Source organism: Gobio gobio, assembly GCF_949357685.1.
Source record: "Gobio gobio genome assembly, chromosome: 13".
In the NCBI taxonomy this organism is placed as follows: Eukaryota; Metazoa; Chordata; class Actinopteri; order Cypriniformes; family Gobionidae; genus Gobio; species Gobio gobio.
The window spans coordinates 26,266,924-26,388,819 of record NC_137106.1 but is presented as its reverse complement, the minus strand read 5'-3'; the positions used below and the strand labels follow the sequence as shown (position 1 = coordinate 26,388,819).

Sequence of the window (121,896 nt, the reverse complement as noted above, 5' to 3'; positions counted from 1 at the left end):
CCTTTGCTTTCTGCTTGTTATTGTTAATACACTGGAATTGTGTGTGTGTGTGAGTGAGAGAGAGAGAGAGAAAGAGAGGGAGAGAAGAGAGAGATGGGGAGCGGGAAGAAAGGTATATGATTGTTTGATGGAGCGAAAAGAGACAGAGCAAAGGGAAGTGAGGGGTGGGTCTGAGTGAAAGAGGAGTGGAAGTGAAGGGGAGGGCCAGAGAAAGCGAAGGGAGGAGAGAGGCAGCATGCAACTGTGTGGGGTCAGTATCACATGCTTGGCTCTTGCACACCACACTGTTGTTGATTGTGTGCGCTTTGATCTCACTGAACAGTGCATCTGACATGCAGTGCGTTCTTTCTTTCTTTCTGTCTTTCTTTCTTCTTAAGGGAGGCATGTGCTTGTAGAGAACTATGCTGCATGATTCATACCTATGCTGAGTCAAAAGAGCTCCAGTGATCTCCACTGGCAGGTAAGATCTCTTTCTTTTGATCTCATAACAAACTGTCACTCCTTTTTAAAGCCAGTGGTTCAGTGGTTATACGCAAACTGATGATAAACTTCGACATGTTGGTTTGATTGTGCAGTTTACACGCTGAAATGTGTGTGGTATGTAGTCAGATGGTGTTAGTGTGACCATCTGAAGAGTACAGAAGGACACTTTACACTCTCAGCGCAAACATGTTGCAGTCGGAGAGATTTGAGGAATTCCAAGGTCACAAACTTTTCTTGTGGTGTATTATGTTTTGTTGTCCCTTGTGCAGTGTCTTGCAACTTGCAGTGTGTTTGTCTAATAATAGGATACAAGCCAGGGAAACGTTGATATTCGTTGGTCAGTCCTGATGCTCAGTGTTGGCTAGTAGATCGTAGGTCAGTCTGCATCATGTTGTGCAAAGAGTAGGTGTGATTTTGTGCATGCATTTATTTAAAATAGTTCTTTTTTTGTGTATGTACTTTTAGTTTTGGGGATGAGGTTATATTTATTTATATTTCTCTCTTCCTCCCTCTCTCTCTCTCTCTCTCTCTCTCTCTCTCTCTCTCTCTCTCTCTCTCTCTCTCTCTCTCTCTCTCTCTCTCTCTCTCTCTCTCTCTCTCTATATATATATATATATATATATATATATATATCATATATTCATATATATTTATTATTCATTAATATTGTCTGTTAATTTTGTACTTTTATTACAGTTTGTGTTAGTCTGCTCCTTATTTGAATTTATTGATATGTATTAACATATACACACAATTTTCTTCATAACCTGAACGTGAGTTATCGTAGTTAAATCAGTTATGTCATCATACAGTATGTATGCGTGTCTGCGTCTGTGAGAAAGAGAGAATTAACATAATTCTGATTTTTGTTCACATTGCAATCTGCTTAGATGTTGTGTTGCAAATGTTGTTGTCGTTTCAACTTTTGTTTATAAGTCACAGGGACGATCGTGGCCCAAGGACATCTACGTTCTCTCCGAATCTCATTCGCACACATAGACACACACTGACTCTTTCTTTCAAACACATGCGCACATGCTTTCTCTCTTTCGGTTTATCTCAGTAGTTCATTCTCACTGGTTTTATTATCCATGTCCGTGTTTCAAGCTAATGCATTTATGGAAAAATTACAGTCATCGGTTCATCAAGTTTTCTATGAAACGAATAGCTAAGAATTGGTCATGTATATCCCAGCATTAACCTGTGGCTTGTAAGGACCCAATTCAGAGTTGGCCACAGGTCTAGTGTTTCTTTAAATAGCTTTTCCTGTGCAGAAGGTAGCCACTAGTCACACATGCACATGTAAACATCAAAATGTGAACTACATGATGATGAATTACTGTGTAATAGCTTCCGTCTTTGAATAAATAACTATATTTGACAAATAAGAAAAAACCCTTTGATGATATCCAGGGACTCAAAAGTAAATCTTAATTTCTTATGTCATTAAATACAGTAAATAATGTTTTTTTTTTAATGATTAACATACAGAAGTCTCCGGTTTGTCAGTATTTTGATGGCTTGGAATGAAGGTGTGAATAATAACCCTCTGTCCTTTAAAGGAAACGTGATTTTTTTTCCTCCTTTTGCTCAGTATGCTGATAATCTGTGGGTCGGATCAGCAGATAGTAATATTTAAGCTCTGTTAACTAGCGCTGAACACACACACACACACACACACACACACACAAACACACACTCATTCACAGAGCTGTTGTTTCAGCAGTTACACAGAGTCTCTGACAGCAAGTGTAGGCAGGTGTCTGTAACATGGATGGTCTCACTCCACTACCTCACTTTCCCTCATATGCTGTCTCATTTTTATTTTTTTTTCCTGCCAGTGGACTCTGTCTATCTCTATACCGTCTCACTTATCAATGTTATTTGCAGTGTGATTGTGAGCCATAGCTCCTGTTTCCAGTAAAATGGCAGGCTATTTATAGAGCAAGAGTGTTGATGTGTTTGTGCCCTGCTGCGTATGTGCTCGCATGTCTGCGTTCTGTCCATATCGGAGTGATACTGGACTAGCTTTGCAGATGTATTCACATTCTGAGTTTATCTTTGCCAATATGTGCATTTTTTGAGTGACCTCACAGTGGCTCGGCTGTAACACTTTTCTCCTAAATGTGGACTAAATGTGATGGCTAAACACATCTAATTTGCCGTTTGCAACCCATTTGACTTCAGCAATTTTTAACATATTTTGTCTTTTTAAAAAATTTTGCTTTATGTACCAGTTTAGAACCCGTCCATATGCGCTTTTACTAAAAACAGTGCTTTAATTGCTATTTGGCTATTGGTTAACATTATCACAGCCTACGTGACATCAGCGGAAAAGGAAAATAGACTTATATTTTTGATTAAAGATTCCGAAGGCAACTTTTCTATTTATGTGGAATTTATCATGCACCAATGAAACATTCACAATATAAGGAAATAGGGTCAATTCTGATTTCCTCAATATTCCACTCTATAGGCTTCCTCTTTCTAACTAGAAATCAGGCAGAGAAATTCACACACTTTCTACAATCGAGCCTGATGGCAGTGAGTTACAGCAAAAAGCACTTAACTCCCATCAGAAGTCTTTCCTGTCCTGCTGATCTCACACCCGAATCCGTTTGATCCCTGATCCTGGATCAGTCTTTCAGTAGCTCCTGTGACCTGTCCACTGTTTCAGCTGTCCTCGACTCAGTCAAAGCATAACGCAATGGTTTATTTATGCAAAGTGCACCTGTAACATTTCCTCATATTTAAACAGCATGCATGAATTCACTCAGTCACACGTTGGCTGCTTTAATAAGAGTCTCGAAATGTTACATGTCAGATGCCTAAACACACTCTACCTCAACGTAAAGACACAATTGAAGATTTTATCAAATGATCAAATTTTATCCAAGACTTTCATAGCATTTGAGAAGTTAGATGCAAGTGTTTTGTAACTGTGAAAACTGGATAAATGCGTTAGTCATGGTTACAGAACAAAACAATCCGGCTGTGAACAGTTCAACATTTCATTTGGACGTTTCAAGGAATTTCTAAGAACGTTTCTTTGAAATCCAAGTAAATGTTTGGCAAACGGGACTTTTCTTAGACAATAGCGTCATCGTTTTATCAGAGATATGACCTGAAATCTTCAACTGATTTTCATGTGACACAAGCCTCATCCACATACCAATCATTGAAAGAGGCAATAAACTTATATCATTCAGTCTTTTCAGGGTGATGGAATGTCAGTACTTCATAAAGAGGTTTCAGACGTTTTGTCTGTGTCTACTGACACAGAACACATCAGTAACAATAGCTCAATGCTAACGTTCACGTAGTTGTTTAAAACAAACACTGTGAGAGTGCGAAACAAACTCTGTTGGCGGAGCAGGATATGTGCTCATTGTTTGTGTTTAGCTGGTTCTTTTTTGGGCTTGAGGAGACGAAACAAGATGGTCTGCATCCCCTTTGAATGAACAGGAAGGAGGACAGAAAAACAGCTGCTAGTAACACTCTCTCTCACACACACACACACACACACACACACACACACACACACACACACACACACACACACACACACACACACACACACACACACACACACACACACACACACACACACACACACACACACACACACACACACACACACACTGCACATACACGCTTAGAAAGAAAAAGAGAGAGAGGGAGGGCAAGGTTCCTTCAATGTAGCCATGGCCCACTTTGTCATGACGAAGATGTCCATGTATTATGATGTGAAATCAGTGCTGTGTTCTGTGAGAACATTGATATCCATGCTGGAATTCAGTTAGATTTAAAAAGCTCACAGATTAAATTGATTACTAGCAAAAAAGTACCAACAAGTCTGCCTTGTATTGTTCAGTTGCTTTTTCATAGCATTAATAAAATACTGAAGTTCTCAGATATGTATCAACTGTCCCAAAGGTTTCTCCTAAAATTCCTTTAAATTCGTAAAAAAAATTCCGAACACTGGTGTTGTTTGAAGGGAGACCCCTTGATATGATTGTAAAGCGCATTGGGTACAGTAGTAGATTGTAAAGTGCTATATAAATGCCTCATTCATTCACATAAAAATAGCAACAAACAAGCTGGTATACAGTAAGAGTATTAAGTGATATCAAAGCCAAGATCATGTGGTTTTCGATGAATTTGATGAGAAATCTTTTTACTTTTAATTGATGAAACTTCTGTAACGTGGCAAATCTTGCAGGTGTTGAGACATTGTTGACAACAGTGTTGACACAGCACTTTACTAAACCTCCAGTAATTTGACATGTCTCTTTTTAGAGTCTTTTTCTCAGGAGAAAAGATGTCTGTGAGACAGACATGCTCTAGAGAAATATTGTGGTTTTTTTGGACATATTCTTTGAAGTGCTATATAAGTAACCTGGTACATGTATGTGTTAACCCTTCACCCCCTTTGTATGTATGTCAAAGCACCATGCTATGGTCCGATACCACTAGAACTCTGCATGAGATGAACAGGGGTTCTTAAATTCTTTCATCAAAATGTTTAATTTCATTCACTGTCCCACCCTGGTCCCGAACACAGCTGAGAGTTATACATGTATGTATTTCACTCTTGAGGTAAGAGATTTGATCATTCAGTGGTTCTGTGAAACTCACCTGAAACTTGAGTTAAATTCAGTTGCATGTTTAGTGTTACCAAGCCATTACTTGTGCAAAGCTCTTCCGTTCTGAAACTTGTCTTCACCCCTGTACTGTTGCGTACACAAACCACAGACAGATCGAAGAGCTCATACTTCACCCAGACCCACTAAAACAGGCCAGACGAGGAGATAGGAAAATGCAAGCTTTCGCAGGGCATACTTGATGGGCTTGAGGGTGGGTGATCTTAACTGTGAGTAATTCCTGCCCGTAAATATCGGCAATTGAACGACTGCCTGCTGGGAGGGAAGTCCTATTGTCTTTGAATAAATTCACCTCGCTATGGTAACCAGAGGGGCTCATCCCCTCAAAGAATGGAAGCTGGAAAAACAGGCTCTGAATTTTTGTACGCGGTAGTCATATTCAATGTATCTGGCGGTCATTTGAATAGAGGGCCTTTGAAACAAAAGAGAGAGTTGAGAATTGGGGTTGTCCATTGTTTGACCATGCCATTAATGTTCTTCGCTTTTGTTCAGGCTGAGAGTTTGATGTATTCGCAATTGTTTTGTCACTCATTTGAGATCAGATCAAGGTCAGGCTGTTTATTGAAGCTATAGTTACTCGGGTTTGATTATTTTTGGGGAGGCGGAAACCACGTGACGCAGATCCACTGTGTGTCTATGACATCCTGTTCAAAAGCCACTGACTGGAAAAAACAACCTGCCTTTATTTAACCCATAGCGAGGAGAAAGAAAGAGACAGTAATGATAACACTCCTGACTATTGTCTCTCGCTCATGATCTTTTTCTTTCCCTCGCACCCCCTTTCACACACACAAAGGGACAGATTGGTGGTCACCACCACCCCTCCCGTGAGTGTATTGTGACGTGGTTCCTGTGTGCCGGGCTTCAGTTTACGGTGTGTTTGGGAGTATTTTTAGCCTGGCACAGGGACGCCTGCTACACAGACAGGAAAAAGGCCAGAATAGAAGGAAGTCCATTCGCCTTTTAGACAAACAATCCCTTCATCTGCATCAGTGAACAGTGACAGAGAGAACCAGAATGAATAATTCTCACATTCTCTAGTGCCACATGGTGTTCGCAGGCCTTCTTGCAGAATTTCACAATGTTGAGATCCAGATATCTAACTCATGATATTCACGGTCTCATTATTACAGAAACTATTCATTCCCTTTCTCTCTGCATATATAATGTTAAAGTTTACTTAGTAAAAAGTTTGAATTGTGAACAGTTCATCTTTTCATTGTACTCCAAAGTTTAGTTCTCCACACACACACAGTCCCGCTGCTGGCTGTATTAGTGCCCTAAGCGTAATTACTTTATGGTGCCCGTGATGGCGACTTTGTAGAGCCGAGGTTGTTGGGAGATGGGTCTTCTTTTGGTGCCCCCCTCAGCACTTGGTGCCCTGCGCACAGCGCGTGATGCGCGTGGTGGGAGCGGCGGTGCTGCACGCACACACACTCACACACACACACTCACACACACACACACACACACACACACACACACACACACACACACACACACACACACACACACACACACACACACACACACACACACACACACACACACACACACACACACACACACACACACACACACACACACACACACACACACATATGCTGTATATATATTTATGAAATGTATTTAAAAAAGATTTGATGTGAGACAGTGCATGATATTATGAGTAATTGGATTTTATTTTGTTACTTCATATCATTACTGTATTGAAGTCAAAATAAATTATTACAATTTTCCTGGTAAATATTGATTTTGTATGTAGTGTACCTTTTTTCAACAGAATATTAAAATAGTTAGATGTATAAACCTAACAATTTAAATGTATTTACAGTTTAATAAATCTATATTTAGTTTCCTCTTAAATTATCCATGCGTCCACCCGTGAGGGTTCTGTGAGGGATTTTCAATGAAACTGTAGACTGTATTTAATAACCCATCTGCCCTGAGCTGCAATCGCCAAAAGCTATATATTCTGTTACAGATTCCTCCCTTTTATCCCGATTTCGGATTGTGAGAGAAAGCAGTTGCAAAGGCCAGATGCATTCCAGACTTTAGACTGAGTTATAATTTTAGTACTTCAAATGTGTCATGAACTGAGCTTGTCCAGTTCCTCATCAGGTCAGATCATCCTCTAACTTCAGGTCTTGCTTGTCTTAAAGAGATGTCAAAATGAACAACGGTCAAATCAAGTTTTGATGTTACGGTAACATTTAAGTGGGTTAACATCAGCACAGCTCTTTAAATATGGATGGTGTTGGGGAAGTTTCTGCTCGGTGTGCGGAACAAGTAAGTGTGCTTTTGTTCCTCTGGATAATTACTTTGTTTTAGGTTTTTCATATGTCAATTTCACACAGACTCTAGTTCCTGCTTGGTCCCTTTGCAGTGTGTGGCAGGATGTTAGCAGCTCTGTTTCAGAAAGAGACTTAACCCAAAGTTGTCAAAAGGTTGTCAGTGTTGTTCCTTTTTAAGTTGGCAGTCACGAATGCTTTACCTTCCAGCGCTGGAGAGTACCTGATTAGAAGTATGATACTACCTTTTACGGTAGCGTGATAGTTACACTGGTTTCAAACTAGTCTATTTGTAGAGTTCCTGTTGCTCAAACAGTAGAGCGCTGCGCTAGAAACACCAAGGTTATGGCTATGATTGGGTTCAGATGAATGTATTGAATGCAATGTATGTCTCTTTGGATAAAAGATGTAAAAATAAATGCTATTTCTATTTCTTCCAACAAGTGGCAATGGAGCGTGATCAGGGTTATGCTTTATCACTGTTCTAATATCACATTGAAAATGAACAAGCTAGCTTTTGGCAATAATCAAGCATGCTATATCCTACATCTGTCGTGTTGCGAAAAATCCAGTTCACTGTAGTGAATCAGTTTGTTCAGTTTTAAACCATGACTGCTTCAAATGATTCACTGATTTATTATATCCTTAAATAACTTCTGCATAGTTAGTGAAAATTTTGTTTGTAGCTTGTGTAGCTAAAACGATATTTTGACTGTTGTTTAAAGGGATAGTTCACCCAAAATGCCAATTATGTTATTATCTACTCACCCTCATGTTGTTCTAAGCCGGTATGACTTTTTTTGTCTATACAGTGGAAGTCAATGGTAATTTGGTTATCGACATTCAAGACTCAAGAGTAAACGATGACAGAATGATCATTTCTTTCCTTTTAAGTACTTTAAATGATGAGTAGCTTGTAGTTTGGGAGATTGAGTTTCAAAGTAGCTTTGTAAACACTGCTACCTTCTTATCTTCATCTAGTCAAAGCCCCATAATTAATGTACTGACAGGATGATGCATGGTTCAAAATTTGCCTGAAAGATGTAAATCTCAAAAGTACACAGGTTGGGACCCTGATTTGATTTGGAGCTGCTGGTGGTGTTGTGTTTTGGGTTTGCTTGGTTCTTCTGTAGTAAATCAGGCTTTATAGAGTGACTGTCAGAGATAATCGGCTGTTGTCTCTGTGGGCTGAAGCTTTAGATGACTGTTTGATAATGAGGTTGCAGAGAGGTAACTCATTTACTGATTGCACGACTCTGGCGTTGCATGAATGGAGCAAGATGGTGTGTCTTTGTGTATGTGTTTGTGTGCATGAGAGTGTGATTTCGGTGTGCTTGTGTGAATCTGCTTGTTTGCGTGCATCAATGCGTGTTCGGTTTTTCTTGTCTGCGGTGGAAACTATGAGAAAACACTAAAATGTGTGACAGTCCTGGAACATCATAATGTTTTGCTGAATATTACTGATCACATTGCTTTCTGAGACCAATCAAATTCTTACTGTAGTTTTATGTTGGTCAGGCCAATAAATGTTATGCTCTGTACATTTGAATTAAACTTGATAAACAAAACTTTTTTTATTAAAGGTGCAGTGTGTAATATTTATGAGGATCTATTGACAGAAATGCAATATTGTACAACACTATGTTTTCAGTGGTGTATAAAGACCTTACATAATGTACTGTTATGTTTTTATTACCTTAGAGTGAGCCATTTCTATCTACATGCACTGCGGGTCCCCCATTTTGTGCCGTCATGTTTCTACAGTAGCCCTAAACGGACAAACTTCTCTACAGAGCGCTAGTCACACTCTACGGAGCAGGAAAAAAATTGTAGGCTAAATCGTGCACACGATTTAATAATTTGTTCCCTCAATTTATAGATCATGCGCACGATTTACTAATTCGTTCCCGCAATTTGCTAAATCGGGCGTACGATTTATAAATCGAGGGAATGAATAGTAAATCGTGTGGACGATTTATCAAGTCGAGGGAACAAAGTAGTAAATTGTGGGCACAATTTACTTTATTTTTTCTTTTACATCATGTGCGGGGCTCCATAATTCTCTGCTTAAGCCCCGTTTCCACCGAAATTACCCAGAACAATTTGTCCTAGGAACTCTTTTTCCCTCAGACCTGCTGCTGTCTGCGTTTCCATAGCGGTCTAAAGTACCGCGATTTTCTAGAGCCCACTGGATTTCATACTCCACAAATACACTTAATAAAGCCTGAACCTCGTCCTCGGTCCATCGGTCGTATTTTTTAAACTCCATTGTTGATTTGAATCGCAAACAAATCTTACTGCACGCAACGCAACAGACTTTTAGGTTGAAATAAAATGCTGCGTGAGCTCAACCAATCAGCATGTTCAGCGCCCAAGTCCCACCCCCGAAAGTTCCTGAAAGCAGGGCAGTTTTGAGGGGGAAATCTTTACCCGTAACTTTATTTAGACCCCCGGTTCCTGCAGTCGAAACACACCGAGTACCACCCCAAAGTCTCTAGTTCCTGGGGAAAGTTCCCGAGTTTCCAGACCTTTAGACTGACTGCAGAAGGTCTGGACTCCATCGCAGCTTTCATTGGTCAAGGACCGCCTAAGAGGAAGTTTGACTGACATGTAACGCAACCAATCACAGTTCGTTTTGTTCCGCTTCATGTTTAGGGGTGTGAAAATGTTAAATCGATGTCCCTGTGATAACAGACCGCTGTGCATCTACAAATAATTCATTCAAGAACATTGTGCAAGTTTACTGAAACAATGGAGCCGTGAACTTCACATACATTTGAAAAAGTGGTAAGCGCTCATTGTCACAGTTGTAAACACACCGTTAAAGAGAACGCAACACACCCGTCTCGTGAACATCCTGTAACATTCAACCAATCAGATGACGACTTTGAAACTCCTGAATTGTTTCAAGATAAGTGTGCCATATGCATCAGGCATTCAGCCAATGGTCCGTGGACGTGATATCTTAGGCTAAGACTACTCTCTGCTCTCTCCGACGACGACATTTTTGCCCTGTGTCGGCCACCGTAGCTTCTCTATGTGCTTCGAAAGGGAGGGGTGAGCTTTGGGCGGTTGCAATTCACAACCTCACAGCTAGATGCCGCCAAAATTCACACACTGCACCTTTAAAGCAATTCAAAATGTAATTGTCACAATAATGGGGAGGAATTGGATATATACTTTAGGAGGAGGTCACATGACTATGAAAACATCAGCTTTGCCATCCCAGGAATTTTAATTTAATTTTAAATATAATCAAATGGAGAGCAATTTGCTATTTACATACAAATTGTAATAATATTTCACAATATTACTGTTATTACTGTATTTTATATATAACTGTTATGAAAAATAATACTGTTTTTCTGTATTCGGTATCTTCTGTATCTAAATAAATACAGGCTTGTTGAGCATAAGGGACTTAAAAAAAAAAAACTAAATTCACAATGAATAGTTCTGGCATTCCATAGCCATAAAACAAATTATATAGGTTATGATTGTTCAGAAATGTGTAATCTTTCTGGAATTTTGGGAACTTTCTCTTTATCCTGTATGTTGTTTATAAAAGAAATGTCTGGATTGAGGTGAACTAGCCTCCACCATTCTTAAAGTGCCACTATTATGCTTTTTCAAATATTACCTTTCATGTAGTGTGTAATAAAGCTATTTGGGTAGAGTAAAAGGTATGCAAAATGTTAAAGATCGAAATGCACGACAAATAAAGTATAATTGTCTCCTAGAAGAAAGAATCAATTCTGAACTGCCGAAACTAGTAATCAGCAAACCCATGTCACTACCTGTTACAAACCTACGTAATGTTGTAACTTTGACCCACCCTCAAACACTGTAGCTAGTTGTAGCCGAGGCCTGGAAGAGTTTGGTTCGTGTTGTGAACATGTCGCTATTTTTAGCGCTGCAAATCCACTTTGCTGGCACTTCAAAAGGATGAGTACATGCTCTCAAATTGATATGGAAAAACCGACGCCATCGTCCCTTTTTCATATCACTGTGCATTATACAAGTGTTAAGGAAGCCTCTGGAGCTGAAATTCACATATGGTAATAGGCGTTTGACTTATGACACACGCTGTAAATGGTAGACCAATCACAACAGACTGGGCCGTCTGACCAATCAGAGCAGAGTATGCTCACAGAAAGGAGTGGTTTAGAGAGCCACTTTTTACCTTGGATGCATGTATACCTATTGTAGGAAACAAGAATTACAAAATTACAAAAACTAGGAACCTTTAATATAGCATAATAGGGGCAACCTGAAGTCCAATAAATGCTTGACTTCTGTGACCTCTCTTGAGGGTCAGTGGGAGGAGTCTGGGCTTTGAACAGCTGCAGTCCAGTTCACTGAGAACCCAATGACTTCATCTCACTACACACACACAGATGTAGAGGGCAGCTGTTTCTCTCTGCCAGAGACACAGACATCTGCTGCATCTGCTTTTCACCCAGACGTTCAGTGCTCCTTGTCCGGCCTCTTTTCACATCATATTTATTATTTTTCTCACTTGAAGTTCTATCGTCTGTTTATTAAAGTGACAATACGAACCATCTAACTTGTCTCAGTGCTGTAACATTATAGAACTATCGCTGTTTTTATTATTCATTTGAAGTCTTTTCTATCTCATTTCTCACATCTCATCTTCACTCTCACTTTCTCATTATCTCTTTCTCACTCTTTGGCATTTGTATTCATCTTGTCCCCGTTCATGTTCTGAGCCCTTCTGTCACTCTGATTGGCTGTGATGTTCTGTCATATGGCTGTCTGATGTGCGTTGGTGTTTACAAACAGGCGTGGAGGACAGCGAGAGAGTGTCAGTCAGCTGATCGCAGTCTGTTCTGCTAGAGAGGACTCCTCTGGTCCTTATATACCACAGCAGCTTTTGGAAGTTACGCTTGACCCTTCAGATTTACACAGCTGTCCTTAATGTGAAGATTTAGGGTAAGTGAATGAGAGAAATGTCTTTGACTTTGGTTTTTACATGAGATTTATTCAAAGAATCTTCGATCTGCTCTCACTCACTCTGTATGCCGTTGACATCATCATATTCATCACATTCAAGTTCTGAGTCCTTGCGTTTTCTCAATGAGTAATTCTCTCTCTGTTTTGCTCTGATTTTTGAGAGCTTCTTCAGTGCTTCTGCATTTATGAGAATATAAAATGGTTGTTGGGTCTTCGTCTCTGGCAGATTATTTCAGTCCTGTGCTGTTAAAAGTAGCACTCCAGCCGTTCTTACCTTACATTTAAAGAGCGCATTAAATAACTTGATGAGCGCAGTATTCTTTCCTGTGTTGCTGTGTTTCCTATTGAAATCCGAAGTTTAAATAGGAACTTATTGGGAATTTTGTGCAGTATGCTTTAGTTTCTTCACGGTCATAAACATAATTTGTTACAAGCTAGTAAGAGGCATGTGGTATTAAGGGGCAGGTCATTCTTATTCTAGAGAGCATTTGATTGGACAAAAATCTGTGTAGTCCAGTATGAGTCATCAATATTTTTTTAACCATTTTCAAAACAAAAAAAAGATTGTACATTTTAAAGGAGTGTCTATTTACACTAAGCGCAAATAGCCCGCAATGATGGCAGATGCTATATACACTAACTCCGCCACTGACATCTGGCAGGGCCAGACAAAATGATGGAAGACGCTGGATTGTTTACAGCAGCAAAAGTGTAGGGGTAAGGCGCGGGGCAGAACATTTTGATGCAAATCGACCCGTGGTTCGAATCTGCCTTTTGCCGAACGTTCTCTACTCCCTTTTCACATATCAGATCGGAAAGGCATTTATGTTGCCATTGGTAGCCATTTAATAATTGTAAATCATTTTTAACAATAAAAATTTTAATAATTGTAATAAATATAATCATTCATGTTATTATTGCATCCCGTTTAATTTACAACACAGGTGCAAATAGTATCTGCCACTATCTATAAGTATAAATAGCATCTAACTACTATTTGCACTTGTTGCAACGAAAATACTGCTATTTTTACATAGTGTAAATAGCATATCGCAAAGAAAAGCTGCTATTTTCAATTAGTGTAAATAAAATCTTTTTGCTATTTAAACTTAATGTAAATAGCAGCTATCAATATTTGTATTTAGTGTAAATAGCATCTATCGCTAAAAAAAATAGCCACATTTTTATTTATTTATAATTTTTATAATAATAAATGTTTATTGCGCACCAAATCAGTATTTTAGAATAATTTATGGATGTAATTGCTGCTGAAAATGTAGCTTTGCCATCACAGGTATAAATTACATTTTAAAATATAGAAAGTAGAAACAGTAACTTTTCTAAAATTCTATTTCACAATATTTCTGTTTTTACTATATTTTTGATCAAATAAATGCAATCTTACCAACCCCAAACATTTTAACTGTAGTGTAATAAAATTATAAATAAATTAAAATTTGGCAATTTTTCTTAGCGATAGATGCTATTTACACTAAATATAAATAGTGATAGCTGCTATTTACATTAAGTTTAAATAGCAAAAGATTTTATTTACACTAATTGAAAATAGCAGCTTTTCTTTGCAATATGCTATTTACACTAAGTGAAAATAGCGATAGATTTTATTTACACTATGTAAAAATAGCAGTATTTTCGTTGCAATAAGTGTAAGTAGTTAGATGCTATTTATACTTATAGATAGTGGCAGATACTATTTGCACCTGTGTTGTAAATTAAACAGGATGCAATAATAACATGAATTATTATATTTATTACAATTATTAAATTATTAATTATTAAAAATGATTTACAATTATTAAATGGCTGCCAATGGCAACATAAATGCCTTTCCGATCTGATATGTGATGGGAAAATGGTAAGCTTTTAATGCATTCTTGGTGAATACAAATCTTAAAAAATAAATCTTACTGACTCCAAACTTTTGAACAGTATAGTGTAAAGGCATTTCACAGAAATATAAGAAATAATGGTAACACTTTAGAATAATGCTCATTAGTTAACATTAGTTAATGAATTAACTAACATGAATTAATCATGAGCAATACATTTGTTACTGTATTTGTTCATCTTTGTTAACGTTAGTTAATATACATCCAGCTGTTCATGGTTTGTTCATGTTAGTTCACACTGCATTAACTAATCTTAAAGGGTTAGTTCACCCAAAAATGAAAATTCTGTCATTAATTACTTACCCTCTTGTCGTTCGACACCCGTAATGAATCAGTGAGTCGAATCATGATTCGGATCGCATGTCAAACCGCCAAACTGCTGAAATTTGGCGATTCAAACTGCTCATTCGACTTTCTGATTCATAACGCTTCGAAGCTTCATGAGGCCGTGTTTTGAAATCGTCATCACTATATAAGTCGTTATTTAGGTTTTTTTTGCGCACAAAAACTATTCTCGCCGATTCATAAAGTTATTTTAGAATCACTGTAGTGAGATGGACTTTGTAACAACGTCTTTAGTACCTTTTAAGGGTCTTGAGAGTGAACCGTGCATTGTGCCAATGGAGGCCTTTCAGAGCCATCAGATTTCAACTAAAATATCTTCATTTGTGTTCCGAAGACAAACGGAGGTCTTACGGGTGTCGAACGACATGAGGGTAAGTAATTAATGACAGAATTTTCATTTTTGGGTGAACTAACCCTTTAACAAGATTTGAATAATGCATCAATAAATGTTAAAATTAACATTAACAAAGATAAATAAATGCTTTATAAGTGCAGTTCATTATTAGTTCATGTTAACTAATGTAGTTAACTAATGTTAACTAATGATCATTATTCTAAAGTGTTACCGAAATAATTCATAATGAAAAAAGTCTAATCTAATCAAATATTGACTCAGCTTAAGGGAGACTGAAAAAGGATATGAGAAAGATTTGAGGAACATAGAGAGATGCAGTTCCCGGCAGAAAATTGAGAGTGTACTTTCTTAATCTGTAACGTGTATCCATCAAAATGTATGAACTAGTGCTGGGTAAAAATTAATCGTGATTAAATCACATCCAAAATAAAGGTTTGTGTGTACTGTGTATAATTATTATGCATATACAAATACACACACGTGCATGTTTATATTTAAGAAGAAAATACTATTTTTATTAGAAAATTATATTTATATAGATACATTATATATATATACAGTATATACATGCAAATATTTCTTAAATATATACATGCATGTGTGTGTATTTATATAAACAAAATAATTATAGGCCTACACAGTACACACACATAAATTATATAAACGCAAACTTTTATTTTGGATGTAATTTAATCACGATTAATTTTTCCCTGGCACTAGTATATGAACTAGTCTGTAGAAACTCGATTGTGTTGACATCGGTTTAATAGTAATTAATGTTAAGTCACTGATAGCTAATATCATGTTTGTACAGTTTATTATAGAGCTTGAGTCATAAATATCTCAAATTTGGCTTCATGTAATGGTTGTGTAACTGATGTCTCTGTATGTGCTGGTCTGGATGAGGCGAGTCAGGACAGGTTCCAGCCATCAGCACTCAAACTCACAGATGATGAGAGGGGTGAAAATTAGATGGAGATATTTATAACCACAGCGCTGGCCCCTGTCAGGGATCTCTTTTGGGAGCAGGTGTATTTTAAAATGCATTTCATGTGGATCAGGGTGGAAATGTTGGATGTTTTTGCAGTTATTTTGCACGTTTCATGCAGATTCCATCATCTGAAGTCATACTTTCTTTCACCCCCCCCCACTTACCGGAGTCATTTATGACATCACGATTGGCCATCTCCAAGACAACGGCAATGAATTCTGAACGGATTTATTGACAGTAGCGCAGAGACCTCACTTGCCACATGACTGTTTTACTTCAAAGATTAGGACGCCAACTAAAGGTCCCACAAGATTTATCTGACCCTTCTCCCATCACAAGCAGCTGCTTAACCTCTGTTGAACATTTGTTGTTGTTGTTATGGCTGAAGCTGATTTCCAGTGTTTGTATTTTGACGGTTAATTTGTTGTTGATTTTTTTTTAGTGTGCAGCCTTTCTGATCTTGACTGCAATAAAAATAAACTCAAATCTAAAATTAATCTATTAGCTATTTGTGCACAGGAACACACACTCACCCTGCCTGTTTTGACTACATAGATAAATGATACAGGAAAAAAACACTCGTCATCCGGAAAAGTGATGTACACATCACAACATAAGACAAAAACAACTCAGGAGAGGAGAAAGGTTTAGTGGCAGTGTGAAGGGCTAGGGCTATCCGCAACCCTCTACGTGTGGACACGAGCAGTTCATAAGCACTAATGAGTTAAGAAGACACTATTATGTTATGTAAGCTCTAATCAGGTAGTGTACGTCCAGCTCTGTGGGCCAGAATGATGTCATGCCATCTGTGTGGAATCGTGATCTGTGATGTAGCGTCATGCAAACAGTGCTCCCCCGAGAGAGATGAAATATTGATAGCTGCCATAGGGAGTTCAAACAATTCAACCTTAACACAGGCCTGTCCGCTGCTGTCATGGAGAGAAGGGTTAGAGAGTCAAAGATGTCCCTTTATGGTACCATTACCACAAATCCCATGTTTTGTTTATTTGATTGTCTGTTTTTTGTGGGCTCTATTATTTTCTATCATGCAACATGAACCTAGCAAGGATAGTTGCTAACTATCAGTTGTGCACTCCACAAATCTGGCCTTTATGGAAGAGTGGCAAGAGGAAAGCTATTGTTGAAAGAAAGCCATAAGAAGTCCCGTTTGCAGTTTGCCACAAGCCATGTGGGGGACACAGCAAACGTGTGGAAGAAGGTGCTCTGGTCAGATGAGACCAAAATTGAACTTTTTGGCCTAAACGCAAAACGCTATGTGTGGAGGTAACCTAACACTGCACATCGTATTGATTTAGGGAGGCTGAATACAAATGCACGCCACACTTTTCAGATATTTATTTGTTAAAATGTTTGGACACCATTTATCATTTTCCTTCCACTTCACGATTATGCGCCACTCTGGGTTGGTCTATCACATAAAATCCCAATAAAATACATTTTTGTTTGTGGTTGTAATGTGTCAAAATGTGGAAAAGTTAAATGGTTATGAATACTTTTACTTATATTTTATTTAATTATATTCATATTTAATCAAGTTATTTATATTTTATTTAATGTACAAATATTTTATTTAAAAGTGTATCAATAACTACTCACCCAAACTAGCTAGAGCTTACTAAGTGATATATTAATTTAGTCGGAATTCTAATATAAAATATATTTATACAATATATTTAATATAATATTTTGTTGCATTTTAATGTATTTCTTTAATACCTTTTTATGTTTTAAAAATGATTGAAAACCTGAGGTTGAATTGTTTGACCACCTGAGGTTGATGGTCAACATTTTCTGCGGGTAATGTTGACTGGCCTTTCACTGGCCATTTGTTAAAATAAAAAAAAAAAAAAAAAAAAAAAAAAAAAATAAAAAAAAATATATATATATATATATATATATATATATATATATATATATATATATATTTTTTTTTTTTATATATATATTGTATAAAATATATATATATATATTGAGGATATATATTGTTAGGACATGTTTTCTACTGCATTCGTAGAAAGTGTGAAAAAGACAAAGATTGGTCTTACAAACTCCAAAGCAAGAGGTGATTACTGAACAGCATCAGTTCATTCACTATAATGCCTCAACAGTTAATTCACTATAAAGCCCTTTGGTGTAAGCATGTGAAAGGCTTCATAACATTTTTCTGTAACTTTTTTTTCCTGAATTACTGACACTGTTTTGTTTGTTTCTGCAGTGAGGCACAGCGTCAACCAATCTTCTGCTGTGCACGTTGAGCACATTGAAAGGAGGGGAAAAGTGGAAGAGAGGAGTAAAGTAGAGACAGAGAGAGAGAGAGAGAGAGAGAGAGAGAGAGAGAGAGGGTGGCCTGCCCGATGGCAGAGAGCTGGATGTCCCAGTGAGGCCAGGTCGGACAGGAGGTCATGGGGTCATTTACGCTGGGGAAGGCTGCTTCCCTTGAGCTAATGCTGGACGCCTGCATTCATGCGTTTGGTGAGTGAACACTAAAATGGCAAAACTATAATTTTGTCCATTACTGTCCACATTCCATCTGTTAGTGCATCAAGTACCAACAGATTTGCTCTTTTGCTAGATCTTACGTTTATTCAAATACATGAATTGATTATATTAATCACCGTAATTCACCACTGTTTTTGGTCACGGTTGATGCCATTATGGGTTATTTTGATTGTGTTTATAATTATTGACCCTTGTTTGCTTAATCACAGACAGTTGCTGATAACTATACTTCAAATGAATGAACATATTAATAACTGAAATTGTCATAGTTTTTCTTATTAATCACTCATCATATTATTAATTACTGCTCTTGTTATTATGATTTTTTACTGATATCCTCCATTAGATTTTTATATCACATTTTTCTTATATCTGTCATACTGTACCTCACATCACATCTATATTTTTGAGCTGCTATTCCTAAATCTGTTATATACAAAAAAATGTGTTCCTCTCTTTCTCCGTTACTCACATTCTATTTTTTCATATATTATATTTTTATTTTTTATATTATTGTTATATTATATCTATATTTCTTATAATATCAATATTTATCCCTCGATCTGTGAATGTCTCTCTCTGTTATAGACGATGAAGGAGAGCTGCATGACAATCAGCTTCCTCGAACCCTTCTGCTGATGCATCGCTGGTATGTGTCCTCCACCGAGCTTGCGGGGAAACTTCTGATTATATATCCTGTGGCAGACCAGTACGAGTGTGTTATGTTTCAGTATGTTTTTAGGGTGTGTGATGTTCTCTCAGTAGATACCAAGTGGCATCTCTAAGGAAATGATGGTAGCCCAAGCTTTTCTTAGTCATAATTCCTAATAGTTTAGACCCAAGAAACGTTGAAATGTTTTACGTGATAGTGTGTGTCAGCTACCTTTCTTGTAAATAAATGCCACTTGAATGTAATGCAATGCCATTCATTCGTTGCAAAGCTGTATAACTCTGTGTGCATATACATCCATTCCATTCATTCTCCAGCATGTTTAATTCTCCTTAACTCTCTATCACGTATCGTGACTGTCGGGGAGATGACTGCCAGCGGACACGACTGAAGATCTGTTATTTAATGAGGTAAATAAAAACAGCTTCCGTTTAACAAGATAAACAACCTATTTATCCCCCTCGAGTTTCCTCTTCGGAACGATTTAAGGTGTTTATTTGCATTGCTAAGCAACAACCCGTAGCAGAGCATGTTGTGAGGAGGCTATTATTTGGCGTTTTCGTTTTTGTAATTCCCCTTCTGTTCTTCCTCTTTTTCTCTGGAGGCTGTGTGACTGTCGTCTGCACTCAGCATTAAGAGTGATGATGTCACAAGGACAGGCATCGCTGCTTCAGATGGACATTTGTCCACAGTGGACAGTTTGTGTTTTAGCGCACAGCAAAGAATGAATCAGCGTTTCGTCCCTCCATTATTCATCTCCTCAGGCCACCTTTGCTTTCTCCTCTATTCACATCTGCCTGCCTGTTTTTCGGAGCTACCGCTCAGCCTCCATTAAAACCACAAGCTCTCATTTAGGATCTCAGGAATTGTTTTGAGAATAGACATGTGATCATCTGGGAATCAAAATCTAATTTAAAGCTGTGAACAAACAGGGTTTTAAAGCAGGTTTTATATTTATATTTGAAAACTTTTAGATAAAGAAATGTAAAATGAATAAGGATATTTAAGATTTCTAGGTCACAAGTAAATTGCATTGACCATGTGCACAAAACGTTCTCTGGATCATGCTGGAGAACATAATCACAAACTTGAAGTCGTTGAAGCAAACAAGGGAAAAACAAATACCAAGACATTCTGAAATGCATGTTAATGTATCAGTTCGACTTTCAAATAGATATACTAATATATAATACATAGTATGATTAGTCATTGAAATAATTGTATTAAGTTAGAAGAAATGTGAAATAGACAGTGTTTCTCTTTCTCTGATTTGATAGGCAAGACACAAAGTCTCTTTCCAGTGCGCACACTCCTGTGGTTTGTGTAATTTATCAGTTATCAGTGTAAATTTTGAGGTGTTGTGTAAAAGTTGAATGCTTGATGACCTTCTAACCCCTGCTCTCATTGGTCTCACGAATATGCACAATACAAACACCCTTGGGTTGTTACCTCCTAACTGAATTATGTCACTCTGACTCATGCTGGTTACACATTCTAGCTGATGTTTATGTCTTAAAAAAACCCCACAAAAGCAAGAAAAGGAATGTGTTTTTATGTCTCAGTGCCCTTAGTGAGTCCGGCAGTCAAAAACATCTACATAATTAATGATAAACGGCATGCATCTGACATAAATACGCTTCATCCGTTCCTTTCTCCGGGGACTCGGTGAGAGTCACCAAAACAAAAACATCACAAAATGAAGGAGGTCAGTGTTTTGTAAAACTGCATCCTGTTGGGGGAAAAGTACCTTACTTGATTTAAAAAGTATCCTTGATATTTACTGGCTATATCCAAACGGGCTGGAGTTGTTGCTGTGTTTCAGCGCAGGAAATCAACTACTTCCCCATATAAACAAGAGCTGTGCATATGAAGCTAAGGGACAATTGCTCATAAATGGGCATGACTGGGAGAACTACATTAACAAAACAACTATAGTTATACCATTTATGTATATGTATATAATGTTATGTTTTCTATTTTAATCTATTTTAAAATGTGTTTTAGCTGAAATTTTAGCAGCCATTACGTCAGTCTCCAGTGTCACATGATCCTTCAGAAATCATTATAATATTCTATTTTGGTGCTCAAGAAACATTAGTATCTTGTTTAATGTTTTGGGCAAATACACAATCTGTCGATTTTGCCCTAATTTGCCAAAATATTGTAGCACATTGGATGTACCGCCTTTAACATCAACAACAAAAGAGGGAAAAAACAGGAAGCATTAAGCATTATTTTAAAGATAACTTTGTAAAAGACTGCAGGATTAAATCGTTAGTTATCTTTATAATTATTATTGTATATTTGCATTTACTGTTGTTTTTTCTCTGCATTAGACCTGGGTTGCATTTTTGGTTCACAACATACCAGTTGAAAACCACAGCTTAAAAATACCATGAAGCACCTAACCACTATGGTGCTGCATATAAATATGGTAATCCTTGCATCAAAAGTATCATCTTATGCCACCACTGTACCATGGTGCCGCCTCAGTATTTTTTGTAAGGATAAGATGAGTTTAATTAACACCAACCAAACAAATGTTTGCAGAGTCGTGAGCTGTTTCTAAGTTTTGCGTTTGTGGTCTAGACAAACTGTGCTTCAAGGTTACATTTCCCCACAAGTAAGCATGGCGATGATGTGTTTGAACATTTTCTCAAGGCTGCAGTTTCAGATGTTATCTGAACAAAAAGAATTAAACATGGCAGCTGATGGGAGCTTCTGTTTTAAAACTAATATTTACGTAAAACAATACATCAATCTGCAGTTTAAATTGGCCGATTGTCCCATGGTCACGTTTGAGGTGTACAGGAGATCCGGCTTTTACTGTTGCAGCTCCTGTATTTTGGAATGAACTGCCCTTATCTATAAAATGCTCATCATGTGTGGACACTTTCAAAGGTGATCTAAAGATTTACTGATTTCATCTGGCCTTTGGCGTTTCGTTAAGTTTGAGAAATGTGAGCTGTATGATGGATGACTTGATTGTTGTTGTAATTTATTGTTATAATAATGTTAGATTTTTATGCTATATTTATGTACAGCACTTCGGTCCATCCTTATGGTTTTGAAAGTTTTGAGTTGCTGAAATGTATATGAGTTTGTAAAAGGACAACAAAATCAAGTGGAGTGGAAAAATACCCACAACTTTGTCTTAAATACAGAGAACCATTTGTACACTTTGATAAACACTTTGTCTTTAGCCACTGCAATGAAAGTTCTGTGTGTGTATAGGTACTGGATAGCGGAATTCCCTGCAGAGTTTGATCTGGATCTAGGTTTGATCCGTCTTACAGAAGAATTCCGAGATGCAGCCGTTCAGCTGGGTGGTGACGAGCACATTAAACTACTTGACATTTCTACAATGTGAGTGTTGTTGCAACACCTTTTGACCTTTGGCTTTAATCATGACTACTGTTTTGATTGAAATGAAAATGCATTGCTATAAATTCAAATGTTGCCCTTTTATGGAATAATAACTTGACACTAATGAGCATGTTTTAATCACTGATTCAGATTATGTGAAAATGATTGCAGAGAGCATTATGCACCTGTCACTTGTCCTTTAACACTGAATGGCAACTTAAATTTCGCACATTATAATTCATCAGATTATTTCATGATTTTCTTCTGTGATTATGACAGATGTCTTGTCATATCTGAGTAATGAGCCTATACAATTGTTTTTGTCTACAGTGTGACTTTATATAGAAAATGTAAAATGTTCTTAATATTATATTAACATTTAACATTTGTTATTGTTATTTTTAGAAAATATTATTTAATAATCCAGAAATAAAACAGATTTAAATAATTTAACACTAACGTTCAAAATAATGAATTGGTTTGAGTAGAGCCCACTCAAATTAAACAAATCAGTTCAAGCTAATTCACTTTTATGGGTATTTAGACCTTTCTTTTTCTTTTGAGTTCTCAAAACTGACACATTTTAAGTAATCTGATTTTTTTTTTTGTATTGTTTTGAGTTTTATGAATTAGACTTAAACTTAAATTTAACCGAAACTGGGCTGGGATTTCTATTTCCCAGCATGCTTTGCCATGACACTCAAAAGGGACAGTAAATGCCAAAATTAAGTACTATATTAGTGTTATATATTTATTTTGCAAGATTAACGTTAAGTGGCAGGCTTAGTTGTGTTTAATGTTTTGTTATGCTATAGTTTAGAAGAGTTTATGTTATGTTGCTGTTGGTTTTGTAGGATTACCGTCATGGTGACAAGTGGAGCATGAGTTTAGTTTGAGAACAGATACACAGTATTATATTGCTGTCCTCATTCAGCAAGTGCTATGCTAATGCTATCAAAGCATTGTGCAACCAATTAGCAAGGTGTGATTTATTGAATTACTAAAAATGTGAGATTACAGGATATTTCTAAGTTAAATGTATGAATTAGCTTACTCAAACATTTCAAGTTCAGAGTAATTCAAATGTATGATTACAAAATAAAAATGTGCAGGTTCTGCTTACTTAAACAACTGATTGCCTCAATTTTTTTTTTTTCCCAATTGATTTGGGTTTACGGTGTATGAATGAACATAAAACAGTGAAAACATGTTTGTCCCTTCAGCCCCTCGTATGACTGGATGCGTAAACTGACTCAGCGAAAGAAGCAGGTGAAGAAGGGCAAAGCGTCACTGCTGTTTGATCACCTGGAACCCATTGAGTTGGCCGAACACCTCACCTTCTTAGAGTACAAGTCCATCAGGAGGATATCGGTTAGTGTGCACAGTGGAAATGGAAAAATAGAGTGTTTCTTTCACCTGGGAAAGCCGGCAGCTGTAGAGGACTTGCGTCAGTGAAGATAATGCGTGTGTGTGTGTGTGTGTGTGTTTGTTTTTGTGATTATAGAAAGAAAAAGACTATGCATATGAGAAGAACACACTTTAGTTCTCTTATCAGGTCTGCTAATTTTTTCCATCGCCCTGCATTGTTATTCTTAGCAGCTAACCCTCAAGTTTTTTTTAGTTAACAAACATCCTTCCTTTATCCATTGCTCCCTTCTAAATCAGTGTTAAGCTTTGGGGAAATAATGTGATAAGCCATTGCATATAAATCAAAAGTAGTTTGTTCTCTTTGTGTCTGCCAGTCTTGCATCAACAGTTCGCAACATGAATTTGAATCAGCCAATTAAACTAACCAGAGCAATTCAAGGTTTAAATTAACCAGAACAATTCGCTAAAATGAAGCCACATATGTGAGAGTGGACCTGTTGTCCACATATGTGAGATTGATTCATTAGAAAGATTCCAACACTACATTGGACTGACCATTTAACTAAAGGTATATGTTTACTCAGCGATATGTTGTAACTTGGTCATGCTGTATCTTTACTAGTTGCAAAAAGTATCTTGTTACTGGAAAAGTTGTGCTTCTTTGAAAATAGCAGAACTGCTTTAATGTGACTGAAAAATGTAGTTAAGTTAGTGTCGTTGCTTTTTGAAAAGTTTGAATATGTCTCAATATGTGTATGTCCTCAGTTCACAGATTACCAGAGTTACGTGATTCATGGCTGTCTAGTAGATAACCCCACATTAGAACGCTCCATCGCTCTGTTTAATGGGATCTCTCAGTGGGTTCAACTGATGGTTCTCAGTAAACTCACCCCTCAGCACAGAGCAGAGGTCATCAACAAATACATCCACGTTGCACAGGTAAGAACATACATTTATCTTCATGTCTGACAAAGATAGTCACATTTAAGTTATATAAATTAGTAATGGAAGCAGACCAGAGATTGTCTAAGCTAGTATCTATGTTGATGAAGTTTATTAGCTTGTCTAAAAAGGATTGCAGTATTCCTAAATCATTAATATAATGTATATAATAACACCAGAGCAAGAAATAAATAAATCAAAGTATAGGAAATGGAACTAAATGTAACGTTATGTAAGGTAATGGAGCCCATGAAATGATTGAATAACTCATTATGAAAATAAATGCATCCTGGGTAACGCACTGATGCGAGACGCTGTTGAACTGTACGTTGATTTACGCAAATGCGAGACCCTTCACCCAGCAAACAGTGCATTCTGAAAGCAGCTAGATGACATTTCCAGGCCCTTTGATATGTTAATGTCTGCCAGCGGAAGAGTGCGAGGGAGCCGCCTGCCTGCTCTCACGCCGCCGGGGGTGTATGAAACGCCTCTATTGTGAAGAGCACCCAGGCATCCCTTCAGTATAAAGCCTGTGCTTTTAGTATCTGTTTTGCGGCCTGCAGGGCATGATCCGTGTCAGCTAATAGATGTTAAGTGTTGAGCTGTCGAGTTGCTGGAGCTCCAGTAATAAAGGAGAGCTGTGCTTTTATGAGATCAGCAATTATGCTGTAAAATAAAAACCCTAGATCATATGTCAACTAATGGATCAAAGCTATCTATCTATCTATCTATCTATCTATCTATCTATCTATCTATCTATCTATCTATCTATCTATCTATCTATCTATCTATCTATCTATCTATCTATCTATCTATCTATCTATCTATCTATCTATCTATCTATCTATCTATCTGTCTGTCTGTCTGTCTGTCTGTCTGTCTGTCTGTCTGTCTGTCTGTCTGTCTGTCTGTCTGTCTGTCTGTCTGTCTGTCTGTCTGTCTGTCTGTCTGTCTGTCTGTCTGTCTGTCTGTCTGTCTGTCTGTCTGTCTGTCTGTCTGTCTGTCTGTCTGTCTGTCTGTCTGTCTGTCTGTCTGTCTGTCTGTCTGTCTGTCTGTCTATCTAATGTCTGTCTGTCTGTCTGTGGGTCTGACGGTCTCTTTTTGTCTCTTTCAGAAACTGCTCCACCTGCAGAACTTTAACACACTGATGGCTGTGGTCGGAGGTCTGAGTCACAGCTCTATTTCCCGCTTGAAGGAGACTCATTCTCACCTCAGTCCAGAGGTCACCAAGGTGCAACAGTCAATGCAAAAACAGCTGTTTAGTTTCGTTTTAGAAATATTCACTCCCTTGTCCATTAAGTCAAGTTGTCATTGGTGGCCAGCTCCCACTGCTGAGGGAGTTGATGTCACGTTACCTTTGGGAAACATTTTAGACATAATCATACGGGAAATATCAGAAAAGTATTTCTAAAATGGATCAGAGAAGTGAAGCTGATACGAAAATGATTTGCAGATGTCACTTGATTTGATATTTTTTTGTATTTTAGGTGTAATTCAAATACCATTTCATGTGTTTGTATAGGAAAAATGCACTATTGAAAAAAAACGAATGGTCAGACGTGATATCTAGAACATATAACAGAATGAGTTAATTTCAGGAACTGTCATTTTCTCTTGTTATTGACAGATCTGGAATGAAATGACAGAGCTGGTTTCGTCAAACGGTAATTACTGTGCTTACCGCAAAGCCTTCAGTGAAAGCGAAGGGTTTAAGATCCCGATCCTAGGCGTTCATCTGAAGGACCTGATCGCCGTGCACGTGGTCTTCCCGGACTGGGTGGAGGATGGGAAAGTGAACATCGTGAAGATGCAGCAGCTGTATCTCACCTTTAATGAGCTGGTGTCCCTGCAGAGTGCTGTGGCTCAGGTGGAGCCCAACATGGACCTGATCTACCTGCTCACTGTGAGTTCAGCTAACACATCTGTGGTCGTAAATCTGACAGCAGCACTGAATTACAGTGGTTTTATCCCCTAGGGAAATTAGTGGTTTTAATGTAATTGCATGTCTGTTTGTGTAAAGCTGTCCTTGGATCTGTACTACACAGAGGATGAAATTTATGAGCTGTCCTTGCTCAGAGAACCCCGTAACCCCAAATCTCAGGTAAGATGACTGTACGGCCCATGCGTGCCACTACACTACTGTTCAAAAGAAAGGAGCATTTTAATCCTGGATGCATTCAATTGATCAAAAGTGACAAAGACATTTACAAAATATTGAGCAGCTGTTTGCAACATTCAGTAATATTAAAAGAAATGTTTCTTGAGCACTAAATCAGTATATTAGAATGATTTCTGAAGGATCATGTGACACTAAAGACTGTAATGATGCTGAAAATTCAGCTTTGCCATAACAGGAATAAATTACTTTTTAAAATATATTCAAAAAGAAAACATCAGCCTTGATGAACATAAGAGCTTTTTAAGCATTAAAACCCCAAACATTCAACATGTTTCGGTAATATAAGGGAAACATTTCTTAAGATTTATCTTCCATTGATATTGGTGATCACAAACTATTGACTGGTTTCATCCTCTCTCTAAATATTTAACACAAAACATGAATCAATTTTAGAACATCCATGTCTTTCTGCAGCCAACATCACCCACCACACCCAACAAACCTCTGGCTCCACTGGACTGGGCCTCTGGGGTCACAACCAAACCAGATCCTTCGGTGGTCAACAAACACATAAGGAAGGTTGTGGATGTAAGTTATTGTCAACAGCAATACCCACAGACATTTATGATATTAAAAACCTTTTCATGTTCTATATTCTGTCATTTCTAATCATTTGCATAACTCTTCAAATGTATAAATGCCACCGATTGTTTTCTAGCTCCATAAAACCAGGTCAGGCTTTGAATATAAGGGGCTGATTATGTCAAGAATATTTCAGTGACTCCAAACTTCCTGAATGGTTTATTCATATGAATCTGGTTATACGGTAGATTATATCAATGCACATATTTATGCCACATGCAAAGAATAGTCCAGTCATTTAACAGAAGATGTATATGTATGTATTTAGCTTTTACGCAGTCACTAAACTTGTGTTTTCCTGTTTTGTTTTTTTGCATGTAAAGTCTGTCTTTCGAAACTATGACCACGACCATGACGGATATATATCTCAGGAAGACTTTGAGAGTATCGCTGCAAATTTCCCTTTCCTCGATTCCTTCTGCGTGCTTGATAAAGACCAGTAAGTAGGAAACGCACACACATGAAATGTGTGATTCTTGTAACAGACCCCTGCAAACTGCTAACAGCGTTTCTTGGCAAGAGCTGCTCATAGTCTGTCAATGATTCTTTATAAGCCTGGGCAGAGATTCAGTGATATTGGTTGATACTCAACCGTGCTAAATTCATAAGAATGTTTTATCGCTGCAAATGGCGCAGAGCATGGCACGCAGACTACACAACACCATGATGCAATATTTAAACAACAATAATACATTTTTAAAGAGTGTGTTTTTGTGAATTTTGTGAAAGCATACTTTTGAGCCTGATACTTTCTGTACCACTGGACAAATGCATATAGCATTTAAAAACGTTTATGTATTTATTTTGAATGATCAGAGGTTAAAAAATGCAGCATGTGTATGGTTTAGTCACTTTGGGACATTCGGGGCTGCTCAGTGTGGGTTACCTGCTGCACTGTTAAAAGGCTGAAGGTCATGCCTCCCGGTGAAGGACGCATAGCATCAGGCAAGCAAAGACTCACTCACACACTCAGAATTTCCCCAGGCGTCCTCTGTGGTTCATCTTAGCAGTACAGCGCTCAAACCGCATTACTGGCGCGTGACTGCATGTGTTTATCCTGAGCTCCTGCACTCACACTAAAGACATGACTGCTTTATGAGCTGCATGGAGGATATCACGATGATCCCTTTCTGTTTTTGTCCAGGGATGGGTTGATCAGTAAGGATGAGATGATGGCCTATTTCCTGCGTGCCAACCCGCTGCTGCAGTGTAAGATGGGTCCTGGATTTATTCACAACTTCCAGGAGATGACCTACCTGAAACCAACATTCTGTGAACACTGCGCTGGATTTGTAAGAGCTGATTATATTAGGCTCATAAAGAAATACTAAATGCACTCCTTTCCTTTCACATCAGCACAGTTGATAATGTATATTTATTTCTCCTGTGCAACACTTATGCAAAGATAGCAGAAGTTGTCTGAGGTGTTCAGCACTGTGAGTGTTTGCAAACGAGCACACCTAGCAGGAGCTGAGTTTACCACATCACTGAATCATTCTAACAGTGGAAAGGTTAAATCCAACCACGGTGTTTAGCCGTTTCTTACTACCAAGATTTTAGATTAGTTAAGTCACATTTTATTGCCATTTTTCTCATTACAGGCAAAGTAAAAAAAAAAAAAAAAAACATTCAACACTACCGTTCAGAAGTTTGGGGTCAGTAACATTTTTGTTTTATTTTTAAGACATTAATACTTTTATTCAATAAGGAAGCATTTTTCATATGTTACAAGAATTCCACAAAAATATTAAGCTGCACAACCGTTTTCAACATTGATAATAAGATGAAATGCTTCTTGAGCAGCAAATCAAAATTCAGCTTTGCCATCACAGGAATAAATTACATTTAGAATCTATTAAAATAAAAAACACTTATTTTAAATTGTAAAAATAATTCATAACATAGTTGTTTTTACTGTATTTTTCAAATAAATGCAGCATTGGTGAGCATAAGAAAAAAAAAAGTACTGACTCCAAACATTTGAACGGTAGTATATTCATATACAATGGATAATGTTTTTGGATTATGTCTAAATATCAAACAAAGTGGAATTTAAAAAAAAAAAAATATGACACAAACACACAAATATAAAACAACATATTAATAATATAATGTATAAAAAGAACAAAATCTGTTGACCAAGGTGACAACCGGCCATAAGATTTGTACACAATTTTGTCTTTCCTGGTAAATGCATTACATTTCCTGTTGGCATAGTGCCGAATATTGTAGGCTGATGAACTTTAAAGTGAGTGTATACACTACAGTGAGTGTTCAGTCATAGTCACTGCTGCTCAGATTGTTCTGTATTGACACAGATGGTTAGACAGGAATCCGCTGAGTTAACACACACGTTCTTTTAAACAGACTTTCAGACACACACACACAAAATCACCTTCTCTCAAACTGTATTGCACAGGAAGGGTGCAACGTGTGGAAGTATCCTGTTTATTACACATGGGTCTGTGTACAGAAAACCCTGAATTCAAATACAGCATAAATCTGCAGCTTCTTTCCATAATTTATATTTACTCATATGCTTCTCTCTCTGTTTTGTCCTCTTCATGCCCTTCCTCTTCACCCCGTGGTCTATGTTTTCAGCTCTGGGGAATTATTAAACAAGGATACAAGTGCAAAGGTAAAAAATAAATAAAAAGAGCAGATCACAATAGATGTTGATGCTTGAACGGGCCGCTATCTTGTAAATTCACTTCTAGCTTCTTTTTTTCTGTTCATTTATTTGAAATTAGTGGTTTGTTAAACATCCTGTTTCTATAAATCTGTCCCATGCATGTGTGTAAAAAAAAAAAAAAAAAAATCAATAGTTCTCATTTATATAATGTAGGTAAATGTGCATTTTTGTTCAAATTGAATCATTTTGTTTTCAGACTGTGGAGTGAACTGCCATAAACAGTGTCGTGAGTTGCTGGTTTTGGCGTGCCGACGTCTTCCTCGGTCCACATCGCTGGGCAGCGTGTCTCCTGGAGTGCTTACACACAGCTCTTTACCCAGCAGCCCCAACCTGCCCACCTGCAAAGGTGAAAACACACCTGTACAGTACATCACCATCTGCTTATCTTCATAGATGAGGGTGATCTCTCTCTCTCACTCACACACAGACATATGAAAAAAAATCATTATTATTGATAATTAGTATTTTGCTTCATTTTCAGTAAAAATAAACATTTTGCAAAATTGAGAAGCAAAACTGTGTGAATGTGAAACTGCCGATTTTCAACCGCTTTGTCACTATATGTGACCCTGGACCACAAAACCAGTTATAAGGGTAAATTTCTCGAAATTGAGATTATATATATATAAATAGATATAAATAAATAAATAAATAAGCTTTCCATTGATGTATGGTTTGTTAGGATATGACAATATTTGGCTCGAGATACAACTGTGAAAAAATGGAATCTGAGGGTGCAAAAATCTACATATTGATAAAACCGCCTTTAAGTCCAAATCAAGTCCTTAGCAACGTATACTACTACTAATAATACATTTTTGATATATTTACAGTAGGAAATTCACAAAATATCTTCATGGAACATGATCTTTACGTAATATCCTAATGATTTTTGGTATAAAAGAAAAATTGACAATTATGACCCATACAATGTATTGTTGGCTATGGCCACAAATATACCTGTGCGGACTGGTTTTGTTGCCCAGGGTCAAATATGTAAATGAAAAATTTACCTGGACTGAGAAATTCATGTTTAATTTTTGACCGCTCCAGGGCTTTTCGTGAAAACAGCAGTTTCTTTCAGTTTTCCCCTCTGTTTGGTTAAAACACTTGGCGAATTCCAGACTGTATTTTTTAACCATTGAGGGGCACTTTGGGAAGAGGACGCCATTTTTAGGGGCATTCCAAACCCTTCACGAAAGGCCCTTCACACAAAAGTCAAAGTCCCCACTTTAAGGGCTCTGCCCTTTGGAGTGAGTAGGGCATAGGAATATTCCCTTCCGATTGGAATTTGCCCTGTGTTCATCCAGTTTGAAATGTTGACTACAAACACTGAAGTTTTTCATATTTATGATTCTTTATACTCTTTGAATTCTTGCACCCAGTCGACACCATTATGACTAAAAGTTTGCTAAGAAGTATTTTCTACTAAAGAAAGGCAGTATTTGACTCTGGTCATGCGTATCCATAGCAGACTGGTAGGACTTGCCTTGGACGGCAACATGCCAGTGCATTATGGGTGTTGAATTTTTCCTATTTTGCAAATGGAAGACAACAGCCTTTTTCCTCTGTTTTCTCTAGAGAGGTAGCTCCATTTCCAACCCCCCCTCCCCTCCGCCTTTGTAGGCAGCCAGGTTTTATTGAAAGCCTATTTTGCCAGCAAAATTTAGAGAGAAAAACTTTTTTTTCGTACACGTTTTGGCAAGTAAATTGATCTTGTTTTGGGGATGTTTTAATGGAAAACAAGACAAAACATTCCGTTGATTATATTTCTGATCATTCGGAAAATATTCTCTTTGTTAACATTCTCTTGTCTTGTCATTGCACAGATGATGATGAGGTGTTTACATTCCCTGCTGTGTCGCCATCGTCAAGCTCTGACCTGGAGGGAAAGTCCATCACTCTGATGACCGGTTCAGCCCAGCGCATCTCAGTGCGGCTCCAGAGAGCCACCACCAGTCAGGCCACTCAGACAGAACCCCTTTGGCCCGAGAACGGCTGGGCTGCCGTTGCTGACAGCGGCTCGCACACCTTCCCCAAAATGAGGTACAGGCCACACCGCAAAGCATCCAAGAACAAAGGCTTTGCTCGCTGGGAGAATGACACACAGAGTTCGGCAGGGATGAGGAACAGCAGGAATTCACAGGAGCACAGCGAAGAGTCACAGCAGAATGGACTCACAGAACAACATATGAACAAAACCAGGACCTCTGAGGTATGATTGAAAAAAATCCCATTTGAATTAAGAAGAAATGATCCAGTAGCTATTTAGAATACTTAAAACTTCAGTGTGCTGGTAAAACATTTCCCAAAAACATGTTCTATGAGATGACAAAGATGACTCACACTTGTTTGAGCAGAAAGACCTTGTGAATCCCACAAACCACGTTCTTGTTTCACTGCTTTTCACTCTTTGCCTCTCTCAAGGCCCTTGAACATCTTGAAACTTTGCTCAGCCATTGCCATGGCAACGCCAAGGTTCCGCGGTCTGTAGGCCCCTTCTCTCATCGCTGTAGAGATAATCTTGATCAGAGGCCGCAGGGCCGAGAGCACCTCAGCACTCACACTGATGGGCCTACATATGGAGTAGTAGCACTAACCCGAGCAGGGCTCTAGGCTGTTATTTTAGGACGTGGCAGACACCTTGTTTTGGGTTAAAATGCAGAGCATATGTCTGACCCGGATTGTGTTGCCGTGTTTGTTAAATTCAGATCTTCTCTGTTTTATTTATAGAACAGGCTTTAAAAAAAAAAGCCAGGGTCACTTGACACACAGGGATTAAACCGTTGACGCACCTGTCAGTATTACAATGCAGAATTGATTTTTTAGGTGAGCAGTTTATGAATACGCATGTTTAACTGTTTAGCATGTCGGTTTAGTTTTTAACCCTTTTTAGGTGAAAATATAAAACCCACAATACTACAATCAAACATTTTTTAAGGATAATAATTCGTTTTTAATTATCTTTAATAACATTTTATGTATATTATTTACAATAAAAACTAATTTATTTAAGAAAAAAAAACATCTCCTGTGCATTAATTTGATCAAGATACAGTAAAAAAAAAGAAAAAAAGAAATACTATATTATTTAAAAATAAAATCTATTTGAATATATTTTACATTTAAAATATATAGTTTAAAATGCATTTTATTCCTGTGATGGCAAAGCTGAGTTTTCAATCTTCAGAGTCTCGTGATTCTTTAGAAATCATTGTTATATGCTGATTTGTGCTCATTAATCATTATCAATGTTGAATGTTGAAAGCATGACACATTGTTTTCAGGATTCTCTGATGAATATAAAGTTCAAAAGAACAGCATGTATTTAAAATGGAATTTTTGTAACATTATAAATGTTTTTATTGTCACCTTTAATCAATTTAATGCATTCTTGCTTAATAAAAATATTAATTTCTTTAACAAAAAGGGTAGTGTACGCCGTTACATATTCACCAGATAAATAAAATAAATTACTAAAACATTTTCATTTAATTTGTTTATTTTCTGAAGATCCACTGTGTGCCAACAGTTCTCATAGTTAAAGAAAACTCAATAATAGAATCACTCATTTATTTATTATTATTATTAGTAGTAGTAGTATTTACATTTTCTTAAGAAAATGTGATTGCTGTATGTCTTTGCAGAAGTTGCTTCCATGATTCTAGGATGTTGTGGGTAGTTGCCAGGGCATTGCTATGCGGTTGTTCAGGGTGGTTACAAGGTGTTTGCTTACTTCCCCAAGTCAATGAAATCCCAAATTCATATTTAAAATGTTCCCTAGCAAGTAGTTGAGCTGCACGATTCTGTATGAATTTATTTATTTTTAGCTTCAAACAAAGATCACGATTCTGAACAGACAACTTAACAAAATAACATGTTATTTACTAGAGGTTCTGACAAAATGTCAGGTTTTGAATGAATGATTCAATGACTCACTCATAAATACTTAATTACTGGATGAATCAGCATTTCTGAACGAATCACTAGAATGAATGATTTGATGACAAATTTGATTCAATTACAAAAACTAATTTGTCGCCACCTACTGGTGTAATGATGGAATCAATACTATCGTTATAAGTTACTTTCAAAAGGTGCTCTACTTGTGATAGTTTTTATATCCAAACTATAAACTTTTATCCAAGTTCTGTATAATAATAATTAACAATATTGAAAAGATGAGATCGCATGGGTATTTGAATCAAGATCGTGATCTTTTAACGATTAATCGTGCAGCTCTAGCAAGAAGCACTAATTATTTTTCTCTAAACAAATGAGTCATGTGTCTTCATGATCTCCCACTGTGTGTTTTTTCAGATCAGCTGACTTGACCGCTCGGTGGGCCCATGCAGGACACCCTGGAGCCTGTCAGGACCCCGGCCCAGAGGGCTCTCCTCTCTAGGGAGCGTGCTGAGGTGCCTCATGCCTCCAGTGGATCAGGAATAGGGCCACTATTTCTACAGCCGCAGCAACGGAGGGGCGGCAAGCAACCCGCTGACTGAACTGGGGGAAGGGTTGCATCAAAGGAAAGGTCTCGGACTAAACAGAAAGTGACTGTGCTGTGCTGTCCTGTGCATCAGACAGTAGCAGACAGGTTGTAAACCTAACTGAGAATCACTGGAAGCTGATGTGATGAATGCATCAGCATGATCATATAAATGTGAGAAAGAGGATTTAAGGTATGCTGTTGACGTGGTTTCAACGCATTCTCCAAAAACACTACATGGAAAGGACACAATGGATAGTTATATTCAGGTTGTCTGAAGTTGAAGGTGGAACTGGCGTGAAGGAAAGATGAACTTGTGTATGATAGAATATTCAAACACTACATTTATGTGTTACCCTGCAACACATTATGATCAGAAGTGGAAGGTACGTTGAGTTTTAAGACCCTTTACCCCAAATATAATAAAAAAAACATCTACACTCTTTCAAAGATTGCTTTGCACCAAAAGTTGTGTCTCCTGTGCGTGAGAACTAGACTAGGGTCCATGAAGTAACATCAGTATTGCCTTGTAACATTGATAGATAATATAAGCTTGAAATGATCTTCATATTTACATAAATTCAGAGACATAGATTCTGCAGATACAGGTGTGCCATCGGCCTGGTGTTTGTATGGCCTCTGTTGCTTAGTGCCAGATGAGTCCATCGAAAGTCCATCACCAAGGCAACGCAGCGTCCTTCAGCACCATATGTTGTGAAATAAGTTTGGCACAGATATTTCAGCTCAGTTAGATAGGACAGGCCGTATACAATTCTTTTTTGCAGACTGTGTGTGTATGAGAGAGAGTCAGAAACAACACAGGTGGATCAACAGATCAAATAAGACAAACAGTGATTATAGTGAGTCTTTGAGCCTATTGGATTAGATGCTCTTCTGGCACCACAATTATAGATTTAAAAGGCCCCATACTCACCCTCATCGCTTGCGAAACCCAACCGACTTTTTCTTCTGTGGAAAACAAAAGGAATTTCAGCATAATGTCTGCTCTTTTTCATACAATGAAAGTGAATGATGACCATGTCTGTCAGACAACTTACATTTCAGTTTATTCCTCTTAAAAACCTATGAAAGGCTTGACAAGATATATGGACAAGTTCTTTGAAACAGTTGTTGGATGCTACTTGACTTTCATTGTATAAAAGAGAGCAGCTCACAAAAGAAAAAGTGTGAGGGAGTAAATGATTACAGAATGAATGTTTAGATGCCAGTGGCTCATGATATCCCGAAAGCTTCATGTGTAGTACTGTGAGCGCTTACCTGTTGCCAATGTTATTCTCCTTTGAGTATTCCAATACAGTGCTATTGATTCTGCTCTCATCTGTTTATGTCTGATGATATTGAGTGCTACTCAGTGTTTGAATTGTGTCAGAGATCAGAAGAGGTGTTTAACTCAAAATTAAATATTGTTTGATTTATGATGTAGCACAGGCGTGTCAAAACGCTGTCCTGCAGCTTTTAGCTCCAACTTGCCTCAACTCACCTGCCTGAAAGTTTCTAGTATGCCTAGTAAGACCATGAGTAGCTGGTTCAGGTGTTTGTTTGGTGGTGTAATTGGGGTTGGAGATTATCTCTGCAGGGGTGTGTTCCCCTTCGCTTTTAGACATACACTCGCAAACGTCCCTAAGCACTTCCTCGCAGGGAATCCCTGCCACCATTTTAAAGCAAGTTCCAGTTTGTCAAGTGGGCAAGGGAAGTTTAGATAGGCCCTTATCCCCTTGATTTTGACAGAGGGAGTGAGTCTACTCTGATGTACACTTCAAGCAGCTCTATATCCCATAATTCAACTTGATTGTGACGGCACAGCAGTTCACGCTTAGCTGAGATTTAACCACATAATACTTGTAGCTACCTTATGTTCGGTCAATACTGTCATACTATTGATATTATTTTGGTTTGTGCAATTTTTTTTTTCGCCGTCAGATCATATAACCTACCTATATAATTTTATATATTTTTTCCAACAACTTATGCATATAGAATGGTGCATAAAACAAATTCATACATAAAAATAATAATAAATCAGCTCCATAGTGAATTCCAAGTGATCAAGGGCTTAGTGCGTTTCATTTAAACCTTATGCACGAGTTCCACCAGTAGTGGGCACTCGTGCAACATAAGCAATGCCGCACATCCGAGTCCACTAGACGGAGGGAAGTTAGCGAGTGAAGGGCATACAAATTTGGAGTGGAAAGCAGCCCAGGACTGTGGCCCTCCAGGAGCAGGATTGGACACACCTAATGTAGCATATAAAGTGTACTACTTAAAGGTACAGTTTACCCAAAAATGAGAATTCTGTTATCATTTACTCACCCTCAAGTTGTTCCAAACCTGTATGAGTTTCTTTGTTCTGCTGAACACAAAAGAAGATATTTTAAAGAATGTTTGTAACAAAGCAGATAGAGCAACCATTGACTACCATAATATTTTTTTCCCTACTATGGTAGTCAATGGTTGCTCTCTCTGTTTGGTTACAAACATTCTTCAAAACATCTTATTTTGTGTTCAGCAGAACAAAGAAACTCATACAGGTTTGGAACTATTTGCGGGTGAGTAAATGACAGAATTTTCATTTTTGGGTGAACTATCCCTTTAAAAGGACAGTTTACCCAAAAATGAAAATTATATTTTGAGAAATGCAATGAAATGCCCTTTTCCCATGCAATGAAAGTTAACAGGTAGCCTACCAAAACTTCCTTCAAAATGTCAACTCATAAAACATATCAAGCCTAGGCACTTGAGAATTTATGAAAAAATATAAAAAGCCTTTATCATGGCATTTAAAAACGGGTAACTTTTAACCGCACGCGTCTGTGCAATTTTGCATTCCCTATTTTATCCTTTAAAATAATGAATTTTGTCTTCTTTTTTTTTGCCCAACTATACCTTTAATGTTAACAAGTTTAGCACGTCTTTCAGAGCCTTAAAGTACAGAAACCTCCTGTGGAAGATTTTTAATACACCTGTTGTCTTTTACTTATTAATAGGTGAGTATTACTGGACAAGTGTTTTAAATATCATTTGAGCACACGTTATTTGACTTATCAGCAGCAGCACCCGCATCAACACAATTTCTTGTGTAAACATCTTTACGTAATATAAGCTTTGTGAACTCAAGAGTTGTGCATTGAAAAACTGATAAATCTTGCGCCATCAGAAGTTATGGCCAAACATGACTGCTGTAAAATGATCAACCTTGTCTTTACTGCATTGACTGTAGTGATATGAATGTTTCTGGTCATGTGCCAGCCAGGTCTACTTGAGGAAAAGGTGTGCATTTATACTGTAAGGGTCTCGCTAAATTTCTGAACAGTATGTATACCAAATTTAGCAATCTAATTCAGGTTTTTTACCAACACTGAAATAAGGTTGTGTGCGCGGAGGTCATCTCGGCGTCTCAGGGTTGCCAGTGAAAATAAGCTTGCCCCATAAAACCGAATATTAAACATCAATGGACTTCTTGACTGGAATATTTGTAAAACATTTTGTATGTCTGACACGTTAATATATTAAAAGTATTTATAGTTTTGAAAACTGGAATTAGATTTGAACTTAGTCTGCTTTAACTGGAATGAGATTAATGATTGAATGCATCACATGTTCCATGACTCCTTCATTGCACTGTTAGAATTCACTTGCTGTAAATGGGAAAACCTCAATAAACACACTACCCTAGCATGGACTAATCACTCAACTATTCAAAACTTTTATTCTCTAAACAAATGTACAGTTTGTGTTTAATGCCTCCTAATGACTGGTTTTAAACTGTGATTGTGACTTTGAAATGTTTAGGATTTGCCCCATTTTGCAAGTATAAAAAATAGATGTTTATCACCCCCATGTGGCCACTGTATTTCTAAGCATGTCACAATCACACTGCATAATGGGAATCTGCGTAATTTCTGTAGAATCCTTGTATTTAAGTTGTTGTTTTCATCATTGTAACTGCTGACATTTACAGCCATAATAAATGACAATAATGCAAAAACTATTCAAAACCGTATCCTCTTCACTTAAAACTAGTCAATTTTTGCCAATAAAAATGTTTGACACCAAGACTCTTTCCTTTACGGTTTATTTAATCATTCAAAAACCTTTAAACGTAGTTTCCCAAAACAGCAGAAAGCTCAATTTATGTCAGTCAACCAATTTCAGGGTTTCCACACATCAGCAAATTAACATTCACACGTGAGCGTCAAGAAATCAACTGACCTTTTTACTCACAAGTTAAACAAAACCTCATTGGGGGACACCAAAAAGAAAATTTTCAAGTGCCGATCGTTGAAATCACGGATGGACATTGAGAACTAAGCAACAATTCCATAAATAAAACTAGAATAACAAAAGTTTCAAAGCTTCTCTAAGATAAGGCTTCTTCATATTTAGAGTTGGGCAGCATAGATCAGGCAGTAGACTCGACCGATGTCAATCATCATCAATGAGGAAGAAAGATGAAAACAAACCCAGCAACAGAAAGTTCATCCCGGGGGGTTTTTTTGGCGACCCAACCGCGCACTTCTAAATAAGTGAAGTAGTTTGAATTGTCTGGTGGAAGCAGAACCGTCTCGACCAACCGTACACATGCAGAAGCACATTGTTCATTCAGAGGCGATCTCGGTAAAGCAGACTCCAGAGGCACCATGGGAATGATGAGATGTAATGTAATCTGCTCATTCAGAGGCCTGGGTCTCTCTCAGTCTTCCACCCTCAGAGAATTGTGGGTCCTCTTTGAAGCTGTAGATCGCAGTAACCGTTTTTTTTTTTTCAGCTAGTAAACTGTCTTCCCTGGCCAAATCCGGCCTGATTATACTGGTGCCCACCTTGCTGAAAGAACTGCTCAAACTGCCCGCCTTGATTAAAATTCCCTCCTCTTCCACCCCACCCTCCTCCCTGCCCACTTCCTCTTCCTCCTCCTCCTCCCCGCCCCCTACCCCCACGACCGCCCCTTCCACCTCTCTCCTGGTGTCGTCCTCCATCCTGATAGTGGCCCTCGTGCTGGAAACTCCCACCTCCGCCTTGGTAGCCTCCCCCTCCTCCTTGGAATCCCGACCCCTGCTGGCCTCCATGGTAGCCGCCGCCGCCGCCGCCGCCTCCTCCTCCTCCTCCTCCGTAACTGTTTCGATATCCACCATCCTGGTAATGACCCTGGTATCCACCTCCGCCAGAGCTGTCCTGCCAGTTCCCCTGAGGTTTACCCCCCCGGTGGTCTCCTCTCCCACCTCTTCCGCCACCCCCTCCTCTGTCATGACCATCGCGGCCGCCCTGCTGCTGGTCATAGCCACCTCGTCCACCACCTCTTCCTCCTCCACCACCGGAGTAGTACTGTCCTCCACCGCCCCCTTGTGGACCATCTTGCCGCTTCTGCCACGTAGGCATCTCCGGAGGTGGGGGTTCGATCTCATTGGGTCTCCCGCCTCGATCAGGCACACGACCCATCAGCACCTAATAAACGTAAGAATAATAAACTCACTGGTATGTACACTACTGGTCAACAGTTTGGGGTCAGTAAGAAATGAATACTTCTATTCAGCAAGCATGAATCAAATTGATCAAAAGTGACAGTAAAGACTTTTATAATGTTACCAAAAAATTATATTTCAAAAAATGCTGTTCTTATAAACTTTCTATTCATCAAATGTATCCCGGTTTCCACAAAAATAATAAGCAGCACAACTGATAAGAAATGTTTCTTGAGCATCAAATCAGCATATCAGAATGAAAATGCATTCAAAACCAACCCACCTTGTTAATGGCACAGGCTGTTTTCTCCCTGATGTGACCACTGCTGGTTCTCAGGATCTTTGATAAATCATCTCTAGCAGCAAACAGATGAGCCACAGACACTCTGGTTTTAGCGGCCAGCACCACACGGAGAGGCTGGTACACTTTTGAAAGTTTATCAGCATGTGTCTGTACAGAATAACAAAGCAAAGTCATTTTTAAATTTCACTCAAACCACATTTTTGCACATTCTTGTAGCTTAATCAGAGTAAACTTGTTTTATGTTATACATAAAGTAAAAAGGGAGATCCGGGTACCTTGGCTCTTTCTGACCAACCAAAAGATTGCACGGTCACATCCAGTCGTTTCAGCAACATCTTTCTTCTGACTTCATACTCATTCACAAGTGCTTGGTTTATTGCTTCAATTTTCTCCTGGAGGTAAGAAAAGTCATTTGCATAAAAATTGTAAAGGATTAATTTAGTCATTTTAGAAGATCAAAATGAGAGCTTACCCAATGAACAGGACCCAGTGGTTTCTTCAGTAGTGGTTCTCCTATATGAGATGGAGGGACCTTGGACAAAGCTTCCTTCAGCTGAGGGAAAATTGCATTTGATTGGAACATACTCAATACTCAATACTCAATGTACAAACTAACAATGACTAATAAATGTGTACATGCATTCTTATGTGAGCATAAAAGATTCTTTGCCATCTTTAAAGTGATAGTTCAGCCAAAAATGAAAATGCTGTCATTGTTTACTCGCCCTCGTGTTGTTCCAAACCTGTATGAATTTCTTTCTTCTGCTAAACACAAATGAAGATATTTTGAAGAATGTCAGTAACCAAATAGTTGATGGGACCCTATTGACTTCCATAGTCATTTATTTTTCTGGGTTTGGTTACCCATATTCATCAAAATATTTTTTGTGCTCAGCAGACGAAATAAATTAATACAGGTTTGGAACAACATGAGGGTGTGTAAATGATGACAATTTTTGGGTGAACTATCGCTTTAATGTCAGGTTCATAACAGGTGCGTCATTCTAATGTTGATGAATCTGGATTATTCTAAATGGAAAATGTACCTAAAGTTAACAATTATTTGGCTATAAATATTAGTTAAGCCTTTGAGAGGTACGGTCCCACATATGGGATTTTTATTTCTGTGTATTAATTGCTAAAGCTTTTATCACGGTATACGGTGTTATCACGATATTGAAATAAGTTGCAAAAAGAGTGTTGTCATACTATAACATGTTTAATAACTTTCTTATAACAAAAAGAACTGAACATTTAAATACAATAAACCAATACACAAAAATGTATAAAGTAAACAAATATTTAAAACAGATTAAAGTGCAAAAGAATTATAAAGAACAATAGGTGACACTTTACAATAAGGTCACACTTGTTAATGCATTAACATCAACAGAGAGCGAATAGCTACATTTTTACAGAAGTTATCTTTGATAACGTTAGTTAAAAAAAAAGTAACTGTTAGTGTTAGCTCAGGTCCATTAAATAATAGTTACAACTTTTGCTTTTAATGTGTTATTAAATGCTGAAATTTACATTTAACTAAGATTAATAAATGCTTTAGAAGAATTTGTCATTGTCAGTTTGTTAATGAATGAACTAATGTTAAATAATAGAGCCTTATTGTAAAGTGTGTGACTGAACAAAGAATCAGAACATATATTCAAACAATATCTAGGGCATGTAATTTAGTCCAGATTAAATGGTAAATGGACTGCATTTATATAAATTAAAATAATAGTTTGAAAATGAATAGCCTTAAGTCTTCAAGTATTAAGTATTTGGTAATGTGATGAGCACTGTAGTGAATACAGAAATCTGAATGGCTGTGTGTTTAGTAGCGCGAGTGTTTTGTTTATGAGGATTACCGGGGAAACGGCTGCATTTCTGCCGTTCCGTCAGTGAGTGTGAATGCGCGTTGGGTCTGTTTACATCAGTGCGCGTTCCTCTTTGACGTGTTGTTCATTTTAAACGGTTGATGGGTAAAGTATTCTTAAAATGCATTCTAAAAATCGGAATAATTCGTAATAAATAATTATTCACGGTATTTTCAAGTACCCACGATAACAATATCGTGCATGTTCATTATTGTGATATATCGTATTACCGTATACCGGCATATGTCTAATCACAACTATGCAGTGTTTTCAAATGTTTATTTTGGGTTTCAAACATTTAAATACACATATTATAAGTATTAGTAAAACAATTCATTTAGACTTTGTAAGATACACACTGGTGTCTTTGGAAGCAGCAATAACAATCCATTCAAATATAATTTACAGAAGTGTTTTATTCATATCAGATACACAAGTAACAATAAAATTTACTCCATTCTTCTCCCAGGTCACCGGCCACTTGCATGTATTTCGGGAGAAACTGATTAATTCACGTGGTGTAAATCCAACTGACAGGACTCTCTGAGCTGTGGCGCGATCAAACAGGGCAGCGCCCATCTCGCGTTATAGATCAAGATCATTTAAAAAAAAAGTTTTTAAATGACAAAACGCACTCACATATTTGAGAATCGGAATATCAGATAGTTGATGACATGGCAAGCAAGTTTGTGAATATTTCAAATTAAAAAAAAAGAAAAACTAAATAAAAGCGATACATATAAGCGATAAATAAAAGCTTCATACAGCGTATTATTTTGGCTACGGTGAGTCACATGACGCAAAACTTGTCGGCAAGTCAAAATCAGGGCTAAAATCATGCAGTGTGAACTCGGCATTAGTGACCCAATGTTTGGGCATGCATGAAATATGTAAAATAATTGAAATCACCAGTAAATAAACCTGACCTTTTTCTCTATTCCACTGAAGAACTGGAACATGGTGATGTTGGCAGGAGGTTTGGACATGCTCAGAGCCATACAGATGCCCTTCAGCTCTATGAAAACATTACTCTCCTGCACCTTCTTCTGGGGATGGTTCACCAGGATCATCCTGGACGACTCAAGCTCGGAGATTAAGAAGCCTGGAAGAATGATACGAGTACGTAAAAACATGGATGTCATTAAGATACTATAGTTTTTGTTAATATTGTGAATTAGATGGGTGTTAATATTAGTTATATGTCTATATATTTTTCATTCATTTTTATTTCAATTATTTTAGTACATAAAGTTAAAATAAACTAAGTGTTGCCTTGGTAACCACCTGGAATTAAAAAATAAAAAATATATAATTCATTTATGTTAACGTTTATTTCAAGTAATTAAAGCCCCAACAGGTCCATTTTAAAAAGCTTTATAAAGAAGCACAGGAATGAGCAGATGATTTTGTTTACATACCTAGCAGTAACAGGCAGTTGTTTGCATTCAGCAAACGTTTGGTGACTTCTCCAGTGGTGAGAGCAGGATATGGACAGCACAGCTCAGATAAAAGACCACTCATCTCCAGCTGAAACCCCTCAGCCTCGGTCGGACCTGTGCATGCCACACCCAAACCAACATCAGACTAATCCTAAGAATTTAGCCTTTTGTTTTGTTTCGTTTTGTTTTGCAGAGAGTGAAATTTATTGTTTTTGTTTTCTGGAGAGTGAAAACACAGAATTCACATTTTGACTGACACTTTCTATGGTCCCATAGATCAGGGGTTTGAAACATTTTGATGCACTTTCCTACCTAGTAACATAATAATAATAATAGAGTGGAACAGGTATGACATCAGGGGCCTATACCATGAAGCCGGTTTAGCTGGCTAGCCAGATATGTTTAAGCTTAATTTGTGCCAATCCTGGGTTTTAGGTACCATTATGGTGGTTTGGTTTTTTAGCAGTGTTCATCTCCATAGTAACTTACGGGAAGGTTATATTCTGGATAAGACATCAAACTGAAATTGGACCAATCAGCTGTGAGTAAAGTGACTGATGCAATAAAGTCACCCCCCCTTTTTCTACTCCAAATTAAAGATCACTACATAGTAGAGCTGCAACTAACGATTATTTTTTCTGTCGACTAATCTAACGATTATTTTTTCGATTAGTCGACTAATCTAACGATTATTTTTCCAGATTAATCGTATTATTCTTTTTTACTGATTATTGTATTTCAAAGAGGGTAGTGAATTTGTATATTATTTTAACATGAAATCAATGAATGATGACAATATTAATTGTATTTCAGGAAGGGTAGTGAACATAGTATGCCATTTTATAATGAAATATATGAACACAAGAAGCTTTTTAAACATAATATATAATGATACTATTCATCATAAAATGTATACAGAGTAGGCCTAATTAGGAAAAGTTGTTTACTATAGTAGGTGAGTATGATTTACTTATTGATTTGTGTCAATAGTAAACGAAAATGCACTTGTATTTATCTGCAAAAGGTTCACATACAGGAACTTTCAGCATAGTGTTAATGTAGAACTAGTCGTCTATTTTGAAGATACATGTGCGTAAACAACGACTAAAGCTGCCAGAAGTTTTTGCCCAAACTTCAAAGACACATTTAAATTATTAAAGCTAGAGGCATATCTTAACTTTAATGTTACTTTAATCATGTAAACTACCTATATACAGCATGTTATTATGCATATGTGTTTGGGACAGAGCGGAACCAGGTCGCATTAACAGCAGATATATGCAGCCCATAATAAATAAAAGCACGAGACGTACTGGGGTCGGAGAAGAACACCGGAAAATGTGACCGTCTGTTGCAATACACGCGCCACGTTCAGCGAGAGAACACTGGAAGGGTTGCCAGGTTTACACAACAAAACCCACCCATTCGTTACTCAAAACTAGCCCAAAACAAGCCCAATCGCGTTTCGGGGAGGTTCTCTGGTAAACATCGCGTTCGGGGGGTTAAATATGTGTGTTTTTTTGCTTCAACCCGCGGACATGAGACACAGCCCGCGGCAACAGTGTGAAGTAGCCCAATTCCGCGGAAAAAAGCGGACTTGGCAACACTGACTGGCAGTGTGAAAGCTCCCGCGCTCCACGCGCACAGCACCTGCTCTGCCACCGCGCGCAGTGTGAAACCGGCGTTACAGAGCGAACAAAGCACAGTTTTATTCGGCTTCTGTTTAAAGTACTCCCACACTTTTGAATGTCGCGGTCTGGCTTTATATGATAAATGATCATTTTCACTATGCCCGGGAGCAGAAGATGCCATTATTCTAGATCTTCTGTTCCATTCTAGAACGTAAATAATGTGCCGCCGACGCGTCGACGCATTTCACGCACGTCGACGTATTTTCGTAGTCGACGTCATCGACGACGTCGACGCGTCGTTGCAGCCCTACTACATAGCAAATGTTTTTAAAGACTAAAGCGTCTGGCTTTTAACAATGCTTATTTATAAAAATAATTTTGAATGATTTATATATAATTTATGTAATTATTATACCCTTAATCAATTACACATGTTTCATTTTAGTTAATCTATCATTTATAGACACTTTGTTAAAATTAACATAAATAGCCTATATAAAAGGTCATACAAATAAGCTTTAAAAGATTCAAGATTCAAGAGTTTTATTTGTCACATACACAGTTATATACACAATATACAACTGGCAGTGAAATGTAAACAGGTCCGCTCCATGGACAGTGCAAATAACAGTTATTTGCAAAATCAATTTATAAAATCAATAAATATAAATCTAAAATAAATATAATATAATAATATAATATAATAATAAATATAAAATCAATAAATTTATAAATCAATTTATTTATAAAATCAATAAATAAAGCTATAAAAATGACTACATGAGCTTAAATGTTCAGTTCTCTCTATATATCAACTAAACTAACTTCATAACTTTTACTTGAATTGACGTAGTAAGATTTTTCTTATAGTTGTCCTCTTTTATAGACAGCTCTTTTCTTCTTGCTGTGTACATTTATTTAAATTCTTAATATTTTTCAATCATGGTACAGGCCCCTGAAGCCGTAAGGCACAGGGGCCGTTTACAAGACAGAATACTAGATGGGTGTTATTATTAGTTATATGTCTATATATTTTTCATTCATTTTTATTTCAATTATTGGAATTAAACAATAAAAAATATATAATTCATTTATGTTAACGTTTATTTCAAGTAATTAAACGCATTTTCAACTAAAAATGTGCAGGGATGTCTGGAAACACCTGATAAAGTAGTCTCATTAATTAACATGCACTAAGAATGAACTATATATCTACAGCCCAGTTGTTAGTTTGTGTTAGTTAATACATTAAAGGGTTAGTTCACCCAAAAATGAAAATAATGTCATTTATTACTCACCCTTATGCCGTTCCACACCCGTAAGACTTTTGTTCATCTTCGGAACACAAATGAAGATATTTTTGTTGAAATCTGAAGGCTCAGTGAGGCCTGCATAGGGATCAATGTAATTTACACTCTCAAGATCCATTAATGTACTAAAAACATATTTAAATCAGTTCATGTGAATACAGTGGTTCAATATTAATATTATAAAGCGACGAGAATATTTTTTGTGCGCCAAAAAAACTAAATAACGACTTATATAGTGATAACCGATTTCAAAACACTGCTTCATGAAGCTTCGGATGGAAACGAATCAGCGAGTCGAATCATGATTTGGATCGCGTGTTAAGCCGCCAAACTGCTTAGGCGTTCCGAACCACTGAATTAACTCGCCGATTCGTTTCTGTCCAAAGCTTCATGAAGCTGTGTTTTGAAATCAGTTATCATTATACAAGTCGTTATTTAGTTTTTTTGGCGCACAAAAAATATTCTTGTCGCTTTATAATATTAATATTGAACCACTGTATTCACATGGACTGATTTAAATACGTTTATAGTACATTAATGGATCTTGAGAGAGGAAATTTCATTGCTGCCTATGCAGGCCTCACTGAGCCTTCAGATTTCAACAAAAATATCTTCATTTGTGTTCCGAAGGTCTTACGGGTGTGGAACCGCATGAGGGGGAGTAATAAATGACATTATTTTCATTTTTGGGTGAACTAACCCTTTAATGTTAACAAATGACACCTTATTGTTAAATGTTACCATAAAATTACAGTTAAGTGCCAGATGTGCAGTGCCAATCTACCATATACGTAACATTTGAACTCTGTAGAATTATTCTGAATTATTTGTGCTTTAGTTGCCTGTGTTTCAGCACGTTGTTACAGGAAGAACGCATCAACAGGGGTGTGACATACCTGGGTATGTTTAAGGGTAAGTAAGCGGATAACCTCAACTTTTGGTTCCAAAAAACAGAGGTAACTTCCAGGGTATGCAAGTAGCCATAGCAACTCACTCTCTGAACATAACCTGCTCCGGAGCAGGTTATGTTCCAGGGTTAGTTTGCTTAAGAGGCATTCAGATGTTTTTTATATAATTAATATAGTTACATTAATATAAACAAATGTATTATATAATATTATATAGATGTAACTATATATTAATTCTAAAGCACTATTATAACAAGGTAATGTTTCAATAGTTAATTTCAAATATATTTATCATTTATTTTATTGTCATCTCACACATGGATCTGCATTCAATTAGCTAGCATCCAACAAACAATATAATCCTTATTTCTCAGTGAATAAACAATACTTATTAAATTAAAAGATTGAAAAAAGCATTGTACAACCACCAAATAGGTGGCGATGTGCATTAAGTAGATTATGTAAATCGCCATTAAACCAAAGAAGAAGAGGTGCTTTTTCTTAGCGTCTGTTTCCAAGGTGAATCATTGATTTGTTGCTCTGTTGAGACTGTGTAGTGTGTTAACCGGAAACATATTCGGAGTTGTCTGAACTTACTCGAGGACACGTTTTTGGAACCAGTAAGCAAGGTTTGTGTTAATCATCCGGGAGTTCAAAGTATATGTGACGGTAAGTTAACCTTGCTGTCTGGTAAACCCATAGGAGTAACACTTTCTGGCAAGCACATAACTTATTTCAAGTTCACTTGCATTTGCGTCCTGTTGTGCAAATATAAGTTGTAATGATGTTTTGATTATATTATGGATGGGTGATCACACTCACAGTTGGTCGCATGCACATTCTCCTCTAGTTTGCAATAGAGCTTCAGCTCAGACACAAGCCAGGAACACAGTTTAGTGAACTCTGGAGATGCAGCACCACCAGTCACTGCGGTCTCAAGCGTTCCGTCCTCTAGGAGTGGCCCCTGGTATCTGCAAACACAAACACACACTTTTCTGAGCAATTTGACTATGTTTGCATTTCGAGACAGTCCTGGGTCATTCTGCACTTCCTCTGCTATTTGGGAGAATGTGAACAAAACCAATGATATTGCAACGGTGAAATATCTAACAACTTAGTAAAAAACGAAATGCTTCGAACTAAGAAAAGATACATTATACAACGGTTAGTTCTGGTCCTCAAATAGCATACAAATAATTTGTCTATTATATCTAAAGGTCTTCATTCTTATACAAAAACCCACCCATCCCTACCATTTCTACTACACTGATTCTAGAACAGTCTATGGACCTGAAGTTCTTGTAAACTCGTCTGACACTTTGGGAGCTGGAAATGTGGTGACAGAGGTGTGTTCATTTAGGCAATGATGATTCAGGCTATTTATGGCACTGGAGATATTTGAGATATTTGAGCACTGCTGACGCTGCACGGCCCAATCAAATCATTGATTGTACAATCATGCTTTCAAAATGAGCCAATAACCACAGCTCTGATTTAATATAACAGTAAACAGATCACGGAGTACAGCATATTTGAAATGAACAACTTAAAGCAGATTGAATCAGCAGCAGTTCATAATAGGGGAAGCGTTTCTGTGTTATCAGATCATTCAGAGCACCGGCGTGCAGGGGCATGCGTGGACGAGCTCAGATTTATGCCGTTAAACCAAAAATCAAACCGGCTGATAAAGCGGGGGTAAATTATAACGGGAGGGTAAATTAACCTACCCCAAGTCCTCCAAAGAATCAAGAATATCGGTGAACTCCATTGTAAATCACTCGCTCTTGCAGCCGTAATGACTGCAATGCTAGGTTGGCATAATGGGGTCCTTCTTCATTTTGCCGACCATAAATATGCCGGATTATATTTCCAAAAGTATGATGTACCTTTTGGCTACACAAATTATCTTTACAAAAAATTTTAAATGATGATTAATTAAATTAATCATTGCTTTAATTTAATAATTGATTTAATATTGCCTAAATTCCATAAACATAACTTACATGTAAATGTTGTCATTTATGGAAAAGTTTGTGGTCTGTAAATTTTAGAAGCTTTGAATTAAAAAAAAGATATACCAAACGTTTATGTAAAATCTGTAAATAATTTCGCATTTTCCTTATTGTACTTTTTTTTTTTTTTTTTTTTTTTTTTTTACTATTTTGAAAAAATGTTTTTGAAATACAATTCAAACAGTTTTGAATAAAAAAAAGTGAAACAGTTTTAAACAGGCATTGGTTCAGAGTCGCGTTTGGCTCCAGTCCTGCAGGCGACGCTGTGGCTCAGGCTGCGCTCAAATTCATGTAGACACACTGGAGCTCAAGAGTGAATGGAAAAATAAATTCGTGGTTGCTATACATGTATTGATCAGTGATTGATGCACAAAAATGTACCGAGGTCCGTCGAACTCGGACTACCACCGTGCACCGGTACCTCCGTCAGGTTTCGGACACCCCGCAGCATCCTTTGGCCCTCCGCCGTTTTGTCCTCCTTTTGGGGTTCCTCCGGGGCCTCAATACTGCGCTCCACAGCCGGGTCCTCCTCCGGGACGCCCGTACGGAACAGGGAATGAAAACTACAACAGAGATTCATTCTACGAGGTGCGTGTTTTTACTGGCAGTCCAGTCATAAAACCAATCAGCATTTTCTTGCCACAACATGTGTTTAGATCCACCTGATGAAAACGTTAAAAAAATAAGCAATATTAAATATTTGTGGATTCCATGCAAGTGATGCATGTTCTTTTTGAATGCTTTCTGGGTTGCATGTGGGTAGTTGACGTGCAATTTCAAGCAATGTCCTGCAGTATTAATTGTCATACTTCATTTAAAACTACTTTTAAGCATGCATTTACAACGTCACTAATTTGCTTGCTTGATTGTTTGGTGACCTGCAAATATTTTAATACAACGTCATAATTTTCTTTGTTAAAAATGTTTGGATTTCAAAATCTTTCTTTCTATGTTTATATGACCGAAATCTCAGACTTTTTTAGGCCTACTGGATATTCTATGAATCTTTCATATATTTATACTAATATGGACATGTTGTCAGTATGTTGCGACCATTTTTTTGAGTATTTTCATTCATGTTATTGTCTACCTCCTGCAGAACCGACCCTTCATCAGTCACACTGCTGACCAGAGTGGATCCACGATCATCAGCTCTCAGCTCACACCTTCAAATCAGCGTCAGCTTGGTCAGTCTTCACTAAGCTGGTCAACCCAAAGTCTAGATGAGCAAAACCAAGATGTCAGGTATGAGAAACTAGACAAAGATTCAATAGTTGTTGTGTTTAATTTAAATTGTGCCAATAACTGCATTTGGTTCTCATTGCTCGTTCCATGCATTGGATTTAAGGATTTAAATAAAGATGTATTATTTGACTTGCAAGAATTAGAGCAGTGTCTCTGTCTCCCATACATGTGTATAAAGTATGCGTGTATTTTACATGCATCTCAGAGCGGCTCTGTTCACAGTAAATGCTGCTTTACATAAACTGTTATCAAATACATGTTTGGAGCATATCTCAAACTTTATCTCTGCATATGCTGAGGGTTTGGGTTGCTTATAACGTTCACCTGGGAACACAATGTGCGCCATTTATAAACCTATGCCATCACAGCAATTTTAAAAGGTTAAACCCTTGCTCTGAGTTTCGATGTCCACATATTCTTGCTCAAGAAATTACAGTGGCTGTAGCATTTATGTCATAAAGAAGTGGCCAAATATTAAAGATTCAGTAAACATTTGAATGAAAGTGATAGTTCACCAAGCGGCAACCTCTCGCAGTCTTGAAACCAACATGGGAGTGATTTAAAACTGCAATTCATAGACAGGCAGTTAGAGACAGGCTCCAAAAGGGAGTCAAATCTGTGGGTGGATCAATGATGGTTTGGGCTAGCCTGGCTCCGCCCTCCTACGTACTTCTGCTCAATTTTCCTTCAGTACTCCGTCTGGGATTGTGGTATATTCTCTGGTTTTCTCTGGTCAAATTTTAACCGGTCCAATCAGCGAACAGAGGGAGTGGCTGAGAACAATGACTTTGATGTCGTGCGCTAGTTTGAGATGACATACGTCACGACCAAACGTTAGCAATTGGTTATGGCAGATCCAGAGTGGACCAGGCAGATCCAATAGTTTTAAACTTCAACAGAGTACCCGCCTTCAAGGAAGTTAACGCTTGTCAATGGAGAGTGGCCAGACTGTGCAAATGAAATGTACGAGAGTCTGGTAGGACCAGGCTAGGTTTGGGCTGCAGTATCATGGAATTCCCTACTGTGTTTGATGTGCACGTCACTGCCGAGGACCACTGAACCATCCTGGAGGACCATGTGCACCTAATGGTTCCAACACCCTGATGGTGTGGTGCCGTGTATCAGAATGATAATGCACCAAATACACACAGCAAATCTTGTGACAGAATGGTTTGATGAGCATGAAAGTGAAGTTGAACATCTCCCATGGCCTGCACAGTCACCAGATTTAAATATTTCTGAGCCTTTTTAAACTGAAAGACCTGGCCGCTGTTCTGGAATAGAAATGGTTAAAAATCCCTATAGCCACAGTGCAGGACTTGTATCTGTCATTCCCAAGACAAATTTATGCTGTATTGGCCCTGCACCATACTAATACATTATTGTGGTCTAAAACCAGGTGATTCGGTTTCATTGTCCAAGCGTATGTATGTATACATGCATACACACACTAGCGTTCAAAAGTTTGGGGTCGGTAATATTATTAAATTGTTTTTGAAAGAAGTCTCCTATATCACCACACATGCATTTATTGGATAAAGAAGAGTAAAGTAATAGATTTTTAAATTGTGTAATATTTCAACTATTATAAATTGTAATTTATTCCTGTGATGGCAAAGCTAAATTTTCAGCAGTGATTACTCGAGTCTTCCATGATCCTTCAGAAATCATTCTAAAATGCTGATTTGCTTCTCAAGAAACATCTTATTTTTTAAATGGTTGTACTGCTTAACTTTGTAAACCTTGATACTTTTTGCAGTAATATATATGGTGTTAACTTGAAATAAAATCTTTTGTAAGCGTTTATTAATTTAATATGTCCTTGCTGAATACTAATCTTATTGACCCCAAAATGTTGAACTGTGTGTATACGTGTATCAGTGATGCGCGGGTTGATCCAAAATGAGCGGGTGCCCGCGGCCACCCGCGGTTACCCGCGGTTACGAGTCATCCAAAAATATTTTTTATGATATTCGGGTCACGGTCGGTCGGATCGTCAATAAATCCTTATTTACCTTTTGAATGTTGAGCGTTATTAACTTTTGAATAAATGCTGACGCGGGACAAAATGCCCGATTTCCCAAAACGTTGAACTGAGCAATGCCATTGTACCATTTTAATAGGCTACTTTTAAACGCATTTAAAGTCAGTTTTATGTATTTTCTGAGAGGGGGCGGGATTTTTGTTGGGAAAGTCGGGGGAGAGACGCACACTTCGATTAGACTGGATAAACACATGCAGCATCTTAATTGTTAAGAAAATTAAACGAAATAAATGAATAAATCAAGCCTGTATTAGGCTACATAACACTAGGCTATATCATACAGCATTCAGAAAAATAACAGTTTGCGCTCCTAGGGCTTTCACACTTTTCCAAATGTTTTCCAAATGTGGGCTGATGAATTCTTCAAGCCGGGTCGAAACATAAACATCGCGTTCATCAATAATATGCATCTGGAGCTGAAATGGAAAATGATGGGCCGCCGCAAGAACTTCCTGCTCTCGCTGCTGCACCTCTGAGCACACCACGTCAGGGCCTGAAACATTTTCTCAATGGCCCAATGAGCTACGATGAGCATTTACTACTTTTAAAAAACGCGGGTCAGGAAGCGGGTCGGGTACAATATTTTCTTCTTTTTTTTTGCGGTCCGAGTTGCGGGCGGGTTAGTTGAAAACGTCGGTCGGGTGCGGGTTGTTTATACATTGACCCGCGCATCACTGACGTGTATACAAAATGTATACGTGTGTGTGTGTGTGTGTACATTCAAATTGTTAATTAACCCTTTTTAATTAATCCATTTCATTGTTGTTTCAATGAAGGAAAAAGGCAGAGGAGTTTCTCAGAATCCTGCAGGCAACCGACCGGATTGAGCTGGCCGCAGATAAAAGTGACACCGGTGATCGCACTGCAGACAAGCATCCCAGCCGAGCGCGAAGTCGGAGCAGAGGGAGGAGCCGTCCACGCAGTCGCAGCAGGAGTCGTGGAAGGAGCCGGGGTCGTAGTCGAGCTCGTAGTCGTGGAAAGAGTCGGGCTCGCAGCAGAACACGCAGCCATAGCCGCAGTCGAGCTAAAAGCCGCACAAGGGCCAAAAGTCGTGCAAGGAGTCGTAGCCGCAGTCACAGCCACGGGAAGAGCGTAACGGGCAGTAAGAGTCAGTCACGTCTGAGCCCCAGTCAGACCAAACAGTCTTACAGAGGGACTGCTGAAGGCAATCACAGCTCTAGCAGCACCAGCAGCGGAGTAAGCTTTGGCGCTAACACCATGCCTGATCTGTTTCATGGACTAAGACAGATCCTACAGAACAAAGATCTAGAGAAACACCTGCCTGTAGTCAAGAATGCCCTCCTTAGAGACCAGGTAAGCACCACAATTCTGTTATGTTTTGAGTGAGAGGTCATTTGAAATGTAAATTTTTTGTTGTTGTTGATTGTTACAGTTAAAAATACATAAAAAATGTAATTCATAAAGACAATAATGTAGAAGATTTAAGAAAATCATTTTGGTGGTTATATATAATTACATTTTTAAAATAATGTTTAAAGTGTTTCAAGGTAAAAAATAAAAACATGTTTAGAGTAAATTTAAACAAAATCAACTTGTCTTGAGTGCAAAGAGTACATTAAGAACATGTCACATTTCTAGATTTTTAAACGACTTTCCCTTTTGTTCTTTGTTGTTGACATGCTTGTCATTGATGTTTGTTTTATCTTGTTGACATGGTTGTTTTAGACCATTTCAAATTCATAATTTCCATCAGAAGTAATGTGAATTGTCTTCCCTTGTGTTTATACAGAGTACTGATAACACAAGGGGAATGTTTCTGGAAAATCAGTCTGCAGTTGGAGGCTTCCAGAACCCACAGCCTGAAACCTCTGCTGAACTCTGTTATGGTTCCCTGCTTCCTCACGAGAGGGCTGGTGGAGACAGCGGCAGCGTTTCCAATATCTTATCCTGGAACGTGCCCAACCAGCTGCCTGAATCCAAGCCTGCATTCCAGAGTGTTGAAGATGAAGAGAAATTCCTGTATGGAGAGCAAGAGGAGAGATCCAAACCTCAAGCTGTGACGGTTCCTCTGGCCCAGACAAGATCCGCGAGGTCTCCGGTTCATCATCTCGGTAAAGAACAGCAGACTCACAATCTCCAGGAAGCCAAAGCACACGGCATGTCTGCTAGCATGCAGCCCGCTGGTTTGGGCACGATGAAAGTCACTCCGGAGGAATGCGACAAGGTGAGAAACCTCCTGAGGACCATCGGCCTGAATCCAGGCATGACTGAAATCTGTAAAATGGCTGCCAGGCTAAAGGAGAAAAAGGAAGAACAAGGAGCTGCCTCGTTCCCGTTGCTCAAACCAGCCCTGGAGGCGCTGCAAGCACTGTCCAGAGGTCAGAGCCAGCATGTTTTGCACTATCAATTTTATTCTTTTAATTGAGGTCCTGTCCATAGAAAACATGTTTTTTTTTTCCAAAGCCCCAGCTTTTTCTATGTGGTTTGGCCGTTCGTCCACATGCAAAGACCGTATCAGGTCACTGAAACCAAACCTTTTTGAAAACTCCTGACAGGGTGTAGATTTTCAGATTTTGGCGTGTGACGTTGGAGTGCGCGCTGTTATTTCCTTTGTTTGATGTCAGATTGTCCACCGCTATCTCCTTTGTTTACATGAGGCGAGTATGTGCAATGGTGGTCGTAGCCAAAATATTGCTTCTAATAACTGCTAACAGGGCTTATAACATGTATACAGATACAGTAACAGATAACATGCTTGTGTGGACAAGATTTTTTTTTTAAACCGAGAAAAAACTTTATAAAAATACCCATGTGCGTGTGGACTAGGCCTGACACTTTTATCCAAAATGAGCTGAATTTTCAAGCTGAATTTATCTATTTAACAAAGTTTGAATGGAATCTGTACTATAATTGGTTGGACTTGAATGAACTCATCTTTTAAGTTGCAGGATTGTGTGAAAGTTGTGTTCTTGAAATCTGTCAGCCATCTCAAAAAAATGATTTAAAAAAAGACCTAGAAGATTTCACAACCATGGGCTTGTAGTGCATTCAACTTTATAGTATATTTTTTTCAGCATCCAAAACGGATGACAGTAGGAGTAATCGCTCTGGAAGCAGCCATTCTACTCAAGAATCCAAGCGTGAGGAGAAGGTAGTGGTAGTTTTTATTAACACTATCACCTCAGAAATATAAAAAAGCCCAAGAGTCTGACTGTGAATTCCTCTGACTGTTGTAGAAGATGGGAGAGAAGGAACGAGAGAGACGAGAGAAACAGATTCAAAAGAAAAGGAAAGAGTACCTGGTGAAGGAACTGGAGGGTCTAATGAAACAGGAAGGTATTAAATGGTTATCATGATCCACACCATTTAAAGGGATAGTTGACCCAAAAATGAAAATTCTGTCATTTACTCACGCTTAAGTTGTTCTTAACCTATATAAGTTTCTTTCTTCTACTGAACACAGAAGATATTTTGAAGGATGTGGGTAACCAAACAGTTGAATGTAGCCATTGACTTCCATAGTTTATTTTTTTTTCCTACTATGGAAGTCGATGACTACCGTAAACTGTCTTTGGTTATCCACATCCTTCAAAATATCTTCTGTTCAGTAGAAGACTATTATATTTTTGCTCAGTAAAAATATGTATTTAAACCATGAACCTTATTTATTAAATTGTTTTTATTTTGCTTAAATTCAACTGTTTATATACAGTGAGGAAAATAAATATTTGAACACCCTGCTATTTTGCAATGTCTCTCACTTAGAAATCATGGAGGGGTCTGAAATTGTCATCGTAGGTCCATGTCCACTGTGAGAGACATAATCTAAAAAAAAAAATCCAGAAATCACAATGTATGATTTTTGAACTATTTATTTGTATGATACAGCTGCAAATAAGTATTTGAACACCTGAGAAAATCAATGTTAATATTTGGTACAGTAGCCTTTGTTTGCAATTACAGAGGTCAAACATTTCCTGTAGTTTTTCACCAGGTTTGCACACACTGCAGGAGGGATTTTGGCCCACTCCTCCACACAGATCTTCTCTAAATCAGTCAGGTTTCTGGCCTGTCGCTGAGAAACACGGAGTTTGAGCTCCCTCCAAAGATTCTCTATTGGGTTTAGGTCTGGAGACTGGCTAGGCCACGCCAGAACCTTGATATGCTTCTTACAGAGCCACTCCTTGGTTATCCTGGCTGTCTGCTTCGGGTCATTGTCATGTTGGAAGACCCAGCCTCGACCCATCTTCAATGCTCTAACTGAGGGAAGGAGGTTGTTCCCCAAAATCTCGCAATACATGGCCATGGTCATCCTCTCCTTAATACAGTGCAGTCGCCCTGTCCCATGTGCAGAAAAACACCCCCAAAGCATGATGCTACCACCCCCATGCTTCACAGTAGGGATGGTGTTCTTGGGATGGTACTCATCATTCTTCTTCCTCCAAACACGTTTAGTGGAATTATGACCAAAAAGTTTTATTTTGGTCTCATCTGACCACATGACTTTCTCCCATGACTCCTCTGGATCATCCAAATGGTCATTGACAAACTTAAGACGGGCCTGGACATGTGCTGGTTTAAGCAGGGGAACCTTCCGTGCCATGCATGATTTCAAACCATGACGTCTTAGTGTATTACCAACAGTAACCTTTGAAACGGTGATCCCAGCTCTTTTCAGGTCATTGACCAGCTCCTCCCGTGTAGTTCTGGGCTGATTTCTCACCTTTCTTAAGCCCAATTTATACTTCTGCGTCGGACCAACGCCGTATCCTCTACGCCGTTAGTAACGCGTTGGTTTTGATTTATACTTCTGCGCTGTTGTCCGCGTCTGTGCAATTACACATGCAGTCGCTAGTAGGCAGTGTCCTCGGGCATGATGGTGTAATCAAGACAACAGCCGAAGAAGAAGCAGCTTGTTGTGTAGAATGTGTACATTCATTGTCGGAGTATCAGCAGCAGGGAGAGAGCGACTTTTCTTGCAGCTTGAGTTGTTGTATCTAATACAAATTAAGCATCTCTAGTTAATAAGTAGAGTTAAATAAGGCGATCTGGTGCTGGAACGCGTTTGTGAAATCATGCAGAGCTCGTGGCCGCTGTTTTCAGTAGCGGTGGCTCGAGCAATCGATTGCTGTTGCGGAGACTTAATTCACGAAATGTACCCTTAAGTGTCCCTGTTCTTGATATACAATTACTGATTAACATCTTTGGTTTTAATGAGAAAATAAATAAACTATACTCAGTGGATCTATGTATTTATTTACTAGCATAAAGAATCGCTGGACTACAAAATATTGTGTTATAGCAGACTTAAGGAACTATCATCCCATTTCTGGACACACACACTTACTTACTTACTTACTTACTTACTTACTTACTTACTTATAGCTGTCCATCGTTTCCGATGATGACGCTTGCTTCGGGGTTGGGGAGGGGATCAACGACATTGCCGCTGGTGCCACTTCTCGTGGGCGTTGAGGCCGATCCTTGACCCGCACACTCGTCCACAGGTGGAGCAAGGGAAACCAAAGGATAGAGGAGCTCCAGTTGCCCTCTGGTGTCTTTGTCTGCGTCTCGCGGCTCTCCGCTGTTGGTTTTTTTCATGGATTTGTGAAACTACTCGGGCACAGGTAACCTGCCAGGCTGATCTATCCTGTGCCAGAGCTTCAAGATGCATGGGATTGATGTTGGAATGCTTTAAAAGTCCCTTGGTGTAGTCCTTATAGCGCTTCTTTTGTCCACCAGCCGCTCGTTTGGCGCCTTGTACTTGACCGTAGAGGATTTGGCGAGGCAAGCGATGGTCCGGCATACGGATGGTATGCCCTATCCATCGTAGGTGTTTCTTAGCCACTGCGGCTTCCATGCAGATAGAATTGGTGCTCTGTAGGATTTCCGCATGTTGGACTCGGTCCATCCAGGAGAGGCCGAGGATCTTCTGAAGGCAGCGGATGTGGAAGGATTGCAAGAGGGTGATGTGTCGGCTGTATGGAGTCCATGTTTCCGCCCCATAAAGCAGGGTGGAGACACACACAGCATTATAAACAGCAACCTTGGTGCTGAGCCTCAGATTTCGATTTTCAAAAACCCTACTACGAAGCCTACTAGAAATGTCAACAGGGTTATTGAGGTTGAGGAGAGTCTCAAAGTGGTTTGCCCAGCGGGTGAGGATCTCATGGCGGTCCTTTAGGAGCGTCGAGCCATCAGCTGAACGAACTGGAGCAATCGCTCTCTTCCTGGGGCCGTAGAGAGTTTTGATGGCATCATAGAAGCCCTGTGAGTTGTTGCAGTCTGCCATACGCTGTATCTCTTCTGCCTTCTTCACCCACCAAGTGTCCTCCATGATCCGGAGGACACACTGGGTTGCAGATCTCGCTGCATTAAAGGTGGCTTTCAAGGTAGGAGATCCAGGGCAGGACAGGAGAGATTTATGGGCATCATGTTTTATTTTTGAGGAGTGTCTGTATCTCAGCCGAATTGCTGTCAAACCAGTCCTGATGATGTTTCCTCGGCTGGCCCATTTCTGGACACACACACACATTTTAACAATTTATTTAAGTCCACTTGAAAGAAATGATTTACAGGGACATAAACATTATAGGTGCAGTCAAATTACATGTACAAAATCATGGCCCAGTGGCACACACAGATCTTCACATCTCTCAGGGGTTATGGGTATAAGTAGCAGCGTCTCCTCCATATGTGGCGGCTGCCTATGATAGCAGACAGGGCACAGTACTTCGCCAGCCGTTTGGCCCTCTTTTTGGGCATCCCAAGTTGTTGAAGCCCTCTTACCACCAGCCTATGTGTGTGTCCTAAGCTGCCGAATATGAACACCAGTAGTCTGCCCCGATAACCGATCTCTGAGATGGTGTTTAAGAGCGGCTGGTATTTAATGACCTTGGTCATAAAGGCTTCCTCCATGCTAGAGTCAAAGGTGCATGCCACCTCCAGAATGAACACCTCACTGAGCTCCTCATTAACCACAGTCACATCTGGTGTGTTAGCAGACAGATGTGAGAAAGCATCAAAGTTACCATTGCCATGCTGGAACATGGATGCTTTTACACTAGAGTGTTTATGTGTTTTTACTGAAGGTGAGAGATGTGTTGATACGTCTCTCACTATAAGGTCCACTATTCTGTCGTGGCGTGCGATGTACATTCCCTTGTAAGCATGGCAGCCATTCAGAATGTGTGGCAGTGTCTCAGTGGTCTGTTCTGTGGTGTGATGTAGACAGTGAGGGACCTGGGTTGCAGGAAACCAGATGGAAAGGTTGAGTCTGGTAGGAAGAACTTGTAATCTAGCTTTTACTGTGAAGGTGACGATGTCCTCACTGAGTGCAGTGTTCTTCAGAAACGAGTGAGAGACAGAGTGATCAGCACAGGAGAGACAGGCCAGTTTCCCCTGAAGGCTCAGTCCAGTCCAGTGATGTTGGTGTAAGTCCAGGAGAGTTCGCCGGGCACCTGTCGATGTTAGCGGGAAGCTGTGGCCACCATATGTGGCTGTTGCCTTGACATAGATCAGGGGATCAGTGATGATATCCTCTGAGACCCTCACAGTCCCAGAGTCAGACCGCGCCCACTCCAGTTCTACTCCAGTTCGGACACAAAGGTCGTTCAGGTCTGGCCAGTCTGACCAGACACCAAAGCCAGCTGAATGGGTGTCCAGTTTCCCACTTGGTTTCCTTTTGAAACCAAGGAAATGAGGCTCTGAGTCCCTGGCCAACGGCACCTTACGTCTCCTGAGGTCCAGGAACAGGGAGGATCGAGCCAGCTCCCTGACGTCTCTGTCATCATTGTCCAGCATGTTCAGAAGGTGGGAAATCCGCATGCTGGTGTAAATCCAGATCACATTTGGTGCTCCCAACCCTCCTTCCCATTGGGGGTGAAAAATAACATCACGGGTGCTATGCGTGTTAAGTCCAAACCACTTTCTCACGAAGCTCACTGTCTTACTGTTCATGTCCATCAGCACTTTCTGCTGGATATGGACATTGGAGAACAGATGTTGTACTTTAGACAGCGCCACCTGTCTGATAGCCTCTAACTTCATGGTCAGAGGCAGTGGACATTTGTCTATCAAGTCCAACCGGGATAGGAACCCTGACCAGATGATGTTTACCTGCTCTTTCCATTCCCCTGCGATTTATTTATTGAACTGAGGGAGGGGTTCTGGCAGACTTATCACAGCGCTTGCAGTCCGCGTAGAACTGACACGTTGTTACATTTTTGGAGAGGTGCGCGTCAGGGTACGGCGTAGGGTACGCGCACATCACACAGCCTACGGCGTAGCTACGGCGTAGCCCTTTCCAGCCTTGTGGAGGTGTACAATTTTGTCTCTAGTGTCTTTGGACAGCTCTTTGGTCTTGGACATGTTAGTTGTTGGATTCTTACTGATTGTATGGGGTGGACAGGTGTCTTTATGCAGCTAACGACCTCAAACAGGTGCATCTAATTTAGGATAATAAATGGAGTGGAGGTGGACATTTTAAAGGCAGACTAACAGGTCTTTGAGGGTCAGAATTCTAGCTGATAGACAGGTGTTCAAATAATTATTTGCAGCTGTATCATACAAATAAATAGTTTAAAAAATCATACATTGTGATTTCTGGATTTTTTTTTTAGATTATGTCTCTCACAGTGGACATGCATCTACGATGACAATTTCAGACCCCTCCATGATTTCTAAGTGGGAGAACTTGCAAAATAGCAGGGTGTTCAAATACTTCTTTTCCTCACCGTATATTATACTTATTTGAAGATATAATACTTCTTATTTGTTAAATACAACTATTTATTTGAGCCATGAACCTTATTATAATATTGTTTTTATTTGGGTTCAACACATGTTTATTTATTTTAACCATTTAAGATTTTTTTTCTTTTGTTCAGTAGCACTATTTATTTATATAAAATAATTCCTATTGAACAATTAGACTCAAAAACATGATGCATCTTTATTGTAGGTAGTGGTGATTTGATCCCAGTGATGGGTTTCTTCTGCCAGCGCTGTGAGGAGTTCTTCGGGGATATGAACAGCGCAGAGAGACATGTAGCAAGTCACAGCCGCAGCGACAGGAACAAGGTGACATTATAAATGCCATTTACCATGGATCATAAATCCGTAATGCAGAACATTGAATTGTGGGGAAAAAACATCAGCCTCTTTTTCATCTTTGCAGACAACAGGTTCGCACGAGCAGCACAAGGATGCTAAGAGACACGGAGACCAGCATCACACATCATCTCACAGACGGGAGAGCCCCTCCAGAAAGTCGACATCCTCACGGGTTCTCCATGAACAAAGGGAACGCAGTCCTGACAGAAAGCGAAACAGAGACGAAAGAAGCCCTACAGATATCAAAGTCAAAAACGAGCCAGAGGGCAAAATCAGTAAGGATGAGAGTAAAGACAAATCCAAAGAGAAAAAGGAAAAAACTGACGATGACAACGATGATGCACAGTCAACAAAGAGTGAGAAGAAGAGAAAGAAGAAAGAGAAGAAATTGAAGAAAAAAGAAAAGAAGAAGAAGAAGGACAAGAAAAAAGCAGAAGCTGATAAAAATTCACCTTAAAACTTAGGGTTTTCTTCTTCTAAGAGCATCAGCTATGTATGAGTTTTTGGATGTTGCGGTAGATTTCAGTCAGCTTTCTTGATGAGACTTCTGTGGTTGAAGGCCTTAGACTGCCTAAAAGTGTTTGTCAATATGTTAATGCTTCCTGTAGATGACACTCCACTTGCATTACGTACAGTACAAGGGCACTTCCCTTCAGAAAACACTTTCGGCATGTAACATTTAAATATGAATTGCCAAATTAAAACTAAGGCCAGAAATTTCTATCCAAATGTGCAGATATTCTGGTAGTAGGCTATGTCCAGCCCAACCTGGGGTTTGTCCCATATGTCATTGTCCTATGAACAGTATTCCATAAGTCATGTTGCAACCGTCTTCTGAAGAATTCACCTTCGGTTCTTGGTTCGAAAAATAAATAAATGTTTTTTGGGTTAAAGGTTGGTCAGTGTTGTTGCTGTTTGTTTTATAACCTTCAAGCTAATGCTCTAGTTGATAAATTGTTACTTTTTTGTTCGTTTGTTCTACTTATATTTTCTTGGTTAATTTGATGTGTTTTTCTTTAACACAAAAGCTTTATGTAGAATATGTAAATTTGAAATGTCATTTTGTTTTATGGCTTTAAGACCAACTATTTGCTAATGAACTCAAAGCTGACGAATTCACTTTTAGCTGATATATCCATTTAAAACTCAGTTTTTTCCCCTCTGAAAAAAAAAGAAGTCCAAAATATTGATGACTCTACACAATCATCTTTTGTTCTAGAAACAAAACAAGGGGCTTTTGAGAGGTGTTTTTGTTTTTGAAGCTGAATGTCTTTTAACTTGAGCACCACACTTTTATAACACTGTTGCGTGCGAGACTGCAAAAGATGCAAGACATGAAAAGATCTCTGTCTAGCACATTTTCATGGCAAAACCTTGGGAAAGCAGCACGATGGAATCCACTGCATAATTCTGTACAAAGCTAAAAGGAGAATTCACATTTTCTTTAGCAGATGTTTCATTAAATTTAATGTTTAAAAACAAGGAATTGAGACCACGAACCATAAACCTCATTCAAGTAGCAAATTTTAAAATACATTTTCCAATGATTTGCAAATGGCACTCCTCAAAGACATGTTGACCCCACGTTTTGGTTTGCACCTTCTATTAAACTTCTATGTAACATTACAATTTATAAGATGCTCTAAATGTAAAAAAAAAAAAAAAAACAGACAGAAAGGAAGACAGCAGGTCTCCAATACTGAGATTTTTTTCCACATCTACACTAGAGCCCTCACACCAGAAATGTACATTAACAACTGTTATGTAACAAAACTGTACAACAGTGAGGAAGATTTTTAAAAAAAGCAAGAGAAATGATCCTTAAATTAAAAACAGACATTAAATAACTGAACAAAAAATAATCTGGAAATGTCAAGGTTCATTCATTGGAGTGTAGTAGAAGGTGCAGAAGTTGAAAGTTGATCTCTTGTTTGCTGCTGGTTGGTTAGTGTGTGTACATGTGTTATATAAGTGTGCTCAAACCTTTTATTTAAATTAATATAGCTGAATTTGTTTATATATATAAGTGAAGCATCAAATCTGGAGTGCTAATATATGACAGCACCTGTAGATACTGTTACATAAACTTCTATCAATTTTGGCTCCATGCCTGTGTTTTAGAGACATTGAGGATGGATAGAGTTCAATGGCTCCATGTCTGCTGTCATAGGCAAATATGTTAGCACGCAGGCTGAATTCAGATAGACAGAGAGAAACAGCCGAACAAACACATTAATGACAGATTTGGTATGTGCTAATAAAAGGCTACTGCAGGTTTATGTTGACTGTGTTTAACCGCTGGTTCACTTCAACCAGAAAGGGAGTGTTCAAATCATGTGGTGCCGACCTGTGTGTGTGTGTATGTGTGTAAACTCTTCTGATTAGTTAGTTTTCTTACAGTCACAACATTACAAAAGTAACATTGACAAAGTTGGCACATTATATGGTCACCTGACTCCCATTTCTCTTAATCTCAGGCTCATTCTTACACAAACATATGCACAAACACGCTCACAAGCGCAAGCGAAGACACATTCCCTTCCGCAGGACAGGTCCATTATGAGATTCTTCAAACAGGACAGTCAGCACATCGGGGCTGAGCTTGAGCTGTCCCTCAGACATTTGGGTCCTCCTCAGGCACACTGCAGAGGTCAAAGTGCAGAGTCTCAGAAACATCATCTCTTCCTCTGGGGGAGAGTCAGCTATTAGCTTCTTAAGGCAGGACTGTTGCTGCTGCTGCTTTTGTCAGTCTCTTTGAGTCCATCTTTCATCAGAGCGGCGAAGACCTGCAGGAGGAAGAAAGTGAGGAGGCCCACTGAAATTTCTTCAACATTTGACTCTTTTCTGTCATTCATTTTTATTTTATGAAAAATCACATAAAAATGACGGATACTTTTTAAAAAATTTGTATGAATGATTAATAAAATCAGATGAAGGCATAAGAACGACAATGACTAAAACTATGATAATCACCATCTCAATATTTATATAAAATATATGAGCAGTATTAATTAAAAGTAAATTGTCTCACGGTTGCAGCTGCATTTCCAGTAATTTCCCCCTTAAAGTTTAATTTAAAAGTGCTCCTATTAGCTATTGTAAAGGTTCCTAATTTTGTTTTGGAGGTCTCCTACATGCATTCAAGGTCAAAAAAACACTTTCATTTTCTCCCAATAGGCATTGGAGCATCACCTCTTTTCTAGTGTGTGAAATGGTTCGATAAAGGAAACCACTCCTTTCAGAGTGCCTGCTCTGATTGGTCAGATGGCCCAGTCTGTTGTGATTGGTCTACCACTTAAAGCGGAAACAAAACACCCATTACCATAACTACATTTTAGCTCCAGAGGCTTCCTCGGGGCTTAATATACAGTGATAGCATCGGTTTTAACAAATAAATTGCAGACCGAGTCCTCATTCTTTAGAAGTGCAAGCAAAGTGGATTTGCTTTCACACAGCAAAAAACACACAACTTTTTGCAGTCTCAGCCAAAACAACAGTGTTTGAGGACGGGTCAAATTAGACGTTGTTTGCGGGCAGCCAATGAAGAACATAGGCTGGCATTGTGCAAATATGTTACAAACCTACATACGTTCATGCAGGAAGTAAGGCTGGAATTACAGAGGACTCTTTCAGGCAGTTCAGAATCCATTCTTTCTTTTGGGAGACTTTATTTGTCGTGCACTTTGTAAGTTCTGCAAAGTTTCCAAGATCATTCACAAACAGCTATACTACACAGCATGAAAGGACATATCCAAAAAAAGCATAATAGGGGCACTTTAATTGAATTTTCAAATATCACTTTTTACTTTTCAAATGATCCAAAAAGTATTATTTAACTGTGCATATTTAAGATGCATAAAATGCTAGTTGTGTAATTAGACTTGTCAAGACAAAACAGGTGGCCGGTTTATTCCAAAAATGTTCACAATGTCATTTCCACCATTGTGTGTTTTTCTCACCTGGCTCCACCGGCGGTTGTTACTGATCATCTGTGTGTTTGCGATGCAGGAGAAGAGTGTGTGTGCAGGAGTGTTTTCAGGCAGCCGGGAAAGGAACTGTGCACTATGGATGAAATCCATCTGCAGTAGAACATCCTGGTACAGCCTCAGAATTCCCAGACCTGTCCGGAATAACGCCTCCTCTCCATCTCGGCAAAACACATCCCAAACACGACATGCCACATCCAGCGGCAATGACTTACTGTACAGAGTGAAGATCCTGAGAGCATGACAGATAAAAAGGGTAAGAGAATTCTGCTTGAAGAAGTGGTGCCTACCATACTCACATCAGTAAGTCTGGATTTTTGCAGATGAAAATGTAAGGAATTTAACAATTGGAGTTTCTACAAGGTTCCATTGACAATTGTTTTAGCAGTTTTGAGGAAGAAATATTTGGAAAAAAGAAAGCCATTTTTACAGACTTTTTAGAGGTAAAAAATGAAATTAAATAATTGGCCTTTACTCTACCGTTCCAAAGTTTGTGGTTGGAATAAAAAAAAAAAAAAAGTACTTTTATGAAATATTACATTTTCAAATCAACTATTTTCAATTTGAATATATTTTAAAACAATTGATTCCTGTGATGGCAAAGTATTTCAGACATTACACAAGTATTTACTCTCACTTACAATCAATTAAATGCATCCTTGAATAGAAGAAAGAAAAAACACTTTTGAACGGTTGTGTAAGCAAACAAACAATTTGGTAAAATATGAATCATGCATTTAAAAAAAAAAAAAAATACAGACAAATCTCACAATGTTTATCTTTAACTACTTGACTAACTTAAGTACAACATTTGTACGGTGTGCTAAAAAGAATCATTCGTTTAGGAAAAAGAGTCAATTGTTTAGGAATGAGACTGCACAATTTGTTTCTGATTCTTAGTTCCCAACCAGACTCAGCCACCAGATTCTAGCCTAGTACCTCCTTTGCATGAGGGAATATAAATGAATTTCCCTTCATGTGAGAGAACATAAAAGCAGCCCTAAGGGGGCGATAAAGAGTTACTGCAGGAAAACATTATGCTCTCCTCTGATTTCAAAACAAGGAACCAAAACACAGAAAGGAACGAATAAGAACAGCAGGAAGAGAGATTTTAAGAGCAGATTTACCAGTCTATGAGGTAAAAGTCAGGCGTCAAGCTGTTGTTCTGAAAGTGCTGGAATAGTTTGGGAAGGTTCTCTTCAAAAAACACCTCAAACGCTGCAAAATACTTCAGCATCTTGGGAAGAAAACAAAATATCAATTCAGAACAAAGCACAACTTAACACAAAAACACAAGTGTGTAAGATAAGAGGAATGTTCGTCAGTAGATTACGACTTTTGGGAGTTCTTGGCTCAGAGTTTCACTCAAGAGTTTGTCTGGCAAATGAAATCTCTATAAATGGGTCAACAGATGGTCGGAATAAATGCTGACTGCAAACGCAGACACAACGCCCCCTCTATTTTAAGAGCAAATGTGGGTGCTGTAGAAGGTCTACCACAAGTAAGTTTGATTAAGAGCTTGTGCATGTGAGTACCAGGTCATGGTCCACTCTGAAGAAGGCCATTTGGCATGGTTTGTTAAGGAGGTTGGCAAAGGCAATGAAGGCATCGGCTTCCTCCAAATTCAGAATGAGAACAGCAGCAATGAAAGACATCCCCTGAACCTAAAACAAGCCACATACATGTCAAACTCTCCATGAAGGACATTCCTGAACAAGGATGGTTCATCCATGTCAACTAGGAAGATACTTACATAGCCTACATCAGGTCTATAACAGGTGTATGCCCCCAACACACTGTGCAATATATCATGATATGGTCCACCCTGATGAACAGAGAGGCACAAATAAGTCATAATGGAAACAAAATAAAAACAGACAAACCAAAACAAAAAAAGACACATGTACTTACCTTCTGGAAAATATATAGAGAGGGAAAAGTTCTGGAAATATCCAGCTTGATTAAATCCAGACTGGACTCTCTGTCTGCCAGTGACACGCCACAATCTAATCAATTAAACCAGATGGAGTCATCAATCAGACTAGGGCTGTTTGAAAGCTTAAATTCAATATTTTTCAGCCTTTTAACAAAATCCAATCTTTATGGATTTACTCTGAAATGGCTTAAAGGATGCTTTTTTGACGCTTTAGACAGGAGCTTCTGCTAAAAGAATAAATTCAACAAAGGTAATGAATAAATGTTCTTTCCTCCATCAGAGAAACTAAATAGCCACTGTGGATTGTAATAAAGTAATATTTAGATACAAAACAGCAATATTTAGCTACATATCTAAATATCAGATTTTTTTTAATGCATTTTAAAGTCTCTTATGCTCCCCCAGTCTGCATTCGTTTAATTAAAAAAGGTAATATTGTGGAATAAATCGGTTTTCTATTTTAATATATTTTAAAATGTAATTCATTCCAGTGTCACACTATCCTTCAGAAATTATTGTAATATGTTTATTTGGTGCTCAAGAAACATTTCTTATTATAATCAACAGTTGTGCTGCTTAATATGCTTGGGGAAACGGGGAAACTGATGAATAGAATCGTTTATTTTAATTGGATATCTTTTGTATCACTATAAATGTCCTTGCTGTCACTTTTAATCAATGTAATGCATCCTTCCTGTATAAAAGAATTAGTTTCTTTTTTTAAATTTTAACTTCTGATGAAAATCAAGTTTTTAGTGTTGTTTTATGTCTATATGGAGTTTTTAATATGCTTTAAGACAAACCATGTTCAAATTCACAAGCCAACACCATTGCTGAGTATTTTCTCCTTAAAACTCCTTAAACCGAGACTGAAATCGCTGGTGTTTCTTACGTCACAAACTACCTTGTAACCAATCACGTTAATGTGCGGGCAGGCTTTAGCATATCATTAAAGGGTTAGTTCACCCAAAAAAAAAAATTAGCCCGTGATTTACTCACCCCTCAAGTCATCCTAGGTGTATATGACATTCTTCTTTCAGACAAATAAAATCGGAGTTATATGGCCTTCCGAAGCGGAGTGGCACGTTTGTGTAAGAAAAGTATCCATATTTAAAACTTTATAGACTAAAATAGCTAACTTCCGGCGGATTGCCGTACAAATCGATTTACGACAAAAGAGTAACCCTTAATCCTTGAAACATGCGTATTGACGAACGCAGAAGCGCAGAGAATAGAGCAAAACAAAATGTAGCATCGGGGGTTACTCTTAGCGCAAGCCGACTCGCGCACTACTGACCGCCGGAAGCTAGTTATTTTAGTCTATAAAGTTTTAAATATGGATATTTTTCTTACACAAACGTGCCACTTCACTTCAAAAGGCCTTTTTTAACACCCGGAGCTGCGTGTAGCAGTTATATGATGGATAGATGCACTTCTATGGATTTAAAAAACGACCCATCAAGTCAAAGCCATTATAATACTTGGATTAGCCAGGACTTTTTTAATAGAACTCCGATTTTAGTCGTCTGAAAGAAGAATGTGATACATACACCTAGGATGACTTGAGTGTGAGCAAAGTATGGGCAAATTAACTATGCTGTGAATCAGGGGAGTCTCAAGAGAACCCATGTTATCCTGGTATATTTTTCTGCTGATATGAAAAATCAGGCACTTTTAGCAATATAGCAGGTGAATTATATATATGGTGTATATTAAGATGTTATGATGACCTCCACTGACGTTCTATGATGTTCAAAGTGTTTCTAAGGATGATGATTTTTAGAAGGCAGCTGTCTGACTCTGAGACAGCGGACGGGAACAGGGTGTGTGTAACATTAGCAACACATTATTTGCTGTTGGATAATATAGTCTTATCATATTAATTACCGCTATGTGTCCGACGTTGTAAAGAGCGATACCATTGTGCAGCGTTTATCACAGTAAAGTGGCGTGAGTGAGTGGAGGCGGGGCTAATTTGCAAAACATCTTCATGGATCTGCGTATACTTAACGAAGATTAAGTTTTTTTTTTACAGGAAAAAGCTTTTAAATGTGTCATTTTGGTGATCAAAGATGAGTTTTAAGGGATAAAATTATTGACTACAATATAACTTTAAATATCTTTGTCTTAATGTTGTCATACTTGCAAATCTTTTCAATTGATTTACTGGCCAAAAAAGGCATAAAAATATTCATGGTATTCGCTTAAATTACAGAAAAATTATCATGAATATGTTGCTGTAAATATTCATTGTATCGTCCAGTCCCAAGTCAGAGGAGAAAAGGCATGTTATTATTTAGTTTATGACTTCATGTTATGCAATTCAATGTGAACAAAACACTCTTATTCACCTCAATCTGGTTTCACTTTCAAGGATAAGATTTTTTAGTTATGCAATTTTTGGACATAGTTAAGTTTTCAGACAGGTTAGTGAAGGGAAAAATCTTCTTCATCTTATTGATTTGACTGCACTGATACGATCGGATGAGAACTGAAATGAGCTGGATGATAACATCACTGTTTTCTGCAGAGCTGCTCTATAGATGAACTGAACTCATTCCACAATTGTTGAGCTTTACAGTTATTGAACCAAACTGAATCAACACAGAACTGTTTTCAACTGAATAATGACTATTTACTAATGTCTTTTTGGAGTCGTTTTACAGCCCAAATGAATTCAGTTTGCATCATTGAATCCTTATATTTCTGTAAAGCTGCTTTAAAACAATCTGTATTGAATAGAGCACTATATAAATAAAGGTGACTTGACGTGATAGTGTCAACAAACACAGACCTTCATTGTCATTAACTGAACTCATCTCATTGAAGCTCCGCCACTTCTCTTTGGCTCTGGACAGGAAGATCTCATACAGTTCTAAAACACACACACAAACACACAATCACAATTGATGTGACCAAAGCAACAGCTGCTTCCTTGTCAACACAGTTCATCTGGACACAATCTGTGTTTGTTTGCGTCAGATTGATTTTACGCAGAGCCAGAGGGCCACAGATGATCAAGACTAACCCAATGTGAGGAGTGCAGCAGTTGCCATAGTTACCTGGGGTGATGTTGAGCTCATTCCCGATGGCGAGGCTCCAGACTTTCCCGCGGACGCTAGGCGGGACGCCCTGCCACCAGAGGTCACGTACACGCCGTGTGTTACGCCTTCATCATGGCAACAGAGCACATCATTACAAGACATAAATAAATCCACTTGCTGGACAGATGTATAGATAAGACACTTACATGCTTTCCCAATTAGGCAAGACTTCTGTGTTCCAGATCACCATGGCATTGGCGATGTTCTCCTCCTGTCTGTATCGCTCCTTCATTTGTCGTTTTTTCTTCTGTGCCTCTTTCATCTCTAAGTAAAATAAGAAAAAGTGTTTGTCTGCCTGTGAATAGGTAGCAAGTAGCAACAGCAATGCAACAATTTGTCTTTGCGTGAAGTGCTAAAATACAACACTTCACACACTAACCAAGTGTCAAACACACTTACTATAGCAAACACGATCTAATGAGAATCTGGACAAAGACACACACGTCACTCACCCCTTCTCTTGGCCCCTGCAACCATCTCACTGTATTCCTGCCGGTGTCTCTGAGATTCCTCTTCTGATTTAGCTGGCAGGTTTCTAAAAAAAAAACTAATAGTTCTTGAAGCTGCATAAACATAAGTACCCTCCACCCAAATATACATGACCATTCAAACGTCTCTTATGTTCACCAAGCACATAAATACAGTAAAAACAAAAAAATCACTATGTTTTTTGCTCAAGAAACAAATTATTATTAATGTTGAAAACAGCTGTGCTGCCTAAAATTTTTGTGGAAATCAAGATACATATTTTTAAAGATTCTTTGATGAATAAAAAGTTCAAAAGAACAGCATTTTATATGCAAAACAATTTTTTTTAATCAATTGAATGCATCCTTACTTTGAGCTTTCGTGCGTGTGTGTATATATACACATATCATGTATGCATATATGTATAGCTTTCTATTGTTGAAGCTGCGTAAAGTATGTAATTTCTGAATATGTAGGTATATCTTTGCTTCAGAAAATTATTTCCTCTCATTGAGTATGTTATCTGAAATGCAAAGTAACTACATACCAGCTAATTTCAGTTCACAAGCTCCCAAGGTACAACCAGATGAAAACTAATTCTTACCTCAGGTGTGAATTCTGCCAGGTCACGGCTAACTGAGTCTCACACTAACTATATAGAAAGTCAATGTTATACACACAGCACATACTATTCTACTACATACTGTAAGAATTTTGTAATTAAAAAAACTGCTCTTCAGACTTCAGACACACATTTGGTGTGACGGCTTGTGTTTCGCTAACAATGGCCAGGGAATTTGAGTAAATATTTGATTAAATGGAAGCTTGAAGCCCTTGAAGCAGTGCATTATGGAAGCTGTAGTTCACGTTTCAGACTTACGCAGGTCTGTCTTCCAAAATAAGAGCGGTGGTGGACAAAGGCTCAAACTCCAGATTCTTGCGTCTCATTGGCTGAGGGTGAGGGGCTGGTCCTGTGGCATGTCCCGCCCTGGACTCATACTCCTTGAAAAAAAGGCAAGAAGAGCAGTCATTATGAGATTACAGCAGATCTGTGTCTACAATTTCTAAGCTGCCACATGCATCCGGAGGAGACATGAAGGGAAAAAGAATTCCATCACAAGATTCCCACATGCTATGAGTGAAGGGCCCAAAGGCAATGGCCTTAATGTTAAAACCATATTATAACTGAACCATGTGCATTTACTAGTCAGTGTGTGACACAGTTTTCTGCCTAAGAAGCCAACAGCTGACCAGCATGACTCCGATTCAAGATCAACCAGAGAATCAATACATTTACATTCGCAGTTATAATCAAGTTACAGTAGGTTGTCGTAGTCAAGCTACTGTTTGAGTATACATGACAACACATAATTGAATATTTGAAGTAGAGCCCAACAGATATATCGGCGGGCCGATAGGCATTTTCCAAACTATCGGTATTTGCATTTATGATGGCCGATAAATTAAAAAAAAATAAATAAATAATAAAAACGGATGAAAACACCGCTCAACCACAAAATGTGGCGAGCTAAAGAGTGTTCAGCACCATAGGAAATATTTATGAGGATAGGCGAAGCTCTTTGAAAGGAGAGAATGCAGAAAAACTTTGCTTCTTTGCCTCTGCTGGACTGGAGCTATTAAGTGAAGTGACGTGTGGCCAAGTATGGTGACCCATATTTATTTTTAAACTGCATTATCATATTATTTTAGAGAGACTGAGGTATCATGAATAACTACAAATAACTAATGTAAGTGAAATTTGTTTACGTTTTCTTTTTATACATACATACATACACATACATATATATATATATATATATATATATATATATATATATATATATATATATATAGGCCGGTATATCAGAATATCAGATTTTTAAATCACCAAATATTTGTATCGGCATCGGCCTTAAAAATCCTTTATCGGTCGGGCTCTAATTTGAAGTAATAAAATATACTGACTTTCAGAGCAATTGCACAACACCGAGGCCAATTGTAGTTCGATTAACGTGTATAAATACTGGAATGAAGCCATACTACAAACACATTTACTCAGGCTTTGCAAAAAAAAAAAAAAAAAACATTTTACCAGCTGGTAATTATTACCAGCTTTATGATGGAAGACATTACATGGCACTGATTTAAAATATAGACAAGGTCAGTGCAGTACACAATTCTGTTAACATAAAATGTTTAGCTCTTATATGTACTTTTGAAACAATTAAGTACCAACATTAATTTAAGGAGACTGAAAGGATCTGAAATAAAAGATAGGATTTTTTAAGAGACAAGCCTCAGTGTGCGAGTTTAATTGGAGGTCTCTCTCTCACTGGAATACAGAGAGACACCTGCAGAGTGCAGAGGGTGAATTGAGCGCAAATCCAGAGTTGAACAACACAGGCTCAGTCATCACTTACTGAAGGGGAAGAGTAAAGACAGCTGCACACACACACACACGCACAAAGCCCACGCCTGCCCCACACACACTTGTCTCTCCTGGCTGACCCACAAAATTACGCACAGTTTCCAGCAGCAATTTCAATCCTTTGATATTTCACAGACACGGTCTTTCTCTGTTTCTCTTCCTATTCATCCTTCCTCTTTTACCTTCTCTCTCTTCTGCTAGTACCACTGTCCCTTGCTACCTTTTCTCTAAACAAATATGATTATTAAATTCAGCATTTCTAGTCACAGAAACAGAGATACTTATTTATCCATATATACAAGTATTAATTTCCTTCAGAAAAGAGAAAGAAAATTATATATAATATATATAAAATTGTATATATAATTAAATGGAATATAATATATTTTACTGACCCCAAGTTATTTATTTATTTATATCTATATCTATATATAGAACTTGGGGTCAGTAAGATTTTTTTTCTAAATTAAATTAATACTTTTACTCAGCAAGGATGCAATACAATGATCAATACAGTAAAGTGACAGTAAATACATTACAAAATGTATTATTTTAAATACTGTTGTATTAACTTTCTATTTCAAGTATACATTTACTTTTCTAATCAGCATATTAGAATGATTTCTGAAGGATCACCGAAGACTGGAGTAATAATTGTATTTTCAGCAGCCTTGCCACCACAGCAATAAATTAATTATGTTAAAATAGATTTAATAATTAGAAAACTGTTATTTTAAAATTGTAATAATATTTCACAATATTGCTTTTCTTATTGCTGAATTTTCATCAAATAAATTTCTCACTTAAAATGCTAAAAGTTGAATTTAGGCATCATTACATTATAATGTTAATTATCATGTAAATTATATTAATTTTGATCAATATTACCAAAATGGTGCAATATTGACTGATACCAACACTTTTTTAAAAAGAAAAAAAAAATTCACATTTTTGGGAATAGCCTACCATTCATTTAAACCGCCTCTCTTACCTGCTGGATGCTTCCAGTGTCTTTCGGAGGGTCGTCCCGCAGTGGAATTTTCCCAAACAGCTTCCATCCTGGAGCACTCTGGGATGCTGCGGTCCATGACTCCTTGGGCTTCCAGGAAAATAAACTCCTTTGAAGACAGACAGACAGGACCAAAAGTGTGAATATATCCAAAACATAAGTTTGTCATAAGATCTCAGAGAGAGATCCCCGAAGAGTCTTCATAGTCAAAATATGACAAACATTCATATTCAAACTCATTAAATTCAGACTATGGCTACAGGGAATTAAGATCTTGAACAGCTCAGCAGAGCAGGTCTCAGGGTTTAATGCGGTTAATACGGGGGATTTCAATGCGCTCACGGTGATGCAGAAGCACCAGCATCCTGCAAATAAAGCCTTGAGTCACAGTCACAGGCGCCCTTTACATAAACACACAGATATGAGCAGGCCCTGCTGTGGGGATGAGCTCATTAAATCTTTGAGCATGCTATCCGATGGGACAATCAATCTAATGCCGTCTTAATTACATAATAAAGCCATTGAGGCAGGTCAATACTGTCCTGAGAGATACGAATAGGATAAAAAACACAATAGAGGGAGACAGACAAAGAGAAAGTGTGACAAAGGATGATATGGTATGTTACAGTGGGAAAGGAGAAGTTTGTTCCTCCAAAATAGGGAACTGAAGACACATTGTGAGCAGAAACAAGGTCAAGGCAGCAGAACACCATGAAGCCCAACTCATAAAAGCTGACATTAAAATTCCTCAGTGTACGTGTGTGTGTTTGAATGTGTTTTTTTTTCCAGGCTAAAGTCTATGAAGTTCTTTGTAGAGACCAAAGCTCCCAGGAAGAGGACTCTGAGGCACGTTCAACCTAAACATAATGGAAATGGAGCAGATGCAAGTCTAACATGCAGGCCGACGTCCTTCGATTCGGTTCTGATGCAGCATTTTTACTAAGACAAAGATAACAAAATGTTATTTTAAATTGGATTTGACTTTGATAAAACTCCTTCTCTCGATCAAACATTTAAAAACATAACACAAGAAGTGTGTTTAAAGTAAACAGCACACCTCAGACCTTCTGTGATGAAGCATGATGTCAATGAAGAGAGAAACCATAAGTGGTAGTCAAAGCCTGTCACTCATTACCTGATCATGAGTGCAACAGTGTGACTCCTGCTCTGAAACCATACAGAGCTTCCTCGCAGACAGTTCAACACTTCAAATAAAGCATGTAAAAATATTTATGTAAAGATGCGATAAAAAATTTCATTTTTTAAATATATATTAAAAAAGTATATAAATAAAATGCAGAAAAACTCAAATCTGAAGCCTCTAGTTTCAGCCAATACATATCAATACATTATTATGTAGAGTATGAAATATAGCTAGAAGTAAAATGATAAAGTAGGCTAACTCTTTTAAAGAATTATATTTTTGACAATATAGTGCCATCACTCAATTTGCACTAGATGATTTAATAAAAGTTATTTAAAATCTAAAAATAGCTGAAAACATCCTATATCAGACAATAAATAGACTACTGTTAAAAAATGTGGTGATTTTTTTTTTTAAAGAAATTAGTAATTTTATTAGCAAGGATGCATTAAATTGATCAAAAGTAACGGTAATGGCCGCAATGTTGCAAAAAGATTTCCATTTCAAATAAATGCTGTTCTTTTGGACTTTCTATTTATCAAATAATCCTGAAAGAACAAAAAATATTAATGAGCACAAACTATTTTCAACATTGATAATAATTAGAAATGTTTTTTGGACACAAAATCAGTATATTAGAATGATTTCTGAAGGATCATGTGACACTTGGAGACTGGAGTAATGATGCTGAAAAGTCGCTTTGCCATCACAAATTACAAAAAAGATATTAAAATAGAAAAGTTAATTAAAATTGTAATAATATTTCACAATATTACTGTTTTACCATCATTTTGATCAAATAAATGCAGCCTTGGTGAGCATAAGATAAAATAAAAATATTACCAGCAACAACACATTTTTGATTGTATAATCAAATAAATAAATAAAATAAAAAACACAAAAATCAACCAATAACTCATATCCTGTCCTGTAAATTAAGTGGGGTTTTTTAAGCTTTAAGGAAATAGAAATCTGTTTAGTCATCTAAATGTGTCAGCTGTAAAAAAAAAAGACAAAAAGAGGTTTACTGCAACTCAAGAGACACTTGTTTGCACACAACTGACATCTACCTGGTCAAGAACTCAGCAATGCCGTGTCTCTTAGCGCCAAGTGTCTGGTCAGATGAGGGATCAGGGTCAGCGGCTACCCTGTCTGGAGCGCTCTGCCGCCGACCGCCAGAGCCGAGACATTCATCCACACCGCCCTCTGCTCCAAAATACCCATCATCCACGGGGCTCAAAGGAGTGGCATCACAGCTTAGGGAGACTGTGTGACCGGCGTTGGTCCGGAGGCTCTGCGGCCTGAGCGGCGGGGCCGAGTCACTGCAATCCTCCTCTGGGCTCGGCTCTGTCTCGGTGTAATCACTGGTGTTTTCTGCCAGGGGAGACAAGGACAGCTTGGCACTGAGCTCTGACAGGGTGTCCGCAGGATCCGGGTCACAGGGCCGGGCCTCCTCCGAGCTCTCGGTGCTGGCTCGACTGATCCTTTCACATGACCTCCCAGTGGAGAGGACACTGTCGCTTTGATGAACAAAGACGCGGCTTTCTGGAGCAGAAAGACCACCCAAGGCTCCAAAGGGGACTTGTGACAGGGTGTCATAACTGTTCACAATCAATAACCCCCCATTGCCAACTTTCACACCTCTGTCTAAAGCAGACACCTTCCTGTTCAATCCTTTTGCATGTGCATAATCCAAACACCTTAAATGAGTCTGATCAATGTGTTCATGGGCAACATCTCCATTAGGCATCTTCATATCCGGCGAGCTTTTACCCACACATGACACTGCAGACCTCAGCTGGGAATTTAAATAACCCTTGTCGGAGTTTTCCACGCACTCGGGCTCGGAAGTCCCTGTAACCCGATTCGGGCAGGACAGGGTTCCCCCCTCTCCTCCTCCATCCGGACACACCATATCCACCTCCAGCTCTTCGGGAAACCCGTTTAATACTCCGGCCCTGCATCCCACCTCAAATGAGGATATAGTCGGCAGCCCAGCAGCACTGCCCGGATGCGCGTATGCCGAACGGTAAACAGAACCCTCCCGTGCTCTCTCGGGGTTTGAAACGCAAATGCGTGCTTTGTACTCATCCCGATTGTCGTTGACATCGATGGACGGTGCGAGTCCTGGCTCGTCAGCATCCTCGACTCTTTCCATCTCACTGGAGGTGTCGGTGGTTCAGAAAGGCAGATGAAGCCCTGCTGCAGCGGCGGCGCCCCGGTTCGGCTGGGCTGTGTGCAAAACAAGCTCTCATCTTATGTACCCCACCGATTCTGCCAGTCCAGTACATTCATGACATTGCGCCCCCGTAGCCTTTAGCGTTAAGGATGGAGAGTAAAGCCACGATTGGCTGTTGTTTATACACATTTTGATCCACGTCCAGCGTAGTCGCTGATAGAGGCCATTTTGAATGTGGTGTCGGCGTGTCTCTCCCAAGCAAAAGGTTGGAAGTGGGATTTACAGGAGTTAACGCGACATCCACCGGACAGTTGGAGCAACTGCAGGACACTCCGCATTTACAATGCAGCATTCAACATATTATTTGAGCCAGCATAAAAACATCTCAAATAATTACATAGGGGTGAATTCAGGGTGATTGGACTTTTGCCATTGAGATGACTTGGAAAAAGTATTCAAGTCATCTCAATGGCAAAAAGTGTCCCAATCACCCTGAATTCACCCTAAATATTCTATACAGTATTGTATAGTAAGGATATCTATCTATCTATCTATCTATCTATCTATCTATCTATCTATCTATCTATCTATCTATCTATCTATCTATCTATCTATCTATCTATCTATCTATCTATCTATCTATCTATCTATCTATCTATCTGTCTATCTGTCTGTCTGTCTGTCTGTCTGTCTGTCTGTCTGTCTGTCTATAAAAAGTCAAAATGACCACAAGAGGGCGTCAATGCGCCACCCTTATGGGTTTAGGGATTTATTAGACCACTAGGCTATGTAATAAACCAATAATAATAAAAACAACAACATGTAGGCCTATTTGTAGTTTTAAAATTTGATAAACACTTATAATGTAGCCTATGTTTGGGATTTAAAAAAATTTATATAAATGCTCTGGGGCCTTTTTCAATAAGGAGGTTCAACCAGCTCTGAGTTTAAACTTGAACTCTGAGTTTTGGGTTTCAGAACAGCTGAATTGATCTTTGAGTAGACTGACCCTGAGTTAACTGCCTGCACCACGACTATGAAAAGCCATGATCCATGGAGCTCCCGAATTAGGATTCACCATGGCAACAGCACCCAACAAAAAATAATTAAAGTTTAATTCTTAATCATTGTTATAATAATATCAGAGGTGAAAACTGGCAGAACGGCAAGTTATTGAACTAATATTCATTTTCATGCATCCCAGAGGCAAAAAAAGAAAGAAGAAAAATAATGTGGTAACAGCTAAAAACTAAGTATAAAAACATATTTCAATCAGGTAAATCTTTAAGCAAAGGTTCATGTGTGTTGTTTCATGACTTTACAAACATTTGACATATTAAATAAATATCATTCAAGTCTTTTTCAATGTGCAGCAGCTTTTTCCTCATAGTCTAATGCTCTTTTCACATAATGTTTTATAATCCAACCTGTTACATTTCTGAATCTGAATTCATTAGAATGAATTTAACATTTGACCTACTCAGCCAACAGCAAGAAGGCAGAGGCTCACAGAATGAGGGGAGGACATGCACCAGCACCACTGACAGAAAGGAGATGGAGGAAGAATGAATATATAGAAAATCAAACAGGAAAAAAAGAACTGATGCTTTTGTATTTATAAAGTTGACCAAATAAATTGTGAGTAATATGTGTTTATTTAACACCTGTGGTGTATGGCTTATTTCAGAATACCCTTCCATCTTGTATACTTCCATTCCATATAGTAATCTGCTTTATTTTCGGAAGGTACGATTGGAATATGCATCCAACCACATTGGAAATCCTAAAGGAAATTCCAGAGGTTGCAGCAAGATATCAAGTGAACATCATTTAATCTGATTTCTACACCACTGACCTGCAATCCTGTGAAACTCATCTTTGATGCTCTCATTGGTTTGTGCCCATAACAACACAAACATATTCAGAAAGAGCTCACGTGAGAGTGAGGCAAACTTTTCTTTACCTCTCTGCATACAGCGGCCTTACTATGCTCTGCATCCCTGATATTATATAGAAAACTATCATTAAAACATGGTACTGCTCAAATAAATATGCATGTATATAGCAATAGCGAGCAAAAAATCCTCTCCTGACATGATTGTAGCCTCCTCATCTACAGGATGCTATTTTTGTCACTTTTACGGTGTCCTCTTGATGAAAATATGTGCAGTGAATGAATGTACCTGCAATGCAAAAAATGCATTTATTTTGTCTTGTAATTTCCAGTCAAAATATATAAATATTCTTACATAAGAGAAAATACATACACTCTAAAAAACAAAAGGTTCTATATGGCACCAAAAATGGTTCTTATTTGTGCAGCATGAATGAAGTGTTTAAACACTGGCGCTTTATAAAGGGGGAGGAGACCGAAAGAAACTTTGGGTTTACCGAAGAAAACCTGCTCCCGACCCACTGAAAAAACAGGAAAACACATGTTGTCCAATTTACTTAATCGTATTATTTGTGATCTACGCAACAAATTTGTGTTTCTCTTCTAAACATGATTTCATTGCTTTCGATTAATGTAATTCTCTAAAATGTGCAATCTACTAGATTAAATTATTTGGGGTGAATGTGAAACAATTAAGTACTCGAAAATGATTTTGCTGAAACTGTAGTTCCCAGAATGCTTTGCTTGGGACTTGACGACTAGAGTAAAATTGTTGAAATTAAGTGTTATTTTATGTGTTTTTGGGCAAAATGAGAAAAAGTGGGAGACTTTATATTGTTTATTAGTGTTTAATGTTTAATTATGTTGGAATTATTTTAACCATTTAAATTACACTGGGTTACCATAGTGGAGAAGAGCGGAGCGATTGCTTAGGCTGTGGACTGACTCATCACTTGTCAATAAAGAGCATGTCATTCTTAACACATATATGATGTGCTATTGCTGGCAAATATAATGAAAGCTACTGAGTACTGCATTACAGTTCAGTCAAGTGACATCAAAAATATACAAAAATAAACATGTGTTTTGATTAAAGAGGCAGGGTCTCAAGCCCCCGTGTGCACCACTGTTGTTAGGGAGCCATATTAAAATCATTGTGATACTACTCAATTTGGTTACTTAAAAATTACTTAATTCCATTATGTAGAAATTATGTGAACAAATTATGTTTGTTTAACTAAATTGAATCATGTGGAACCGATGTACATGATTAAATCATGTAAATCCAACACACCATTTTTTTCAGTGAGGTTAGGTTACCATAGTAACTGACTCTGAGTATAAGTTACCTCTCTTTCAGAAACTGGCTTGACTTACCCTGATTTCTCGGGTGTGACATACCTCCCATTCTGAAACGGAAAACCCAGAGATTTTTTTGGTGCAAAAAAAAAGGATGCAGTTCACACTTTGAATTCATATATTTAGAGAATGTTGGCCTTTCATGTCCCAGCATTCATAAATTAAAATCTGGTGTGTTTTTTTTTCTTTCTGGGTAGGCCTATAATGAAGGCCAGATTATATTCATTAAGATGCTAAGTTTTAGCCATTGTATTAACATTAATACGCTCATTTCTCCCAGTGTCGGAACACATTTAGGGAAGAAAGTAAATGAACCAGACTCTTGCATATAAAGCAGATGAGTTGCTCACATGGGTTGCAGAAGAACAAAAACTGTGGAGAATTGCACAAGCTGTTTTTGTTTTTGTGAAATACTTTAAACGATCCTTGCCTCTCAGTGCGCAATTACTACAGAAAAAGATATTGCCGTATCCAGTAACGTGTTTGACAGGTGAATAAAGAGGTGTTCCTCCGTGAATAGCCTGGGAAACTTAAGACAACTAAGAGATGCAGCTCGACCCATACAGCAGTTATACACACACACTGTTTCTAGAGACAGAAGTGCAGCTTTCCAGGCTTAGAAACTATTGGACCTTTACTGCAAATAATTTTGACCTATAGGCTGATTCAGAGAGTTGGTTGACATTAATTTATCACATTTTCATAAAATGTTTGGCAATTTAATGTAGGCTAAACAAGGCCTATATCTAATGTTTAGCAAACACAATAGCAATCAATCAATAAATAAGTGTGCCTTTTAAATCGCTTCAACCACCTGATTTGTCCCAAAGGTTAATGTCACTGAATCTGCCTGAGGTCATTTGGATGTTTCAACGGCACGCAGAACTTTGGGACTTAATAAAAACAATAATAATAACAATACTTGAGTTGTTACCATTTGTTATTTATCCTTTGCAGTTGCCTATTTTCTGTCTGTAAAATGAGATTTCAGGTTAATTGGCAAGTCATTCGGAGGGAATGTTATTGTGGATCACACAGACTCAGCGGTGTGGATATAAACCAATCACAAAGCGAGAACTTGTCGAGCGAGACGCACCAGCGCATGAATGTGGGTCATTCCACAGGCTCAGCACCGGGAACGGACGCAGGTTTCCCAACTTGCCAACATGGGACAGAGCTGGATATCGGACAGGTCATTCCTTAAAAAAATCCTAAAACAAGGTAACTGGCCATTATGAAGCGTTTCGGTGAGACGCAATATTAACGGATATGTTCTTAGAGATGGAGAACGGTACAAACCACACGCAGGACCGCGCGCACGGAGCGCAGGAGCCAGAGCATGGAGACGGACAGAACAGCATGCGAGTTCTGCTGGGGTTCGTGCTCTTCCTCCTCATCGTCTCCACATTGCTCGGGAACACGCTCGTGTGCGCCGCCGTGGTCAAATTCAGGCACCTGCGCTCCAAAGTGACCAACTTTTTCGTTATTTCTCTGGCGGTGTCGGATCTCTTCGTGGCTGTGCTGGTGATGCCGTGGGAGGCGATATCCGCGGTGACGGGCACGTGGCTCTTCGGCCGTTTTTGCGGCATCTGGATCGCCTTTGACATCATGTGCTCCACCGCGTCCATCCTCAATCTGTGCATCATCAGCGTGGACCGCTACTGGGCCATCGCAAGCCCGTTCCGATACGAGCGCAAGATGACCCACCGGGTGGCTTTCATGATGATCGGGGTGGCTTGGACCTTGTCCATCCTCATCTCCTTCATCCCGGTTCAGCTCAACTGGCACATGGCTGTAGAAGGTGAGGAGGGCACCGCGGGTAATGGCACCGACTACAGCGACAACTGCAAAGCCAACCTAAACCGGACGTATGCAATCTCGTCTTCGCTGATAAGTTTCTACATCCCTGTGATCATCATGATCGCCACGTACACGAGGATATTCCGTATTGCGCAAACACAGATCCGCAGGATCTCCTCTTTGGAGAGGGCAGTGGAGCACGCGCAAAACCACCACCAGTCCAACGACTGTTCCAACGAGAACTCGCTGAAAACCACCTTCAAGAAAGAGACCAAAGTTTTAAAAACACTATCGATCATCATGGGGGTTTTTGTGTTCTGCTGGCTGCCGTTTTTCGTGCTCAATTGCATGGTGCCCTTCTGCCAGTGCGTGAGTGACACCACCTTTACCATCTTTGTGTGGTTCGGATGGGCCAATTCCTCCCTCAATCCCGTCATCTACGCGTTTAACGCGGACTTCAGGAAGGCGTTCTCCTCGATTTTGGGTTGCAATAAAATTTTCCCCAGCACAAACGTGGAGACGGTGAATTTCAGTAACGAGCTGGTGTCTTATCACCACGACACGACCCTTCAGAAGGAAGCGCAGCCGCTGGCCGTCCAGATGCCGAAGGAGCCGAGTCTCCCGTTCGATAAGGATTCGGTTACTTCGAATGTGTCCCGGAATCACAAAAACATGCACTTACCCAACATCGGACAGTTTGAGTGCGACGGGGAGATTTCCCTGGACACAATTACACCATTCACCTCCACGGGACTTGTGGAGTGCGAGGGAATCCCGGGTCAAATAATCACTGAATGACTCAGTGAGGTTTGGGGGGTAGCCGAGCTGGTTTATACCGATCCAAAGAAAGCCAAAACGAGCTGTTGGGGTCTTACAAAGTACACTTCATTATACATATCACACAGGAATGCGTTTCGTAAAACTTTTCGGTAACCAAAAATCCTATCGCGTTTTCACCTGTCACAAAAAGACGTTTGCTCGAGCGATTGTTGGCTATTATTAAACCGTACCTCGACAAACTATATAGCCTACTGTTGTTGTTTATAACTCCATAAAATATTTCTTTTTTTAAAAACATAAAAACAAACTTGTAAGATTTGGCCTAATGGCCAAAAATATATCGTTATTTAGGTGAAAGTCCTCTAAAAGTCTGACCATATAGTACTGCGTTTAGAGGGATTGTATCCACTCTTTGTTTGACGCAGGTGGGATGATAAACTAAAATCCTACATAGTACATGAAGTGCGTCACATGACCCTTATTGACCTCAGTGGCTTTACAGAGCCTATTTTATCTTTATTTTAAGCGTAATTAAATAACTTAATCTGAGTAAGCACAACTGTTTTTGTTCACTTGCCATGTACATACACATTATAATATGAATTTCAGTATAACGAATTGTATGTTATTATGTTATATATTACATGTGTTTTAATGTGAGAAATTTCAAATGGCAACTTTTGCAGATTATGTAGCTATAATCATTGCAGAAAAGAGGATCCTTTCCCTCCAATGCTTTTTACACAATCGTCTCAAATCTATTCTAGATTTGTCATATAGCCCACCTCCACCACAGCTCTGCACACTATTGGCATTCTCTCTGCTAACTTCATGAGATGCCACCTGGAATGCTTTTAATAGCCTACTAAATTGAGATCCATGCTGGAGACTCACCAGTCCATATGCTTAATTGTATCTACAAAATTATTTCAAGCATTAGAAAGGATGAGAAACATTAATTTGGTCAAATGTCTAACCCTCTATATCATTCTAAGGTGAATGATCCACACACGTATCTTTAGATCTTAGATGGGCTGCTACACTGATCTGAAATAATAGTTTTCAGAATTACAGTAACTCTGACCATAAAAGTGCATAAAACGCCTTTGCATTTTCTTTCTTTCTTTCTTTTTTGTATTTATCAGGAACATTTAGTGGTGATATATTTTGAGGTCATGTAATAATATATTTTTTACTGGTTGAATGTGATTGTTAAAAGGACAACCAGGTCATTCCTTCCAGAGGTAGAATGATTTATGTCTCAACTCCTCCCTGTTTCTAACCTACTTCGTGCTGGATTGCATTATGTGATGAATATGGGGTTTCTCATGGTACAATTCAGATTACCACAAACAGGAATCTGGGCATTAAGACATGTTGTATAAACATTACATGGGGTTATTACGTTTATTTTAATATTTTGCAGAGTTGGTCTATTCAGCCCAGCAAGGAAACAACAAAAGTATGATCATGAAATGTATAGGCAGCTCAGAAATTACATAAATATGAACAAATAACATCAGCATATCAATAAATCAGAAAATCTATAATGATGAATATTTATTTAGGCCATTGTCTGTCTCTTTATTATCAGTATTGTTTTATTATAGAAAAATTACATTTCAAGAAAAGGATGTGTTTTGTTTATTTTATTCGTTGAGTCTTATAGCCTACACCAATCAAGCATAACATTATTACATTATCCTAATATGTGTTGGTCCCTCTTTTTTACTGCCAAAACAGCCGTGACCCGTCGAAGCATGGACTCCACTAGACCCCTGAAGGTGTGCTGTGGTATCTGGCACCATGATGTTAGCAGCAGATTCTTTAAATCATGTAAGATGCGAAGTGGGGCCTCCTTGAATCAGACTTGTTTGTTCAGCACATCCCACGGATGCTTGATTCGATTGAGATGTGGGGAATTTGGAGGCCAAGTCAACCCCTCAAACTCGTTGTTGTGCTCCTCAAACCATTTCCAAAACCATTTTTGCTTTGTGGCAGGGCGCATTATCCTGCTGAAAGAGGCCAAAGCCACCAGGGAATACCGTTTCCATGAAAGGGTGTACATGGTCTGCAACAACGCTTAAGTAGGTGGTACGTGTCAAAGTAACATCCACATGGATGGCAGGACCCAATGTTTCCCAGCAGAACATTGCCCAAAGCATAACACTGCCTCCGCCAGCTTGACTTCTTCCCATAGTGCATCCTGGTGCCATGTGTTCCCGAGGGAAGTGACACGCACGCACATGGACATCCACATGATGTAAACGAAAATGTGATACATCAAACAGACCACCTTCTTCCAGTGCTACGTGGTCCAGTTCTGATGCTCATGTGCCCACTGTTGGCGCTTTCAGAGGTGGACAGGGGTCAGCATGGGCACCCTGACTGGTCTGCGCCTATGCAGCCCCATACGCAACAAACTGCGATGCACTGTGTATTCTGACACCTTTCTATCAGGACCAGCATTAACTTGAGCAATTTGAGCTACAGTAGATCGTCTGTTTGATCAGACTACAAAGGCCAGCCTTCGCCGTGATGAAGAGATAATCAGTGTTATTCACTTCACCTGTCATAATGTTATGCCTGATCGGTGTATAATACAGAATGATTTTTGCATTACAGATCAAAAGAGTTAGCCGCTCACATGCACAGAGAACTAATGGAAGATATCATCCTTCCTCATTTTGAGCAATTTTCCAGCAACTTGTTTTTTATATGTCAGAGTAAGAGAGTGAACCTGTGCACAGATGAAGCCGTTTCTGTTGCTTTGCTTTCACTGTCACCGTGCTTTCACTCAGAAATTCTTCAGTCTTGCGAGAGTATTCAAAAGCTCTTCAAAACAAATTGAAAAGAGAGAAAAAAATATTGAAAAAAAAGATACTGCTCTGAGCATCACCTGGCTCAGGAAGTGTTTCATCTTCTCAGAACAAAGCCTTTGAGTCACACTGCAACCTCAATCTGGCCTGACCCACAAAGACCCCTAAAAAACCCAAATGGCTCTACCAACTGGCCAGAAGACCCAGCTGTGAGTAGACATGACAGTGCTCTGTGAATAAAAGCAATTACAATTTATCCAGTATATAGCTTCTCATACGCACTAAAAGAATCTTAATGAAAGACATAGTTAAAATCTTAATTAAAACGTCAGGCCAACAATATACTCCAAACTAGCCTAATAGAGCTGTCTGACTGAACTATTTCATGTTGAATGTTGCTGATTTTTTAAAGAAGTTCCCAGCATGCATTACAACATGAATAAATTGTGCAGTCGCCACTATAGGATAATTTTTTTTGTTGTTTGCTGACTTTAATCATGCTGGGACCCTTCTTGACTCTCCTTAAAATTATTAATTTAAAAGAAAATGTTCTCCTTCAGAAACCAAATTGATGGCTATATTTAAGTGAAAAGAAAGTAAATTAAGTGTTACTAATTGATAACTTTCTGTACAAAAGTCTTTGGCTAAAATTGGCTAAATGTTGCATTTAGTAAACAAACCAAGAAAGTAGAGTTTATATATATATATATATATATATATATATATATATATATATATATATATATATATATATATATATATATATATATATATATATATATATATATATATATATATATATATATATATATATATATATATATATATATATATATATATATATATATATATATATATATATTGTGTGTGTGTAACAAAATTTGTATCCTGAAGTAAGAAAAATCAGACAAAACATCCCAAATTTGTTTGCATTTATAAAACAATATAAAAATAAATTAAATGAAGTTATCATTGAGAATGCAAAAAGATGCTGATTAAGGTTAGGTCATAGTATTTTTAATTAGCTGTAAAAAAAACTCTGCTGGGTTAAAAACAACCCAATCACTGGGTTAAAACAAATCAATTGCTGGGTTTGTACATTTTTAACCCATCTTGGGTTGTTTTTAACCCAGCATTTTTATATAGTATATGGAATGTCCCTATTTACATAAATGTGCTGGGCAACTGTGCCATGGTTAGATGTTAATCCAACATTTCAAGACATTAAACATCTGCTTTGGATGCAACATCTATGAAAATTCTTACCGAAAAAAAGATGATATATTTCAGGTCTGATCTGTCATTAGTGCAACAGCAAGTACACGGTTAGTGCTTCTAATTAACTTGTACAATTTTGCTCGCACATGCAGGAACAGCAGATGAAATGAATAAGGAAAGAAAATAGAGGAGACAGGTGAATAATAAGGAGTTAAAATGCCACATGGATCATAGACAGACTCGTAGAGGTGGAAGGCCAGAGTAAGGAAATACAGTGCAAGAGACAGAGACAGAATCCTAATATACTTTCATTAAATGTGAATAGCTTGTCACGTTCCTTCACAAAACATGAAAATAATAGTAAATGCCACAAAAATTAAGATATAGTGGCAATGGGATTTCTTTCTACAGCTGTAGTCCCAAGCCGCTCATTACAAGTAAAGATGTGCTTTCAAATCAAGAAAAAGTGGAAAGAAGCAGACCCTGCACTAGAAATTTCATGTGAGAGACTCTTCTGAAAATGGAGACAGAAAAGAAATCTGACGAAAGATGACGGCCCCACTCACCAAGCCAATATTTTAAACAGCTTTTGTCAATTATTGAGAGAAATAATGTCACATATCAATATTTGAATGGCCTTATATAGGCAATCTATATATAAAAAAAGATTTTGCATTCTGAGGGAGTCATATGGTTGTAAAGGGGAAATCCAGGGTCACTAAAACATAACCTGATACCACTGACCTATAAAATTATGAATATATTCATGCAGCCAGTGAAGTCATGTTGAAAAAGCCTCTGGCACACACCGACAGACTTGAGTCGTGGCTCATTGACCTCAAATGTTTTGAAATCGATTTAGACCAACACAAATGTGGGAAAGGATTTCACCTTTGTCATTAAAACTGAATGTGACTTATGAATGAAAGATGAGTGGCAAAGCCAAACCACCCACTGTGTTTATGCTGCAAATAGAAGAGTTTGATTTGAAATTCAATATCATGCCCCATTTCAGTCAGTTTCTCTGCAAGAGGCCACTACACAGCATCTGCAGCGGATCATTAGGGCCAACAGAGAATTTAACGAGAGAGATTCTTTCCTCAAGTGAGTATGAAAAAAGAAACAAACATTGAAATAATCCACTTTTTCTAAACAGCCGTATTCCTGCTCCAGGTTGTGTAAAAAAAAAAAAGCTGGCTTAGATATGTGAAGACAATGACTGCAATGACCAAGTGGCTCTTTTCCCTATGGTAAACGCACAACCTTGCTGTTTATTTAACTCAAAATGCACTGCGCATGAACTAACATCTTTCTCAAACCACATTTTCCCAGAGAGCTTATGTAGTATGACTGAGCAAAGTAAATTGCTGTTGTCTCAAGGCATTTTTTAATCAGTTTTCAAACAAGAGACACATTCCTGATTCATGTTCTATGAACTCTGCAGTGTTTGTTGAGGATAGTTTTTGGAGGCGTGAAATGTGCAGAATGTCTGCATAGGTGCTTTAGGAAACAGCATGACATTGCATCAACTGTATCCATTCTCACACAGAGCAACATGTTAAAAAGTGCCTTTGAAACACTGAAGAAAGAAATCTCATTCACTGCAGCAAATGATTTCTCTAAAAATTAAAATTACATAAATATCTGGGAACAAAATAACAAACTGCATTGGACACGAATGAACAGATGGCAAATATGCAAAGCTATCCGCAAGTTATTTTATGACAAACAACTGATGGAAATTCAATAATGACAGAACATTAACACTGGTTATATTATAATAATGAAAGAAAATGTGTATTTTAGTATTAATAACATTATTTTTACACTTTAAAAATTGCAGTCACATTTTGACTTTTGGTGGGGCAACCTCATTTATATAAATGTTAAATAATATTGTTGAATACAATATAATTGTTTAATTTAGATGTTTATAAGTTATGCACATTTTTGTTTTACCTGCAGGATCAGCAATTTTAGCATTAAATGCTTTTTTTTTACCCCATTTAGTGGAAAACGCTATAGCAGGGTACTCATTTAACCTTGGTTGCAACTTATAGTTAGAAGGAACTTCTTTCCCTAATGCATAAACAAGATTTATAGTTTTTTTTTAAACCATATATTTCTCTTTTATATCTTTGAAAACAAGTGCTTTCCTTGTGTCTATACCCATACAAGTATTCTATGCTAGAAAAAAACATCAATAACAACTCCTACACACTAAAATATGTATTCTTCTATGAGGTGGAAAATCACATTTTTGTTTAATGCAGAAAGCATTTCAATGAATTGATTGAACTGAACAATTGAGTAAAAAAAACGTCTCGGTTACGTATGGTAACCCTCGTTCCCTGAAGGAGGGAACGGAGACGTACGTCGGTAATAACCGACGAATTGGGATCACTTCAGAGAGCCCCTATCAGCTTCGAGAACTTAAGAACAGGCCAATGAACAATTGGCGTGCGAGATTTGCATCTCGCGCTCCGCCCCGCGCCGCGGGTATAAACGGGAAGCGAGAGCACCGCACTGACGTTTTTCACTGAGGAGCCGAACCAGAGACTCGGCCAAGCAGTGATGGAAGGAACTGTGGCGACGGGACGTACGTCTCCGTTCCCTCCTTCAGGGAACGAGGGTTACCATACGTAACCGAGACGTTCCCTTTCAGTCGGTCACTACGACGTACGTCGGTAATAACCGACGAATTGGGATCCCTATGGAAAACGCCACAGTTACTACCACTTCCAGCGCCCAGCGAGAGCCCCTCAGACCCCGTTCTGAAGCGGGCGGGAAGATTCACGCCAGAAGAGTCATACTGCTGTTCCGCAAGACCCATTCAGCAGACTTGATTGGATAACGCTGGGAAAGCGTGCCCGAAGGACGCTGCGGGAGCCACATCATGCCCGGAGGGAGTTACCATGTGGAGAACACGTATGGGCTGGCCGTGGGCAGCACAACATACGGAAGTCCCAGGGGAGGCCCCGGCCTAATGCAGACACCGTACTGAGACGGCAGAGAACTCTGCCAAGGGAAAGACACAAGCTCGCCGTAGGGAGCTGTACCGTGGAGAATACACGTATGGGACCGCCGTAGGGGTCACGACATACGGAACCCAGCCTGACACAAGTTCCACCAATGCATACGAGTGCCAGACCTGGCGTCGGACGCTCCGCAACATCCGACTGCCGAGGGGTGCGGAGGACTCAACAGGGTTCGCCTATCCTGGGGAACTCGACTGGAGAAAATAAGCGCACGTATCCGTTCCAGGGGAAGGGAATGGCGCAGCAAGCCGACACTAGAACGGGCACTTCAGTGAAGCTGACTATGGGAAGCGAGCACACGAGAAGCCACCGGCTCTACACGCAGGCTATAAAACCTAGCGAACGTGTTGGGTGTCGCCCAGCCCGCAGCTCTACAATGTCTGTCAGCGAGGCGCCACGAGCCAGCGCCCAGGAAGAAGCTACACCCCAGGTGGAGTGAGCTCTAACCCCGAGCGGGCAGGGCACGTCTTGGGATTCATACGCCAAGACGATGGCATCCACTATCCAGTGGTCCATCCTATGCTTGGAGACAGCCTTTCCCTTCTGCTGTCCTCCGTAACAGACGAAGAGCTGCTCTGAGGTCCTGAAGCTTTGCGTTCTGTCCACGTAAGTCCGGAGAGCACGGACGGGACAGAGCAAAGCTAGGGCTGGGTCTGCCTCCTCCGAAGGCAGCGCTTGCAGGCTCACCACTTGGTCCCGGAAGGGAGTAGTGGGAACCTTGGGCACAAATCCAGGCCAGGGTCTCAGGGTCACCTGAGAATCACCCGGCCCGAATTCCAGGCACGATTCGTCGACCGAAAATGCCTGCAGGTCCCCTACCCTCTTAACTGAGGCCAATGCAATCAGGAGTATTGTCTTTAGAGACAAGATCTTAAGCTCTACTGACTGTAAAGGCTCGAAGGGCGCCCTCTGCAGTGCGGTCAGCACCAGAGACAAGTCCCAAGAGGGTATAGAAGAAGGGCGAGGAGGATTTAGTCTCCTCGCTCCCCTTAGGAACCTGACGATCAGATCATGCTTGCCTAAGGACTCACCATCAATGAGGTCATGGCTTGCGGCGATGACGGCAACATATACCTTGAGGGTGGAGGGAGACAGCCTTCGCTCCAACCCGTCTTGAAGAAAAGATAGCACAGATCCGATCGAACACTTCCGGGGGTCTTCTCGGCGAGAAGAGCACCAGTCGACGAACATGTTCCACTTCAACGCATAAAGCCGTCTCGTAGAGGGGGCTCTGGCGGAAGCGATGGTGTCGACTACCGCTTGCGGTAGGTCACCTAGAACCTCCGCGTCCCGTCCAGGGACCAGACATGGAGTTTCCAGAGGTCTGGACGCGGGTGCCATAGGGTGCCCCGTCTCTGAGACAGAAGGTCCTGCCTCAGAGGAATGGGCCAAGGAGGTGCTGTCGCGAGGAGCACTAGTTCCGGGAACCACGTCCTGTTGGGCCAGTACAGAGCTACCAAGAGGAGATGCTCCTCGTCCTCCCTGACCTTGCACAGTGTCTGTGCAAGAAGGCTCACTGGGGGAAACGCATATTTGCGCAGAGCCCGGGGCCAGCTGTGTGCCAGTGCATCCGTGCCGAGGGTCCCCTCGGACAGGGAATAAAACAACTGGCAGTGGGTCGTGTCGTGGGCGGCAAACAGATCGATCTGTGCGGCCCCAAAGCGACTCCAAATCAGCTGGACCACCTGGGGGTGGAGTCGCCACTCTCCGGGAAGCACTGGCAACCGTGACAGCTCGTCGGCCGCACGATTGAGCAGGCCCGGAATGTGGATAGCACGAAGGGACCTCAGATGCTTCTGACTCCACAGGAGGAGATGGCGGGCGAGTTGGGACAAACGGCGGGAGCGTAGACCACCTTGTTTGTTGATGTACGCAACGGCCGTCGTGCTGTCCGTCCGGACCAGAACGTGCTTGTCTTTGAGCGACCCTTTGAGGCGGCTGAGAGCAAGACGAACTGCCAGCAACTCTAGGCAATTGATATGCCATTGCAGTTGGGGCCCCGTCCACAGACCCGATACTGCAAGCCCGTTGTACGTGGCCCCCCAACCCGTGGGTGAGGCATCCGTGGAGACAACATGATGCCTGGACACTTGTTCTAGAGGCACTCCTGCCCGTAGAAATGAAGGGTCCGACCACGGGGTGAGGGTTTGGCGGCATCTCGGCGTCACTTGGACACGGAGGGACCCGCTGTGCCACGCCCATCTCGGGACTCGGTCGTGTAGCCAGTGCTGAAGCGGTCTCATATGGAGCAGCCCTAGCGGCGTTACTGCGGCTGCTGCTGCCATATGCCCCAGGAGCCTCTGAAAATGTTTCAGTGGAACCGCTGTACTGCGTTTGAGCGTACTCAAGCAGCTCAGCACCGACTGGACGCACTCCTCTGTGAGGCGCGCAGTCATGGCGACCGAGTCAATCTCCATCCCGAGAAAAGAGATCCTCTGTACGGGACAGAGTTTGCTCTTCTCCCAGTTGACCCGAAGACCCAACTGGCTGAGGTGCCGGAGCACCATGTCCCTGTGTTCGCACAACTGCTCCCGTGACTGGGCAAGAATCAGCCAGTCGTCGAGATAGTTGAGGATGCGAACACCACGCTCTCTCATGGGAGCAATGGTCGCCTCCGCGACTTTCGTGAAGACACGGGGCGACAGGGACAGCCCGAAGGGCAGGACTTTGTACTGGTATGCCCGTCCGTCGAAAGCAAAGCGTAGAAACGGCCTGTGTCGAGGGAGAATCGAGACATGAAAGTACACGTCCTTCAGGTCGATCGCTGCAAACCAATCCTGGGGACGGATGCATCTGAAGATGCGTTTCTGGGTTAACATTCGGAACGGCATCCTGTGGAGGGAGCGGTTCAGGTAACGCAGGTCCAGGATCGGTCGTAACCCGCCACCTTTCTTGGGTACAATGAAGTACGGGCTGTAGAACCCGGACTTCATATCGGTTGGAGGGACCGGCTTTATCACGTCCTTCGCCAGTAGGACAGCGATCTCCGCCCGAAGCACGGGGGCATCCACCCACGCAATAGACGTGAAGTGAACGCCCCCGAACTTGGGCGGACGCCGGGCGAACTGAATCGCAAGCCGAGTCTGATGGTACAGATGACCCAGCGAGACGGGCTGGGGAGCGCTAGCCAGGCCCCCAGAGACCGAACAAGCAGGGTCATCGGTACCACAGACGTACCCGCAGCAGGGCAGCGAGGCGGAATGCAGGGACCCCAGGACGACATGGGAGTGGTCCGTGTAGGGGTCTGGGTCTGACACACAACCTGCATCCGCTGAGGGGGTGCGCGAGTGTGGGAAGGCCGCTTGAGTGCGTTCCCACAGCCGGCACCCCCTGCTGGCGATTTGGAGAGGCACCAGAGGCTGACAAGGCATGGGAGCGTTGTACACCGCCCAGCGCGCTCTCCAAATGAAGGAGGGGCTGAGCGTGGCAAGGCTTTGTGGCGTTGCACACGGTCTGCCTCACCTCCTTCCTCAGCGGGGAACAAGAGCGGCGAGGCATAGCGTCGCGCACTGTCGTCCACACACCGCTGAGAAGAGGGGAATGAGAGTGGCGAGGCTTGTAGCGTCACACACTGCCATTCCTGAACTCCTGAGACCCAGAGATATTGGAACTGTTCTTCTCTTTTTTTTTTTTTTTTTTTAGATATATATATATATATTTGGGTACCACTGGCTGTTTTTAACCCCAGTGGCGGAACAGAATTACTAATGGTTTTTACCCGGCCCTCCTCCGGGGGAAGAACAGTCCCGAACCAAATCCGGGTCAATGGTGTTTCTGGACATCGTCTAGCCAAGGGCCAGCGCTGTGCGCAGCTCAACCTCGGCTGAGAACTACCCTCATGCCCTAAGCAGGGCGGAGGTGGCCTGCCAGTGGCACTGCCACCCCACCGATGAGGGTAGTGAGAGAGAGGAAAACTTTATACAGATTATGGCCCTATTGGTGTTCCATATTTTGCCACCAATAGTTCCATAATGCAAAAGCCTTCCAACGCACATCCGGGAAAGGCAAGAGGCAGGCAAGGCGAATTATGCGTTGCACTATGCCTCAGCCACCCGGGAAAGCATGGCTGTCGAGCATGAATCGGATTCAGCACGAGCGCCCACTATTATAGTAGGAATCTCAGCATCATTTTCATTTTCAACACATAACAGCCCTCTCTCCGATGCAGCGATTGACATCTGTCCTCTGCTAGAGCCCCAAACGAAACGCTAGGTCCTTTTTTTTTATTTTTTTTTATTTATTTATTTATTTTTTAGGACCAGCAATCCCATCTGTAAGCTACCGGCAGACATGTGAGACAGTGGGCGTGGCCGTGAGACGGCACACGGCGCGCTGAACACTCAAACCCTCACGCGGAAGGCGAGATGACCAGCGCGTCGACGTGGTCCCGTTCCCCTGAGAGAACACGGATCACCCACGAACACAGTCTCAACATGTTTATGCGAGAGGGATCGTGGCCGTCAGGACAGGAAACAACCGCATCCAGAAACGCACGAGTGGAATGACGTCTTGAAAAAGACGCAGTGTCACACCCGTGTTGCTCTTTTTGTGAGGAAACGCTCTTTTAAGAGAGTGCTGAAGCACCCAGGGAAACCGCGGCAACACACAGGGGATAGTGCAGCCTGTGTTTGCACTCAAAGAATGGAACGCCCACCGATACCAACAGATTGCTGTGATAACAGCAGTTTGTTCCTTCTAGCAGCTTGAGTTCGCGGTCCCGCTGGAAAGCGCCGTCACACCAGCACACGATCCTCTTCTCTGTTCTGATGAATTCTCTTTCGCTGAAAAGACAGGAAAGCAGCCTCTGCAACTTCAAACGCCGGTTCGGCTCCGAAGTGAATGACGTCAGTGCGGTGCTCTCGCTTCCCGTTTATACCCGCGGCGCGGGGCGGAGCGCGAGATGCAAATCTCGCACGCCAATTGTTCATTGGCCTGTTCTTAAGTTCTCGAAGCTGATAGGGGCTCTCTGAAGTGATCCCAATTCGTCGGTTATTACCGACGTACGTCGTAGTGACCGACTGAAAGGGAACTATTTTCTTTTCATTTATGAATGTGACGTATGGGATGTTATACAGTCAATTACAAAAGGACATTTTCAATACTTGACATTAGACAGATCATTATAAAAGTTCTGTCTAAAAGTTCTGTTGAGTTAAAGATGGCAATTCAGGCCACATGCATTAGGGTTATGTTATTGAGATGCATAAAATGGGAAGCGAGAGGTTGAGAAGAAGGCTTGAAATAGCTGGGGGGCTTTTAGTCCTCTGGGTCTGCTCTCATCAAAATCCTCATCAAAACTGCAATCACTCAGTGGCCTCTGTTTTTTCGTCTGTGTGTAAATCAGACCTTTGGAGGAAAATGTGTTCCTTTTTATCACTCGCTCCCAACGCATCCCTTTAAAGGAAAGGTAGGTATTTTTTTTATTAACACTCTTTGTTATACTGGTTGAAACTATCTTCACATCCTGACAGCAATCAATAATAGAAGTGGTCTAAATATATAAAAAGTTACATATATCTTCTGTGGAAGTCTCAAAATGTTTGTCCAATCATTGCATTCGGTCTGATGTCCTAATGATGCAATGTCCTACCTACCTGTCATCATATGTATTTCCATATCTCCGCGCACCCTGCTCGCGCAGACATCAGACGTCATCAGCGTGTTCCATGTGGCTATGCAGAGTTGTAGACAACAGTCATCAAGCGCCGCAAACAAATAGCAGCCATATTTTACAGTTCCTCCTGAACCAACCGAGCTTATGCTACGCTCATGCCATGACGAAACCGTAATTACGAGATGGCAACTGTGACGTTCTACCCGGAGCATTCACGTCTTCAGACTCGGATTTATGCGTTAACACTATCAATGCCGAAATGAATCTGCAGTCAGGTGGTACAAGTCAGCACTCTGTAAGTTGTTAATGCACCGATGGTGTGAGGACCCTTTTGGAATTGCCCGGTCTATTATTCTTTTTAGAAATGAATCTCATTTTTGAGGGCCTAAACATGCTCGAAAACTCATGGAACTTTGCACACACGTCAGAAGTGATGAAAATTTACATCTGATATGGTGTCAGAAATCTTCCTCCTAAAATCCACAACCATCTCCTTTGTTTCCAAGATGTTAAGGTGGAAATGGTAAACAGGAATGGAGCCAGGACGGTTCCTTGTGGTACCCCCGTATTACTCATAATGATTACTAGATACTAGATTACTAGATGATTACTATTACTAGAGACATTATTAAATGTAGACCTGTTCATAATTCTAGTTTTGGAATAAATGTCTTTCGAGGAGTCCGTAGATATTATTTTTGCCTTTAAGTTTGCTCCAACAAAAGGAAAAAAACCTCTTGTATTTCCATGACTTTTTGAAAAGAGGGAGAAAAGAACAGGGAGAGATGAATGTCAAAGTCACTCTCTAAGCAGTTGTATTAAAAAAAACGCTCACAGCAGTACTGAATAGTTATTAGTTGTTAATTCATTTTAATTTTAATTAAGTTACAGATGCATCATCAAAAGGGTCCATTCCTAACCTTTAACCTGGAATCCGTGTTTTGTGTCTGTATATGTGTGTGTTTTGTGTCTGTAGGTGTGTCTGTGTGCATGCATTGAAGTTTGTGTTCTACTAATTGAGAAACCGCTTTATGATGCACCTGCACTGATTTGCAGTCAATTCAAGTCTTCCTCCTAGACTCTCAGGATAATGCCTGTTATTGTTGAAACTTTGAGGGGTTGTCTCCATTCTTCCCTACATTGGAGAAAGCCCGTAGAAGCCAGTAGAGTTGTTATTATTTGAACACACACTCTGTGAGAAAAGTCATTGTGTTCCATATGTAATTTTCACTTATTACTAAAGGTGTGAACCTACACTGGTCTCCCGGTTCGGTTCGATTATGATTATCATGCCATCGATTCGGTTCAATTTGATATCACGATGCATCACAATGCATTGACGATGCACTGCATCCTCATGTATATTTTGTTAGTAAGTTATATGAACTGAACCTTTAATTTTACCTGCTCATAGAAAACACGCTTCTTGAATGTATGTATCAAACAAAACTCAAGTCAGGGCACAAAAGATAACAGGAGCATTATGTTATGTTTTAATATATCCCACACTCTCAGAAAAAAAGGTAGAGTGGAGGTACAATTTTGTTCCTTGGGGAACAAAACGTATAACCGTACCTTTAAAAAGGTACACAATTGGTCCTTAGGGTACAGTTATACCATTGTTTTCCTCTACTCAGAGCAGAGGTAGGCAAGTTCTGTCCTAGTGAGTCGCTGTCCTGCAGAGTTTGGCTCCAAGCCTGAAAGACATCTATAGAAGCTCTTATTGAGAATTAGCAGAGGTTTAGATGTTGATGTTTTATTGAAAATGTTTGGTTTTCCTTTAGTGTTTCCTTTAGTTGGGTAGTTGATTTTTGGCTTTTTATATAAGTTTTTGGTTTTTGTTACGGTGTTAAAGGGGTGGTAAAACACGATTTCACTTTACTAACTTTAGCTAGTGTGTAATGTTGCTGTTTGAGCATAAACAACATCTGCAAAGTTACAACGTTCAAAGTTAAGCAACGGGAGATATTTGCTTTTAAAGAAATCAATTTCTAAGGACTACAGGCAAATGGCCGGTAGGGACTACAGACATTCCTCCAGGGTTGCTGACATCACCAGTCCCAATATTTACATAAACCCCTCCTCCGAGAATATTAAATAGGGGCGGGGGGGGGGGGGGGGGCGAGGCCATTTTGTATTGCTGTGGGGAAGAGTTTTTGCGGTATAGTTAGTAAGCTGGAGTGTTGTTGCCGCAATGCAGACGAAACGCTGTTATTTTCATCCGGATTGCAGGTCCACTTTGTTCAGCCTTCCTAGGAACGGGGGAGTTAGGGATCAATGGTTAAAATTAATTTTAACTCGTCCTTCATAAATATTACCCAAATCTCCCTCTCTGTGCTGCACATTTCACGGAGGAAAACTTCCACAATCTTCGCGAGTTCAATGCAGGATTCGCACAAAGGCTTGTCCTGAAAGATGGATTTAAAAACAGAAGCTGTTTACGGGCCACAACCTGTAAGTATGATTTATTTTTCGTCTAGTGTTTTTCTGTAATAGTTTGTATTGTTAATTGTACGTTGTAGCAAGGAAGTAAACAGATGACAATGCTGTTTGGCTCTGCAAACCAGTTTGTTAAATGCTCATTCATACTTAACGTTATCCGACAAACACCTAACATTACAAACTTTTTTTAAATCTCAACAGCGAACTTGGAATTAGTGTAAATTATTCTTTGATTAGAGCTTTTATGTATTGTTTATCTACATGCTTGTTTGATTTGGATACTACAGTAAAGCCAATGTTTAGTGTTTTGGGTTAATAGTTCTTGCAACAGATATTTGGCTATAATCGTTCAAAAAATACAAAGTAACAGTGCCATTCAGTAGCGATCACTATAGATCCGCAGTCTTTACTCTTAAAGGTCCTGTTCTTCGTGATCCCATTTTTCAAACTTTAGTTAGTGTGTAATGTTGCTGTTAGAGCATTTATAATACCTGTAAAATTATAAAGCTCAAAGTTCAATGCCAAGCAAGATATTTTATTTAACAGAAGTTCCCTTTCAAAGCCTACAGCGAACGGCTGGTTAGGACTACATCCTGGTATTTCCTGCTTTAATTACGTCAGTAGAGCAGTATGTCGGCTAACATCCGCCCACAAGAACGCGCGAAAAAGGGGGCGTGGTCTTGTTGCTCCCGCGTGGAGAATAGGAAGTGTTGCGTTTGGTTGCGTTCGTATAGTTTGTTTGTTGCCATGTCGTCGAGACGCTGTTATTTTCATCCCGGAGTCAAGTCACCTTTGTTTGGCTTTCCCAGGGACGCTGTACTTAGAGATCATTGAGCGCATGCATCCCCGTTATGGTGAGAGGCGTGACCTTTCCGGTAACGTGCGCTCTGCGTGCCCTAAGCTGCTGTCGAATCACAACACGGGAACCGCTGGCACAATCAGAACTCGTTACGTGTTTCTGAAGGAGGGACTTCATAGAACAGGGAAATCTTTCAAGCCGTTTTGAGGACAGTGAAAACAGCAGTATACAGATAAGTAAATTGTGTGAAAAATACTGTTTTTTTACACGCGAAACATGAACACATGTTATATTGCACACTGTAAACACAATCAAAGCTTAAAAAAAACACGAAAAACGGGACCTTTAAGGACTGAACAGGTTGAACAGGTTCTGCTCGATCATCTTCACTAAAATTGTCTGGGTCCGATTCGGGCTCAAATCGGTATGGTTTTATTGATGCCATTGTTTCTAATACTACCAAAGCACAGTCTACCGGTAAAGGTAAGGGGCGTGACGTTTCCAACAAACGTGCACTAGGCGGTTAGCGAATCACACACTGGGCCAGCTAACCAATCTGAGCCCATTGTGTATTTTTGAGGGACCGGCTTCATAGAACCCGGAAACCATCAGACCATTTTGGACAGAGCAGTGTAGAATAAAGGTAAAATATATGAAAAATAATGCATTTTTTTTAAAAACGAAGCATGAACACATGTTTGAGTGCACCCCACAAACACAATCAAGCCTTCGAAAGAATGTGTTTTACCACCCCTTTAACAAAACACATAATCTGTTCAAATCAAAAGAAGCCACAAACAAAAATTGTCATGAAGAAAAATGTTTGACTAAACTCATCACTGACTAAAATGTTTATTAAATAATATTCACCAACAATACTTTCTTGCCACAGATCAGACATTCTGAATTCTGATTTTTAAGTACATTCTAGGCAGGGAAAAGTTTAGACGCACACAGATATCAAGAATCAGCATATGAATCTCAACAATGGTAACATACTTAATGCTGCAATGCATGCTGGAGAGTAGGGTTGGAGATAAACTCTGCAGGACATCAGCTCTTGAATGAACTTGCCTACCCCTGACTTAGAGGTACAAAAATGTACCCTTAAGGGTACCACCCCAGTGATGGCCACAAAAATGTTGTACTCTTATTTTTGAGAGTACACTCACTTTACGACGTAAAATAATCTAGAAAATCCAAATAAAATTTGATTCAGTTTATGTAGAGGACTATGTTTTGGGCCCCATCTGCCCTTACAGACGAGCCGCGGCAGCAGCAGAAACGTAAAAGGCTGTTATGCGTGACTCTATTCTGTGCTGTCATCTCCGCCGGTTTCAAAACATGATTCCGATATATTTTCATTTTCTGCTTGTCTGGCACTTTGCAACAACACAGCCTTGTTTCTGCTGCGACTTTCAGCATGTTTCCTATAACAACATCTGACGTTTGGGTAGTTGACAAATATGCAGAAAAACTTGGTAAAAAGGTAAAACTTTTGAAGAAAAAAAACAAGGTTTTTCAGTTTTCAGGGACAAATTGCATCAAGTTCCTATACGCTTTTAGAAACATATTGATGAAAAAAATTATTGCCATGTACTAAAATAGACACTTGTAAAATTATGCTTGAGGTATTTATTAACATTTGTACGCATATTTGTATTTTCTTTTGTTGTAGAGATTTTGCTCAAAAAAAAGTAAACAAAAAATCTAATAAAAGCTTTTTTATTACAAAGTTTTTATATCAACAGGTCCATATAAGACAAAGAAATGTTTAACAATTTACTGCATTTTAAATGATAACAATGCTAATAAAAAATGTTATCTTGTGAAAATGCCATGTCACGTTAACAAATCCGTGAGAAACAACCCGTGAGAAAGTCACATAAACCATGCGAAATCCGATAAGAGTGGTCAGACTGAAACGGATTCCCAGAAATGTGATTTGAATTTCAAACCACATATGAAAGTAGATGGATCGCATTTCATGTGATTTATTGTCATTCACACTTGCTAAATCTAATCAGGTTTAAATCAGGATATGCACATAATTCGGATTTGGACTGACAGTCGGAACTAAGCTTGTGTAATTCTCTATCATATCTCATAGCAGGGCTGCTGCTATTTACCAAAGCACTCAAAGGGGGTTGAATGCTCAGTCTGAATAATATGTCCCAAGGGATTAATACAGAATTCACTCAACATTATTTCTTACATTCTCTGCATCATATTAAGTGATGAATTCTCTGTCATTTAATTTTAAATTGTAGTCTAATTATGGCACAGGATCAGCAATGTTAATATTCAAAACCCTGTGTGTGATAATATTCTGAACCCTCAATGTGATTACGATGGTGCCTGCAAAACAGGTTTTGCTCTGAAAAACAAGCTTTTTGTCCTGAAACTAAACTTGATATCGCAGTGTGTCATGCTGAGACTTTTTTCACATTATCCTTGGGACATACTTGCACTAGATCCAGAGGTGTGCTACTCTGTGTTAATACTAGGTCATATCAACAACCGTAATGAACCTTTCTCTGTTGAGACTCATCATTATGAGGCTGTCTGAGAGAACAAGTAACTCAATCACTCAGTCACAACAGGCCAAAGGGCCGCTCTATCAGCCTGGTCTCATTGTTAATACGCAAGCTAGGTATTAATACATAACTTTCAAAGAGACAAAACCTATGTTTTTATATGTTTGGAGAAGTACTAAAACGTAGAATATGGACATATCGGCAACATTTAAATGTAGCATTAAAACATTTTACAGCTAAAAAACTTCAAATATTTACGAATCCATCATGAAATCTTTTTTTAAGAATACAAATCTTTATACGGGCAAAGATTCAAATCTTTTTTTGGTATATCATAAAGATATATGTATAATTTCCCTTTTTATAGATTAATGTAAGATCCCTTAAAACACTACCCCAACTCTAAACATACCAATTTTATACATAATATAAAGAGAATAAAACGTAATGGACAGAAATGTGTTGAAAAAATGACGATTTTAGTAACAATATAGCATTAAAAAGATATTTTGAACGGCTAATCCTACACCTACCCCTACCTACCCATAACCATTTATTAAAACTATATAGTGAATAAAAGCATAACAGACAGACCAGTGTAATCACATTAATTAATTTATTGCAAAAATGTCAAAAGCTGTATCAAAAGTAGTTCAAATGACAATGTGTTGAAGTCGCAGTCCTCTATGGTGGTATATAATAGTTTTGAAACAGGTACAGAGCAGAATGTAAGTTATCAATCAATGAAAATTCACTCCGTGAAGGCGCGCGTTTCCCATTTCAAATACAAATCGACTTAAACACGACATGTCACAATCTGTGACGAAACAGGCGAGAGCCAATGATCGTTCGATGTCACTGCCGTAAATCATGTCGTAATGCTTCATGAGGCGCGATTTTTGAATTTGAAATTTGAATTCATCACAACGAGCGCGGGATTTGACCTTTGCGGTCGCTGCTGAGAATGGAGATGAAGATCATTGGATAAAGGGCTGAATTTGGATCTGTTCCTCGCAAACATATGGATTGTAAAGATTTGGATTACAGCGAACTAATAAAATTGATGTGTTTTGTGAATTTATGGTGTGTTTTGGTGATCGTCAGTTGCTGAATAGGAGAAAACGCCTTTTTGTCTTACGGCAAACAATCTAATTACTACAAAATGGTTAAACGATTACAGAAATGTAATTCATCTTAAAGTTTTAAAATGCTGTCATCTTTAACATTATCAAATCATCCAAAATGGGTTTGCAGAAGTCACGAACAGAGCAAAATGTTATTTTATATTAAGTATATTAGTAAAATGCATTTCATAAATGTGACTAAAAGCATGTATTGATGTGACATTTGAATACAACAGAAAAAAAACATTAATTCCACGATTTTAATATTCATACATGGGAGCCGGTACACGTTCACACTTGGATACGTAAATAATTAACATTTTAGTGCTATCAATACGTCAATAATGTACGTTTTAGTGTGTATAAAAACGTAAGTAAATATATGTGTGGTGGAATCACACTTTACGTAAAAATACACACGTATTCTCATGAGATCACGTTGCCTCTATCAACAAGTCAATCTGGCACCCTCCTAGACCCACATATGATCAATATTACATAATGACCATGCCATTTTTTTCAAGCACGATGAGTGTTAGCATGTAAACCTGCACATATAATAAAGGCTGTTAAACACATACACTTACACATACACGCACTATATATAGCCACACAACTATCTAAGTGTGTATAAGTGTGTATCAATTTCCATTAGGTAACACTAAGCACCTACAGCTTTATTCACTAATTAGCTGCATAACCATGACAACAGCAACGTTGGTCCCTGAGGACTGTTGTTGGCGTAATAAACCGAGTCATGTTTGTGTGTATGTGTGTGTGTGCATGGGGGTGTGTAATTATCACCATTCGACTTTTCTTAGCAGCACTCTTGCGCTCTCTTTGCTGTTTAATTAGTCATCCGTTTGGCAATCAAGTTTCTTCAGGTGCATTGTAGAGAAATCTGCAGAAAAAAAAAATCCTTAACCTCATCAGGCTATTGTGATAATGTTATTTTAATATACAGCATTGTCTAAAGCCACTCTGAAAAATTATGCTTAGAATTGTTTATTTGGGCAGCACCCCTTTATTAGCAATTTTAAAAGGATGTATATTGTACATGTTCAGTTGTGCATATGCTACTTTTCATAATTTCACTTCTGGCCAATACTTGTGTATGAATCTAGTTTGTACCCAAAACTTGGCATTGTGTGCTGCACATATTGCTGCCTCTTATGATAAATTGATTGCCATGTTCCTGCTTTGGATAAAAGAGTCTGCTAAATGAATACATGTAATTGGCCATAACTGTGTGTGCAAAAAAAAAAAGTTCAAAAATGCATTTGCTACACATTAAACACTTAGTTTCAGTCAATCTCATGTCAAACTTGAACACCTATAGAGTAGTATTGCATCCTTGATATCTCCGAAAAGTCTTTAGTTTTATTATATTTATAAAAGAAAGAAAGCTGTACTGAGTCTTTCCGGAAAAAAAATGAGCGGCTTGAGGGTGGGCGGAGCTAAAGAATCACGAGCGCGCGCAGCTATTGCGTTGAGAGTGTATGAAAGCTGTGACATCCTTAAACGTGGAAAAATAACGTTATCCTAAATAAACCATGGACATCAATCAGATTTAGCCATACATATATGATCCAGAATCAGATTAGCGGCTTGTCATGTGTGAGTTTTACAGTGAGTGTTTACTCGTGGTTTATGAGGACATGATTTGGTTTATGGACGATTATTATTTGTGATTTAATGTTAGCAGTAGCAAGCGGATCGGTTTTGCATGTCAGACTAGTGCGTGTTTACATAGAAAAACAATGGAATCGTAGCGCATTTGGGATAACTAACAACACAAAGACATTTGAAACAGTTTTATCACCTCCTGCTTCCAACGCACGACCGTGAAACTTAACCGCTGGGACTGCTCCATCTTTCAGCATTAGACGAGCTACAAATCTGGCGTCGAACTGGGCCTTGCTTATTAAATGCAGCCGAAATGCAGGGAACAAACAAAATACTTGCACAACTCCGTTGCTGCTCCGGAAAAACAAACTCCATCCACTGTCCCATTATCGCTGGGTTCTTTGGGGAAGCTGTACAGGGTTGTCTTGCCTTGACAACCAAAAACACACATCTTTGGTGACATTGTTGAAGTCGTGAAGTCCTGTGACTGCAGCGCAGCCGAGCAAAGCGTTTTGATAGGTGTACTGCTTTCGCTCTCTCGCTCTGGTCTACGGGTGCGCACGCGCCCTTCCGGGAGAAGTGCCCTTCGGACCCGTAAAAGGAAATTCCGCCCCATTTGACGTCACACAGACCCATACTCGAAAAAAACTTTCGATTATTTTTGGCACAGAAAATGTGCCAAAGTTTTTTTTAAAACTTTCTCCATGTTTAGCATGGGAATCTAAGTCTTTAACAGTGTAAAAAGCTCAGTATGCATGAAACAGCATTTAACCCCCCCCCCCCCCCCCCCTTTAATTTAAACAATGAGCCAAAACATCATCAATCCTTTTTCCGGCTGACACCAAAAACCTCCAGGGAATTACTAGTTTAAAAAAAAAAAAAACTTAGAACAGAGGAGAGGAAAAAGAGAACGCGACAGAGCTTGTAATAAAATGAGATCAGCTTTGGCTTGGCTTTTTCGAAAACAGCGAGAACTGAGGGATTTTAAATGTTGTAAAAGATGCGTAGATGGCGTCTTGTAATGTCTAGTGTTTTGGTTTTGTTTCATGCTCATTTTCACTGTCATCTTTCCTGGTATTGTCATGTGTTCCTGTTTGTTATGTTCTCATTGGCTCTTTTAGTCGTGTGTTCTCAGTTCAGTTCTGTCATTGGTTCATTGTGCTTATTGTTCACAGGTGTGTCTTGTTAGTCATTAGTCTAAAGTAGGGATGCACCGAATCCAGATTTTTGGAGTTCGTCCGAATACCGAATCCACTGGTTAAGATTTGGCCGAATCCGAAACCGAATACCGAATCCTTCTCCCATCCTCAGTCCATTATCACAGTAAACACATTAACGAAGTAAACAATGTCCACAGCAGTGTAGGGATGCTATTGACCATTTAACTGTTAATCGAAAGTAAGAACTTTGACTGATTAATACTACCAGTTAAACGGTTTAAATGTTTTTTTTTAAACGCTTTTTTGTTTGTTTGTTTTTTGATGCATGGTTAAGAAAAATATTCTGTATAGCGTTATTTGTTCACTCACAGAGCGCGTCGACATGTGCAACCACAAACCAGATATATCTCGCAAAATGAAGCAATGGAAAAGCTTACTGTGTGGGACCATTTTGACAGAAAAATACAGCAGTAGTACAAGCTCCTGACTGGTGGAAAGCAAATGAAAGCGCTTCCCGAGGCTGGCCACTCTAGCGAGGCGTTATCTCTGTATTCCCGGGACATCAGTGCCATCTGAAGCCTTGTTTAAGGCTTTTCCGACTGTGGTTTTTGTCAAGTTTACTAAAGTAAACATTGTCGCCTATGTTCTTCTCGCCGCTGTTTCCTGATGGTTTATAGAAAAATTACCCCGAGTCGTCCTCTGTCGTTTCAAAGAACAACACAACGGAGAGCGCAGGAGGCGCGCACGCGCTGTCAGCCGAGGCTTATACGCTGCGGAGACAGAAGAATTGAGGGTGTTTCTGCCGCGGGTTTAACTGTCAACAGGCTGTGCTCCAGATTAATCCACATCACTTAGACATGTTACTTAAAAAACAAAAAAAAACAAAAAATATATATATACAAGGTGTGGATTGAGGTAGCCTAGGCCTTCTATTTTTATTTGACAAAAAAAAAAATTCCGGTTTCAAAGCTTACAGTGTATTTTCGTTTTGTCATCTTAATTTGGTAATTATTTAAGTGAAAAATATTTAGTGTAGGCCTATGTATTTTATTCTTTTTATTCATATTTTATCTGATCTATATGCGGCTGTTTGCACGGTAAAATAAAATAATTTTTTGCTGCTGTCTGTAGATTCCTTCATGCACAACTCGTATTCTCTCGGATGTTTCATACGCAAATGTTTTAACAGCGGCTGTTGTTTAGGGTCCTTGTCATGACGAGACAAATCGGCATTGCAAATTGAACATGTAGCTCGACTTGAATCGCCTTCTTTTGACTTAAAGTAGCTATCAACCAGCGTATCAATCATTGCATTCAACCAGCGGAGCGCGCATAGTGCAAGCCTAGGGTTCGGTGGAAAAAAATTCTGAGTTTCGGCAGAAACCGAACCCTGTCAAAAAGCCCAATATTCGGCTGAATCCCTAGTCTTAAGGCTTGTTCGACATCATGCAGCGATGCGCAGACCGATCAGTGGCTGACATAAAGCATTGCACGGCGGTTAGAAATGTTGTCCGACTTGAGGCAGCACCAACGCCACGTGACTGTGACCTATGCCATCAGAGTGCCGCGAGAGCGATTCGAGAGCAGCTGGCTGGTGCATTCTGCGCAGCTTCTACAGAGAGACTGCACAAGCTCTGATGATGACACAGCTGTTCCACGATTGGCCGGATTCACCGCATGACAACAATCACATGTTTTTCGTGTTTATGCTAAAACCTTCAGTTCCACTAATGCTCACAAATCTGTATTTTATAACAGTAAAACCTCTATTCATGTAGTTGGGATGTTGTATTGTTATGTTTATCAAAATAAAACTGATAAAAAAAACGTTGACCCCATTTCATTGATAGTTCCCTTATGTTGAACTTTGCGAGAAACAGAAAGTGTCTGACTTCACGTCTCCGTTTGCAGCTCCTCTCCGCCTGCACGCGGCTACTCTCGCCGAACAGTTGCATGCAGCCGCAGCCGATGTCGAACACACCTTTTGTGTATTTAAACCCTCATGTTTGCCATGTGTTTTTGTCGAGTATTGTTTCCTGTAAACCACTGTTGGTGAGTTTATCTTGGCCATGGTCATGTTTATGTTAGTTTCTAGTCAAGTCTGTTCACAGTCAAGTCTTAGTTTATTTAGTATCTGTTCACTTGCTCAATAAAACTGCACTTGGGTTCATCACTTCAACTTGCATCCAGTGGACTCTACATTACACGTCTTTATTATGCAACAGTAAGGTATTTTATTGAACAGATAGGGCCTACACTTCCATAGCTCTCAAACGGAGTTCATTGTAAAGCATTATCTATTCTGAAGGGTCATTTCATTATGGTTGTCGTAGTGTAGTGTAGAATTTATTTTCAAGGATGAACTGTCTATTAATGGGTATAGCTTGTCTTCAGCTATTCATGAGATTCTTTCCATCTAAACTTATTATATCTCTTAAGCCTTGTAGTGAATGTTTTATGAGCAGTAGAATACTCGCTTTTTAGTTATAAGAACCATATTCATTTGCAGTCACGCAGAGCCGAGCACAAGCACAACCAAAAATGTTCCTCCGCAAAATGCATTCATCTTAGTTTTTTTAACTAGTAGAGGGCCAAAAGTTACATAGTGTACATTTGACTAATAGATGCACCAGTTTTCCGGTTGATTAAGGGCGTTTTCACACCTGAAAGTCCGCACCAAGGTCCGAACCGAAATTCACGTTTTGATACATTTGATACTTTCGGTTAGTTTTGGTTTGGTTTCACATTGCAATTATGCGAGCCACTAAAGAACTTTACATGACACACTTACGTCCACTCGTCATCATCTATGTGGGCGGCATCTTGACATTGATTGGTTTGTAAATGGACGTACGTCTGACGTCAGCGTCTTTGACAAGAGTGAATGAACGGACGCATATCGTTGCCACTATTGAACAGTGCGCATTGCCTGACTATTTTCTTTTCATCACGTTTAAAAGTGGACATTTCAAGCTTTATATATACATATTTCTCATGTTTGTGAGACAGGTAGGTGCTGAGTTTCAGTTTATTTGAGATACGCTCAAGTTCATGTGCAAAGCATGTGATCGCTCCCGTGATTATTGTCTGCTATAGACTATTTGCTTCTTATTTATTAAATCCAGGCAATTATCTGATTAAACGTTGATTAAAATTAAAATACAATTTATACAAAACGAAATTCACATTAAAGAAAGGCTTTCTAAGCAAAATCATACAAAATTTTGTTCAAAATCATTTGTGACCTTCTGTCTTCTGACATATTGTGCATCTTTTCACTTTTCATAATCAATGTAGCCTAGATTGAATTTAAAAATAACATTATAATATTAAAAATAAACAGGAAATTCCTGTAAATAGTCTGAAAGGCCGAACCATACAGAAAATGCTTTCACACTAGAAACGAACCAAACCTTTGTTCAGTTTGATCCGGACCGAGACTACTCTTTTCGTCTGACCAAATTTCATCTGTTTGGTCCGGACCACGGGGGAGGTTTCACACCTGTAATTTTGATTCGGACCAAACTGAAAAGTCCGAAAATCCGGACCAAACAAGGTAGGTGTGAAAACGACCTAAATCACAGTACAATGATTTTACTAGTTTTCTGAAATGTTCTGTTTAAATATGCAAAGGAGGTTATTCACTATGCACAAACTTGCATACATTTCGACATATATCTAAATATTGGATAAAGCCAAGTTCAAAATTCACTAATCTGGACAAACTCAATTTAATTGAGGGCAGGTTTTCCTTTATTTAATCATTTAGCAGACGCTTTTATCCAAAGCGACTTACAAATGAGGAAAACAATAGAAGCAATCAGGAAAACAATAGAAGCAATCAGGTGCTTTCAGTTTTGTTTGGATTTCATTCCTGTTTTCCTTTGTTCATTTTCTAGCCAATCCTTTGTTTCCATGGTTACCCTCGTTAGTTCATTTGTCCCAGCTGTGTCTGGTTAATTATCTTGTTTCTGTTCACTTAAGTTGCATTCTCACCTTCAGTCTTGGTTTAGTCACTGTTATGTTACCCCGTTATGTTAGATGTGTTGTGTGATTGCCTGTCTGCTTGTTATTTACAATTAAACTACATTTGGGAACTCTGTTTACCTGTCTTCGACATAATCCTGGCTTAATCTAAGACCTGTCTGTGAAACCAGGCCTAAATGTCATGGATCTAAATTTACTGAATAATCCACTATTTTGTCAACCCGTTCTCACTTCCAAGGCGTCAAAGTTCGAAGCATGGTCAAGTGCTTTCCGCGTCACAATAAAGACGTGCTGAGTGCTCCATTCATTTCAATGAGAAACCTTTGGCGTCATACACAGAAGCGTTGGGCATGGGAACGTTATCGTCATGATGATCATATATTGGGTTATGATTTTGTCATTATGACATGTTGGACTGGGATTCTCAATTTAAACAGCCAGAATAATTTTATTTACGCTATCTAGACACGTTTTAACATGTAACCCAACCCCATTCCATCCCTAAACCTACCCATTTGTGTGGTATATAAAACACAGATGTACAGGCAGTTACGACTGCATGCACAATTTATTCAAAAAGTACAAATATTCCGAGGCCAAGCGATTGATTTGTGTGAAGGAAATCCCCAAAAGCGATCACCGTCTCCATCCTCCGAAGATCATGAACACACATTACATTTCAAATATTGCCGCCCGTTTTCATAGTGAAATTGCATTGGCTCTCGTATGTCTCGTGACCAATTGCGTCATTACGTCAGCTTTGATTGTAAAATGTCATTGGCTCTCGTGTGTCTTGTGACTGAATGCGTCATGCTAAAGAGTTGTGTGTATTATTTGAATGAGATATGAATGAGTGCGTTAACGGAGCGGCGGGATCATCGTCTCAGCGATTAAAACATTAAGATCAACTCTGTTCTTCACATAAAGACATCGTGTGACTTCAGAAGACTTGGAATGCAACACGAGTTAATACTTTTATACTGTTTTTGGTCAGTGACTGTACTTGTATTTGCCTGTTATGTGTTTTATATGGTTTAGGAGTGGGTAGGTTTAGGGTAGGAGTCGGGTTTAACTGCTCCAAAATATAGAAGTAACCTTTAAACATGAATAAAATATTTCTGCTTTTACAAATGCAAAGAATAAAATGCATCTTGATCTGACTCCTAGGGGTGCCTTTAGCGTCTTCGTTGTGACGCGGAAGGCACTTTACCATGCTTCTGATTTTGACGCCTTGGGAGTGAAAATGGGTTGATTTTGTAGAGGGGGGTCAAAATGACAAATTTTCCCTGAGATTTGGAGCCACATTACAGGGGAGTAAAAGTTTCTTTAGAAAGATGGTATCATTATTTTATTTATAGATTCAGATTTCAGATTGGTAGGTCTATTAGTAAAATTTGTTGATTTAAGCAATCTTTGTTGCATTATATGCCATGATAAAAAAGTCCTTGTGGTTTTTGCCCAAAGTTTGCATGCCTAAAACTCAAAAAGTATAAAGATAACTTTATATCCTTTTTCCTAAACTTTTCTTTTGATATTAATTAAGGTCCAATATTGTTTATTTCCATGGATTTCAGCTCCACAAGTAAATTGGTCAAAAAACAATTGGTCACTGTGCATACTGATACTTTTTTTTATTTCGTTTTTTAGTTTTTTTCTAAGAATATCTGAAGAACAAATGTTGAAACGATGTGTTTTTTTTTCAATCAACACAGTAGAACAGGCCTGTCTGAGGTACCAGATATTCGTGTTCATTATTTGCCAATGTTTGCATGCCTATAACTCTAAAGGTATAAGATATCTTAATATCCTTCTAGATTTTCAATCTTAAAAAAACATGTAATTTTAAGGCCCTGTAGGGGACCAAGTGGTAAGTAGAAAGACAATTATTGTTTCGCTCTATCACAATGGCATAAAACATACCTGTCTTGAGTGCCAAAAAATACACAGAAACGTAAATTGAGGCACATTAACTTGCTCTCAAAAGTGTATTTATAAGAATCTGCACCCTTACAAATAAAGGTGCCAGGAAGAACCAAAAAGGCGATGCTATATAAGAGCCTTTTTTGGTTCCCTGAAGAACCGTTTTGTGAAAGGTTCTCTAATTAACCATTTATTTCTAACCAATGTATAGTCTAAAGAACATTTTGTGCAATGGAAAGGTTCTTTGGATGTTAAAGGTTCTTCATGGAACCATACAGCCCTCCAAATAACCTTTATTTTTAAGAGTGTATATTTGAGTCAGTTTCAGGGATATTTGGGAAAAGGGATTTTGTTCATGAAGCTACGAAGAGTTCAAATACTCAGTAATAGAGTAACTTCACGTTACCACATTGATGTCCCAGTATCTCTGAGATTGAAACATTAAAATGAAAACTCACAAAGAGAAAAGTTCAATAGGAACAAGAATCTAAAATGAAATTAAGATCTATTTAAAACTTCTTGAGTTACAGACATGCAAACTATGGGAAAAAACAGAGGTACACTATATTGCCAAAATTATTGGGACACCCTTCCAAATCATTGAATTCAGGTGTTCCAATCACTTCCATGGCCACATATGTATAAAATCAAGCACCTATAGGCTTGCAGAATGCTTCTACAAACATTTGTGAAAGAATGGGTCACTCAGTCGCTCAGTGAATTCAATCGTGATAGGTTGCCACCTGTGCAATAAATCCATTTGTGAAATTTCCTCACTACTAAATATTCCACAGACAACTGTTAGTGGTATTATAACAAAGTGGAAGCAATTGGGAACAACGACAACTCAGCCATGAAGTGGTAGCCCACGTAAAATCACAGAGCGGAGTCAGCGCATGCTAAGGCGCACAGTCGCAGATGTCGCCAACTTTCTGCAGAGCTACAGAGTACAGACCTCTGAACTTTGTATGGCCTTCAGATTATCTCAAGAACATTGCGTAGAGAGCTTCATGGAATGGGTTTCCATGGCCGAGCAGCTGCATCCAAGCCTTACAATCAGCTGGACATCAACCAATCAGGTTTCAAAAGGGGCCACTCCACAGAGACTGCATTACTGTCGGTCACTGAAGCCCTGCGGATTGCAAAAGTTGATTCCAAATCATCAGTCCTTGTCCTCCTCGATCTATCTGCTGCCTTTGACACGGTCAATCATCAGATTCTTCTGTCTTTCATCACTGGGCATCAAAGAGATTTCACTCCACTGGTTTGAGTCCTATACCACAGGTAGGTCTTTCAAGGTTGCCTGGAGAGGGGAGGTATCCAAAGCACATCAGCTGACCACAGGGGTTCCTCAGGGCTCAGTGCTTGGACCTCTCCTCTTCTCCATTTACACTACATCGTTGGGACCCATCATACAGGTACATGGCTTCTCATGTGCATTACCTGCAGCTCAACCTGGCAAAAACTGAACTGCTTGTCTTCCTGGCCAATCCGACAATAAAACATGACTTCACCATCCAGCTAGGTTCATCTCGAATCACCCCTTCAGGGTTGGTCAGAAACCTTGGCGTAATCTTTGACGACCAGCTGTCGTTCAAAGACCACATTTCAAAGACAGCTCGCTAATGCAGGTTTGCGCTCCACAACACAGGAAGATCAGACCTTTTCTAACAGAACATGCAACCCAGCTTCTTGTCCGACCCTGGTCATTTCTAGACTTGACTACTGCAATGCGCTTCTGGCTGGACTTCCATCAAACGCTCCAAATGATCCAGAATGCAGCAGCACGTCTTATCTTCAACGAACCCAAAAGGGCCCACGTCACACCACTCTTCATCTCTCTGCACTGGCTACTACTCACTGCTCGCATCAAGTTCAAGGCGCTTACGCTCGCTTACAGATCCACCACGAGCTCAGCTCCTGCTTACTTTGACACGCTCCTACAAGTCTACACCCCCACCAGAATCCTTCGCTCAGCTAAGGAGCAACGGCTTGTGGTACCATCACAGAGAGGCAGAAAATCTCTCTCCAGAACATTCACATTCACCGCTCCCTGCTGGTGGAACGATCTTCCCACCTCCATCCGAATTGCAGAATCACTGACAACATTCAAACGACCACAGAAAACTCACCTCTTGCGCAAACACTTAACCTTATATTAAAAAAAGAAAAAAAAAATCCCTTTCCTTATTTTCCTTCTATTTTCCTATACTTGTTCCCTGCCCTAATGTGTGATGCTCTGTGCAATGTCCAAAACTTAGTACTTCAGGCACTTTTTGTGTTTCGCTGCCTCCTCATGACGGATCACTACCTGTACTCCTCAGTTGTAAATCTTTTTGGATAAAAGCGTCTGCTAAAATGCATAAATGTAAATGTACATCATCAGCGTAACAATCGCAACAATGACGTAGAACATAGCATAAGCATTTTGAACTGCGAGAGGCGTTACACTTTCTTCATAATTTGAATACGGAGGGCAGTCCGAAAGAAGAATGTCATATACACCTAGGATGGCTTGAGGGTGAGCAAATCATGGGGTAATTTACATTTTTGGGTGAACTAACCCTTTAAATACACAGGAGGTAAATCAAAATAACATGGAACAGGTGGTACGAATTACTCAAATAAGAAACACCATAATGAAAACCAACCAAAACACTAGCAAAATACCACCCAGAAAAATATGTTTGATTTGATACGGAATGACCCTTCCCTTCCTTTACAAACACTGAAAAAAAATGAGTTAAAATGAGCTAAAGCAACACAATTGCGATACATTTAGTCCTAACCTAATTTGATTGTGTTCAGTCCACTTAAATATAAGTCAAATTGAATGCCTGAATCATGGCATGGAGCCAAATAAAATTAACTTTGAGACTACTTAATTGGGTGACTTAAAATGTATTCATTCCATGATGTTGAAGTTACATGAAAAAATTATGTTAATTTAACAATTGATTCATGTGGGACGGATGTACACAATTAAATCCTGTAAATCCAACACAATTTTTTTCAGTGAAGGACAAGTTTGACTTACTGCAGGTCTGGGTAGCTGTTGCTTAGTGATCAGTGAAGGTCAGTTTATTATCAAGTATAACTTTCACACACCAGGAGATAATGACCATTTGTCCTTTTTGAGAGACAGTGAGTGTGGGAGGCTTGTGAAGGTTCATGACAAGGTGATGAGTAAAGTTGATATTTTTGATTGCTAGTCTGACATCTTTGTTTTTATCCCAATAGAAGAAAAGGTTCTATATAGAACCTTAAAAGGTTCTGTCAGGCGCTTCATATATAGAACCTTTTTAGGATCCCATTATAGCGTCTGGAGTATCTCTCTCATGGGATCAAAGTGGTGAGTCGTTTGGAGAAACATCGGAGATGCTTTTCTCCAAACGGCTCTGCATATAAATTAAATCCCTGCTCCAATGGCTCCAACAAGTCTGAGTCAAATTGCACCACCGACTGGTTAATGACCAGCTAGAGTGTGACCAGAAGATATGAGAATGGCCCTGTGAGAGCTTCAAGGAGATCCTAATCAGCCTGGACCCCTAACCCACCTTTCAGTCGAGAATGGCCGGGAGATGACCTTAACACACACATACACAAGCATTCCTCTTTATTTAGCCTTTAATTAAACTATCCCAGAAATTACATATATGATGATTTCTTAAGTATATGCATGCTCCCTATATTTCTCATGTTTGCGTGATGTAAGAGCCATCTTAAATGCTCAAAGTGCCTCTGTATAGAAGATACACTACTTTTATCCATTTAAGCCAGGTCATGTTTGATGTCTAAAGGTTCCTCTTTCTTTGTCTAGTATGTTTAATCCTTTTGGAGTGAAACTTTACTAGTTCTGGCTTCCAGCAAGAACATTCCATTGAGTAATAAAGTCCGAACAAAGAAACTCTCTCCCGCCTGAAATTCACACCAACGATTGGTCGTCTCAGGGAAGATGGGCGTAGGTTAATGGACTTTAAAGGACAGAAACACAAGCACATCTTGGCTCAGTCAACTTGCAAGGACTCCGACGAGACAAATTTCCTTTTCCTCCCATCACATCACCTCCCTCCCACCAAGCTGGTCGTTTCCTTTGAAGATCGACGCACTCCGCGACACGGCCGGCGGCGCGCTCCATCAGAGCAGGAACCTTCTCAGCTTGGACGAGATGAACTTTCCCTTCCAAGACACTACCTTCTAAACACCTTTGAATCTTCCGCGGACCGACTAAGCTCCGGAAGGACCAAACGGAGAGAACGCTTCAGCGCACGAACACTCTGAGAAACGCCAACGTACGCATCTTGCTTTACACAACACAAAGAAACCATGCAAGTATCAATTCTATCGAAATTTAGATGCGTTTTAAGATTGTACCCCTGTTTAAGGTGATATGGTTCTTGCTGGCTCTAGTGGTTATGTTTGGGAAGGTTTCGGATCGGACACGATCATAAGCTTCTTCCTTTCCCTTCTCCTCATCCTCCTTCTTTACTTTCCATTATTCTTTATATGCATGTATCCTTTATTTAGTCATATGTAATCGTAGTATCAATCATTATTAAAACCATGGTATCCACGTTTTGATTGTCATTGTTGTTGCTTTAATGTCAGATCTAAGCTACGAGCTCTTGTAAGCATCATTGAATGCTTTAATTAATATCATAACTCGGAAAGTTTGTCCTTTGTAACCAGAGGGATAAACTTCCCGAAAATTGGGTAGGAAGAATAGACCTTGTGAGTGGATAAAGGATTACTGCTCGTTCGTTAAACGGAACGGAGAGGAATTTTGAATCAACTCCCTAGAGGTTATTCTGTGAGTATTTAATATAGATATATCTGTAGTTAATTGCAATAAATTGTTGTTAACCATATATATTATATATTGCATAAATACCTAGGTTAGGTATCCCCCTTTTTGGGTGATTTGGGAGATTTATGATTAGATTATAACCCGTTATGATTAATCATAAATCCCTAAATATTAATACCCATAATTCCCTATTGAGCTAAATTTAATTTAATAATATGTAACCCTAAGACGCTACACCATCATGGGATCATTTTATGAATTTTATTTAATAGCCTACATTTTGTTTTAACAATAATTTTAATTACATTTTATTAATTAAACAGTTTGTAAACATACTTTATCACTAGAAAAAAACATGTTAAACATGTTATCATTTCTCTTTAATATCTTTTTGGCTTAAAGGGTTCTTTAAAACTGAGTGAAGACTTGGGTTCTATATAGAGTAGACAGAAATCTAGAATATATATAGAGTCAATTAGAGTTCAGAGAATTTATTAGAGAATTTAACAATAAGCCAGCTGTGCATAAACTATTAGTATAGTTCTTAAATCTCACCATAAATGGTTGGTGTTTATGGTGCTAACTTCTAGAAAATGTGGTGTCAGAGGCGAGCTTCTGGAAGAAAATCTATTCTTTCAACTGAGCCAGTCAATAATTATGATCTGAATCTGATGGCAGTTGATCCTTATCAACAGCACTGTGGCATACAGTGGTGGGAAAAAACGAATCAGTTCAATTAATCCTACTATGAAAAACACACCACAAATTAAGCAGCTAGCCTCCCCTGTTCCACACCGGTTCCTGGAGTGAAAAGAAACACATTAACAAACAGTCACAAACACAAATGTACACAAATTACACAAAATAATAATAATAATAAAAAAAGAAGGTTTACAGACAATGTGTGTCGGCTCCCTGGCGACATATACAGCAAAAGCAGCGGGACTGCGCCTAAAAGGCACCAGAATGACAGGACAATGAGTGAATTTAGGAAAGTTCGGCCTCTGCCTTCTTGCTGTTGGCTGGCCAGAGTAGAAGTCAAATGTTAAATTTTCAATTTAAGTTTCAATATGGAGGTTCAACCAACTCTGAGTTTAAGCTTGAACTCTAAGTTGACTTACCCTAAGATGGGAAACTCTGAGTTTTGGGTTTCAGAATAGTTACCTCTTTCAGAAACGGGCTTGACTTACCCTGCTTTCTCGGGTTCAACATACCTCCCATTCTGAAACAGAAATTCCAGAGTTCCCCTCATTTCAGGGTTAACATACTCAGAGTTTTCACTTAACCTCCTCTCTGAAACGGGCCGCTGATGTGCTGTTATCGACAAACAACAAACTCGTGTTAGTATTTACTCTTGTTGTCAGCATAAGTAGCACAGAAAGATGAAGAAGGCACGAAGATGAGGGTAAAGTTCAAATATGTATCTTTAATAATAATCCACAATGTCACACAGGACAAAAGGATGCAGCAAACACGCTATCCCCAACGCTTACTCAAAGTAGAACGGACAAATGAGAACTGAAAAACAGAGAAACTTAAATGGAAAAAATGACAAACACCTGTGATAATTCAATGAATCTCCATAAAAACTAAAGAGTGACGGGGAACTAAACAAAGGAACAAATGTGACTGAAAATAGTAAACTGAAAGTCCATGAACATTAAACTAAGATCAAACTCAACTGAAAAAGTGTAACAATTGTGTATAGCGGTATTCATTTTTTGTTCTTCCTTGATATTCATTCATCATCCTCGCTTTATTTTTCAAGAAGCATTATTTTGCTTCACTTCAGCTATCAACAGTGTTAATATAAAAAAAATATTAATTTAATCTAAATCTAAAATAAGCGAAGTTTACTTAAAACAAATTACATTATCTGCCACTTGTGAGACAAAAAAAGTGACAAAAATGTCCTTTTATACAGGATCCTGATGTTCACTGGAAGAACCTAGAAGTAACCAAATAATTAGAATTTTCTTTAGGATTTCCAGTGGTTGGACAAATTGATGACACTCATATTCCCATCATCAGACTTTCTGAAAATGGATAACTGTATGGAATGGAAGGATGCTGCCAGATGGTAGTATGAGATATATGCCATAACCACCACAGCTGTTGAATACATTTATTTACAATTTTTATGGTCATCTTTATTTCCTACAAATGCTTTATTCTTTTTCCTGTTGGATGTTAATATTCTTCCTCCATCTCCTCTTCGTCTGTCAGTGGTGCTGGTGTTTGGCTGGCCTGAGTAGAAGTCAAATGTTAATGTCATTACCCTAATTAATAAATGTAACAGGTGGGATTAGAGAACATTTCATTATGTGGAAAGAGCATAGACCCTTTTCACATTTCCGGGTTTCTGAAGCTGAAGTCGTCATGGTTGGGTTAACTTTTATAGCGGTGAATGAGAGAATACATTAAAAATATAATACATTATATATAAATATATATTTATATAAACTCCACAATAATGATTTCACAACTTTCAAAAAGAGGGAAAAATTAGAGTGAGATTGATGACGGAAGTGAAAAGAGAGAAATATATTATTTTTCACCATCACTCCCATAGACGCTTTATTAGAAACACCCTCATAGCAGCGGTAACTTGTATTTTGTAATTTGATGCTAAAGTAATATAATACAAAGTATTAGTGTTATAATACATTTAAAAAAATTTAAATACAAAAAACTTTGCAGGATTTACGATATTGATGACCATTAAAACACGTCATCACAGTCTTTGAAAAGGGTTTATGTGGGAAAAGCTGCTGCACATTGAACACTGAATGATATTTATTTAAAGGTGAACTATGTAAGATTTTTGCAGTAAAATATCAAAAAACCACTAGGCCAGTGTTATATATTTTGTTCAGTTGAGTACTTAGAATATCCCAAATGTTTCCAACTATTTATAAATCGTGAGAAATTGCTATTTTAACCAAGGACGTGTGAGCTATGCTTTTGAGGGAGTCGCCTGTCGATTGCGTCATATCTGCGTTACCCTCGGTTTCCGGTTTTATTTAGCAGAAACGCTTTACTCTCACTGCAGTGTGAACAAGTGTCATAGCAGCCGCTGAGCGAACGTCATAACTTCCTTTTCAACACACTCAGATATATCTAATATGATAAACAGAGTTACGTTACCTCATACTCATGACTGGAAAAGAGGAAGTGGCGCCGGCGACCGTGTCATAATAAAAGTACCGCCGGCGACTATGCCATAATAACGGTCCCGCTCTTCAATCGCTCCTGCGGCCTTGCTCGGCTCCACAACACTCGGTCCTGCTCTGCTTCATACTACAGTAATGTTAATAATCGCATCCATGAACATGATTTCTGCCCGAGTCCTATCCTGACTCTTTTCCAGCGGCTGTGAGGTGAAGACCACATGTCCCAAGATTCTGTGCTCAAACGTTAAAGGGTTAGTTCACCCAAAAATGAAAATTCTGTCATTAATTACTCACCCTTATGTCGTTCGACACCTGTAAGACCTCCGTTCATCTTCGGAACATAAATGAAGATATTTTTGTTGAAAGCTGATGGCTGAGAAAGGCTTCAGATAGGCCTCCATTGGCATTCAGTACATTTACACTCACAAGACCCATAAAAGGCACTTAAAACGTTGTTACAAAGTCCATCTCACCACAGTGGCTCTACAATAATTTTACGAAGCGACGACAATAGTTAATGTGCGCAAAAAAAAATCAAAAATAACGACTTTATTCAACCTCTTCTTGTCTTCCGTCTATGCCTCCACGACGCATGCGCGAGAATATGACGTAGCGCCGGCGTTCGGGAATCCATGGAATGCACACTTTAGTCCCATTTGAGCACTACGCCGGACCTAAAGCACGATCAATGTAGAATCCAACAGCTTAGATACGGCGCGTCTTCCTCTGCTTGTAAACAAATCGCTTCTGGGTCATGTGTCCGAACGCCGGATCTACGTCACATTCTCGCGCATGCGTCGTGGAGGCCCACACGGAAGACAAGAACAAGTTGGATAAAGGCGTTATTTAGATTTTTTTTTCGCACAAAAACTATTGTCGTTGCATCGTAAAATTATTGTAGAGCCACTGTGGTGAGATGGACTTTGTAACAACGTTTTAAGTGCCTATTATGGGTCTTGTGAGTGTGAATGTACTGAATGCCAATGGAGGCCTTTCTGAGGCATTTCTCAGCCATCAGCTTTCAACAAAAATATCTTAATTTGTGTTCCGAAGATGAACGGAGGTCTTACTCTCTACTCAGAGTTGATTGAACGGAGGTCTTACAGTCTACTCAGAGTTGATTGAACCAACTAAATTCAGCCGTTCAGAAACCCAAAACTCCAGAGTTTCCCATCTCAGAGTAAGTCAACTATTTGACATACCTCCCATTCTGAAACAGAAAGCCCAGAGTTTCCCTCATTTCAGGGTTAACATACTCAGAGTTTCCACTTAACCTCCTTTCTGAAACGGGCCCCAGAACAAATAAAAGAAGTTTAAGGAGATGAATGTGCTCTGTAGTGCAGTTTGAGAATGCTGGACGTTTTGAACTCAATACATCTGCACAGAGAATGTAGAACATTTTGAA

At 39.3% G+C, this 121,896-nt stretch overlaps 5 protein-coding genes across 8 annotated transcripts; 3 read left to right on the top strand and 2 right to left on the bottom strand.

Annotated features, from left to right (window-relative positions):
• Positions 1–253: 253 nt before the first annotated feature.
• On the top strand, positions 254–38,833 carry rasgrp3 (RAS guanyl releasing protein 3 (calcium and DAG-regulated)). 4 transcript variants are annotated; one of them, XM_079833058.1, is made up of 18 exons: positions 314–460; positions 15,002–15,038; positions 18,250–18,506; positions 19,122–19,224; positions 19,551–19,613; positions 22,438–22,569; positions 23,793–23,940; positions 24,703–24,876; positions 25,994–26,110; positions 26,507–26,782; positions 26,900–26,980; positions 27,473–27,586; positions 27,964–28,079; positions 28,785–28,932; positions 30,242–30,278; positions 30,529–30,678; positions 32,162–32,547; positions 34,653–38,833. In XM_079833058.1, the coding sequence occupies exons 3-18, from the start codon at positions 18,437–18,439 to the stop codon at positions 34,659–34,661; spliced, it is 2,124 nt and encodes a 707-aa protein (XP_079689184.1). In that variant the 5' UTR covers positions 314–460; positions 15,002–15,038; positions 18,250–18,436; the 3' UTR covers positions 34,662–38,833. The 4 variants fall into 4 exon arrangements, with proteins under 4 accessions (XP_079689182.1, XP_079689185.1, XP_079689184.1 ...); XM_079833056.1 differs by lacking the exon at positions 15,002–15,038 and having other exon boundaries at positions 254–460; XM_079833057.1 differs by lacking the exons at positions 314–460; positions 15,002–15,038 and adding an exon at positions 12,234–12,391.
• On the bottom strand, positions 38,824–49,599 carry fam98a (family with sequence similarity 98 member A). Its single transcript, XM_079833060.1, has 8 exons — positions 49,492–49,599; positions 48,587–48,735; positions 43,895–44,029; positions 43,403–43,578; positions 41,075–41,155; positions 40,878–40,994; positions 40,582–40,749; positions 38,824–40,281 (listed from the first exon to the last, which is right to left on the bottom strand). The coding sequence occupies exons 1-8, from the start codon at positions 49,530–49,532 to the stop codon at positions 39,604–39,606; spliced, it is 1,545 nt and encodes a 514-aa protein (XP_079689186.1). The 5' UTR covers positions 49,533–49,599; the 3' UTR covers positions 38,824–39,603.
• A 424-nt stretch (positions 49,600–50,023) lies between these two features.
• LOC307136670 (uncharacterized protein) lies at positions 50,024–63,037 on the top strand. The gene is made up of 8 exons (XM_079833913.1): positions 50,024–50,364; positions 50,876–51,021; positions 53,842–54,379; positions 54,816–55,404; positions 56,101–56,177; positions 56,263–56,362; positions 61,989–62,107; positions 62,205–63,037. Exons 1-8 carry the CDS (start codon positions 50,152–50,154, stop codon positions 62,595–62,597), a joined length of 2,175 nt encoding a protein of 724 aa, XP_079690039.1. The 5' UTR covers positions 50,024–50,151; the 3' UTR covers positions 62,598–63,037.
• Positions 63,038–63,585: 548 nt separating this feature from the next.
• On the bottom strand, positions 63,586–78,650 carry tbc1d12a (TBC1 domain family, member 12a). Its single transcript, XM_079833912.1, has 13 exons — positions 77,286–78,650; positions 75,054–75,180; positions 72,515–72,636; positions 71,619–71,701; positions 71,313–71,430; positions 71,125–71,231; positions 70,857–70,937; positions 68,038–68,132; positions 67,880–67,951; positions 67,662–67,790; positions 67,254–67,363; positions 66,100–66,358; positions 63,586–64,926 (listed from the first exon to the last, which is right to left on the bottom strand). The coding sequence occupies exons 1-13, from the start codon at positions 78,371–78,373 to the stop codon at positions 64,846–64,848; spliced, it is 2,472 nt and encodes an 823-aa protein (XP_079690038.1). The 5' UTR covers positions 78,374–78,650; the 3' UTR covers positions 63,586–64,845.
• Positions 78,651–82,928: 4,278 nt separating this feature from the next.
• On the top strand, positions 82,929–84,245 carry LOC307135969 (D(1C) dopamine receptor; the record flags this gene model as incomplete). The annotated part of the gene is made up of 1 exon (XM_079832705.1): positions 82,929–84,245. One exon carries the CDS (start codon positions 82,929–82,931, stop codon positions 84,243–84,245), a length of 1,317 nt encoding a protein of 438 aa, XP_079688831.1.
• Positions 84,246–121,896: the final 37,651 nt, after the last annotated feature.

What these genes read in the sequence shown, in the direction of transcription:
- tbc1d12a (XM_079833912.1), bottom strand. Translation starts at nt 78,373, where the DNA reads ATGGAAAGAGTCGAGGATGCTGACGAGCCAGGACTCGCACCGTCCATC. An exon ending in ACACTGGAAGCATCCAGCAG is followed by an intron (nt 72,637 to 75,053) that starts GTAAGAGAGGCG and finishes CTTTTTTTCAAG; the next exon opens with GAGTATGAGTCCAGGGCGGG. An exon ending in TTGCCTAATTGGGAAAGCAT is followed by an intron (nt 71,232 to 71,312) that starts GTAAGTGTCTTA and finishes GCCATGATGAAG; the next exon opens with GCGTAACACACGGCGTGTAC.
- rasgrp3 (XM_079833056.1), top strand. Translation starts at nt 18,437, where the DNA reads ATGGGGTCATTTACGCTGGGGAAGGCTGCTTCCCTTGAGCTAATGCTG. An exon ending in AATACATCCACGTTGCACAG is followed by an intron (nt 24,877 to 25,993) that starts GTAAGAACATAC and finishes TGTCTCTTTCAG; the next exon opens with AAACTGCTCCACCTGCAGAA. An exon ending in GTGAACACTGCGCTGGATTT is followed by an intron (nt 28,933 to 30,241) that starts GTAAGAGCTGAT and finishes CTATGTTTTCAG; the next exon opens with CTCTGGGGAATTATTAAACA.
- LOC307136670 (XM_079833913.1), top strand. Translation starts at nt 50,152, where the DNA reads ATGTACCGAGGTCCGTCGAACTCGGACTACCACCGTGCACCGGTACCT. An exon ending in AATCCAAGCGTGAGGAGAAG is followed by an intron (nt 56,178 to 56,262) that starts GTAGTGGTAGTT and finishes TGACTGTTGTAG; the next exon opens with AAGATGGGAGAGAAGGAACG. An exon ending in GCCGCAGCGACAGGAACAAG is followed by an intron (nt 62,108 to 62,204) that starts GTGACATTATAA and finishes TCATCTTTGCAG; the next exon opens with ACAACAGGTTCGCACGAGCA.
- fam98a (XM_079833060.1), bottom strand. Translation starts at nt 49,532, where the DNA reads ATGGAGTTCACCGATATTCTTGATTCTTTGGAGGACTTGGG. An exon ending in CAACTGCCTGTTACTGCTAG is followed by an intron (nt 43,579 to 43,894) that starts GTATGTAAACAA and finishes TCATTCTTCCAG; the next exon opens with GCTTCTTAATCTCCGAGCTT. An exon ending in GTTGGTCAGAAAGAGCCAAG is followed by an intron (nt 40,750 to 40,877) that starts GTACCCGGATCT and finishes TATTCTGTACAG; the next exon opens with ACACATGCTGATAAACTTTC.